At 49.1% G+C, this 125,356-nt stretch overlaps 2 protein-coding genes and 1 pseudogene across 7 annotated transcripts; 1 reads left to right on the forward strand and 2 right to left on the reverse strand.

Moving 5' to 3' along the window:
• The first annotated feature begins 14,485 nt into the window (after positions 1-14,485).
• Tbc1d2b (TBC1 domain family member 2B) lies at positions 14,486-81,365 on the forward strand. 3 transcript variants are annotated; one of them, XM_052187657.1, is made up of 13 exons: positions 14,486-14,612; positions 34,946-35,099; positions 43,778-43,946; positions 56,508-56,671; positions 58,101-58,339; positions 59,281-59,664; positions 61,088-61,198; positions 62,104-62,297; positions 65,023-65,517; positions 68,439-68,556; positions 73,844-74,029; positions 75,613-75,734; positions 78,198-81,365. In XM_052187657.1, exons 2-13 carry the CDS (start codon positions 34,964-34,966, stop codon positions 78,391-78,393), a joined length of 2,514 nt encoding a protein of 837 aa, XP_052043617.1. In that variant the 5' UTR covers positions 14,486-14,612; positions 34,946-34,963; the 3' UTR covers positions 78,394-81,365. The 3 variants fall into 3 exon arrangements, with proteins under 3 accessions (XP_052043617.1, XP_052043615.1, XP_052043616.1); XM_052187655.1 differs by having other exon boundaries at positions 14,508-14,929; XM_052187656.1 differs by lacking the exon at positions 14,486-14,612 and adding an exon at positions 28,007-28,030.
• LOC127690268 (uncharacterized) lies at positions 26,193-26,291 on the reverse strand (annotated as a pseudogene).
• A 2,015-nt stretch (positions 81,366-83,380) lies between the features above and the next one.
• Positions 83,381-121,019, reverse strand: Adamts7 (ADAM metallopeptidase with thrombospondin type 1 motif 7). Of its 4 annotated transcripts, XM_052187660.1 has the most exons (25): positions 120,738-121,019; positions 111,582-111,943; positions 109,678-109,843; positions 108,834-109,012; positions 105,565-105,648; positions 105,153-105,277; positions 103,773-103,922; positions 102,539-102,685; positions 97,436-97,580; positions 96,792-96,884; positions 96,276-96,421; positions 94,926-95,095; positions 94,562-94,695; positions 93,622-93,742; positions 92,307-92,551; positions 91,916-92,051; positions 91,456-91,582; positions 90,845-91,058; positions 89,569-90,532; positions 89,165-89,391; positions 88,016-88,168; positions 87,494-87,667; positions 87,267-87,413; positions 86,201-86,363; positions 83,382-83,812 (listed from the first exon to the last, which is right to left on the reverse strand). In XM_052187660.1, the coding sequence occupies exons 1-25, from the start codon at positions 120,799-120,801 to the stop codon at positions 83,658-83,660; spliced, it is 4,791 nt and encodes a 1,596-aa protein (XP_052043620.1). In that variant the 5' UTR covers positions 120,802-121,019; the 3' UTR covers positions 83,382-83,657. The 4 variants fall into 4 exon arrangements, with proteins under 4 accessions (XP_052043618.1, XP_052043620.1, XP_052043619.1 ...); XM_052187658.1 differs by having other exon boundaries at positions 83,381-83,812; positions 89,165-90,532; XM_052187659.1 differs by having other exon boundaries at positions 89,165-90,406.
• Between the last annotated feature and the right edge of the window lie 4,337 nt (positions 121,020-125,356).

Consider the following 125,356-nt stretch of genomic DNA (forward strand, 5'->3'; position numbering starts at 1 on the left):
CAAGGCTTCAGCCAAATAGATGCCTGAGCTAGTAGATTACACCAGCTCAGGACCCAGACTAAGTCCAAGAAATCCAGTTAAAACATCCAAGACAGAAAACACTGCCAGAAAGCAGAACCAAGTAGGAAAGCTCCAGAAAAGAAGCTGTCCCAAAAATAATCTGCTCAAATCACCTCCTGGTAAAGGGCTAGTTTGGCCAGGTTTTGATGCTAACCTGACAGTCACTATCCAGCATCCGTAGTTGGATTTTCTGATTAAAAATATGACCTTAAAAAAAGACCAACAGCCGGGCAGTGGTGGCACATGCCTTTAATCCCAGCACTTGGGAGGTAGAGGCAGGTGAATTTTTGAGTTCAAGGCCAGCCTGGTCTGCAGAGTGAGTTCTGAAATAGCCAGGGCCATAACACAGAAACCCTGTCTCGGAAAAAAGGTAAAATTAAAAACAAAACAAACAAAAAAGACCAACAGAGGTTTGATATTATGAGATCTTACCAGGGTTTGGAACAGTCTAAGATGGCAGAGAACTGTATTATTCTACACGAAGAATAACAGAAGCTCAAGAGAAGGTAAACTAGGATGAAAAGGGGTAAAAGAAAAATTAAATCTAAAGAGATGTGACGCTAAGGAGTTGGGGACACAAAGATGAGCAAACAAAGCTGAGATATTTCTAACTTGTGATATGGTAAGACAATGGCCTAAGTCGTTGGGCAAGGGTCCATGGAATGGCTCTCCTTACACAGGACAGTGTTAACACTGACTGCTTCATAGGGCAGCATCAGCCTTTGGTAGCAAGACCCAAAAGATCTGAGAGAATTTCCTGTGGGTGAGGAACTTAAAACATCGGCCTACCTTGGTGAGGCAAAGAGAAGCACTCGAGACTTCAGCATTCTGCTCATCCACAGTCTTGGTGGGATCCTGCAGGGGTTTGGGTCATGTGTGACTCCTGGAGACTGCTGAAGAAGAGCCTGTGGCAATCATCCAGGTAGCTGGCAAGTCTTTCTTGTTTTACTGATAGGAGCCATTTGGTTTATACTTCCTGCTCAAATTTATCCTTCTCGGATCTCTGATGGTGTTGGTGACCCAAAAGGGATACAGGATATTTGATCACAGTGTGAACCTGGAGATTGTGTTGTTTACTGGAAATACCTGTTTCTGATTGTGGTGTGGCTCTGCCTTAGTACACACCTTTAATCCCCCTGACTGGAATACAGACATGCCCTTAGTACACACCTTTAATCCGAAAAAATGAAGGTAAATGTAGGAGGAAGCATTCGTGTTTGAAAGTAATGTTTAATTGAGTGCCAGACGAAATGACAAATCAAAGAAAGATTTGGAAGAATAGGGCATGCCCAACCCTCTCAAGAGCAGAGAGGAAAGATAAGCTACTTAAGAGAGAGCAGCATGTTAGACTCCAGAGAATCAAATAACCCTATTAAAAAATGGGGTACAGAGCTGAACAAAAATTCTCAACTGAGGAATATCAAATGACCAAGAAGCACATAAAGAAATGTTCAACATCCTTAGTCACCAGAGAAATGCAAATCAAAACAACCCTGAGATTTTACCTCACACCAGTCAGAATGGCCAAGATGAAAAACTCAGGTGACAGCAGATGCTGGCAAGGATGTGGAGAAAGAGGAACACTCCTCCATTGTTGGTGGAATTGCAAACTGATACAACTACTCTGGAAATCAGTTTGGTGGTTCCTCAGAAAATTGGACATAGCTATACCACTCCTGAGGACCCAGCTACACCACTCCTGGGAATATACCTAGAAGATGCTCCAACATGTAATAAGGACACATGCTCCACTATGTTCATAGCAGCCTTATTTATAATAGCCAGAAGCTGGAAAAAACCCAGATGTCCCGCAACAGAGGAATGGATACAGAAAGTGTGGTACATTTACACAGTGGAGTACTACTCACCTATTTAAAAACAATGAATTCATGAAATCCTTAGGCAAATGGAAGGAACTAGAAAATATCATCCTGAGTGAGGTAACCCAATCACAAAGGAATGCACATGGTATGCATTCACTAATAAATGGATATTAGCCCAGAAGCTTGGAATACCCAAGATATAATTCACAGACTACACGAAGCTCAAGAAGAAGCAAGACCAAAGTGTGGATACTTCAATCCTTCTTAGAAGGGGAAACAAAATACCCACAGAAGGAAATATGGAGACAAAGTGTGGAGCAGAGACTGAAGGAAAGGCCATCCAGAGACTGTCCCACCTGAGGAATCCATCCCATATACAGACACCAAACCCAGACACTATTGTGGATGCCAAGAAGTGCTTGCTGACAGGAGCCTGAAAAAGCTATCTCCTGAGAGTCTCTGCCAGAGCCTGACAAATACAGAGGCAGATGCTCTCAGTCAAGCATTGGACTGAGCATGGGGTCCCCAGTGGAGGAGTTGAGAAAGATCTGAAGGAGCCGAAGGCGTTTGCAACCCAAGAGGAAGAACAACAATACCAACCAACCACACACACACACCCGGAGCAAACAGGGTCTAAACCACCAACCAAGAAGTACACATGGAGGGATCCACAGCTCCCTCTGTTCTCTATCACTTGTATCTCATGGTAAATGACTGAATGAAAAAAGAAAAGGAGAAAGTTTTGAGGCTTACGCAAGTTATAAGGATCTGAGAAAATAATTAAAATAATAATAAAACTTAAAGACAATATATGATGTTAAGACTCCAAAGGTTGAGAGTTTTTTCATGTTAATCAATAAAGTTCTTATATGGTATTAGTTCCCTTAGGTTTTTAAAGTCCCTTCATTTTTTTTCCTAAATATAGACCAGAAGGTGATTCTCGTGCTGAAATATGGTGCGCGTGCATGCTTATGTGTGTGTTGATCCTTTCATCTCAAAATCACTTTGGGAGACAAAAGCTTTTACTATGACTCAAAGATATGGGTCTTCTGCTTTTCTACAATGTTACTTTCTCTACAGATTACAAACAGTGGTGATGCTAATGTATCTGAAACTTTTGTCTCTTTTAGTCAACCTTAAATCCATGTAAGCTTCAGGAAGTTGTGACTTGAATTTACTTTTCATAAATAAGTGCTTCTGCCCATTAACAGCAAAGCTTCCTCACCTTTGGCTTATTCCAGAAGGGGGAGGTCTAAGTGTACCATTTTCCTTTAAGTTCTTAAACTGTAACTCCTGTCCCTGGTTTATATTTGTTCCGTGAGATTTCCACTTGCCTTATAGACACCGTCTATGAATCATTTGCAAACAACAAAGTGTTCCAGATGGCTGTAAGCCCTGAACTTGCAGAAAGCTGATGTAAACCAGACCAGCCAATGTTATCAGTCCCTGTATCTTCAGCTAGGCCAGCAAACCAGATGCTTCTGATGAGTGCCCCACGGCCTGAACCCCAACCCTTGACCTCGTTAGCATTCCAGCCTTCATGGTCCCTAATCTCAACTGAGTAGACACTACAAAAGAAAGTATGTCACCCCTTATCCTCAACAAAAAGCTGAAATATGAAGTCTAAAGGAAACTGGGACCACCACCACCCCTAAAAGGGATCACACCTAGTCATCCTGACTACCCGGTCTGCTGTCAAGGTAGGCTGTATGCACACTTGGATACATGACTCCCAAGTCAAGCACATCATGGGATAACAAGTTGACTGCAGAAAATGGACCATCACCAAGGCCTGAGAAGATCCACTAAAGGCTGATGTGAGTGGTGGACCCATAATTTTATTTTTTCTATGTTCTCTCCAGTGCTTTTATGGAAGATTTGACTAGATTTTCCCTTTAGGAACAAATGCAAACTTGCCATAAATGTCTCACAGCTCCCAACCACCACTTTGTCAGGTGGACATTTCTCCCTTCATTTCCCGGAAGCAACTGAATGGTTTGCAAATGCTGACAGGTAGCACCCTTGCTTGCCAATTTGGCAGGTGTATAAATCTCTGAAATTCTGTATCTTGGTATCCTTGTTCCCCTAGATGTATATTTATGATGGTCCAGTAGGAAGAAAATACATGTATGCATGGACACAGTCTCTTCCAGACTCCATGTTCCTGGGAAAAATGTGAAATTTCTATCGTCATACCCTTCATAAGGTTAGGGTTCAGAACAGCAGGAACCAGTTTGGGGGCCACTAGTATACTAATGGTTAATGTTAACTTCAAAAGCCTAGGATACCAAATAGCCCAGGATCTGTTTACTATTAGAAAAAAAAATCTGTTGCCAAAATGGGACTGGAAGTTGGCCCCTTCATTCAAATGCATGTCCACCAACCTTCTGTTGAGGGTTTCTATCACTGCTTAACCTTTTCTTTGATTGCTTTACACAAATTGGAAGCTTAGCTGGGCAGAACCTCGCCCTGAGGTCACCGCTCCCTTTATTCCATTCTTTAAACGTTTCATCTCCTTGAGAAAATGAGTTATCTCTATCATGATTCCTAGTGCCCCTTTGTCCACAAACTGTACACTTTGTAGTATTCCAATATGTTCTTTTTCATTGTAGATCTGTGTAGGAATCACTACTAACAGCCAACAGAGTCAATACAAGGCTTTTGTGAAACCTCTGCTGCCAGTGTCCTTAATCCAAACTGCAGTTTAGCCTCGGACAGATATGTTGGACAAGGAGACAAGGCAGTCACATTCTTCACTAAAATCTCAATGGTCTCTAGGCCACTTACTGATATTCATCTCCTTCAAAATTTCTTGAGCTTGGTTGTTATCATTTACATTGCTTTTTTCTTCTTTTTTTCTTTTTCTTTTTTTTTTTTTTTTTTTTTTGAGAAACTCTATAAAGGTCTCAAATCTTGGAAAACAAAAAGCGCTGTCTCTAAAGTCCAGAAAGAGAGAATTATAGAATCACAAGGGTAAATACGTAAGTCAATGTCAAGACAGGGGACTGTTGCGTAAGCTTCGTTAGTCGTAAGGGCTTGCTCACATGTGAGATGGGTTGAAGACAACATCGTCTTGCCCCTGATGAGTCCTCAAATGTGGAGGAAGAAAATCCTTGTAAACTGCAAATTCTATGAATACCTCAAAGCCAAGTCATTCCAAAAGCAAAATCATAAAAATAACCCCTTCAAAAAAAATTAAAACAAACAATTAAAAGAACCACAGTTGTGTAGGGGTGTGTGTGTGAACAAACATGTGTGTGACAGTTTGCTCACCCTTCTTTGTGCCTGTGGAGGCCACAGATCCACATCTGCCATCTTTTTTCTTTATCATTGTCCATCTTATCTTTTTGAGGCAGTCTCTCACTGAATTTGAAGGTCATTGCTTCCGCTCTTCTGGATGACCATTAAGCTCTGGGCTTCTGACATTTTCTGACAACAGCACCTCCCTCCTCCAGAGCTGAGGTTACATATATGTGTGTCATCATACCTGACTTTTACATGTATTCTGGAGGTCCAAATCCAAGTCTTTGAGCTCCCAGGACTGAGCCATCTCTTTAGCTCCCACATTTTAAAAATAGATATATTTATTTGCATTTGATGCAATTTCTATGTATGAGTGTTTGCATGCATGTCTGTGCACCATGTGCATGGTTTATAAGAGGCCAGAAAAAGAGCATCAGATTCCCTGTAAAGTTACAGATGGTTATGAGCAGCCATTCCGGTGCTGAGAAGGGAGCCTAGGTCCTCTTCAAGCGCAGTAAGGGATCTTTACCACTGCACCATCTCTCCAGTCCCTCCACATATTTTTAATGGACAATGTGGCTGTGTCATTTAAATATTTTTACACTGACACTTTCTATATGGGGCAGTTCCACAAGAGTGAATTCAACCAACCACTAATGCGAAATACTAGGTGAAAAATTATATCTGTTTGACACATGCAGATGTTTTTTCTTGTCATTAGTTCTTAAGTGATACACCATAGCTACTACTATTTGTATAGTATTCACATCAGATTAAGTTACAAATAATGCCATTAAGGTGGCATGTGTCCATAACCCTAGCACTTGGGAAGTAGGGGCAGGAGGATCAGGAGTTCAAGGCCAGCCTTAGGTAGATGGACCTTGTCTCAAAAATAAAACTATTGTTAAGAAGAGATGATTTAAGGTCTATGAGCAGAAGTGGAATTGTATAGGTTATATGCAAATTATATATTTATATTATATTTTGAATGATGGATCTCAGCATCCAAGGCTTTTTGATACAAGGTGTCCTAAGGACACTGAAGAATGACTATATTTGGTGTATAGTTAGAAGAGAACTGCAAAGGTACGGAAGCCTTGGACCCACGATCATCTCAGAGTCTCTGCCCATAGAGGAAAGGTTCTGATGCTTTGCTTTAATCAGGAATCTATGAGTATTGAAGGTCCTTGTCCTCAATTGGTTCTCCATCAATCAATAGAGATGCCAGCAGCCAATGGGTGGGTAAAAAGAAAGAGGCGGGACTTCCAGGTTCCCACAGGCTAGGAGAAAGAGGAGATTGAGATATTCGGGGGAGATAGACAGACTAAGAGCTGTAGAGGAGATCTTCCAAAATGGAGATGGAAAAGGAAATCTGTCCATGGAAGAGCAGCCTCAAAGTGTCTTGGGCAGCAAGACCAATGGGCTTCTCAGAAGGTAACCAGGCAACTACGTTTAGCGTCGATTTAGAGGTGTTGATCTAGGAGTAAAGATAAGGGCACACTAGCCACAGAAGGCTTAGAAGAGCCCAGCCACTGAGACAATAAGACAGGTTAAAAATGAACTAATGTGTGTGTCTTTCATCCAAGCATCAGAGATGGGCAGGTGGGACGCGCTGGGAGCTCAAAGCTGTGTAGCCAAAACTACTTCCAGCCCCATTTGACCCATGAAACTGTATGCTCAGGGTCTTTGGGTTCCTGACAACCTACGGGAAGAGAACCCTCCGTCAGAGAGAGACTCCCCAATGTCTCTGCCAATGCACACAGATGAGTGTCTCTATAGAGACCCCAGCTCCCCTAGGTCACATGGAAGAAGGAAATGGTGAGCTTCGACAGCGCTCCCTGCTCCTCAGAGCTAAAGAAAGGATGAGCAGTGAGGATCCATTGTAGAACCATTAGGAAAATCAGGGCCGAGGATCAGACCTTGAGGAAACCTGTTCTACAGCTTCGTGGAGGCCAGGTAGCTGCCTAGGGGCCCAGGTAGGTAGGCTGGTCCATCTAGTAGATTGCAGGGCTGGGGCTCAGGAGTTGCCTACCATCTCAAACTGGCCCTGACGCTTCTCCCTTCACCCTACTGCTGGGTGAAGGCCACAGTATACCTCTGATTAGTTTTATTTTGGCTGGTTTTTTTAGAGGTGGGAGTTTCACTATGTAGCCCAGGCGTCTCTTGGACTCGCAGCTTTGTAATCAGCAAGCATTTGAATAGTTTTGGGCTCCTAGCAAGTGCCAAGAATGTGAAATAGCAACACATAAGATTTCCATTGTCTTTATATTAGGCATACATTTACTATCACTGTTCACTAGTTCTCATTATAAAACAGGTAAACTGGGGCCCACGACATAAATCATCTGCTCAAGACATAGAAGAATCCCAGCCCCCTCCCTGTACTCATGACTTATGACCTCTCACGACCTTGACCCCTTCCGCCTGACCGGAGATTCTGAAGTACCATCATCTATCGATTTATGTGTCTGTTGCTATTGTGTTGGTTTTGGGTATCATTATATAGCCACAGATGACCTGAACCTCTCTATGTTGCTTAGGCTGGCCTCTAACTTACAGAGATCTGATTGGCTCTGCCACCTGAGTGCTGGAATTAAAGGCATGTGCTACTATACCTGGCTAGAAGTACTTTTAAACTGTAATAATCCAATTAATGTTTACTCTAACTAGTTGAACTGTAAAACAGAAATGAACTTTTAAACCATTTCCCACCCACCCCTGAAACCAATTGAAAGTCCCAGATGCCAGGGATGTAAGAGGCTCTCAGGACCCAATGGGGATGACCTTAGCTGAAATACCCAGTAGAGGGGAGAGAGAACCTGAAGAGACCACCCCAGTAGATAGGCATGGCACCCAGTTGAGGAAAGGGGCCACTCACCCATCTCAAAATTTTTAACCCAGAATTGTTTCTGTCTAAAGGAAACTTGGGGACAACAAATGGAGCAGAGATTGAAGGAAAGACTATCCAGAGACCACCTCACCTTGGGATCCATTCTATCCACAGACACCAAACCTGGACACAATTGCTGATACCAAGAACTGCTTGCAGACAGGAGCTGAGTAGAGCTATCTTCTGAGTGGCTCTGCCAGCACCGAAAACAGATCCAGACACTCACAACCAACCATTGGACTGAGTCTGGGGGACCCCAAATGGAAGAGATAGAGAAGGACAGAAGAAGCAGGAGGGGTTTGCAACCCCATAGGAAGAATAATATCAACAATCCAGACAGACCACCCAGAACTCCCAGAGACTAATCCACCAACTGAAGCTGGGTGAGCCCATGGCTCCTGCTACTTATGTAGTAGAGGATTTCCTTATCTGGCATCAATGGGAGGGGAGGGGCTTGTTACTTCAACCAATGGGTGAGGCATGAGTGGGTTGGTGGGTGAGCACCGTCTTAGAGGCAAGGGGAGGGGGTTCCGGAGGGGAGCCCGGGAAGGGGGACAACATTTGAAATGTAAATAAATAAAATAATCAATTAAAAAAAAACATTTTCTCTAGCAACGGCTTCTTCAAGGTCTTTTCTGAGCCCCCTTTTCGTCATCTCTGGTCTTCTGGGGTCTTGCACATTTCTGAACCAAGAGATGCTTGAACTTTAGAGCAGCAGATCTCTTCCGGCATTCCGTTCATGCTCCCTCCTCCCACATGGACACAGAAGGTGTTCAGTCCTCAGTGCTGTATGAGAAGGGAAGGAAGGGGCTGGGAATGAGCGCAGTGATGGGTATGCGTAAGGCCCTGGGTTCGAACCTGGAGAAGTGAGATCAGGGTTGGCTGAGCAGTGCTGTGGTGGGGACAGGTGTGGTGAAGACGGAGATTACAGTCTCCTGGACATCATGCCAGGCTCTAAGGATAAAATGATGAACGAGACGGACCTAGGGCCTCTGCCACTTCTGTCCCATTGCCTGTCCTAGGATCCAGACCCTCCCTGCTCCCTGGCCAGCATGGATTTTCCTACCCCCTGTGAGAGCCTTGTTCACTAGGCGTGGGGCTCTTAGTAAACTTCCACCCTCATCAGCTCCAAGGACATCCATGCCTCTGCCTGTGGTTAATTTGCCTGATGCTAAGAACTAGGAAGTCATCAAACGCCTTCTCCCTCAGAAGGAGAACTATGAATTATATAGATTTGCCTGCTGGTTGCCTTGGGAAATGAGGCCCCTTGGACAGCAGAGCAAAGTTCCCTGAGAACGTATTCCCCAGAAATTCTCTACCTGCTGCAGTGCCTTTCAACAGGGACTAGGCCCAGAGCCAGCACGGGAGCTGCCCCACCCCAGCCAGAGGCACAGAACAGGGACTGGAGAGGTTTATGGAATATCTTAGCCACCATGTTGACGTTTAACTGGATGTCAGGGACCTGCCCATGTTTACATTCATTAAGTCAAGTGACTTCAGGACAGCTTCAGGAGGCAACTGTACTCAACTCTGCTCCATTGCACAAATGACAGAGCCTAAGCACTGGGGCTTATTTTAGACACCCCCCTCCATCTTGCCCAGTTCCTCTGGGCACTGTCCTGGTTGGGCCTCAGGTGTGTTGCAGAATGCTCCTTCAAAGCAATGCAGGCAGCCTGGGAAGCCTTTTACTGCAACCAAGGAGCCGTACCACTGAGAATGGTCTCATTTCATTCTTCCCCTCCCCTCCCCTCCCCCCTTCTGCTCTCCCAGCCTCCTCCTCTACTACAGATCTCCTCCCCATCAGGCCAGCTTCTTCCTACTGCCCCAGCCCCCAAGAAGTTAAGCCATCTCTGGGTCTCTCTGCTTCAAGAACAGAGGCCTTAATTGTGTCTCGGTGGCGAGAGAATAAAGATGACTTCCCAAGCAGGACACGCCAGCATGTTATGCCAACGTAGTCATGTGCAGAAAACCAAGAGGGCTTTAAGCACAAAGGCTTGCACTGACCTGGGCAGCCACTGAGGACCAACCTCAGCTCACCCAGCCCGCCCCCCTCCCCCAGGCCCAGCTAGGCCTTATGTCAACGTTGGGTTGCAGAGCAGGAGGCATAAATGCCAGAAGAGATTTCAGCCATCCATTTCCTGGCTATGGGTGGGAACTGAGCACCTGTGCAGGGGACTTGCTATATAGGTGGAAACTGCGGTCCTGTGCGGAGGACTTGCTATCCAGGTGGGAACTGGGCAGCATGTCGTTTGAGGCTTCTCTGTGGCCTCTAGGCCTGCTCTATCTTCACAGGAGAAACTGGCTGGAGATGACCCCCTGGATGTATGCTCCCTGGGGTTTGCCCAGGGACTAGCCTTGTGTGAGTAAGTTCATTTCCCAAATTTCCTCTTTTCGGTAAACAGCGGCTACTTCCTTCTGGGTGGCTACTTCCTCCTGGTCACTGGGTTTCAAGAAGCTGGCCAGGCAGGGACTCACATGTCACAGATGACAGGCCCTCTGACTAGTCCACGTTCAAAAAGAGAAAAACTGAAGCTATGTTTGTTTGGTTTGCACTCTACATAATCTTGTAAAAAGTGTCCAAATTGAGTGTAAAAAGAGGTGCAGAGATGAAATAAACTTAGAGTCCTAGATGAGACGACAAAAAAAAAAAAAAAAAAAAACCACAACAACAACAAATAAAACAACATACAAAGAGCGGCAGCCTAGAGTGACCTTAGAGAATGGGCAGGGTAGAGGAATGGGCAGGGTCAAGTTGAATTTGAGTTGATTGCAAAGGCTTGGGCATTCCCCATTGCTCAGGGAAGTCCAGACTTTCCAGTGACCCCTGCCAAGATGGTTTTTTACATTGACACTTGGTGTGTGTGTGGGGGGGGGGGGGGGGAGGGCGGTCTCAGGCCTGTGATTTAGGCCTCCAGAAAGAGTCACATTTTGTCCTGACCATAGCCAGGCAGGGACTAAGTCAGTTTATCCCTTAAAGACTATAGGCTCGGTGTCCTGGTATGCTGGCTTTTGAAGAACTGGTGAAATATCTACTGTATAAGAAAAATAGCCATTGTGCTGGTAGATGCCTATGATTGGAGCATTTGGGAGGCAAAGGCAAAAGCACAAGTTCTAGGCTAGCCTGGGGCTTCATAGAGAGAAGCTGCCCTGTCCAGCAAAAGACAGACAGAAAACAGGAATGGATTGACTTCAAACATCCACAAAGAAGACCAAAATCAAAATTAAACATTGGGGTAAATATGTTGCACATAAAGTGCAATGTTATGTCCATGCCTTTATCCTCAAAAAGATCCTTTAGATTTTTCTCTTTCAGTTGGCCAGAAATGCCATGGAGACATAATAATGCTCAGGAAATCATAGCCAAGGCCTGGAGAAATAAATAGACCAACAGTTAAGACCACTTGATGCTCGTGCAGAAGACCAGGATTCTGTTCCCAGCACCCACGTGGTGGCTCACAACCATCTGTAACTCCTGCTCTAGGAGTTACGGATACAATACCCTCTTCTGACATCTGCCAGTGTCAGGCGCACATGTGGTGCACCTATATACATACAGGCAGAACACTCATGCATAAAATAACATAAACAGATCTCTTTAAAAATCAAAAAGGAACTTATCCTCATGTGATATCAAAAATATGGATGTATCACAGAACTTTTAAAATTTTCTATTTGTATGTATGAGTGTTTTCCTGGATGTATTTACATGAACCATTCCCTTGCAATGCCCATAGAGGGGGGATCAGATCCCCTGAAATTGGGATTACAGATGGTTGTGAGCCATGTGAGTGCCAGGAATCAAATCTGAGACCCCTGTAATAGCAGCAAGTGCTCATAACCATTAAGCAATGGTTCTCAACCTATGGGCCATGACCCCTTTGGAAGTCAAATGACCTTTTCATATAAGTTCCTGCATTTTGAGAACCATTTCACTAAGCTGTCTTTCCAGCCCAATCTTTGAACACCTTTATAGCCAAATTGTGTTGATATTTACTCTGGAATATGAGAGCCTTTCAGTGTGTTTACTATGACATAAGGATGTAATCTCCAAAAGGACAAAGGCAGGGCCCTGCAGTGCTAAAGTGGGGTTCCAGTCACATCCAATGTGAATGTGCAGGGAATTCAGGCACAACAGAGTCAGGCTGGGACCAGCTTAGGATCCCTTGGCCAGCACTGTCTACCTGCCCTAGCCTGCCAGCCCAGACAGCCTCCCAGGCTTCCTCCCTCTACCCAAGAGAGATGTTATCTCTATATTTGTCAGACATCTATTTCCAAGTGCCTCTGCAAAGCTTAAATCTGTCCTCTAGGTCCATAATTCAGTGGTAGCCCCACTTTCTCACAACACAGGGCTGAGCTGAAATGGGCTGTAACCTTCTGCCCCTCATATCTCAACTGCCCAGATCGACTTTTCCCAGCTCTTCCCCTTTCCGTAGTAGCATTTCAAAGTCACACCCCATCCTGAAGGCCTTCTCCACAAGCCAATTAGTCATAGGCCCTGGTATTCACAGAGTGAGGCTCAAATTGAACTGGGTCCCTCTCACTCTCCGGGACAACTAGCTGGAAGGAAAGCCTACTGTGCATGTAGACCAGTAGGACTGATGGACTCCTCTCTCAGGATCTGCTTACCCAGGAAGAAGCAACACTAACGGCCAGATCACAATAATGACAACAGCAGAAAATAAAAGACTGCAGCAAAAGGAAGTTACATAGCCTGACCTAAGCTTCAAATGGGCAGTCTGCTTCAGTGTCCTTGTCTTTTCTGGTGTGTGTATGTGTGTGTGTGTGTGTGTGTGTGTGTGTGTGTGTGAGAGAGAGAGAGAGAGAGAGAGAGAGAGAGAGAGAGAGAGAGAGAGAATTTAAATATGCCAAAAGGGTGTGCATAGGGTTGGAGAGATGGCTGTAGTTAGAATCTCTAGTCCCTCTTGAAGAGGACTTGGATTTGGTTTTCATCACCCACGGGGTAGTTCACCAATATCTATAACTCCAGCTCTGTGGGATCAGGCACCCTCTTCTAATGGTACATTTGACGTGTCCTCACAAATATAACTAGAATGACTATTTCTCTTTGGGAAAGGTGTTACCTTTCCCCCTCCCATCACGTAGGGCTCTGCTCATCTCTTAAGATCTGCCTCCTCTGACCAACCTACAGAAGTAGCTTACCTTCATCTTCCTTTACAAACTCCCTCCTTTTACTTTGTTAGTTTTGTTTTTTAAGCACTTAAAACCACCTTGTGAGGTTGTTCTAAGGGTTCAAATAAGTTAACACAGGAAGTACTGGAAGCTGGGGCCGGGCTCGCACATTCCTGTAATCCTATCACTTTTGGAGGTAGAGACAGGAAGATAGCCAAGGCTCAATACCACTTAGGCTACAAGGGAGAGAAACTGTCTCAATCCTACATTCCTGACACCCTCAAGTAATCACGGGGAAGTAATGTGTTTAGTTAGGGTTTCTCCTGCTATGATAAAGAATCACAACCAGAAGCAAGTTGGAAAGAAAAGGGTTTTTGTTGTTGGGATTGTTTGTTTCTTTTGGTTTGTTTTTTCCACTTTACAAATTATAGTCCATCTGAGGGAAGTCAGAGCAGAAACTCTGACAGAAACAGAGGCAGGAACCTGGAAGCAGGAACCATGGAGGACCGCTCCTCACAGATTCCCTCTCATGACTTGCCCTTCACAATTTCCCCAGCCTGCTTTCTTACTTCATCCAGGACCACCTGCTCAGGGCACCGCCCACCGTGGGCTGGACCCTCCCACATCAATCATCAATCATGCCCAGTCTTGCCTACAGGCCAATCCTATGGAGACATTTTTTTTCAGTTAAAATTCCTTCTTCCCAAAGGACAGTAGCTTGGGTCAAGACAGCAAAACACTACCAGCACAGTGGTAATATTTTAAGCAGCAATCCTTACTTACAGGTCATAAGAGCATTTGTGCAACAAAACAATTGTTCTACTTGTTCGCCTTTTAAAATGTGTGCATTATTGTTCTGCTTTATTAGGATATAATCTCCACGAGGCCAGGAAGTCACTGCCAAGTCTTCAGAGTTTGAATCCTACACAGAACGCCCTCCATAAATATTTTTTTTTCATTCAGTGAACAAACCAGGATGTAGGGAGGCAGTAAATACTTTGGCTTCCATTCACAAACTCTACAAATATTTACCGAACACCCACTCTGTGCCAGGCAACAGGCTCTCTCATTTTGTATTATCAGCCTATTGCTGGCTGGACATGGATTTTAAAATCAAAATTTATTCGGAGTTCAGGGTAGTGTTAAGTGGACTTTCCATAGTTTTTTAAGAAACCCTCTCGTGGAATCCACGCTCGCATAAAGAAACAGAACTTTGCCTCCCGGGGACCGGGTGGAGCTAGCCTGGCTCGCTAGGGAACCCAGGCTCCCCACGCAGTGGGGGCGCGGCGGGGGCGGGACTACAAGTCCCAGGCTGCTCAGCGCGCCACGGCCCTGCGGAGGGCGCGGCGCGGGGAGGTGGGCGCTGCGGCGGCGGCCCAGAGGCGCGGGGCGCGGGCTCGGGCGCAGGCGCCGGCAGCGGGCCATGCCGGGGGCCGGGGACGGCGCGGAGGAGAGCTGCAGTGGTGGTGAGGGAGCGGTGCCGGGAACTGGCTCGGAGGCTGGGGCGGTGGCGGGACGGGAGCCGTCGCGGCTCTGTGGCTACCTGCAGAAGCTCTCCGGCAAGGGCCCGCTGCGCGGCTACCGCAGCCGCTGGTTCGTGTTTGACTCGCGCCGCTGCTACCTCTACTACTTCAAGAGCCCGCAGGACGCCCTGCCGCTCGGCCACCTAGACATCGCCGACGCCTGCTTCAGCTACCAGGGCCGCGATGAGGCTGCGGAGCCGGGAGCCGATCCGCCCACGCACTTCCAGGTGCACAGCGCCGGTGCAGTCACCGTGCTCAAGGTGGGACGATCGCGCCCGGTGCCCACTTGTGCGTGTCCCGCCTGTGGATTTCCCCCTCCACCTTCCTTCCTTATCCCAAAGGCCTCCTCCTATCCTGCCCAAGCCTCTCTTCCCACTGCCTACTCTGATTCCTTCCTCATTCTTATCTTTTGCCCTTTACCTGTGCTTGAACTATGAGGCAGAGGCAGGGTTGGGGGTTACTCGGCTGATGCGCCTTTCCTCTGCTCCCTCTCGTCTTTCCTCGGTTCCCTCTGGTGTCCACACTCACCATCCCTTAGATGCTCTGGGAGCCCCTGCCACGGTTGCAGGCTTCCACCCTCCAGCCCTGCCTTTATAACTCCTCCTGTGACCTTGGGTATGCCCGTTGAGTGACCCCCTCTGTGCTTCAGCTGCCTGCTCTGTAAAATGGGGACAGCAGGTATTGGGATTAACTGGTTTCCACTCTAAAGTGTTCCGTAAATGTGGTACATTTAGTGCTATAGCTAGACGCAAGTGATAGCAGGGGCTACCACAGCCCCATCTAGAGAGGTCAAGGATGCCCCAGCAGTGCCCACCCTGGCTGTTTTCCTACTTCTTGGGAAAGATGGGAGGGGCTGCTTCAGCTTAGGGAAGGCTTCCTTAGGCTTCCCCAGAGAGATGGAGTATTAGAGGCTTGACAGTAGTCACCAGTCCTGTTGCTGGGAGTTCTAAAGTCCTGGACTATGACATCTCCTAGAAATTGTCCTGTTTGAAGCACCCAAGGCTCTGGGCCCTGGCCTAGAGCTGGGCTGCCTCTCACTCTGGGCCGTGCTCCCTGCTTGGTTCCCCGAGTCTCCACCCTCTCTTTTTCTGGCTTCCCTTCCTGTATTGCAAGCTGGTCTTTCTCCAGAGCAACAGGGCTGGGCTTGAAGCAGCAGCCCTCTCCAAGCTGGCCAAGTGGAGAGTGGCCTTGTGAGCATGCAACTGTTCCTGAGTTCTGCAGAATGTGCAGCAGCTGGAGCTGTCCCCTTAGGCCATTTCTTAGAGCTTTGTCGACTCAGCAGAGTCTGATTGGGAAGGATGGGGTGGGGGGAAGGCTGGGAGGGATGTGTTTTGGGCCCCCCCCCTCTCTGAGCAGATGCATAAAATGTTTCTCTAAAAGAAGCCAAGCAGGCCTGCAGTTCAACTTGAGGTAACTCAGTGTCTGTGTAAACTTGGGCCCAGCTCCCAGAGTGTCCACAGGGAGTTTTGTCAGAAGCAGATGCTTGTCCTCTGTGTACACTCGGACACTGGTGAATTTCCGGTAGAATTGCTTGTTAAAAAAGAAAACCGAGCTTCCTGTTTCAGATTTTCTCAGATAACTTTGGAACTCTTTCCCTACCAGTTCTTTCAATTCTAAGGCATCTAAACAAGGGCAGCATCTGCCTGAGTGAATTACAGTGTTTAATGGTATACGATGACTTCGGACTTGGGTGGATTGGAACCCGCAGCCTGAGCCACGGACCATGTGTACTGGACACATTTTATCATTTCTCTGTCTAGTTCCCGCTTTGGTCTAATGTGAACTTTACCTTCCCCCCTTGGATGGCAGCGAGGGCTCTAGAAAATGTGATGGGAAATGGCTGGCACATTGTAAGCACTGCCTGGCAGATATATCTAAAACAGCAGGCACTGTCTTGGGCCAAATATATGCTACAGTCTGTTGAATTAAATATTAATTGGGTACTACTTACAATAGACGTTATAGTCATAGAACATATGAGTAGTAAGCAGGAAATCAGTTGTGTGTGTTGATCTGTATGTCTGTCACAAATGTGAAACTGAGCAAGAAAGAAGTTACAGAAATGATACCTTTTCTGTAAGATGATTATATGAAATGTCATCTATACACCTTGAGGATCTGTGCTGTGCCCTGCAGGAAGTTGGGAAGCTACGTCATCGTGACAAGCCCTGGTTTCAGGGTGGTAGATAGCTGATAGGAAGATAGGGTTGTAGAAGGGGATGGATATCCTGGGGCTTCTCCTCTGGTTCTGCAAGGCTTTACACCTGAGACTGGGTCATAGCTGTACTAGGGTTTGTTTGTTTTTCAGCATATCCTTATGTAGCCTTGGCTAGCCTTAAACTCATAGTTTAAGTGCCTCTGCCTCCTGAAAGCTGAGATTGAGGGTGTGTGCCACCACACCCAGCTCAGATTTAAACTTTTTTTTAAATTTATTTTACATATATGAGTGTATGTATATGTCCTGGTTCCTGCAGGGGCTAGAGAAGATACCTGAAACCTGGACTTAATTACAGCTGTGAGCTGCCATTCGGGTGCTTAGAACTGAACCTGGGTCCTCTGTAAAAGCAAGTGCCCTTAAACTGTTAGCCATCTCTCTGACTCCTGATGCTGTTTTGCCTTTTTAAGAGGGGGAGGGAGTTACTGACCCACCTGACTTTCATTCAGAATGTCCCAGGCTTCATGAATATTCATGCAGAACTTTTTTTTTTAACTTATTTTTATTTTGTGCCTACATTTATGGAAGTGTGCCACGTGTGTGCTGTGCCTGTGGAGACCAGAAGGCTTCATCAGGTCTCCTGGAAGCCGAGTTGCAGATAGTGGAGAAGCACCAGGGAGTTTCTGGGAACTGCACCCTGGTCCTCTATAAGAGCAGCAGGTGCTCTTAACCCCTGAGCCGTTTCTCCAGCCTCACAAGAGACAATTTCAGATGAACAGTTAGAGTGTTGGCCTGACAGAAGTGGTGGGAATGGGAAAAGGCGGGGCTTTGCAAGAGGGAAGGGCAGCTGAGATGCAGGGGCCACAGTCAGGGTGGCTTTGTTCTATATGTGAGTTTTAAGAGACTGGGAAGAACTGCTTAAGAGAACCTAAATTTGATCCCCAGCGCCCTAGTAAAAACTGGGCATGTTATTAATGTACCTATAATCCTGCTGGAGAGAAACAGGATCCCTGGAGCTCCCTGGCTAACCAGTCTAGTCAACTGGCAAGCTCCAGACACAGGGAGAGACTCTATCTCAAAACATAAGCTGAAGAAGATACCCAACATTAATCTCTCCTCTCTCTCTCTCTCTTTCTCTCTCTCTCTCTCTCTCTCTCTCTCTCTCTCACACACACACACACACACATACACACACAGACACGGACATGCATACATATACACACAAGGAGAACTTCAGGGCACCGTAGTTCCTTCTGAGCTGCTGAAGTAAAACTGTTACATTGGAAAAGCTGGAAAAGACCAGTCATCGTCCTTCTCATGTGATCTGATTCCCATGAGCATGTATGCATAGCACAAAGACCAGGGGAGAGAGACTGTGGTTTCCAAAGAGCCGGCGAGGACTTATCCCTGCCCCTGTTCAAGTCTGCAAATAACTGCACATGCCATTTCTTCTGAAAAGGATGAGTTAAAAAGAGAAAAAAAAATCCATGATTTGCTTATACTATATCATGTGTTTCTTATTTTGAGCATCTTGCAGCCTTCTTGGGAAAAGCTGTGGCTTTGTTGGGCTTATTCAAAATGCCTGACTGCTTAAGTCTTAATGAAAGCTGAGACTGGAATTTCTTGGTAAACTCCTCTATTCTTAAAGTCAGGGATCTGGTCCAGAGCCCTATTTTACAGATGAGGGAAAAGAGGCCCAAGAAGGGCTAGGATTTGCCTGAGATCACGAGGCTCAGACCATCTGAAAGCAGAGTCTCTGGGAACAGGGAGTGTCCAAGTCCCATTATCTGCTTTGGCAAATCTCTCTCCAGACTTTGGGTTCTGTCTTGTTTTGGATTAGGTAAAGTGTAGTGGCTTTCCGCCTTCAGTCAGTCCTTGTAATGCAGCAAGTACCTAGAACTTTGTCCTGTCTGGTTCTGCTAGCTGGAGACACTTTAGGTAGAAGCTGCCACAGAAGCTGGAAGAGGCAGGTGCTTCCTGTGTAGTGTATGCAGGGTGCAAGAGGCTTCTTTTCCAACTTTCCTGGGACCAGAGGCATAGAGATATTTCTAGATTTGAACTGGCATTTGGGGATAAGAAAGGATGTGACTGAATGTGGATAAAGTTTGGGTGACCCTGCCCCAGCTGATCTCTGTGGTCCTTGGAGCACAATACACAGTCAGACTGGCCACCAATGAGTTCCCCTCCACGGTCTCCCTTTCTTGTAAGCATTTGGTGCTCACGCGGACATGTGCATCTTGCCTGTTGGTTTCCGAATCACACGTAACTACACAGCTATGCATCCCTACCCTCCGCCCCATGGAGAAGTGCCCGTTCCCTGGAGCTGAACGGCTCTGAGCTTAATGACAAACATTTGTCAGTGTGGGTAATCACAGTGTGCTCAACACAGAATAGATGTGGTAAACCAGTCTTCCTTGCTGAATGGTTCTGCTAAGCTGTTCTGCACTCAGGCGTCTGTATAGGGTCTTGGAGCATTATTTAAATCTTAAGATGTGGGATCTTGGCTTTTCGTGGATTTGTTATGGTTTCTCGGGGAGTCAGGTCGTTAAAGGCAGGCATACCTGTTCAAGTTCGTAAGATAGTAGCTTTCTGTCTCCCCCTGCCTCTCATGTACTCCTTGCTGTGGAGAGACTAGTCATGTCTAGTCTGGCTCTCTGCCAACTTTTCAGAACAGTACCTGGCATAAAGTAGCTCTGTGCTGTAGACTGAGTGAATATTATCTTTCTCAAAGCTGATAGGTAGAAGCACTGACTCAAGAGAGTGTGTTGTGGATTTGGAATGTGGGGGTCTTCATAAAATTATTTTGCCTCTGTAAGGTCAGAGCATAAGTGTCCTTCCTCAAACATTGAATGAAGACTGGCTATCTGTTAGACACAGGTAGTGCCAGATCACAGATTCATATGTCCTTGCCAGGCACTAATGTCTTGGCATTCAGAACTGTGACAAATAAATTTCTGTTTAAGCCACTCAATCTATGACAGCAGTATCATCATCATCATCATCATATGTATGTGCGGTGCATATGTGTACATGGCAGGTGCATATGAGTGTTTATGCAAACAGAAGCCTGAGGACATTTTGGGCATCTTCCTTTATTGCTATCTGCCCATTCCCTTGAGACAGGGTTGCTCACTGAAGCCAGCCAGTAAGTTCTTGGGATCTGCCTTTTCGTATCACCCCCCACACCCCACACTCACACATACACATGCACACAGGGTCATAGAATACTGGGGTTGCAGTCATACACTGCCATGCTCAGCTTTTTACATGGGTACTAGGAATTGAGACTCGGGTCCTCATGGTTGCATAGCAGGCTGGGCCCTCTCCACAGCTACATAAACTAAAACAAGGAGCCCAGGTCGGCCTTTATTACCTGAAAGAAAGTCATTGTCACCAGTAAGCACGGATATTAATGTGACCTCTGACCCTTTAGAAGTGATCATCTAGAACTCTCAAATGTACAGGTGTTTTAAAAACATGTTTGCCATGTGTCGTGAGAATGGCTGACATCCAGTAAAAGGCCAGGAAATGTCACAGGTAGTTGGGATCCAAGAGAAGGTTCCGACTGGGCCCTCCACAGAGGAGAGAGTTTGCAGTCAGTCCTGGATGTGGGAGTTTGTGGTATTTTTCTTGCCCACAGTTTGGACTCCGGGGGCACTGTTCTAGCAAGGGCAGACTTTTTTATGGAAAGAGGCATATCGTAACAACTTGAGGCTGCACAAGTCACACCATCTCTGTCACCACTCTTTCCTGGTGGTAGTCCAGACACAGACTATGCTGGGTATAGCTGGGTTCTCAAATTTGAACTTCACATAAGTCATATAATATTCTTATGTCACAAAAGATTTTTCTTCTGATTTTTTTTCCCCAACCATTTACAAATGTTGCTTTTTAAGACTCTGTTGCACTCAGACATAAAGAGTTTCTGGCCCTGAGGAGGAAGGCCTCACACTGTAAGATCATATTTAGACCCAGCCATGTTCCCTTTGCTTCCTTGGGCTTGAGTCAGGATTGGCGTCTTTGCTCCTAAGAACTGAGGGACTCCCTGAATGTTAAGCAGAGATTGTGAGTGTTCCTCCAGCTGGCTGCCTTCATCTGGACTGCTGCCACATCCTATAGACTAAGTAGCTTATAAATCTGAAAAGTGTTCTCACAGTTCCAGAGCCTGGGAAGTCTGAGCTCAGGGTGTGAGCATTTAGTCTGTTCCCTCGGCTTCACAGATGATGCCTTCTGGCTGGGCCCTCGCACGGTAGAACTTACCAACCCCTACACTATTTCTAACCAATTCCACTTAGCCCACTTCCCTCCCTTCTTTTTTTCCCTTGACATAAGGTCTCATGTAGCCCAAGCTGGTCTTGGGCTCATATATAGCCTTGAACTTCAGATCCTCCTGCCTTCTCTTCCAAGTGGTAGGGTTTTAGGTGTACACCACATCCGGTTTATGTAATGCTAGAGATGGAACCCCAGGCGTCACACGTGCTCAGTGGACACTCTGTCGGCTGAGCCACATCCCCAGCCCAAGACAAAGGAATTAGGTCAGTCAAAGCCTGCAGCAATGATCATGAAACAGTCTGGGGAACAATGAACACGTCCATGGCTCCTTCAGCTTGGATGCACCCTTTCCAGTGTGGAGCTTCCCTTGAAGGAACTCTTCATTCTGTAAAGGTAGACATGAGTCCGTGCTCACAGGTACAACAACAAAAACAAAAGTAATTCTTGAGTCCCTGAGAAGCAACCATGATTGGACATGGAGCCGGCACATCCCTGGAGGGCTGTACAGAGTTGCATTTCCGCTGTGCCAGTGAGATGGCCTTCACATGCAAAGCTTGCTCTTCAGGGTCCCTCTGCCTCAGTGTGTAAACAGAGGTGGACCATGGAGGTAACGGGGGAAGGCTGTCTCTCAGGAATAAGTTAGCCTCTTGTCAGCTCCCAAATACCTCTCAAATCAGGAAGAGGTCTGAGTGTTTCTCTTCTGTTGCCGGGAGCCTGATTCAGGGACTTACACTTGATCTGCCCACTGGCCTTCCTAAACAGTCTTGTTGCAGAGTTGAGAATACAGTAGATTGAGTGTTTGGAACCTGTGTTCCAGGTTCAGTTCAGTTCAGTTTGTTCTTTCGCTCCCCAGGATCATGGAGGAAAAGCATGCTTTCCACCTGCAGGATAAATGAGTGGTTCTGACAGCTGCTAGCCACAGAGTACGTGGATTCGGTTGTTCTGTTGGTGGGGAATTCTCCTAAGATAAGGAACCAGAACTTGGGTCCTGGAGTTGGGGCTTCCTATGGGTGAATTCCTGCCTCACGTGCCTGCTGTGTGCTATTGAGCAAGAGACTCTAGTCTCATCTAGAGACTTCATGTCTCTCTAGTAAGGTTTCTACTTCATTAGCAGTCAGTGGCGGACAGTTAACTTTGGGAAGTGCTCGGACAAGACCTGGGACATTACTGGCATCATTATAAAATTAAACGTTAAGTATATAAATGGATAAAGAAAATGTGTCACGGACAATGAGGTTTTGTTCAGTCATGAAGAATTAAATTGCATCATTTGCAGGAAAATGGGGTGATGAAGAGAAAGCCATGCTAAGCAAAGTAACCTAGATTCAGAAAGAAGATGTCTCGTGTTCTCTCTCATGCAGAATCTAGAATTAAAACATTGTGTGTGTGTGTGTGTGTGTGTGTACACAAGAATACATATATGTGTGCGCATACATACATGTATGAAACATGCATATATGAATGAGAGGGTGCATGAAACATGAAAGCAGAAAGGGAACGACTTGGGAAGAAGGGAATCAGTGGAAAGGGGCTAAAAAGAGTAATGGTGGGATGGTGGAAATACATCATACATACAATATGATGAGACCTATTGATTTTATAATACAGCAGTTATATGCTAATATAGAAAATGTAATTTCTTTAAAGTAGATAAATGTAGAATTGGAGATATCTTCCACAGTAGTTTCTGAAGTATCTTTGCTTTATCTTGGCTAAGAGTGCTGATGCCTGCTGTGACAGCTTGGAAGGATGTGCCCCACCCCACCCCACCCCACCCCACCCCCGCCCCGCCCTGCCCAACTTTTTCTGCTGACACCTTCCTGGTGACCATCTTCACTAACTGGGTGTTTCACATTTTTTTCCCTCCTATGTACACAGCCAGTTCATTTCCCTTTCCAAGATAACTGTTTGCTGTGAAGTAGAGTGGTCCCTGTGGTGGTGTGAATGAGACTGGTCCCCACAGGTTCTTGTATCTTAATGCTCGGTCCCCAGTAGGTAGAAGTGTTTGGGGAGGATTAGGAGGTGTGGCCTTGTTGGAGGAGGTGTGTCACTGGGCGTGGGCTTCAGGGTTTCATGTAAGCTCTCAAGTACTGCTGCAGCACCACGCCTGCCTATCTGCTGCTCTGCTCCCTCATGGTGGTTGTGGACTCTAGTACTCTCTTGAACCCTGAGCCCCCAATTAAATGCTTCCTTTTGTAAGTTGCCTTGGTTTTGATATTTTGTCATGGCAATAGAAAATTAACTAAAAGAAGTACCAAGTGCACTTGATACTGATTTCCACCTGGCCAAAGGCTCCGAGGGGGAAGATGGTGGGTCTCTTGGTTGAACCATTTAACAGTCAGCCCCTGCTTTCAGCCTTCCCCTCTCTAGTTAGAACAGAATACAAACGGTAACCCTGTCCCTCCCAAAAGGAACAGAGGACCCTATTAATGTACAAATGATACTCAGATTGGGAAAGGGAAAGACGTTTTGATTAAGAATTGGGGGTTCTAATATCCAGAGACATGTGAGTAGGATTTTCCCTAAATCCTCACAGGCCAGGGCTCTGCTGGGTTTACTTTGTTTTCATTGGGTGCCTGCAGTGTGGGCATCGAAGTTGGGAACTGGCGATACTTCTGAATTGTTATCTGTGAATCCCCTCTACCAAAAGCACTTGGTTCAGATCATGCCCTGGGACCAGTAGGTGATGGGGCCTTCCCCGGACAAGAAGCTGGGAGGGCCGGGGAGACTGTCACACCAGGAGTTTTACTTCTGTGCTGGGGATCCAAGCTTGACAGTAGGTGATGGGGCCTTCCCCGGACAAGAAGCTGGGAGGGCCGGGGAGACTGTCACAGCAGGAGTTTTACTTCTGTGCTGGGGATCCAAGCTTGAGTCCTTATGCTTGCGTGCAAGCACTTAACCTCACACTGAACCATTTCCCCAGCCTCTGTCTAACTTCATCAAGAGAAATCCCTGGAGAAGATGAGGCAGGGGAGTCAGGTTTTGGGCTAATGGTGGAGCTACTCAGTGGCTTAGTGCCTCTTGCTCTGCAGAAATGTCCCCAGGAAGACAAGAGTCCGAACCGTCTAATGAGGGTTTATCCTGTGCTTGGCTCATCCATTTGAGAGACTGTACGGAGAACAGGAATTGGGGGGCTTCAGGGGGGTCCCTTGGCCTCCTCCTCTGCTTTCACTGGGCCTTTCTTGCAGCAGAGTGCCTCAAGCCAGCACTGAGTGTCCCTGCATGGAGGAGGGCAGGCCAGTGTTATCAGGATGTTGATCTTAGATTAAAGGAATTACTTCTAGGCAGCCAGCCCAGTTTTATTTCCCTTTGCAGCTCTCCGAGGTTTTTGGGAGGTTTTTGGAGGACTGTGTAGGGAAGGTGGCTTGACTTTCCAAATGGTGGTTGCAGCCAGCTGCTTACCCGGCAGGCCTTATAGGGCGAGGATCTCCAGCTGGAGTCAGCTATCACCTCTGGCCTCAGGGAGCACTTATCCTGTGTGCACACTGGAATTCGATCAGGGTTAAATGGCTCTCTGGTCTGGAGGAGGTCATTCGGTGTTGGTGTTCTGCCCGTTGCCCCAAAGTCAGAACTAGAGAGGTCCCCTGAGATAAGCCTGCACGTCCCCCCACCCCCCTGCACGTAACACATTGAGGAAACCTGATTCCCACTGTGACTTAGAGCTAAACTCTCCTGCAGACACATAGTCCATGTGGAAAGCCATTATTAGGAAGTCAGGCTTATTCTCTAACTATTTTATACATACTCACAATTGCTCATTTAACTCTTTATGTTGGATATAAATTGAGGAACCTTAATTGCATGAAGTTTGGAAATGCACAGTAGAGATTATCAACTTCCAGTAGGGGCTGACCAAACAGAAGCAGTGATGGCTCTGTGCCCCCATCCCTCTCCAGCGCCTTCGCGATAGTGTTTACCAAAGGAAGCAGGCTCTTGGCTAGAGCAAGTCCTCTAACCGTAAGAAGGGAACTTAGCAGTTTACCAAGCCCTCACGTGTGCTGTTCCAGAGGTAACATGCTAGCAAGATTTTTCCTGTCCTTTGAAGAAATGTGGCTTCCTCAGAACAGTGATCCCGGAAGTGGCCATGTAGAGCAAGTCTCCGGTGCTGTGGATGGGCAGTGGTGGGGTTCCTGCCGTCCTGGAGATTCTGTCGTGCTCAGTAGGCCAGTGTAGGGCTCAACAGTCTGCAATTCCAGGAGACATCCCCACCCTTCTGCTGTAGATCTCTGACCTCTCCTCTCTGTTTTGTGGGTCCCGAGTGACTGTTCTTTGGGGCACTGTTTGATGATGGCCATGATGCATGTGTAAATGTCACAGGGCATCTTGGGAGAGCTGCTACTCTCCTTCCATTACATGAGTTCCAGGGATGGAGTTAGGTTACCTTCTTTCTGGCCTTTGATGGTAAAGCAAAATAACAGAACTGCGTGGGTGGACACAGCGAAGTGTGAGCCCTTTATTCTCGGGTTAGCGGTCTGTGGTTTGTAGCTGCAGCCGGCTTTGCATTCTGGGTTTCTACACTCTGGGAGGAGGCAGTGTTGGAGCAGGGCTGTCCGGCAGGCCCCCGGCCGAGACCACAGGAGTTCTCACTTGTCGTGGCAGAGCCACCAGAATGGAGCTCTCTGGTCACTTGGAAGCTTCCCATGTTCCCTTTCTCTGGAACTGAAAGCATTTGACAGGCTTTGTCGTTTCCCGAGAGGAAGAGCAGGCCCGGGGAATGGGGCCCGGGGAATGGCCTTGCCCGTGCCTCACCCTGATGAACCTTGACTGCGTGGGCAGCGTGAGATGTGCTTTGACCCTTGCAGGCTGGCCACGTCTACTGCACCTGTGCCTTCAAACTTTCCACCTCTTTTCTGATTTGCTACTGGACTTTCTTCTAAGTCCATCACCAGTACTTGCCCCATCCCCCCACATAGCTGAGTCCTGCTGCAGCCCAGGCTGGCCTGAAGCTCACCACACAGCCCATGTTGGCCTCCGCCTCTCAGCAGTTGAATGTTGGGATTACAGGTGTGAGTCACTGTACCTGGCTGCCATCTACCATGCTATCAAGTTAAAGGTCCTTTAAGAAACTGCTTGTCTCTTCAAGAGTTTTTTTTTTCTTTAATATGGAATGCTTCACAGGTTAACTTGTCATTCCTTCAGGGGCCATGCTAGTCTTCTCTGTTGGTCCAGGGTTAGCATATGTGCTGCCCAAGCTCACACAAGCATTTGCTCTGAAAAGCGGACCGCTCGGATGCTGGGCCGCAGGGCTGTCCAGCTGGACCCTCATCAGAGTGAGTCAGAATTCTGCAGGGAAAAGTCCAGCCCTCATAAAGGAGTTGGGTTGGAGTTCAAGTGGTTACTTCCATTAGATATATGGAAATGCTAATTTGATGAGCAATTTAAAGATTTAACAAATGAGAATTTACTGTTTTCCCTAGAAGTGTGGAGTTTGTGAAATTGCATCTTGTCTTCTGAGGAGTAGGAGGCCCAGGATTAGCTGCCTTGGCCTCTCACTTGGGTTTAAACAGACGATTTCAAAAATCTTCCAGAGGAAGCATGTATTTTTCCATCGGCGTGGAGCACAATCCCTCGAGATTGTTTCTAGACTCGGGCGTGATTGTGAAACACTCAAAGAAAAAAGACCTTGGAAGCTAAAGTCTGTTAGATTCGGGGTGTTGTCTGCCATCCATCTTAGCTTTGTTTTGAATTATCAGGCTTACAATTTTTATTGCTTATGGGGACCGTACCTTGGACATTCCTTAGAGATGAGGATATCCTAAATTTAAGAATTGAGTTCCTTCCCATTAGCAGCTATTACTGCCTTTAAGAATTGTGGGTAAAACCTTTCGTGTGGTTTATGCAGCTCCTAGCATGCAGACTTAACACATCTGTGTGTTCTTCTGTCTCGTTCTGTGTTACTGTCGAATCCGCTGTTACAGCTTATAAGTAGAGTGGGACCTGACCCCTGAGGAGGAAGCCAGAGTGCAGTTTCCTAAGTAGATCTGAAGCCATTGTCACAAATAGCTTGTTGGAAAAATGAAAGATTGGCTCTGCAGGGGACATGGGATGTTGAGGTAGTTAGGTGGGAGGTGGTGTCGTGGAAGCAGAACTGGCCTGCTCCATGGTCCTGTGGTGTGGGCAGTGAGGCCCTGGCCCTGTACCCCCGGCCAGATGAGTTGGCCTTTGAAAATGTCCGAGGGTTTTAGACATAAAGAGAGGTTGGAAAGGGAACCCTAGCCTGCTGCAGAGGCCTGGATGGTTTGAGAGCTCGGTCAGGGCATCAGCAGACCCGGCGGGCCTGCTCTCTGGAAGCCGTTGCCCAATCTTCTCTGCAGCCGGTTAAATGTGGTCTAAAGACTGCTTGCTGCTTCCCATTTCTTTTTATCTCATTTTTAAACATGTGTTTACTTTATGTGTATGAGTCGTTTTGCCCACTTCTGTACCCGTGCACCCACTACACACGGGCCTGATACTCTCAGATATCAGAAGAGGGTGTCAGATTCCCTGGAACTAGGAATATGAATGGTTGTGCGCTGCCTTGCAGGTGCTGGGAATTGAACCAAGTCCTCTACAAGACCAAGTACACTTCGCCACAGCCCTGCTCCTCTGTTTATAAACCGTGTCCTTAAGTCGAGCTGTGGCTGCGAGCATCCAGTGCAAGCACCTAATGGGCTGCCGCTCCTGCTCTCTTAGCCGCAGGGCCCCGTGCCTTGGTGAGTGTGTGGCCGCTGGTGGACCCCTAAAACCAGCATCGCTGCAGGGGTTTTCAGTTAAACTTCAGTGCTGTTCAAGGTCGTCGGTCTTTCAGCATTTGAGAAAAGCCATAGAGGAACTTCTGTTTCCTGCTGAAGTACAAAGAGTGGAGTTTGTCCTTGGCACACTCTCATCCTCCTCGAGAGTGGGGCATGCAGACTTTGAGTTTGAGAGTGGCGCGTACGGACACACTGAGAGCTGGGTACGCACCTCGCCCTGGTGAGTGTAGCACCTGTGAAGTCGGAACAGCACCCGAGAGCAGGGTGCTGCTGTGATCCCCACTTCCCCAGTGAGGCATCCTAGGCTTGGGTGAGTGAGCCTCACCCAGCTCTGTGACGATGCTTAGGCTCGTGGGTGGGCAGGCAGGTAGACGGTGCTGTTTGGGGAGATTATTGTGAGGGATAGATGACTGTGTGGGGGAAAATCTCAGTGCTGGTGATTGTTTTATTGGCAGTGTTACATTAGTAATATGCAAATGGAGATGACTAGAGAGCTTTACTTTGTTACAGTTTGGTTTTTGTTGTTGTTGTTGTTGTTTTTCTTAAAGAAAATTGGTGTATGTATTTGTAGAAAAATGTTCAGAAAGAAGTACACCAAAGTTTTGGGAGGGACCATTTTTGGTGATGTGGTTATAGTCACTTTATTTTCTTCTTTGTTTTCCATATCCATCAGAGGAGAGAGAGAGAGAGAGAGAGAGAGAGAGAGAGAGAGAGAATATATGAGTATTCCTCATTGCTTAACATTAAAGTCTAAATTTGGGACCAGAGAGATTGCTTTCGCAGAGAATCCGGGTTCGGTTCCTAGCACACACATGACAGTTTACAACCATATATAACTCCATTTCCAGGGGATGTGACGCCCTTTTCTCACCCCCACAGACACCAAGCACACACTCATACATACAAAATAAAATAAACATAAAAAGCTTGAAATCTAAAATGAACCTTTAGGCCAAGCACTCAGGAGGCAGAGATAAGTGGACCTCTGAGTTTGAGTCTAGATTGGCCTACAGAGAGTTCCAGGGCAGCAAGGGTTACACGGTGAGACCCTGTCTGAGAACGGGGAGGGGGAGAGAGATTAAAATGCACTTTCGTAAAATTGCAGAAGAATAAGGTCTTTTCAAGGTAGACAGGACGGCACGAGGTCTGGGCAGAGCATGGATTCCCCGCGCAGCGGTGGCAGCCCTGTACTCCATCAGATCTTCAGGCTTCTCAGTTTAGTTGTGGCATTTTCTTTGCTTGCTTACATTGAGACTTTAGAATTTCTGTTCCAAGAAAGTAGAAATGTGAGGACATTCCTTCCATGTTGCTAGGGCAGAGAGTCAATCCTGTGACTCTGCCTGGAGCCAGGCCTCTAGAGTTGTCGGGGAGAATCAGCTAGTGACCTGCAGTTTGAGGTCTGTCCCAGCTGTCACTTCAGTCCTAAAGGAGTGGCTTGTTTTTCTTAAGCACTGCACCACTGCTCACTTCTGGGCAGGCCTATGCCCAGAGCGGGCCTCACCGCCTGCCTTAAAATTGCAGTAGAAGTCTAAGTATCTCTTACCTCAAGGGGCAGAAGGAGACAAACAATCTTAATTATATAGACATTTTCTTGTAACTTTGTGGATTTTATTCCATTCATTTATTTAGCCAAGTCCACTAACTTGTTCATCTAATGATTTGTATTTACTTTATTAAATCTTGAATCACATTTGAAATAATTGTCCACTATGACAAGTTTCTCATGTAGGTCGTAATTCATGGTGACTTTATTTCTTCCCAGATGTTTGACTGGTTGTCAGTACCATTATTTAACAGTTAATCCTTTCTCCACTGGTTTGATTTGAATTGTTACTTAAATACTCATTCACACACTTAACCATGCATTTTGATTTGCTAGCAGTACACGCTCTTGCTTTAATTACTATGGCTTTATATGCTTGACTAGAGTAGGACAGTTCCATGCCTGGTATTTCACAGTGAACTTCAGAGATGAGGTGGGTTGTTTTGTTTTGTTTTGTTTTGACTTTGGACCAGACTTTTTCAGTCTGGAGAATGAAAGATATCTCAGTTATATAGCTGGTTTGTGTGTGTGTGTGTGTGTGTGTGTGTGTGTGTGTGTGTTATTAATCTTTAAAACTGCTTCATGGGCTGGAGAAATGGCTCAGTGCTTAAGAGCACTGACATCTCTTCAAGAGGTCCTGAGTTCAAATCCCAGCAACTACATGGTGGCTCACAACCATCTGTAATGAGATCTGATGCCTCTTCTGGGGTGTCTGAAGACAACTACAGTGTACTTACCTATAATAAATAAATCATTTAAAACTGCTTCATTCAAAAAGCAGCCAGTCTGAGAAGACAGTGGATTAATATGCTAAAAAGATCTGTCTTTTGTCTCACCTCCAACCAGCTCAGCACTTTATGCTGATCATGTCTAGTAGTTGTCTGCTGCTGGGTAGAGGAAACATTGGCTTTCCGCGGGTCTTAGCAGCAGGGATCCCTTGGGTCTTATTAAGATCTGTGTCCCTAAGGCTAACTGCTAGGATGCAGCACTGGCTTCTCGCTAATGTGCATACCATTGTCCCCTTGTCACCTTTAGGAGGTCTTGGGATCAGTTCTTAGGAATGGGGCCACATGTCAGAGAATTATTATGGTTTCTAAATGTATGGACTGAGTTTGGGGTTGGGGAGACAGAGACGTGCACCACATGTTCAGGGTGTATACATGCATGTATGTGTGTATACATGCACACATACAGAGGCCAGAGGACAATGTTAGCTGTTATTTTTGGGTGCTCTCTATGCCCCCTTCCTCTCTTTTTGTTTGTTTGTCTGTTTGTTTTTGAGACAAGCTTTCTCCTTGGCCTGGAGTAGGTTGTCATTTACCCAGCACGGTCTGGGATCCCTTCGCCCTGCCTCTCCACACTGGAATTACAAGCATGTTACTGATGCTGCCGCTTTCCTTCTTTCTTTTCCTTCCTCTGTTTTAATAATGTGGGTTTGGGAATTAAACTCAGGCCCTCACACTTCCAAGGCAAGCAGGCGCCCAACCCAGCCCTCCCGACGGTAGAGTTTTGATAGGTGAACATTCTCACTGGAGGACTGGAGTCCCAGAAAACAAACCGCTGAGGAGAGGCAGTCACAAGCAGAGACTGCTAACAGGTGAAGCCCAGCTCCCTGGCTTTGCCCAAGTCCTCAGCCAGGCTCCCGGGTAATATGTCCTACTGTGGGGAGCCCTTAAGAGAGCTCTGCTGAAAAGGTTTGCATAGTTAATGACGGAACAGTCTAAGTCAGGCAAAAAGGCCAGTAAGTGTTATATAATACACATCATATCTGGACTGTCAACATATAAAATGGCCAATAAATTCTTTTGACACTTCTATTTTTTTTTATTTAAAAAAGGAAATTTCTGCTGAAATGAACAGCCCTGGGATTAAATGATTTAATATAGTATTATTTTGAGCACCGAGGTGAAAGCTGTCTGGGTGGGAGGAAAGTCAGTCCCTGGGGTCCTCAAGAAGGAACAGAAAGCCAGTGCCTGACCCATCTATGGGTGAGCGAGCGGGTTTCTCAATTCACTCCTCTGGCAGCCTAGGTATAAGAACTGTGGTAGCAACTGAAGCATCACATTCTGAGGTGGCACCTCAGAAGCAGCGGTCAAGAACAGTTCCTCCTCAACCGAGCGAGCCGTGCCAGGCTCCGCTCTCTGATATCATGGCTCTTAGAGGCATTAAGTGCTACCAAGCCACAGTTGTATCCACAAGCCCTTATCTGCCTCACCTCTCACATCCATCCAACCGTCCAAGGTGCTTGGTTTGGTCTTTCATGTGGGGATCAGTGCTGTCTGCTCAGTTGAATTTGAGAATTTGAGCGTTCCTGAGCTAGCAGCAGTAACAGAACATAAGAAACCAGGCACCCCTCCTCTGACTTCACGGCACCACATCCTTGGAGCCAGTGAGACCGGCACATTTAGTTTGTCTTAAAGAACAGTATAAGAGTAACTAACTCTTCTTCCCTTCTTTTGGCTCTTTTATTCGTTCTACCCTTCTTCTCCATTATCCCCCGAGCCTTGGAAGAGGTAAGGTAAATGTCCCATGTGTGGATTTGCATTTGGGGGGCATTTCTTTTCAGTGCTTGGGTTGGTTATGAGTCTTTGCGGTTACTGCTGTGCACTACAGAAAGCAAGCTTCTCTGACCAGAGGCGACTGCAGCCCCGTGGACATAAACAGACACACTGTATCCATTTCATGCCTAGGTTTCTGTGACTGTGAATATGCATGTATGTATGCACATTCACACGTGTGAACCTTCACAGGGTTCAGAAGACTGTGAAGACTCGGGATTGAATGGACAACGTCTTTCTTAATCACTGTTCTTTTGTTTACTGAGGCACGATTAACCTGAGCACACAGATTCCACCTGGCCTTGCCCCCCATCCTGGGAAAGGACCCGTCTCTGTCTCCTGAGTGCTGGGATTACAAACAGCTGCCACACTCTTTATGTGGATTTCACACGGGTTCTGGAAAGCCAAACTCTGGTCCTCGTGCTAACATAGCAAGTGTTTTCACCCCTGAACCACCTCCCTGGCACTGATTTCTAGATTTCTTTTTGAAACTCAAACCCAGGTTTTCATGCCTGATAGACTAGCCCTGGGCTGGGCGTCCTTAGTTCTATAAGAAAGCAGGTGGGCAGCCCATGGGGAGCAGACCTGTAAGCAGTGCCCTCCCAGAGCCTCTGCTTCGCCCCTGCCTCCAGGTTCCTGCCCTGACTTTCCTCGGTGGTGGACTGAGATCAGGATTTGTAAGCTGAAATAAGAGCTTTCCTCCCAAGTTGCCTTGTCTAAGACACTATTCAGAAGCTTTCAAGCCTTCAGGTGTTGGCCCTCATCTGTGATCTCTTTCCCCTGCATGGCCAGGGGTCCTTCTTCCAGAGCTGTTGCCTCACCCGGTGCCCTTTCTCTCAGCTCCCAACCTTTTGTGGAAACAACTGATTGGCTTTCTTTTCTTCCTAAGGGGCCAGACTCCAGCTCCCAGGAGCTGACAGGTGCGCAGTGAAAGTTGTGGAATGAAGGAGTGAAACAAACGCTTGGCTGAGCTGGAAAGAGCTGCCTCTAAATGCTCAGAGATCCTAAAGTTCACACTTTGCTTTACCTTGGGCCAGGTGTGCAAAGAGCTCAGGCTAGGGTCAGTACCTGGAGCTTGTTCTAGAAAGTAACAGCTTGGCCTCCAGGCCTATTACTTGCTATCAGACATGCATGACCTGTGACCTGGGAAGCACTGTGTCAGACATCTGTACTCCATATGCCAGCATTGACAAAGCCCCCAGAGTTGTGACATGCATAGCATTTTTCTTTTGCATGGGGTGGCCTGCAACTATGTGACCAATACTGTCTTATTTGCAACTTTGTTCATAATTTGATTCCCTTGTATATTGGTTGATTGTACATGCACATGCATTTGTGTGGTGTGTGTAATGCATGAGCCCGTATGGTGTTTATGGGCTCCTGTGCTTGTGTGTTGCTGCAGGGGAACATTAAATGTCCTGCTCTGTCAAATTCTACCTTATTCACTCAAGAAGATAAGTCTCTTACTGATTAGACCAGTAGTTTACTATTCTTATATTATTATAAAATATCCCGCCCCAACCCCTCATGGTGATGGAGTCGTAAGTCGTAAGATACCATGGCTGTCTCTTTACGTGAGATCAGGTTATCATGTTAATGCATCAAGAACTCTTGCCCACTGAGCCATCATCCCCTCAGCCCTTGGTTGATTTATTTATTTATTTACTTATTTTATGCATGTACTTATAGTACTGCGTGAAATTCACTCTTTGGTCCATGGGTTTGGACCAGTGTGTAGAATCAAGACTGCCATAGCGGTCGTGATGCAGGATGATAAGTCCTTGATGCCTGTTTTTCCGTATTTGCCCGTGGTTGTCGGTTCCTCTTTCACCTGTACTCAAGCCTAGAAACTGAATACTGGTGCTGTCCTCATACATATGTCACTGTCGGTTATCACCATGTGGCCTCTGTGACCTGGCTTCCTTCACAGAGCAGTATGCAGCAGTAGTCATGTTCTGTGAATCCGTACTTCCTTCATTTCGTTATGCAGATTGCCAGTCTGTTTACTGGTCCTCCAGATGATGTGTATTTTGGGTTGTTGGCAGGTTTTGGCAGCTGGGAATAAAGCCTTTATAAATGTTCACATACAGGCTTTCATGTGCATTGTTTTCATTCCTCTTGGGCATGTGTGAGAAGCGAGGCTTTGCTGTCAGTTTATGATTGTACAGTTAACTCCATACAGAGCTGCTAAGCTAGTCTCCAAGTAGTCCGGTTCATTGTGTATGTCTACCACAGTTTATGAAAGTCGTCCTTGCTTTACACGTTTGCTGATACTCAGTACGACAAACGAAATATTAACCATTCTGAGCTGAGTACAGTGGACATACATGTAATCTCAGAATGTAGAAGGCTGGGACAGTAAGGTCATAGTTCAAGACCAGTCTGGGCTACATAGTAAAAAAACCCTGTCTCAAAAAAACTGAGTGATTACCACCAATCTAATCTTTACACTTCCTCTTCAACAAAGGATGCTGTCTGAGCCAGAGGGTGACACAGATGTCCTGTTTAGCACCGATAACTCTGCCATCACTAATCCCTGGCGTGCTGACCACTCCCTCATTAACTGCCACCCACAGCTATGGGAAGGTTCTCTGACCCCGAGGAGCAGGCCTCAAATCCTAACACAAAGTAGGTGGCTGTGCCCATCACAACCACACCACATCGCACCAGTAAGCATGCTGTGCCTCACAGGTTGCTGCTGCACCTCTTAGGGGTCACATCTGCGCAGTACTGGGGATGGCTCTTCCCCCCACCCCCAGCACACTGGCTCAGCAATAAAAAGTTCAGTGTGCAGGAAGAATGCTTCCCCTCTGTTCAACTTCGTTTCTTTGTTCCATATCTGAGGTGCATGGCTGGTTTTTCAGCAGAAGAGTCTTACCATTATGTTCTCTTGGGCAACCAACTTGCTCTCTTCTCAGTGCTGCACTCTTCCTTTATACATGGAGTTTATACATGGAGATTTTTAGCTCTTTATGTTACTGGTGGTTCTAACAAGGTTCCCCTCCTCCTCGTTCTAGGCTCCTAATCGCGAGCTCATGACTTACTGGCTCCAGGAGCTTCAGCAGAAAAGATGGGAATATTGCAACAGCCTTGACATGGTGAAGTGGGACAGCAGGACTTCCCCAACTCCAGGGGATTTCCCCAAGGGCCTTGTGGCCAGAGATACCACAGGTAAGACACAGGTGGAGGGCTCCATCTCTGCGCTTTCTGGGTAGCCATTTGACACAGCAACTCAAACCAGCAGTGAGTGAAAAGGAATTCAGAATGGAAATAATGACAAGGGCTGGTGAGATGGCTCAGCGGTTAAGAGCACTGACTGCTCTTCCGAAGGTCCTGAGTTCAAATCCCAGCAACCACATGGTGGCTCACAACCATCCATGATGAGATCTGACACCCACTTCTGGTGTCTGAAGACAACTACAGTGTACTCACATATAATAATAAATAAATCTTTAAAAAAAAGAAATAAAAGAAAAGAAAATGACAATCTGCAGTCCACAATGCCAAGAGCTCCAGGGACAGAGCTAATACTGGAATGGCCTGGGTGCAGTTAGGCAAGGCTGTTGCCAAGCGCATGAGGGCTATGAGGCTAGCCACTTTCTACCATAATTAAAGATGGGTGCATGCATGCTTGGGCCAGCTTCCTGAAGGCTTGCGTCTGGACAGGAATCCCACAGCATCCCGCTGGTTATCCTCTGGTACTCTCAGGAAAGCCCAACAGCCAGGCCCCGGTTCTGGTTTATTGCAGGCCCATGGCATTCTTGTAGTTCCAGCCCGTCCTGGCCATTTACACCGCAGAGAACGTGCTTTTGTACTTGAAAAGCAAAATGTAAACCCCAAGATCTTCTCTTGATGGTTGATTGTATTGAGCCCCCCTAGAAAGAATGAGTCAGTTATGTGCAAACCATCTTTCTGACCTACCTCTCCCCCTCCAAAGGCTATAGGGTGAGGCTGCTTTTTGTGTCTCCTTCCTGATAGCTTGTTAGAACAAGCCTGGAGCTCATAAGCCCTGAAGTGAACTCTAAAATGTCCAGGGCATTTTATTAACAATTTAAAGGATAATTTTAAAATTATATTTGTGGGAACTGGAGAGGTTGCTCAGTGGTTAAGAGCACTGACTGCCCCTTCCACAGGTCCTGCGTTCAATTCCCAGCAACCACATGGTGACTCACAACCATCTGTAATGGAATCCTATGCCCTCTTCTGTGAGTCTGAAGACAGCTACAGTGTACTCATGTTTGTGTGTGCACATGCATGCATTTGTGTGCCCATGTGGGTGTGCCCCTGTATGTGCTCTAGTGACCATGTAGGAGTTGGAGAACAACTCTCAGGTGTCACTCTTCTCTTTCTACCATTTGGGTCCCGGAGATGTCATCAGCCTCAGCAGCAAGCACGTTTGCCCACTGAGATGCATTGACAGCCTGTATTAGCATTCTTAGCTACATTTTTCTGAGATAGACTCACTCTGCAGCCTTGGTTAGCCTGGAACTTACTACGTAGACCAAGCTGACCTTAAACACGTAGGGATCCACCTACCTCCACCTCTGCAGTGTTGGGGTTAAAGCTGTGGCCCCATGCCTGGCTTGTGCTAACACTGCAAAGGAGTACATATTAATATTGAAACCAGCACAGGGTTTGTTCTAGCACTTCTGTGGAAAGCTGTGGTCTGCACGCCATAAAGCGTGTGGGACCCTCTGCTCAACAGCGCCAGAGTAGCGTTGTCTGACCTCTGCACACAGAGTTGCTGCTTTCTTCTGGAATCGCTCACCTTACACTCTCCAATTTGCCAGCCTTGCTTTCCTGGTTGGGTGTGATTTTGTTGTTGTTGTTGTTGTTATTTTTGTTTTGTTTTGTTTTTAGCAGACTGTCTGGTCAGTGAACAGATACTGCATATGTTTGTACCTGCAAATGTTTTTCTAGGAGTTTTTCTTGTCCTGAAGTCCTAGCAGTCTGAGTCTCCTAAGAATGGAAAGGAAGCCTTTATATTCAAGTGCATGTGGCTTCCAGTTGCCCGAGGCTTAGTTTGGTTTGGAGTTATTTTGTTTATTAATTCATTTTTATTTTCATTGTTTTAGGCTAGCCTTGAACTCCCCATGCTAAATTACATGTTTGCCCCACTACATTGGTTTATGGTGCTGGGTTGCAGGAGGCAAGCACTCTGGCAGCTGAACTGTATCTTTATTTTTTTTAATTGTTTTATTATTTTTTGAGACAGAATCTTGTGTAGCCTAGGCTAGCCACAAACTTACTGTAGCTGAGGAAAACCTTGAACTCCTAATCTTCCTGCCTCTGCTCCCAGCCCGTAGTCTGAGGCATTCAGAAGGAACCATTAGCATTCTTTCAATGACAAGAAGCTCTATATCAAGGTCACTCAGAACAAGAGGAAGAAACTGTGTAGGGCATGGCCAGCCTCCATGCTAGTGGCTTTAAGATCCATTTGCCTTCACTGTGGGGACACAGATGACTCCCTCTCTAGCAAGGACTCAGGTGCTGCTGAAAGGAGGGCAAAGAGGTAGCACCTGGTCTTAGAGTCCCTCCGTCATGTCTGGCCTGCCTCCTTGCAAACCAGAGGTTAGGTTGGGGAGCGAGAGGAGTCCCCGTCCCGTTCTCTGGTTTGGGAATTCCAGCTATGGGAACTTAGAGCGTGTGCCATGTTGTTTCCTCAATCAGCAAGTGCCTGAGGTTGTCCCCAGTCTCTCCCCTCAAGTGTTCCGGTCAGCCAGAGTGTTTGTGCAGAGAAAAGCAAGAAGTCAGGGGAAATGCAGGGCAGCCTGGGCCCTTGCATGGGCTGAGCTCAGCATTGGTGGTGTTGGGGGCCTCTCTCAGGACACGATGGTCAGGGCCAGCCAAGCCAGTCCTAGAACGCCTGGGAGAGCCTGCTGGCTGTGTGATCTCAAAAATCTGAGATCTTTATCTAAAGCCAGAAAGTAAAAAATTCTAAAGTAGAAATTCAAGATGACCAGGGGCTGGAGAGATGGCTCAGAAGTTAAGAGTGCTCCTTGCTCTCTCAGAGGATCTCTGTGGTTCCAGCACCCGTGCACGCTGGCTCACAACTGCCCACAGTCCAGTTCCATCAGCTTCAAGCCCGCTCCTGGTCTCTGGGAGCAGCAGCACACACATGGCGTATACACAGTGGATATGCACACATAAACTTTGTTAAAGAGAAGACGGCATTTCAGACCCTTTCCTATCATCCTCAGCAGAGAGGGAGGAGTTTGCAGCTCCATAGGAGGAACAGCAATATGAACCAACCAGACCCCCAGAGCTCCCAGGAACTAAACCAAAAGGGACACATGGAGGGACCCACAGCTCCAGCTGCATATGTAGCAGAGGATGGCCTTGTCAGACATCAATGGGAGGAGAGGCCCTTGGTCCTGAGAAGGCTCTATGCCTCAGTATAGGGGAATGCCAGGACAGGGAAGTGCGAGGGTGGGTGAGTGAGCAGAGGGAGGGGGGATGAAATAGGGGGTTTTTGGAGGGAAACCAGGAAAGGGGATAACATTTGATATGTAAAGGAAGAAAATATCTAATAAAATAAAGATATAGTGTTGTGGTTCTGTAGTAGTGTCCTGTGATTTGCTGTGCTGTGCTGTGCTTACCGGCCCACTTTAGCTAACTGGGCTAAGTCTGGCTTGACTGAAAGATGACGGTGTTTCATAGCACTGGTTTGCATGAAAATAAAACATATGCTTTTGTCTCCTGGTCGCCCAGTCGTCGTCCCCAGACTAGCATTTGTAGCCTGAGTGTCCGCCCACCATGACCCTCCAGGCACCTAAAGTCAATATGGAGAAAAAGACATAAAGTCATGTGCATGGAAAGCCAAGCGCTTACCTGGGAAGGCGATTCTGTCTGGAGGCGTGTGGGCCTGGCTCCAAGTCTGGACTCTGATATTTACAGGTCGTCAAGCTCCGAGCAGGTCACTTATCCACTACTACAGGAGTGCACACTGTGCCTTGAAAACAAAGTGTGTCCACCCTCCACATCGCAAGGAGTAAAAGGGAAAGCCTGTTGCTGAGGGTCGAGCGCACGCACTCACCTGATAGTGTGATTTGGAATGGGTGAGGATTGTGTCTCACTACATTTGAGAGGAAGCTGGGTTAACAAGAACATTATTTTTCTCATTCACGGGCAGTTCAAAGCTGGAGCACTAACGCCTCAGCCACGCTCATTGCCCCATTCTTAGGACTAGCTTTCCGATTCACACTCGCTGTCTCTGGAGTGGCCCTCATCTCACAAGAGAATGCTTTCACAGAGCCCTTCAGCTTCTCTTAGCAGGGACTCTGCCGGGGCAATTCCTTCTGGCCACAGCAGATATGGGGAGGGAATATGGGGAGCAGAGTGTTTCAGCTGAGTGTGCGGCCATCAAAGCCTTACTTGGAAGAAGCCGGCATGACTAGCTGGTAGTGGTCTGGCACTATCACGTGACTGCATATGCTGCCATATTTCTTGCCTTTAGAGTAAGAAACTGTTACCTGTGTGGTTTTTCAGTCAGGCATTAGAAAGTGGGGTGACTTTGTGCCTCTTTGTGTTCCGTCTGTTATCCCTTCACAACCTGGCTTCTGAGGTGTGCCTCAAACACCATTTGTCTGCTGGATTTGGTTGGATAAGGACCTAGCTTCAGATTGTTACTTTGCAAAGATACAAAGCACCTGCCTACATATAGAGATCTTCATATCCACTAAGAAACAAGGGCATGCCGGCAGGTTTTCATAGGATTTGAGAATCCACACAGCACAAGTGGATTCAGGGTAGATGTCCAGTCCACTTGCCTACTTTGTCCTCCTCGAGACCTTCAGAGAAAGAGCAGAGATAGGAAGACCTGGCTGTTGGTGAGGCTTCCTGGGAGTCAGGTATGCTAAGGCGCAGTTATCACAGTCCTCTCTGCTTCCTTCCATGTGAGTTAGTCTAGAGGCAGGAGACTTTATCTCAAGCTCAATGGTAGTGGGCTGATTGCCTGTATGTGGATGGTATTTCTTAAGAAAAAACGGTGTTGTGAAAACAGCTCGTGGTGACCACACATTTCCTCTGCAAAAGTGTATCCCCTCCCATAACTGTCACACCTTCTGCAGTTCTGTGTGAGCACAAGGATTCAGTAGCATGGGCAGGGGTCCCTCTCGGCCAGTGATCCTCCACCTTCTTAATGGTATGACCCTTTAATACACTTCTGTGTGTCGTAGTGACCCCAGCCCTAAAGTTATTTTCTTAGCTACTCCATAAGTGTAATTTTGCTACTATTCTGAATCATAATACAGATATCTGATATGCAGGGTATCTGATATCCACCCCCTGTGAAAGGGTCGACTGACCCCACACACACACCAAAGGGGTTTCCACCCACAGTTTGAGAACCACTGTCCTAGGCCTTTGGGCTGCATGGAGGCATGTGGTTGGCTCTAACACCACAGACATTTGTCACCCTCTGGTGCCACAGTCCTGTGCAGCGATCATACTTGTGTGTCTGTTACCCTGTTTGTGAAATGCTATGAGATACCATGTCGTGTTTTACGTATATGCCATGGTAACCAGCAGTGTTGTCTCTGAGAGGCTTGTGTCACCATGAACCACTGCATCTCAGCATCCTCTTTAGGAAACAAGGTGTTGTCAGAACCATGTTCTGTGGAAGTCAGGCTGTGGGCAAGAGGACACAGCAGAGAGGAAAGTGCCCAGAACTGGCCAGAGCATGGTCCCTAGAGGCATCCTGAGTCTGTACAGTTGAAGGCAGCTGTCATGACTATAGATGGCAGCTGGGGCTGAGATTGCTGAGGAGCAGGGAGGGATGGGATTGAAGAGAAGGAAGATGAGTCTGATGAACCTCTGCTAACTCAGGGAACTTGCCAGGAAGTGGCAGGAAGAGGGAAAGCAGGGGGAGTCATGAGTGTCAACCCATTGAGAACGGTGGAGGCCTCGCCACCTCCTGCATCATTGCCTCAACCCACAGGAAGCCACTCTTGCCTCATAGCAATTTCCTACAGTTAGACGTTCAGCCAGACATGTTCCCTGGTTCACTCGAGTCTTTCTGCAGCTAGGCGTTAGCTGTGCTATTAGCAAGCGAATCAGGTCTCTGGCTGTGTCCTCTGTGAGGATCATGGACAGATAGGCAAGCCTTAGTTTAGGTGCATAGGCTGGTCCACCCTAGGGACTCTCAGAACCCGTGGCTTCTTGTCTCTATGGGAATTATAGCTTCATGAAGATATCCCTGTTCCTTCTGACTACTCACTCCTTCACAATCTAAATTGAAACTCAGTTTGATTTTAAAAGCCTTTTGGAGACTGGGATTGTGACTGTGGTGGAGTACTGGCCTAGCAAGCCCAAGGGCCTAGTCCTCATGAAGCATATCCAACCTCCCGCCCCTCTCCCACTGTGGTGATGCCAGTTCCTTACTCTAAAACGCAGGAGTGGGGGAATGGCCATCACTCAGTGTTCTTTCCCGTGGGACTTTTCTGGAGCATGCATGCACTTTGCTGTCTGCAGAGGTTTCTGGCAAAACCAAACTGAAACTACAATAACCATAAGAATATACTCAGGGCTGGAGAGATGGTTCAGTGGTTAAGAACACTTGCTCCTCTTCCAGAGGATCTGAGTTCAATTCCCAGTGCCCACATGATGGTTCACAGCCATCCATAATTTCAGTTCTAAGGGATCTGACATCCTTTCCTAACCTCCATGGGTATGGGGCATGTACTACATATGCAGACAAAGTACTGAAACACAGCTAGATAGATTAGATACATACATACATACATACATACATACATACATACATACATAGGTAAATACATACATTCATTCATACATACATGCATACATACATGTATACATACGTGATACATAGATTAGATACATACATACATACATGATAGATGATAGATTGATTGATAGATGGATAGATACATACATACATATATACATACATAGTACTGAGAGAGAGAGAGAGAGAGAGAGAGAGAGAGAAAGAGAGAGAGAGAAGCAAGCAAACTCGTCTGAGAAGCTACTTCTTTTTTCAGGCAAAATTGTGACTTTTAAAGGTCATTTCTACTCAAGACCGCAATAGAAATCATCTCTGCAGTGTGGTCTCCCTGAAGACCCTTTCCTGAATGGACTGTGAGTTTTTATGGTAATAGGTAGCCTGTTGCATCGAGAGTGACACCCCCTGCCCTTGAGTGGCCTCCCTACCTTGCTACCAGCCCACACAGGAGAGAGCACCGTACCAACTGACTGTAGCAATGGGTCCAGTTGGGGCGTGTTTCCTGGCCAGGCTAAGAACTGCCATGTTCTTACTCAAGTTGGGTCTGTAAGAGACCAGCCTTCAGGAAGTGTGTGGAACGGCTCTGCCTTTCTCTGAAGTAAAGAGTAGATCTCAGTGTGCCTGTGGGCTAGCCCGAGGCTCACAGATGATGAGTGCTGGCTGTATTTTGGCTGTCAGGTTCTGAACAATGTCTTCTCAGCTTCCTACCCATGTGAGTTACTGCCAAGGCAGGTGACTCTTATCCCTGGCTTGGGGTCTTAGTGTCCTGACACAGTGGCTAGACATTGGGCTGAATTAGTGGTATCTGAACTTTTTCCCTTTTGTTCATGAATCCCCCTTCCAAATGAAATCCTTCTCTCCATCAAGTGGTTCCCAGGCATCTTCTGGAACCCATGAACACAGAGCAAGGGTCTGGCTACCAGGGCTTTCTGTGTTCTGTGGTGACTAGGAATTGGTCACATTGACCTTCCTTAAAGAATTCTCCTTTAGGGTATCAGCTCTGTGTCATCAGTGCTTGAGGCATGACAGCATGTCCACAAGCTGTGTGTTGATCCCTAACAGCAGCCCCTCATTCCTGTCACGATCAGGGTACTGTCATGATCAGGGTGCTGTCACAGGGCATTCTTGGAGTTTTTCCCACTGACACAGTAGTCAGGTTGGTGAGCTGCCTGCAAAGTGAGAGCCCTTAAGAAGGCATTCCCAACTAGGACATCCGTCTCCGAGGACCATTGCTGCCTAGGGTTTGTTCTTGGGCCTGCTGGCTTGACCAGTCTTTTGTAGAGACCGGCCCTAAGCAGGCCTGGGGTGTGCCTGTCCTATTAGGAATTAAGTTTCTTCTTGGCTATGCTTTCACATTAATGTTGTGAATACTTTATTTAAAAGACATGTAGATCAAGTTGATCATTATCAAATAACACGAAGTCTTGTTTACAAACATTACTCGTTCTCAGAGCATTGCCAACTGGAAAAAATATAAAATGTTTGCATTGTTAGGGCTGTTTCTTTAAACATGATGCAGAATGAGTAACAGTATTATCTTCATGTTTATTAGATGGCTTCATCAGTTACTATTTTTATTATGACATCTTTATTTCCGACCCCTACTTGCCTTTCTAATTTTGAAACAGTTTAGCATGTTATTTGAAATAAATATTATTTAAGGTATAAATATTGCTATTTTCAAGTAAATCTTGGGCATCATATTATTTCAAGCTGGAATAGCCCCAGAGTTTATGTTGTTTTTAAAAAAGAAAATTTATTTTATTTGTGTATGAGTAATTGGCTGAATGTGTACGGTTGGTCTGCAAGACTAGAGGGAAGTTCTAGCCTTTCCTCTCTGCCTGGACCAACACTGTCAGTTTTTGGTGGCCGTGAAGCACATCATAACTGTACTTTGAGAAGCCTGGCTCTGCTTTAGATGAAGAGAGCTCACAGGCGCAAAAGCTACACACGGAGCAGTTTTATGTATGTAGTATACCTCAAAATGTGTGATTACACATGTGACTGACATTCTTATGTAGTATAGCAAGTCAGTGTTTTATCTGGGATGATAGGTTTCCTGTGGAAGTTTGGGTTAACTAACAATTATTTACTTTTCTTTCAGATATAATTTCCCAGCACCCAAATCCTTCTGCAGAAAAAGCCAGAACTGTGCTCGCTGTGGAAGCTGCCCCTGGAGAGCTGGTGGGGGAGCGGGCTGCCCATCAGCCGGCCCCCGGGCATCCGAATCCCATTAACTTTTACTCTCTGAAGCACTGGGGTAATGAGCTCAAGTGAGTCTTTGGGAAGTAGCATATGCTGTTGAAGAGATGAGTTATAATGTGGGTCATGTGCTTATAGGTGACATTATAAAGCCGCTTTACATTTATGAAGAAGGGTCCTTGTGCTCTGCAGCACACTTTGGCAGAAGTCAGTTTTTAAAAGTTGAAAACAGCATGCCTGGCACCGAGACAAGGACCATCCCATCACATGGTTTCATCTGATCGCCTGACTCTTTTGGGTAGATGAGATGGCTGACGTCCTACAGAGACTGAAACTGAAGGGGGTGCATGTGTGTGTGTGACTTCCAGATGCAGGGCTGGGCTTCTCCAGCCAGCTTCCTAACTCTCCCGCCCGCTTCCTAAATCTCAGGGCTGGTCCACATGCTCTGCTCTGCTATGGGTTCTGTGCTCTGACCATGTGGACCAGTGAGAATGGACGTAGCTTTTGTCTGTTTTATGTGTTTTTAAGAAAGGCCTTGTTGAGATATAAGTCACCCATTTACAACATAGTATTTGGTGGTTTTTTTTCATATATCCAGAGTTATATATGAAAATCATTTTTAGAGTGTTTTGTTCATTGTTTCTTAGCTCTAGTCTTGCTAGATGACCAAGGCTAGACTTGAACTTGAAACTATCCTCCTTTCTCAGCTTCCCGAGTCTGGGATTGTAGACGTGTGTGGGCCCAACTCCATTTTAGAACATTTTCATCATCCTCAACAGACAACCTCTATACAGTCCTTTCCTCCCTCTCTCCCCACCTCAGTCCTAGCCAAATCTGCTGTCCATCTGTGTCAGATTTGTTTATTCAGAACCTTTCATGTAAGCCAGATTGCACAATACATTGTGTGGCTTTCTTCACTTTGCATGTTTTCAGGATTTATCAGAGTAGTGGTGTATAAGTATCTCGTTTCCTTTTATGGCTAAGTGTATGCTATCCTAGTTCCATTTCCTGCTGCCATGATCCTGCCGCCGTGATAAAGCACTCTGACAGAAGCAACTTTATTTATTCAGCTTACAGTTTCAGGTTATACTCCAAAATTGTGGGGAAGTCAGGGCGCCAAGAACCTGAAATAGCAAGGCACATCCTCTGACAAGAGCCAGCAGAAGGAATGCATGCATGGTGTACGTGGGACTCACCTTCTCCTCCTATATATAGCCCAAGACCCAGACAGCCCTTCTGACATCAGTTAATGTAAACAGACGGTCCCCCACAGATTTGTCCCTGCCAGGCTAGTCTTGACACTTCCCCATTAGGGCCCTTTTCCCAGACTGTTGCTCCCTTCTCGATTGACAGCTGAAACTATGACGTGAATAAGCCACGCTTTGGTTCTTTTCCTTAGTCTTGTTCATTAGCTGGTGAACATGAGTTGATTTCATTTCTTACTCTTTTAAATGTGTGTATATGCCTGTGTGCTTGTGTGAGTTTAATGTGTACCACATGTAAGAACCCTTGGAGGCCAAAAAAGCCAATCCCCTGGAACTAGAGTCACTGGTGGTTGCAAACTGACATGTGGGGGTGGGAGCCAGATACAGGTCCTCTGCAAGAGCATATAGATGCTCTTAACGGGCTGGAGAGATGGCTCAGTGGTTAAGAGCACTGTCTGCTCTTCCGAAGGTCCTGAGTTCAAATCCCAGCAACCACATGGTAGCTTACAACCATCCGTAACAAGATCTGACGCCCTCTTCTGAGGTGTCTGAAAACAGCTACAGTGTACTTACATATAATAAATAAATAAATCTTAAAAACTAAAAATAAAAATAAATGCTCTTAACTGCTTAGCCACCTCTCCAGCCCCTCCATTGCCCACTGTTGCAGTTAGTATTACTACAAACCCTTATGCACAAGTTTTTGTATGGAGACACAGTTTTGTTTCTGTTGGCTAAGTACCTCCAATTGCCAGACCCATCATGAGTGTGTCTGACTAACCCTTTGAGGAACTGCCAGGCTGGCCCAGTTATTCTGTCTGACATATTGTGTCAGCGTTGGATGAGAGCTCTCTTTATGTACATGTAGCATGTGCCCACATGTATGTACATCTCTGCACCCGTATGTGAACATCAGAGCACCTGCTATGTCCTTTGCCTTATTCTTATTCCCTTGAGATAGATCTCTGGACCCAGGGCTAGGATGGGACCCAGCAAGTCCTCGTGGCCCTCCTGGATTCTCACACACACACACACACACACACACACACACACACACACACACACGAGAGTTATCCTTCTGGATTTACACAAATGCCAACAGTCCTCATGAGCTTTCTGCATCCACACATACAGTGTTTGATTACAGGGCTGTTCAGGACACACCTGGGGTGTTTTGTTTTGTTTTGTTTTAATGTGAGTTCTCAAGGGCTTGTGCTTGCCTAGCAAGCATTCTTACCTACTGAGCCATCGCCCCAGCCCCTGTTGTCACCTTTTATAATCTTAGCCATCCTACTAGTGTGAACCGGCCGGTGCCTCACTGTGGCACTGGTTTGAATGTCCTCGATGAAGGCCAACATTGAGCATGGTTTCCCACCTGGTCATTTGCTCATCATCTGTGGAGCAGCATTATGTCAGGTCTCTTCAGATTCTTTGCCTATTTTAAATCGCATTGGTTTTTTATTATTGAGCTGTGTGTATTACTTAAATGGAGGTGATTCATTCATGTTTACAGCAACACACTTGGTGGCCGCAGAATCTTAGAAAACTTGACTTAAGTTAGACATGGGAGTTAGTAGGAAGGTTTGCACTCTGTTTTTAGAATACCTGAAAGCTTTCTGCTCCCCGTCATCATGAGCAGCACTGTCAGCCAGCAGTCCTCCCAGGTGTTCAGAATGTCATAGAAGCCACCATCCAAAGATACATTGTTTTAGCAAGTGTCTTCCCCATACTTCTTTTTATATAAGTCTTTGTGTTTGGCTGCATATAATAAAGTCATTTTGGTGTGTGTTTTCAGTTCTTCAGACATAACTTTGTATTGGCACTGAGTAGAATGTGACAGAGGTCTCCAGGCCTCAGAAGACCAGCACTTGTGAAAGAGATTACTATGGGGCCTGTCCACTCTTCCTCTGGCCTGGGCTGTGGTCCTTCCCCAACCCCTCGTCCTGCTCTGCTCCATTCTATCCATGTTCTGCCCCTCTTGCCACTGAGCACATGCTCACGATAGATCAAAGAGTCATGGGTAGGAGCTGTTGTAAGCCTCTTCCTTTGACACTAAGTGTCAGCAGTGTGACTCTAGTCTGCTGTTTTCCAGAATTCTCAGTCTCTGAGCCTCTGCACTCTGGCTGTTGGCTTCCTTCCTCTTCATTGGCGAGCTTCTGCTCAGCACACATCGGCTCTGCCCTCTTGTCTAGCTCCTGGAGTCCCACTTGCCTTCTGAACAGCTGACTGAGCTGATAGGAGGCCCCACTGCATCTCCCAGTCCCCAGGGGGAGAAGGTGGAGGAGGCAAAGCGAAAGCTGCCTCCCCAGGCCCAGCACCGTATCGTGCTTCTTAGTAAAGAAAGGCTCCTGTGCTCCTAAAATGCCAGGAAACCACAGAGACTCTTGCTTCATTTTTTATGTTAAAAAGCTGAGGCTTAGAGAAGTAAAGCGACTTGCTCAAGGCTGCATTACAGAAGTGTGTAACAGAACTGAAAGGCAGCCCAGGTCCCTCCAATGAGGACTTCGTGTCCTTTCATTCTTCAACATAAGAATATAGCAGAGCTGGGCATGATCCTACAGTGGCCAGCCTGGGTTGCCTGGCAAGACAGAGTCTCAGTAAAATAACAAGAATGCACGTGGAGAGCTGTTGGTTGGCCGGGGTGTAGTGTTGTGGAGCCCCCTCCGCCCTCAGAGGAGACTGTAGATGAGGTGGAGTCAGCCCTACCGTACTGTGCACTTCCCATTTCCCAGAGCTCAGAGCGTCTCCACCTGGAAAAGAGAACACATGTCACCTTTGTTTGTGACAACTCTCCGAGCAAGTTCAGAGGTTCTGTCAGCAGGAGCAACACCAGCGGCTGCCGTGGCGCTGCATGGTGGAAGCGGCAGACTCCCTGAGAGGATGCTCAGCTGTGCCACGTCACAGGCAGCTGTCTCAAACAAGTCACACACCATTCTGTGCCTCCGGGTCTCACTGAAAGTGACCATGCGTTATACCTCCTGAGACGACAGACGAGGGAAGTTAATATGAACAAACAACCAGGAGCAACCTGGACTCCATTTTTAGGAGAGAATGTCGCCATTGTTGGTGTAGTGACAGGAGACTCCCTGTGTTCCACAGGACTGCTGTCTGCAGAGCAGAATGCTCAGACTCGGCTCAGCTAGTTATATCGTTTTCTTTTACTTGTGGGCACGTGTCAGGAAGGTGAAAACATAGGGCTGGTGAGATGGCTCAGGGCTTCAGAGCATGGCTGCTCTTTCAGAAGTCCTGAGTTCAATTCCCAGCACCCACATGGTGGCTTACAACCATCTGTAACAGCGACACAATACTCTGTTCTGGTGTGTCTGAAGACAGCTGTAGTGTACTCATATAAACAAAATAAATAATCTTTAAAAAAAAAAGAAGGAAGAAGAAAAGGAAGGTTAAAACAGAATGATCTGAGTGGATGGAGAGCCTGCTTTAATGGCTCTCAGGATTGCAGCTTGCAAAGCAAGCTTGTGCCTTCTGAGCTACACCCCGACATAGAACTTAAAGACCTTGGAAATACTAAAGCTATTTTCCCCTAAAAGGAATGTAGCACAAGTCTTGTATTTTTGTAATGGATTCACATGAGTACTAAATTGCTTGTGGTCAGGGCTGAGGATAACCGTGTGTGTGTGTGTGTGTGTGTGTGTGTGCGCGCGCATTTACTGAATGCACCAGTTCAGTTGGGGTCCTCTATGAGACTCCCCTGATGAGCTGAGTTTAAATTGCACACTGTTGTATAAGACTTGAGGGCCCTGCTCATGCAGCTGAGCTAGAAATTTGCAAGAGTCTAATAACTGATGGCGGTCTTACTGACTGAGTTTAGTTGTCATGATAGAATACCATGACCAAGGCAACTTATAAGAGAAAATGTTGGAAAGGGTTAGAGTCCCCATGGCACAGGTGCAGTAGCCGGAAGCTTACATCCTTATCCACACCTACAAAGCACAGAGAGATAACTGGAAATGACCTGGGCCTGAAGCTCCCAAGGCCCAGTGGCCCACCTCTTCCAACAAGGCAACACCTCCCAAACCTTCCCAAAGAGCTCCACCGACTGGGGACCAAGCACTCGGATACCTGAGGGGCATTCTCCTTGATAAATGATAGATGCCCATTGTAACTGTTCTTGTATCATATGATCGAATCATTTAGTAATTCCTTAAGATTGGGAGATTTATTTTCCCTTCAAAATGAGTTAGATGCATAGGGGGAAAGCTGATAAAGGTGGCCGTGCCACTAAAATATTGTTGAGAGAAAGTAGGTGGCGTGGTTATAAGGAATCAGAAAAATAAAAAAACTTAAAAGCCCGTAAGATTCTAGGTTTACACTCTAAGTGTATGTCCTTATTCTGTTAAGAGCAGCAGCAGCAGCAAAACAGGACTAGAAAGGTCAGGTGACATTGTACATGTGAGGTTTGTCCAGGCAGGGCAGACTGCAGCCAGCGGCCCTGGCACGCAGGCCCACTTAGCTCCTGCTCAGGCACGTCTGTTGGGAGTGTACTTACTTTTACTTAAGTTTCCTGTTTTAATGACTCTGTCATTGAACTTAGCCACCATCCAGACCAGGCCAGGTAAAGGAGCTAGACCTCGTGCAGAAGTCCAGGCAGCATGTATGAATAACCGCCGCCTCACGGAGTCCGGCTGACCGCTAGTGCTCAGCCAGTGGTGCTAGAGGATGCAGGGATCCAGGCAATGCGCTCCCGGCATTGCTCTGACTCTTTCAAGGCCATAAATATAGTGTGATTTCCCTTCATGGTCGGTGGGGACACACACACACACACATACACACACACACTACTTCCCAGATGAATGGGAAGGCTGAGCTTGCTGGAAATCTTTCAAAAGGTGAGGTATGCTCACCTTTTGAGGTTCTGTCTGCTGGCTGCTGGGTCTTCTAGTTCTGCTGCTGGCTGTTTCTGCTATTCTCATGACCCCCCCCCCCAAGTCTGGTAGTCTTGTATGCGTGACTGAGATTCTCAGAAATCCACTGGTTTTGTCATCTAGGACTATACCTGGTAGTGACTCATCTCGTTGAGAGCCCCATTTCAAAGAGAAGGCCACCCAGCCCAAGCCAGTGCCCAGATACCTGTGCATTTGGAGAAATCATTCATGTCTGAGGCTGGGTGGTACCTGTTTATAAATCAAGGTGTTTCCTTGTTTTAAGGCATAGCTCAGCATTTGCCAAGACATATGAGGCTTGTAACAGCTTCCTGGAGCACAGGTTGTTTATACCTAGCACTTCTTGCCGACATGGTTGGAACCATGCACTTTCAGGGACCTGCTCATTATCAGGACTACATAGCTTTAGAGAAATCATGGCCGTGACTTGCAGACTGGAAGACCTTAACCATGCCTAGGATGACATCTGTCTCATTATAGGAAACCAGGCCCCAGAGAGTGGCCATCTGTGCCTTATCTAAGGCCGTCAACCAGCTAACCCAAGTCTCATCTCCTATTTCAAGTTGGGAGCTATAGGAGGGGGAGCAGTTGGCCTCTTCTGCTGGTACTGCTGGATCTATTTGTTGCAGGAGTCAAATTCTCAGAGTCCTGGATCATGCTAAAAGCATTCTGTGCTTTTAGCCTTTCTGATAACCTTTTCTGATGACAAAAAAAGAGCCTTTCTCATCGCCTCAGATAACCCAGCATGACCTGCCCAGCTCAGGATCCTTCATGTAATCACAACAGCAGAGCTCCTTTCCTGGGATTTAGATATAGATATGGACATCGTGGGCAGTGGGCATTATCCACCACAGTGGGTTTCCCCTTGGCGTGCTCTCTCTCCCCTTTCCCTCCCTCCCTCACTCTCTCTCTCCCTCTTCCCCCTCTCCCTCCCTCCTCCCACTCTCCCCCCCCCAGCACTTTTCCATCTCCTGTTGGAACACTGTGCATGTCCCACAGTGCCCCATAGGACGCAGAGCTTGGACCTCTGGCCTAGAGGACCCAGAGTGCAGGCTTGAGTGCTGCCACCCTCTGGCTCGTCAGCCTGTCCTTTTTCTTAGTCTCTTTCTACTGATGGTGAAAGGCAGGCAGGCAAGCTTGTAAAGAGAAAAGCCTGCTCATGCTGAGGGGCTCAGCCCCCCCCCCAAAAAAAATGAAGCCTTGTTAAAGTCCATATTCAAGAGGTAGCTACCAGAAATGAAATTGTAAGCACCCCGGAGTTCTTTGTGCCTGTTAAAAGACCTTGCAGTGCACACTGTCTCGGTGCCTTAGCATCCTCCTGAGTTTTCCCCGATGTGATTTCTCTGTCCACTAAGTCGTGTGGCCCACTGTCACCGCGCTGTGCCCTCAGCTGCAGCATGGGGCTCGGCAGCAACAGGCTCCTGTTCACTTCATGATTCCCAGAGCTGAGGCACTGTAGTCTGGAACGACCCACAGCCTGAACACAGAGCTCATGTGTGTGGCTGTGCCCTGGTTTAGTGACCTGTTCCCTAGCTGTGGGTATCATCTGCTCCTCAGCTCAGAGGAGTCAGTGCTGAGTCACCTTCGTGGAGGAAGGTATCAGTGAGAGGCTGCTTTGTTTTGTTTTTCTGACCATGGTCTTAGGGCAGGGAGCTGAGTGCTGCCTCTGGGCTAGCCTGCTCTCCTGCTGTCCCCAGCCTTCTGTAAGTCTAAATTCACCTTAGCCTGGCCTCTCACCTCTGAAGAGCTGAGGTGGTGGCCGCAGTGTGGCTGTGCAGGCAGCTTGTGAAGTTAAAGGCTCTGGGGAGATTGATGGGACATTTCCAAACACTTCTGTCAACTCCCAGTGTCCACTTGCTCATTGAGATTGCAGTGCGTATTTGAGTATAAAATTATTGTGTTATTGGGGTTCATTTAAATTATGCTTATTTATTTTAGAAAGTGTGTCCCATGCGGCACAGTGTGTTGCACAATCAAGAATTGGGTTCTGCCAAGAACACACTCACCCAGGGCTTGATTAAATAATACTTGAGCTGAAAGAGAGTTCACTTTGAAGCCACTCTATTTCTCCATTACCCAAGCCTTGGCAGTTGTCACAGCACCCTAGGCTGTCCCTCAGCTGTCCCTCAGCTGCAGGGGCTTGTGACAGCCTGGAGGCAAGCCCTGCCTGGGAAAGCAGATGGAAGGCAGTTACCGAAACTGCCTTTCTTCCTGCCTGGGCTGAGTGTGGGTCTTCTCTGCTTTCTCCTTTTTTTGTTGACTCTAAGAACGGGAGTGGCAGGCCGAGCTCACTCCCCCGAGCACGCTCCTCACAGGCAGAGGGTTCCACACACCATTCTGCAGGGGAAGAAGGAGAGCACACTTGAAGCCGTGCCACATGGCAAGGAGATTCCAACTCCGGAAACATGTAGGGGAGCAGGAGACCAGGAGGCCCAGGCCTGGGAAATGTCCCTAGGACTGTTGGCAGGCTCACGGGTGCTGGGAATGTGCAGGGGCAGAGGGAGCATTTGTGGGACTTCCTTTTCTTCCAGAGCAACTATTTCGAAATCATATTCTCCACAGATGTTGTAAAACCAGAATTGACTATGACACAAGTGTGCTCTCTTAGGCTCCCCTGAATGTTGACAAGGCCACTCTGCACAGAGCCAGGCACTGAAAGACACTAGGCTATATAATCACCAACTTCTAGGGACTAGAAAACTGCGTGGATGCATGCTAGCTTATGCGCTTGCAAAGTGATACCTTCATGTATTTTGCCAACAGGATGAGAACCTATATGTACTATTTGGTTTCTTTTTGTTCTTCTAAAACTTTAAATTACTTTAGTAAAATTCACCCAGGGCTTGATTAAATAATACTTGTAAAATTCAAATACAAGGGAGTAAACCATGCTTTTAAAAAACACAAATATTGGAAGGTAGAGGCAGGCAGATCTCTGAGTTTGGTCTACAGAGGGAGTTCCAGGATAACCAAAACTACATAAAACACAAATATTAAGGGACTTGATGATTCAGTGAGTAAGTTCTTGCTACTTAAGCATAAAGACCTGACTTTGGATCCCCAGGACCCAGGTAAAAGCCAGGCATCGGGGTCCACATCTGTAACCCCAGTCCTGGGGAGGGGCACCTAAAAACGTTCTGGTCAGCCAGTCTAGCTAACACACCAAGTGTCAGGTTCAGCGAGACCTTTTGTCAAAAATAAAGTGGAGAGGGCTGGTGAGCTATCTGCCAAGATGTGTCCACCGCCGAGCCTGCTGACCTGAGAGCTGGAAGACTATCCTCTGGCCCCCTCCCCACATGCACCGTGGTGCACATTCCCCCTCCTCTTCCCAGTAAATATGCACAATTCTCATTTTATGAATATTATGAGACTATTCTGGGTGTATGTATGCCTGTTTACTGCATGTGCACAGGTGCATGGTGCCACAAAGACCAGAAGAGGGCATTGTAACTCCTGGACCTGGAGTTACAGGCAGTTGGGAGCAGCCAGTGGGTGGGTGTTTGTTGAGAATTGCACCCGGAAGGAAGGAAGGAAGGAAGGAAGGAAGGAAGGAAGGAAGGAAGGAAGGAAGGAAGGAAGGAAGGAGAGAGAGAAAGAAAGAAAGAGAAAGAGAGAGAGAGAGAGAAAGAAAGAAAGAAAGAAAGAAAGAAAGAAAGAAAGAAAGAAAGAAAGAAAGAAAGAAAGAAAGAGGGAGAGAGGGAGAGAGAGAGAAAGACAGAGAAAGCATGAAAGGAGAGAGAGGGAAAGAAAAAGAAATAAAGAAAAGGGAAAATTAAATTGAATAAAAGAATATAATCAGAGAGCAATAGAGAAAGATACTTGATCCTGACATCTGGTCTTCACAGATGCATGCACAGGAAACCACAATTGCACATGGCAACACACACCAGAAAGAAAGTCCTGAGATGTAGCTGCTTCAAACAGCAGTGCAAACTCGCTCAGACTAGAGACTCTGGTTTCCCTCCTCACCTTCAGTCTGCCTCAGGAAACCCCAGTGATGCGCGGGTTTCTTCTCTCCTGGTTTAGCAGCCATATTGAGGCATGACTTGACTATTAGACTCACTTATTTTAGGTGTACAGACTGAGAAATGTTAGAAAGATACACCCCATAGAAACACCTTTATAATCAAAATGTATTGCTGCATGCCGGGGCAGAGACCTGTAATCCTAGCATCTGGAAGGCAGAGGCACAAATATCTCAGTACGCTTGAAGCCAGCTTGGTCTGTCCATGCAGTTCTGGGCCAGCAAGGCTACATAGTGAGACCCTGTTTCAGATGTGGGGATGGGAGGGAGAGGGAATCCGTGCTTATTCCCTCATGAGCCCTCCCTTAATCTCTGGCCTCAGGCAACCCCCAGGCTGCTTTCTTGAACCATAGCTGTGCTTTCGTAAGAGTTTAAAATAAATGAGCTCTTGTGGCCTGTAGCCTCTGTATTCAACATTTATTTAACACAACTCTTCAAAGTGACCGCCCTTTTCACAGTCCCACCAATACTACTGGCCAATTCCGGTTACTCCACATCCTCCCGAACACTGGGGATTCATCGTTGTTTTTAACTTGAGCTGTTGGAGGTGTGGTGAGCTTTTAACTAATATATGATAACTAGTGATGCTTTTTCAAGTATATTTATATGTTATTTTATGTATGTGTTTGCCTGCATGTATATCAGTGTACCACATGCATGCCTAGTGCCTATGGAGGCCAGAAGTAGTTGGATGCCCTGGAACTAAGAGTTACAGATGGAGGTGAGCTGCCGTGTGTGTGCTGGGAACCAAACTGGGGTCTTCTGCAAGAGCAGCAAATGATGTTATTCGATGGGCCACCTCTTCAACCTCGATGTTATCTTACTAACCATTCCTAGACAGCTACCCCTCGGCTTAGGATGGGTTGCTTGGTAGGACGATGTCTTAGTAAACCCAAACATAAGTTGAAAATACTGAAAGGCAAGCAGGCATTTTAAATACCTAACCCCGCAGACATGGCTTAGCTGCCCCTACTCCGTAGAGGACCTGTTGTTCAGTTCACACTTGCCGCAGTGTGGCTCACTGACCGTTACCCGTGGCTCCATGTCTCTTTACATATCACTAGCCAAGGACAAGTCACACTTCAGACAGAGTATGGTTTGCAGTAAATGTCTATTGCTTTGGAACTGTCATAAAGTTTTTTGAAAGAAAGTCTTAAGTCTAACTTTATAAGTTAGGGAATTGCATGTATTTTTCTTTTTTCTTCTTTTATTAAAGTTTACTTTTCTCATCTCTTGATCATTTTTAAATTGTTTATTCATCTTATTGAGCTTTAAGCATTCTTAAATATTCCAAATATGAGCCTTTTGTCACATATATATTTTGCAAATATTTTCCAAAGGAGAAAAGTTTTCATCAACTCAGTTTTTCTCATGTTGTTATAGATTGTGCTTTTTCGAGTTCTCTTTAGAAAGTCTGTCTACCGTGGGGCTGTGGAGATGGCTTAGTGAGGAAATAAACTTGATTTGAGTTTGGACCCCAAGACTCATGTAAAAAGCTAGATGTGTGTCTGTAGTCCCAGCATTGGGGAGCTGGAGAGAGGCTGATCTTTGCAATTCATTGCCTTGTCTAGCAAAGTAGGTGAGTCTTGGGTTCAGAGAGAAACCCTGTTTCAAAAATTAAGCTGAGAAGTAATTGAGTCAGACCCCTAAAGTTGGCCTTTAGCCTACACATGTGCACGCGTACACACACACACACACACACAATATATGCTCATATGTACAAAAAGGAAGAAAATCTAAATGTAAAAAGCACTTTCTCCTTTGTTTTCTTCTAGAAGTTTTGTGTTTTGGTGGGGCGTGTTTTGTTTTTATTTTGAAATAGGATTTCACAATATAGCCCAGGCTAGCCTGGAACTTTGGATCCTTCTGTCGCAGCTTCCCAAGTGCTGACACCACAGGAGTATACACAACAGCCTGCCTCTATAGTTTATTTTGAACTAGTTTGGATGTGTGGGATGAGGTAAGGTCCAAGTTTATTTTTTCCTATATGTAACCCGTTCTTACAATCACATTTCCCCACTTGACTCTCTTTACATTGTTGACGATCAGCTGACCATCAGTGCAAGGAGCGGTTAGCATGGATAATGCAGTCTGTGCTCCGGTGTCTCTTAGGAAAAGCTGGTATCTTGAGAAAGGCAGTTCTCATAAGAATATAGTCACTGGTGAAAAAGCATAAAGTTCTATGTGAAGCTCCCCCGTTCAGAACAGCTAATCTAACAGTGCAGAGTCCGCTGAGAGGCACAGACTTGGGTCTGGTTAATCATGATATGTGATTTTTTTTTTAAGTAAGGTTTTTAGGGGGTTTTGTTTTTTAAGAACTTCTTCAATTTACCTTTGCCTTGGTACTTTCCGAGATACTAATATCAGTGTATACTCATACTGGCAATGTGTATTTTCTCATTTTCTATAATTCACCAACATTTGGTATTATCAGATCTCCATTTTTGTCAGTCCTATATATACAGCTGTGTTTTTGCTTTGCCCTTTCGTGTTTTTAAATAGAAATTCAATGTCATCATTCCGTCCTGGGAGAGGGCACAGCGAGAGTCGCAGGACCGTGTTTTACACCAATGAAGAGTGGGAACTTGTGGACCCACCTCCTAAGGACCTGGAGGAGTCCCCGGTACAGGAAGACAGGAAGAAGCCAATGCCTGAGGGGAGTAAAGGTGTGTGTGCACCTGTGCCCTGTTGCTCTCTGTACTGCATTTGTCACCTCCCGGGATAAGGAGACACTTGACTGGCCAAGTCCCTAGAAGCATGAAGCGGTAGGGCCTTGTGTTATAGGAGGGGCGTGGGGATGGGGGGCAGTAATTCATAAAGGTTTGTTTGTAAAGTGCTGCAAGGAATAAATGTCCATGTAGCCCGGTAGGTACAGACCTCTTCCGGAAGATGTAAGACCTGTTATGCTTCCATGCATCACAAAGATGCTAACTGAAGAAACTTTGAACTTATTAAGCCAGGCATTGTGTCATATACCTGTAGTCCTAGGGCCAGGAGGTCAAAGCAGGAAGATTGCATGTTTCAGAGGAGCCTGGACTGTGTCAAGGCTCTGTCTCGGAAACAGACACACACACACACACACACACACACACACACACACACCGTCTTTATTCATAGAAATTTGAGATATAGTCAAAAAGAACAAAGTAGCACAGCTTCTGGAGAACTGCTTCGATTAATCATATTCCTATTACTGTAACAAATACCTGGGTGTCCTATGTAGAGAAAGGATTTGCTTTAGTTCACAGTTGTGGAGATTTTAGTCTGTGACCAACTGAACCCATCGCTGCGTGCCTGTAGAGGTACATCATCGTGGGAACGTGTGGCCAGAAAGCAAAGGAAAGAAGGCAGCCGGGGCACCACTGTCAGGAAGGCTTCCCTGTCAAGCCCCAAGTCTCATCAGACCAGCAGGCTGCTGGCGTAAGGCGTTAGCGCGTGGGCCTTTGGGAGACATGCTGGGTGCAAGCAAGGCCCCGAGTCAGAAGCACGTGCAGGCAGCCAGTGCCACGTGGGTGCCAGGCACTGCTGCCCACCCCATCATCCAGGCTCCGCCTGCCCCCAGGGGCCACCGTGCACTCCTAACAGCACTGATGCCTTTGTCTCTCCTAGCTTTAAGTCATCAAAAGGCCATAGTACTCTTGTGTCTCAAGCTTGTAATTCTGAGTGTACATTTGAAGGCATCCAGACTAACAATTATTTGGATCATTTAGTCTGTAGAGTTACACTTTTAAAAGTGTATTTAGACTTAAAAAACAAAAACAAAAACAAAACATTGATTTTGTTTTTGTTTTTAACCCAAAACAAATGAGTAAAAGTAAGAAGCCAGGGACTGCCGGGTGCACCTCGGTTTTCTTCACAATGATCATGCTGTAGTCTTCTGTAAAGAGGCCCAGCAAGGACTCTGCTGCTTTAGACCTATTGGGGCTTCTGTACAATGAAGCAAGACAAGGGGACATCCGGCTGCCCTGCTTTCTTCATGGGTTGATGAGTCCACAACCCTCAGAGGATGGTTTGTAAGAATACCAGAAGGTTTGACTTGCTTTTAAAAAAAAAAAAGAAAAAAAAAGAAAGAAACCTTTTTTTTTTTAAATATAGGAGTCACTAGTTCAGGATTTCCCTTTGAATTTGGACGGAATCCCTATAAAGGAAAGCGCCCCTTGAAAGACATAATTGGGTCATACAAAAACCGCCACAGCAGTAGTGACCCTTTGATGGAGGGAACCTCACCGGGCAGCAGCGGATGTCTCACTAAGCCAGTCCCCGAAATGCAGCTGCAGATTCAAAGCCAGCAGGAGGAACTGGAGCAACTCAGGAAGGACCTGTCCAGTCAGAAGGTAACATCTCTCGATTTCTGTGTACCCTCAGTGGGCCGGAGGCCTAGGAGTACAGCTCTTCCTGGCCGCCCTTCCCCGAAGCTGAGCTGATGGGGCTACCTACTGAGGCTACCTACCATCCTGTGCCCTGAGCCCTGCCCATGTTTATTCAGAGACCCTAGAACAGGGGCAGGTTGCTAAGTGCTCCTCCCTACACCACGCCAAGCTCCTCAGCCTCAACTTTCCACATCCTGTCAGATGATAGCATTTTTCTAAGCTGGTAAAAATTTCTTCTACCTAATTGCTGGACAGCTCAGTGAACCCTAGAGCCTAGTCCCCTCCCCCTTTTTATTTTATGTTTAATTTTATATATGAGTATGTAAATGTAGGCATCCACAAAGGCTGGAAACCAAAGTCAAATTCACTAAGCCTCCCAGTGTGGGTTCTGGGAGACATGCTCAGCTCCTCTGCAAGAGCAGTGCAGTGCGTGCTCTTAACTGCCCAGTCATCTTCCTAACACCCTCCGCCCCCACACACACATGTACACTTTTTTTTTTTTTGAGACAGCATCTCACTGTGTCATCTAGGCTGGCCCGGAGCAGTTGATCCCCCTGGCTTCCGCGTTGGAATTATAGGCATGTGCCACCACACAGTACTACACAGATCCCTTAGCACTGATAAGCATGTGCCAGGAACCATTGCTAATTACAGCATGCACATCCATTATTCCCCATTTCCTAATATTGTTCTCTTCAGGCTGTATTTGTGGAGTACATTTTTTTTCCTTTCTATTTTTAAGATCTTTCAAGAGGAAGTTCATCATTAAAATGTTTCCAGTGGAGTTCGTTTCTGCATTTCCTCAAATTCCAGCAATTACTTATATAACACTGTTATGATGTCTGCTTTTCTCCCCCACACCCCAGCTTTCTCACCCTGCACCTCATTATCTTCTTGGCTCCTAGGAGCTCATTCGGCTGCTCCAGCAGACAGTCCGGTCATCGCAATATGACAAGTATTTTACGAGCCACCAAATCAGCCAGGGCGTCCCGAGGGACACGCTGGAGCTCCTCCAGCGAAAGGACGAGCAGATCCTGGGCCTCAGCGGCCAGCTGGAGAGGCTCGGCCTGGAGAAGGAGTGCCTCCAGCAGGAAGTGAGGGCGCTGAAGAGCAAGGTGGGCGAGCTCAGTGAGCGCCTGGGGATGCTGATGGAGACCATCCAGGCCAAGGACGAAGTCATCATCAAGCTCAGCGAGTGTGAGGGCAGCGTGTCGTCGCCCACCGCAGGGCCCAGCTCTCCTCTGGCCACACCGGGCAGCAGGGACCAGCTGGAGCTGGACAGGCTAAAAGTAAGGGCAGAGTGTGGGCTGGCTCTCCGGACACACACTGCAAGCTCGGTTAACTGAGGCTCAGTTGGTGCAGTGCAGGGGTTGGGGTGAAGGTGGGGAGGCTCAAATATTCAACCTGGGCCTCAGAACTCAGACACTGGCTTCTTGGTGCAGCATTTAATGGGTGCATAGTATCACTGACTCGAGGCTGTCTGGAAAATAATGACAAGAATGGCTCCTGGGATGTCGGAGATCTAAGTGAGATGAGGAAGCTCAGGTGCCTTGCCCAGAGTACTTAGGACCTGTGGCACATACCCTGTGAAGGCCGGCAAATCAGGGATACCAGGGGTACCAGGGAAACCTTTCTAGTTCTTCTGCATCTCATTGGGACAGGCTATAGCCTCAGGGAAGTTCAGTCTGGAACGGGGGAGTGTCTGGAGAAGTACGCAGAAAAGATCAGGGCCGGAGGGAGGACCTGGTTACAAAAGATAGAGTTTATAAGGCGTCTTCACCAGCCACAGCCTTAAAGATGGTTATCATTCATCTTTATTTAGAAGCCTCCTCGGCTTACCACAAGGATGATCTAAAGGAGTCTATAAACTTATTCTCAGAGCATTTTACATGAAAACTCTTCCCTGGCCAGTTGCACCTTCCTTCAAGTAGAACAGGGCAAAACTTGTGACCACAGGAGACTGAGGCAAGCCAGATCTCTGAGTTGAGGAAAGGAGGGAGGGAGGGAGGGAGAGAGGGAGGGAGGGAAAAAAAACTTTGTCTCCAACCTTTACATTCTCTAAATACAAAATAAATGTCACAGAAGCAAATAGTTGGCCAATCCAGTAAAGGGCCGACTGTGTTCTTGGTAACCTGGGCAGTGGTGCTGGGGCCTGGCCCCAGGGCCTTGTGTCTGAAAGCTTACCACTGAACTCCACCCTCTGCCCTAATGTCCTCCTCCAGCTCTTCCACAGTCTGAAACTGCACTATACAGAAGAGAAGAGCGTGTTCTCCCAAGTGCCTGGTGCACCACCGATCCTAGTGTTCATCATTACACGCCTTTCTTAATTAAGGGCTTTTGTATATTTTTATAGCCTTTTTAAAATAGAACTAGATAAGTAAAAATGAGAATCTATGTAGAATACAGTCTCTGGTGTAAAAGAATACGAAATGACTGCTTTTCTCATCACCAACTCCTCCGAGTGACTAGAGTTAGAAAGCGCATCTTGTTTACTTCTGCCGTCAGCTGAGAAAAACCACCACCACTAAGTGTATTCTCCCACCTCTTTCTGCTGCCACAAATGGCCAAAAAGATTCATCAGAAAGCTACTGCTAACATCTTCCAATAGATTTAGAACCTGCTCTTACTTGGCATGACTCAAAGATGCTAATTACATAGAATAATTAGCCAACATGCAACCCACATCAATTAATAATTTTTTTTTTCCAACAGGATAGTCTGCAAGGGTACAAAAGCCAAAATAAATTCCTGAACAAGGAAATTTTGGAACTCTCAGCTCTACGAAGAAATGCAGAAAGGAGAGAGAGGGATCTGATGGCAAAGGTATGTCAGGACAGACTCATCTTACCACTTGAAGGGGGGGTGTAAGCCATGTTTGAGCAGATGTGCCTTAAAACCTACCCACCGCCATGATGGGAGAAACATGGCTGCCGGAACCAGTACACATAAAGAACGCATAGTACGTTTTCCCTGTTGATGACAAGGAAACTCCCAAGGTGGCCCTCGTCATGTGTTCTCAGTGGTGTTTTCAGAATGAAAGCAAAGCGCAGTCATAGAGTCACCCCAGATTGAAGTTACCCAGGTTGTTGTTTATACTGTGTGAGACGAGTGTGTGCGAGAAAATGACCATCCCCATAGATCCAGCAGGGTCGGTTTAAGATTATGGCTGCAAAGGGCTTTGGAAAGGATAGGGCCCGCAAGCGTCCCAGCTGTGAGTTACAAATGCCTGGCACGTGTCCACACCTGTGGCTTGCATGTACTATGTTTGAGCAGCCTTCCAAGCATATTTCTATTCCTTATTCCTGCATATTTGCCAGGGTAAAGGTGATTTTTTTTTTATTCTGACCAGGTAGCAGATAGGAATTAATCCTGCCTGGACATAATGTCCTAACAACGTTGGTATGCACAGGGCGGGGAGGAGCGCATTCATGGCCCTTGTAACCAAGTAGGGGCAGGCTTGACCTCAGTCACTGGCTCAGGACCCAGTTTCTGTTGCTCATTCACCCATGTTGAAGGGTGGCACCTTTAGGAGCTTAGAAAAAAGAGGAGCCGTCGCAGGCTCTTTTAACCCTGAATTAACTTTTGCCTGTGTTACGCTTGCAGCAGGTTCACTTCCTAGTCTTCTTGAGACTGCTGGCTTGGGCGTAGGCTTGGTTGCCTATGATACCTAAGGCTTGCTTTTCCAGTATTTGTCTCTGGGTGGAGGTAACACCTTGCATTCTCTGCAGTACTCTAGCCTGGAAGCCAAGCTCTGCCAGGTTGAAAGTAAATACTTGATACTGCTCCAAGAAATGAAGACACCAGTTTGCTCTGAAGAGCAGGGGCCTGCCAGGGACGTCATAGCCCAGTTGTTGGAGGATGCTCTGCAGGTTGAGAGCCAAGAGCAGCCGGAGCAAGCCTTCGTTAAGCCTCATCTGGTCAGGTAAATATGCTTGAGTGTGTTGGGCCAGTCTACCCATTTCCCAAGCTCCCTTTCCACAGCAGTAGACATTCACGGGGCACTTAACACTGTCTGTCTTTTTGATGTCCATGGCAAGTGCTGTCAGGCCAACAAAGCAGGTAATATCATTCTCTCACAGAAATCATGTGATAGAACTGAAGTCAGTCTAGGCCTACTGATACCAAGACCATGTCAAAGTAGCCTCACCTCCAATGCGTACCTCCTTCTGCAGGGGTCAGTTTTCCAAAGAACAGGAGCCCTTTCGTGACACAGGTTCATACCATCTGTGGGGGAACTAAAAGCAAACAGGCCTTGGAGAGAAGCTAGCTTTTCCTTGTGTGGGATGGTGGTTTCTAAAACCTGATTGACTGGCCCAAGATGACTCCATCTGAGACAAACCATGGACATATACATGTAAAATACTGCATCTTTTGGAGGGAGGTAGTGATGATGGGATCATAGAACCTAGAATGGATCTTGGATTAAAAGGCTCATATAATATATTTTCTGACCAGTCTCAAAGTGTCAAGGCTAGGAGAAATCTGCAGATTCGCCTGGTGTAAGCTCTTCTGTCCCTCTGTCCCTGTCACTCAGGCAGAGTACTGTCTCTGGGTCTAGCTCTTTGCAGTCTCCTCTCTACCTTTCCTCCAGGCTCAGACAGAGGCCTTTGACATGCTTGGGCCCCTGACATGCTAGACTGACAGATCCTACCTACCAGCATTGACTGTGCTTGTCCAATGACAGAAATGGACTTTGAGAATATAACCAACACCGTTGTTGCAAAACACTTATCCTAAGAGGTGTACTGAATGCAGGAACTGTTAAGTGGTTCACATGCAGAATTGTATTATGCTCATTGCAGGTGGATTTGCCCTCATTCTTTTAAGTGAGGTGGGTAAGTTAGGAAGTGCTGTAGCATATTCTGGGCGATACTTCCTATGGCACATGAATAAGCCCCAGCCCAGGCAGCCAAAGTCTCACGTTCAAGAGTGCTGCCTCCACATCATATATGGTTGCTTTGTTCATAGTCGTTTGTGCCCTCTGGGAGCTCTTCTGAAGTGTGTTCCATTCTTCCCATGTGCATTTAGGAAGCCATGCATTCTTTACTGCTTTGCAGAACTCCATTAGGTAAATAGACCACAGTGCCATGCAGTATTGCTTCCCCTCATGAAAAGTACTTAGGACCTTTATAGTTTTCTTAGTAACAAACACCATGGTATGTGCTCTGTGTGTCCAGGCAAGAATTCTCCAGGATGTAGAAGAGAAACAAGATTCCTGATGTGAAGGAAGTGCATGTCTTCAAATCTACTAGAGGTCCAAAGTTCCTAAGACTTTCGCATATTCCTTGTGTCAGGAGTGTTACTGCCATAGCTAACCATAGCCTTAGCAGAAAGTTTGCTGTCCGAATTCCTAGGTCAGAAGGCAACATAAAGTCTTATTGGACTGAAATCTCAGTTTGATCAAGGACCGGGCCCCTTTCCGGATCTTCTGAGGAACAGTTCATTTCCATCATTGAAAATGTTAGTAGATACAGCTCCTTGCAGATATAAAGAGAGACCCTGTTTCCCAGCCTCTAGAGACCAGCTGAACTCCTTGAAGGAGTTATGTCATGACTCCTTCCATCTTTAAAAGCATCTGCAGCTATCCAGTCCACACACACACTCACCCCCACACACCTTTTCACACATTCAAATACCCACACCCCTCTCTCTCTCTCTCTCTCTCTCTCTCTCTCTCTCTCTCACTCTCTCTCTCTCTCAAACATCCATACCACACACATACACACACACACACCACACACACACACACACACACACACTTATCTCCTGCCTCTTGTCATCTTCCACTGATCTGTTCTTCAGTTCAGCCTTCTATTCTCTTTGAAGGATTCATAAAGACACGGTATTCCGTTATAACCCAGACAATCTCCTTGCATTAATTCTGTAACCTTAATATCATCTGCCACTGTCCTCTCCTTGTATTTAGTCGCAGATTTCAAGGGTAGGATGTTGACATCGGTGGGGCCATATCCTGTTCACCAAAGCCTTGATTAATGTTGGTACCCAACACCTTTCTAATACCCTCTTCCTTGTCTTTCACCTTTTAAAATGCCGCCTTCTGAACAGGTATGGTAGCACACACCTGCAATCCCAGCTACTTGGAAGGCTATGCAGAAGGGTCACTTGAACCTAGGGATTTGAGGCTAGACTGGTAAACATAGTAAGATTCTTTTGTTATTAAAATAGTATCTTTTGAAGCGTGAAGTTGTTCTATATATAAGTGTGATATATAAAGACAACCATGTACACTGGCATAGCCACATAGAGGATTCTCTTTTTTTCTTTTTTCTTTTCTTTGTTTTTTCTTCTGAGACAGTGTCTTTCTAGCTACACTCAGAGTCACCTCAAACTTACAGTCCTCCGTCTTCCCTCTTGAGCACTGAGATCAGAGGTGCTCACCACTGTGCTCAGCTTTGATCAGCTTTGTTTGATAATAGTGCCTGTATTTCCTCCTGACTATCTGCGGAGTGGTAACCCACCTGAAAGTGAATTGTCCCTGTACACTATCGAGAGTCAGTCTTGTCTGGCCTCTCTGGCCCTGCTCAGCTGAGAAGATCTGTGCTTCGTGGTCTGAACAGGTCCTGTTTCTCTGCACCCTTCGCCCAGACCATGCCACTTCTCCTGTCTCTCTTGTTATTTCTCCACAGTGAGTTTGATATCTACGGGTTTAGGACTGTCCCTGATGATGATGAGGAAGAGAAGTTGGTCGCCAAGGTCCGAGCATTGGACCTGAAGACTCTGTACCTCACAGAAAACCAGGAAGTTTCCACTGGGGTCAAGTGGGAAAATTACTTTGCAAGCACGATGAACAGGGAGATGGTATGTTCTCCAGAGCTTAAAAACCTGATCCGAGCAGGCATCCCCCACGAGCACCGCTCGAAGGTGTGGAAGTGGTGTGTCGACCGTCACACCAGGAAGTTCAAGGACAGCATGGAGCCAGGCTACTTCCAGACCTTGCTCCAGAAGGCTCTGGAGAAACAGAACCCGGCCTCCAAGCAGATTGAGCTGGACCTGCTTCGGACTCTGCCCAATAACAAGCATTACTCCAGCCCCACGTCGGAGGGCATCCAGAAACTGCGCAGTGTGCTCCTCGCCTTCTCCTGGCGCAATCCGGATATCGGCTACTGCCAAGGCCTCAACAGGTGGGTGCCAGCCCAGTCCTGCCTGTGCTTTAGAGCAACTCCAGGCACCAGGCAGTACCTGGCAGCTCCCTCTCCTCCCGGCTGACTAAGAAAAGCCTGTATCCTGGGGAAAAGGAGAGATAGCAGCAAGACAGTTGTCATGGTGCAGTTCCCCAGTTCTAGAATAATGCAGGCAGATTCTGCTTCAGAAAGCATACGGACTGCAGAGGGGTCTGGGGTGTGGCTCAGTGGCACAGGCGGGGCCCTGGGCCAGTCCCCAGCACCGGGATTAGTCAGCACAGAAGTCGGCTCACCTGAAGATCTTGGAGTCTCGTTTTTTCCTGCCTTGCTCTTCTCTTCACACTTGGGTTTTAATCATAAGAATCTGGTTGTTCTGCTTGATAGTTGATGGAGCAAAAGCTTGTGCCGTTGCTTATACAGGATCCTGGAGGGTTTTTCTGCTGATTAAAATTCAGCCCTGAAGGACCTAAATTTGCTTACCTTTTTAGATAGATAGGAAGACAGGTGGATGGATGGGTGGGTGGGTGGGTGGGTGGGTGGGTGGATGGATGGATGGATGGATGGATGGATGGATGGATGGATGGATGGATGGATGGTAATTTTTTTCTTACCAGTTTCACACATGCATGCAATGCATCCTGACCACTCTCACTGCTCTGGGTGCTGGGAGCAGCTTCCTGCCGTGAGTCTCCTCTTCCCCTGCGTCACCTCTGTCTGCTTTCTGCTCTCACTGCATTGGTGTGTTCATATCCCTTCCCAGGTAGGGGTAGTAAGTAGCCAAGCTTGTCGGAAAGATGAACTGAGCATCGGCACCTAATCCCAGCACTGTAAATGGATCTCTGTGAGTTCGAGGCTAGCCTGGGTCTATATAGTGAGTTCTAGGTCAGTTGGGGCGATATAGAGTGAGACCCCACCTCAAAAAGAAAGGGGGGCATAAGATATTTGCATATACTTGAGCAGATCTCCCATAAGCAGATTGTGTGTTCTTGAGTTTTGGATGCTGGCGTTTAGTCCGGCTGCTAATAGCTTTTTTGCTCCTGACTCTGTCAGCTCCTGAGCCCACCTCCAGGTAAGCTGTCTGTCTGCAGTGGGAGAACTAGGAGGGGAGGTTTAAAGCTGGACTACCACTTACTTAAAACGCAGATGAAGCCCAATGGCTACCAGGAAGCCATGATGTCTTCGTCAGTGAGGACAGAGTCGTTCTTTCTACCCAGGAAACCATGGCTTCTCCGTCGTCAAAGATGGGGTAGTTCTCTCTGCTCGTGGAAGGTTAAAAAGGACTTCAACTTCTCCTAGATCGTCTACGTTTAAAAAGCAAAACCAGCCTAAAGCAGCCTTGGTTTTACTTAAAGCCACAGCTCACACTGTACTGGGTGCCCTCCTGGGAGCAGGCCTGTGGCCGAGGGTTCTGAGAGCTCTGACTCCCCCCCCCCCTCCTGTGCTGCTAAAGCTTCTGAATTGTAATAGTTGTGGTGGGGGAGCTATTTCCCTCAGAGTACTTGGCACATGTCCCTGCCTCCTACTGCCTATAAGAACCGTCTCTTTCTGGATTTGTGCTTATCATCTTGAGCCTCGGTTTAAATAATGTCTTGGCAGTCTCTGTTTTGGACTTCTCACCCCACTCCTGGCATCCTCGGGGGCTGTACCTTTGATTATTTGGATTTTGTCTGTGTAACTGTCCCCAGTTGTCACCTTCCCGACTCTCCAGCCCTTTAGGAAGCTGAGGTCATCTCCTTGCCTCCTACCCAGATTCTGTTTTTTAATTTGAGGTTTGCTGATTTTTTTTTCATTTTTATCAAAGAAAAATGATAAAACATTTTTCTTTTTTATCCTTTCAAAAGGAGAAAACAAATTCTGAGAAAGAATGTTTTCCCTCTGACTCAAGCAGATAAGCAGAAGTTCTTGGACTTCAGCTAAGTGCAGAAGGACTTCTCCTCAACTCTGTTCCATCTCTGTAGAGCTCCCTCAGGGCGTCAGCATGTCAGATGCGCTCTCTGCCCCTGAGCACCTCCTACCCCTGCTTTGGGATGCTGAAGACTGGGCCCAAGGCCTGAGGCACACTTCTAGGCCCTGCTGTACCACTGGGCTGCATCCCCAGTACACACACCTCCTCACACAGGCCTCTGTCTAAACTTTGAGACAGGGCCTTGCCAGCTGCCCAGACAGGAGCCTCAGTTGTGCCTTCCCTGTGCTCCAGCCTACTCTGAGACTGGCATTAGTCATTACCTCTTGACTGACAGGGTTCACATGTGTGGAGCCCAGCAGTTGGTATGTGTGGGCGCCTCTCCTGCCTCCTGTGCACACCTAAGGATGTTCCGAAGACCTCTCATGGGATCCTATGCAACCTGATTTTTTCCTGCAGTGCGGCAGCTGGGCAGTGGGTGAAGTCAGATTCGTAAACCTCCTCATACTCTCTCACATTCACCTTATTTTTCAGGCATTAAAGAGTTAATTAAACATTTTAAGCAATGAGTTCAAAGAATTAGCTGCATTAGCATTTTTTTTTCGAGACAGGGTTTCTCTGTATAGCCTGGCTGTCCTGTAACTCACTCTGTAGACCAGGCTGGCCTCTAACTCAGAAATCCGCCTGCCTCTGCCTCCCAAGTACTGGGATTAAAGGCATGCCCACCACTGCCCAGTATTAGCAAAATTTAAGAGCAAACATTTTTTTAAACAAGGTTGATGGACCACAGGGAGATGATTTCATTGGGAAATAATTTTAACTTTGAACAAAAACCAAATGACAGGATCAAAACCTTTGTTCTCGAGTTTCAGAGGATTCGTCCCTTGCCCAGAAATACTTATCTTTCTTCATCAGGAAAGTAGAAATCACTCTGGCTTCTAGAGAAAATGGCGTCAGGAAGTGTCTTGGTGAAAGCAGGGACGGGAACCAGCACTGACCTAATCCCTGTCGCCCGTAGGCTGGTGGCACTGGCTCTCCTGTACCTGGAACAAGAAGATGCTTTCTGGTGCCTCGTTACCATCGTGGAAGTCTTCATGCCTCGAGACTATTACACAAAGACTCTATTAGGATCCCAGGTACCGTTAAAAATACTTTGTCTTGGTCACTGGCATAGAACCACAGTTGTCATGAGACCTGAATTATCCCGGGAGGGGGGGTGGGCGGAGCAGCCTGTATACATGACTGCAGTGACTGATCTCCATGAGTGGGCTATGTCAGCTCCTTCAGCTCACCGGGTGCCACAGAGAGACAGCCCTCCCTGGCAGTCTGTCACGGAGCAAAGATGCTAGGGGAGCCTGTCGTGTTACCTCAGGCCTTCCAGAATGCAGACTCACCTGGAGATGTGCCTGTAGGGCAGCAAAGGGCTGCTGAGGAGGTTGGGTGGGACTGCATCCTGGTGAAGAAGCACGAGTTGGCTGTTAGAGGGACCACCGAGCAGCTTCCGTGGGGCCCTGCCTTGCCTTTCCCTGGTTTCTGAGAACGAGACAGTGGTGGATCCTAAAGAGCAGCTGTAGGATTGGCGGTCACCTCCCAGGCAGAGGATCTGAGTGGTTCATGATCCATTTCACACCTGCATCCTGACATCAGGGGCCAGAGTCAGGTGGTATGGGCTGGAAGAGGCCAGATCATCTCTCTCCGCCTGTCTCACCTGGGGCGCTTACCCAGGTCTCTGTGGGCCTGGGGCTGCCCTAGTGTTTATTATCCCTGCTTTCTCTGCCGCCCCGCCCTTTGCTGTGCCCTGGCTGCCTTGCCTCACCTCTTCTGTCCCTCCATCACAGCTGTGCCACAGCTGCCTCCCCGTTCACGGCAAACCTTCTTACGCCTGCCCTTGCTTTCTGCTCCACTTAGGCTAGCCCCGTGGGCTCTTGGACAGTTTCTACCCACCCATACAGCTGCTGGACACAGTTCACCCTCTAGTGACAGGACACTGTTTCTCTGTCTGTGGGACTTCTCTCCTAGAACTCCATCCCCTGCTCATCTAGAAGGTTCCAGGTCAGTTCCAGAATGCACCTTCCCTTCCACACTGCCACCCTTGCCTGTGGTGACTATTACCTAGCTGGATTAACCCTTGCCTGCCTGCTTATTCTCCACTAATTGGTGGTATCATCTGGGCCACATCTCTATTATCTTAGGATGTCCAGCACATTCCAAAAAAAATTCAGCCCCTGCAGGAGAGGGAACTGGTATTTAGCGAGCCTGGCCCCATACAGCCAGATCCATTCTCCAGTCCACCGTGTAGTGGCTTTACCATCCCCAGTGGGCTCTGGAGAAAGGGAAGGCGGAAGATAATGAGCCGGGGCGAGTTAGCAGCTCAGGGCCAGCAAGATGGCTCCCTGAGTAAAGTCACTTGCATTGAACTTGATGACCTACGTTTAATCTCTAGAACCCACATCGTGGAAGGAAAGCCTTGACTCCCGTAAGTTTTCATCTCCACACCGTGTACGCACGCCAAAAGATGATGCCGGTAGCGTGGGGCCAAGCTGGGAATCGGATTCAGCCCTTGTATCCCCAAGCCTAAGCTTGCACCCCTCTTTCCACAGTGGAAATGCCACTGGAAGGTGGTGAGAAGCTGAGCTCTGGCCTTCCCACGGCTGCCAGATCCCAGTCCCTGTGCCAGCTGCACGCATGCCCATGGACACTGAGAGAAGCTTCCCCTGGTCTCTTGGCGATCTCTTCCCTTTCTAATTACCTGTGAGGTGCTTCCCTGTCAGCGTGAGTTTGTAAGCTAGGAAGGACATGGGGATGAGGCAGTACTCTCAGTCAGGTGGATTTTAAAAACCAGTGGCTAGTGCTTTGTGCGCTCACAGCACCTGAGAGCAGCCGGTCCAGCTCCAACTTAAAGTCGCAGATGACTCAGGGTTTTAGAATAGAAAAAAAAACGAAGTGTTGCTGTCCCCGAACACTCTGGGTGACGTATCATCAGGTACCTTTTCACCCTGAGGTTGGTGCCAGTTCCTTCTCTCAGGTGTCAGTAACACATTCATTTATCTCTATTATGTCCATGTGCCGTGTGTGAGGCTGCCCCTAAAACAAGTCCCAGCGCTGGCCTCGGCAGATCCCTGCTGCCTGCTGTCACTGTGGCTCAGCTGCTGGCCAGGATTCCCATCTTGCCATCTTTGGAGTTCGTGTTGTGTGCCAGCACTTCAGCAGGCATTGCAAACCCCAGTGAATGGCACACTTATCCTCCAGTGTTCAGGGAAGGGGGATGGAACAGGCCCCGGCAGGCATTCCCCGGCAGCCGGATGCCAGCCCTCTGCCAACGCCTGGGCAGCCTCACGTGAGGTACTGTCTGCCACCTACGTACCTACAGATAGAAGATATCTGTACAGATTTTCTCTCACTTCAGAGCCAGGTGGATACCCTGCCCTTGGAGATGTCGACCCCTGACCCCATCTAGATAGACTAGATCCTGTGGCACCGCTTGGTCTCGCGCTCAGGTGGCCATCTCTGTTCCTTTCCAGCTTCTTCAGTGCTTGAAGTGTTGGCGAATGTGCCATTGTTTGAGTGCTGAAGGGTGAAATGAGCCAAAAGCCTGGGTGGGGTCTGTCAGGGCAACACTCCTCGGGAGGGGAGGGAGGGGAGCGGGGCCTCGGGAGGGGAGTGGGGCTGCCTGGCAGGTGCCTGACATCGTAAGCAACCTCTAGGCACCACGGTATGCTCTGACAGCTTTTAAAAGGATTTTACACGTAACCTGAGTTTGATGGGCGGGTAGACATTGGTGCGAGGTGAGGCAGGCTCTACAGCCTTTTAGGTGTAGTTTTGTTTCTTAAATATTCGAGAAAATGATATTCATTTCAGCAGTTTGTACCTCTGAGTTGTCTCTTGTTAGAAAGCAAATGTGCATTTTAATCAGATGCTCTTCATCAACTCTAAGGTATATTTATAATGTAGAGAGTTACTTTCTAAAACACTGTTTTTAGCTATTTATTTACTCATTTGTTTTTGGACTTTTGAGAAAGGGTTTTGCTGTATAATTGGCCTAGAACTCCGTATCCTCCTGCCTCAGCCTCCCCAGTGAAAGGATATAGGTCTTCACCACCATGCCTGCTAGTTTTTAGCTTTGCCTTTTAAAAAGTTAAAAATCAAATAGAAATTTTAAGAATTTTTAAGAAAAAAAAAACAGAACTTCCAACAAATAGCACCTATTATCAAAGTTTTGGGCTGTCCATTAAAATAATGTTTTCAAAGTGTTAGCATTTGATTAGACTATGGCTGTGTTAGTATTCCAGGAACCCCCGTAGTGTGCACAGCTGTGGTCCTGATTAACTGGACTTGTCCTAGTTATGGTTACTGTTGCAATGATGAAACGCCAGGAGCAGAGCAACTCGAGGAGGAAAGGGTCTGTTTGGCCTACACCCTATATTACTGTTCATCACCAAAGGAAGACAGGACAGAAACCCAAGCAAGGTGGGAACCTGGAGGCAGGAGCTGATGCAGAGGCCATGGGGAGTGCCAATTACCATCTTGTTCTTCATGGCCTGTTCACCCTGCTTTCCTGTAGAACCCAGGGCCACCAGCCTGGGGACAGGACCCCACCCACAAATGGTTGGACCCTCTCCCATCAGTCACTAATTAAGAAAGAGCTGTACAGCAGTGATTCTCAACCTGTGGAGGAAGGGTCCAAAGGTGACTTTCACAGAGGTCACCTAAGACCATCAGAAAAGCAGATATTTACATTATGATTTATCCTAGTAGCAAAATTACAGTTATAAAGTAGCAACAAACATAATTTTATGGCTGGGGGGAGGGGGTCACCATTACATGTTGAACTGCATTAAGGGTCACAACATTAGGAAGGTTGAGAACCACTGCCCTACAGGCCTGCCTACAGCTGATCTCATGGAGACATTTTCTCAATCAGGTCCCTTCCTCAAAGATGACGTTAGCTTATGCCAAGTTAACATAAAACTAGGCAGCACAGGGGTACAGTTGACAGCTTTGCAGAGTCCTCCAGGTGTCCTCCAGGGTAGGCTCCTATAAGCGCCTTCAGTACCTGCACATTGACACACTGCTCTCCAAAGCCGCCATCCAGTTGATCTCCCAGTCAGCTTCCCTAGAGAGGGTGTGCTAACCATGGTCTTGGCGTGAGCAGCCCCGTTCCTGCAGTTGTACCTCTCACTGTGGGGACCTCATCCTGACGGTGCCCCGGGGCACCCGCTACTTCTCATCTTCCCAATGCACTCCTGTGCCGGTCTCAGAGGCCACACCCTTGCCCTCCCCATGACACCTGAGCACCTTTTCTTCTCTCTCACACAAAGGACAGTCACCTTTGGCAGTTACCGCCAAGTAGTTTTGAGTTCCACTCGCCCGCTTCTGTTTCGTCAGTTTGACCAGGGGCCCTTGGCCATCCAGTCTAGTCTTCTGTTGCAGCTGGAAGGATGGACCTGGAGAACAGGCTTCACTGCTGGGCGTCCTACTGAAAGCCTTAAAACGCCTCTCCTTTCTTCTCTGCTGTTTGCAGACTGGGGGTAGAGAAGCTGGTTTTACAGATCAGTATTAATCTTTTCGTGTGTCAAATAAAACTGATTAGACTTGAAGAAAATGCATGAGTTCCACTGCGCTACCTACACACAGAGAGAGACAGAGAGAGCGTGCTGAAGTGAGATGTGTTTGTATGGGTCACACACACAGGTGTGGCCTCTCAGCCCTCTCCCTGGAAGCCTGACCCCCACCACAGTTCTGCTGATCCGCTTGTCCACCTGCCCCACTCATCTCCCCCATCCTGAGGTCATCCTTGAACCCTGTTGAGCCTTCTGCCCAACACTGGCAGCACTGAGCAGCGGCCTGACCTAACAGGCAGTGGCTGTGGCCACCTGAGGCTTGTCTGTCTTGTGCTAGTGAACATGCCTCTTAATGCTCACAGCAGCACCATGGTGAGTCAGCTTGGAACAGCCTTTGAAGTTGGATAGACCCGCTAATAAACTGGAGCTGAGATCCACCTGGGATCTTCTTCTGCCACCCTGCCCTGTCAAGGCTGTCACTGCATGGGGGGAGCAGAACTGTTCTATTCCTTGTTCAGTGCTCATGCATCTAAGACTGCCTGTATTCATAGGAGTGTTGGCACGCTGACGCCAGCCTGCCGGCTCTCTTCAATAGCCTGCTCCCACAGGAGATGCTGAGTGCAGGAGCTCTTTCCGCCATGCCCTAGGGGGCGTGACACTAGTGGCCTGCAGCATTTGAGGTCAGCTGCCCCTGGGCCACAGAGCAGCCTGGCTCTATGCTGTGTCCCACACGGATCCAACAGAGCTGTGTTGCTCATGTCCCATGGACTCCACCCTCTGTTCTCGGGTGGCACCGCTGTTCTGGTTCGCTTGCCTCGTGCCCTGGCAGACCCCAGGCCTTTCTCCCCTTGTTCCTCTGCAGGTGGACCAGCGGGTGTTCCGAGACCTCATGAGTGAGAAGCTGCCTCGCCTGCACAGCCATTTTGAACAGTACAAAGTGGACTACACCCTCATCACCTTCAACTGGTTTCTGGTGGTATTTGTGGACAGCGTTGTCAGCGACATCCTCTTTAAAATATGGGACTCTTTCCTTTATGAGGGACCAAAGGTGAGTGGACTCTGCAGATGTACGCGCTTGTCACAGACTATGACAGATACACGTGAGAGACTGTGCCAATAGTGGCAGAGTGGCTGATTCTCCTAGAAATGGAGGTTACCACAGCACCAAATTGACCTCCCTGTGGTGCACTCCTGCAGGCTTTGGGAAGTAGCGGCTACTTTCTCATCCATGAGGAACCTCAGAGTGGGCTGCGCATGGCAGCTCATGGAGGGGAGGGGTCCTGTCACCGAGGAAGCTAGCCTGGTGCCCAGTGGCTGAGTGGTCCAGCAAGGCTCCAGGTTCAGTCCCCGCCCTCCCGCTGCCCTGCCCCCAACACTGCCCTATCCCATAGCACAGCCCACCAAAAATAAATCAACAGGTGGCTCATGGGACAGCACAGCAAGCCTCACAGCCTGAGTATAACCTCTGGGATTACATGTCGGCAGGAGAGAACCAACTTCTGCAAGTCTTCCTCTGACCTCTACAGACAAGCATATAAACACACCAAATAAATAATTCTAGTTAAGTAAAAATAAAAACTAAACATAACTAAGGATATATAGAAGGAAAATAGTCTCTCTCCTCAATTTATATGTTATCTTCCATGTTTCTTTTTTTTTATTGGATATTTTCTGTATTTACATTTCAAATGTTATCCCCTTTCCTGGGTTCCCCTCCAGAAACTCTCATCCCATCCCTCCTCCCCCTGCTTCTAGGAGGGTGCTCACCCACCCACGCACCAACTCCCGCCTCCCTGCCCTGGTATTCCCCTACACTGGGTCATTGAGCCTTCTCGTGTTTCTTAAGCTAAGCTTTTAACTTTACTGCATCTTGGAGCTAGTTCTGTGTCAATCTCAGGATCAAAGGTTGGTCCATGAGTAGCACGACACCAGATGGCAGCTCACAGGGGCCTTCTGCAGTTGAGAGTATATATCACCCTATATTCAGATTCAGTGTCCAACACAAGACATTACCACTTTTATAGTCTAATTTGTTGTTAATACAAAGAATCATAAACGCTGTTCCTGTTGGGCCATAGGTGAGTATGTGAATAGAACCCTGAACAGTTTAAGCCTATAAATACCACTTTCTAATACAATACAGTGTAGGCTAGAGCAGCCATTCAGGGCTCTTAGATGTAGAATAGAAGTTTGTTCTCGAGCTGCCTGGACCTGTAAAATTACCAGGAGTTCACTTCCCACCCCCAGCCTTGCCCAGAGCCCCCCCCAAATCAAATTAGCAAAATCCACTGGTTATTTCACCATATTGAAAAATTGGTCAGACCCTGTTCACCAGCTGAGACTGCCCAACTCTGGAGTTGGCATTTCAGTCAGAATGTGAAAGGATCCCACAAGTCACCTTACTTCCCGGGAACACTTCTGCTCTGGGCTGAACTGTTGGAAACCACAAGCATTTGTTTCCTGTACCTAAGGGCCTTGTCCAGTCCTGGAAGTCACCGTTTCAGGAGCCCACCCAAGGGCAGAGCCCGCAGGATACTTCCTCTAGCCAGCCCCAGGGAGACCTCCAGAGTTCAGCCTCCTGTCTGTAGCCACAGGGTATCTTCAGTTACAGTTTCCTTGGCTTTCCTATAGGTTATTTTCCGTTTTGCCCTGGCACTTTTTAAATATAAGGAAGAGGAGATCCTGAAATTACAAGATTCAATGTCCATATTCAAGTATCTCCGTTACTTCACCCGGACTATCCTCGATGCCAGGTGAGTCCACGGGGTTCCTCAGACTCAGAGCTGTGCAGGGTGCTGTGGGGCTCCTTCCTAGAGGAAGGAATGGGAAGGGCCATCTCTCTGTCTCTGAGGGCAGAGCCTGTTACAGGAGTGGGATGGTAGATAAAAAGGCAGCCCTGGACTCTGGGGTTTCCCCAGGGAAGAAGCCTTCCCTGACCCACATAGCCCAAACCATGCCTTGCAGGGATGCTTCGGGGCAGAGGTGTTCAGAGTAGCCGTGGGAGGGGCCACCAAGCTGTGCCAGAGTGCTGGGCTCCTGGCTGTGTCCTCGCCTGCCTCCTTAGACTGTGCTCACAAATTTTAGCTTCATTCTAAACATACTGGAACATCACTGAAGGATAAGAGGATTGGGGCAGGACCAGCCGGTGGGAGGGTAGGCAGTGACTGTTGGGAGTCTCCAGGAGGAAAGGTGGTGAGCCGGAGAGGGGTGTCCCGAGAGTTGGGGAAAAGTGGAACAGATGGAAGATTGGGGATTTTGAACCTGAATGAACCTAGGTTTCTAGCTTGAACAGCGGGAATAGTCATGAATCCTCCCCACATGTCCATACACACACCTCAGGCCACGTGGTTATTTCTTGTCCGGGCTGCCATTTTCCCTAAGCCACAATGGGTGGCTGCCCTGGTTCTGGCAGCTGGGGTAGACTTTGGCAGCAGAAGTGGTTGGCGGAAGCTATACCAGGCCTCTGGGAGGTCATCGCTGTTTTTAGGATGTACGTTTTCAAGATGGTTTTAGGCTTAGTGCTGACACTAAGACTAACTGGATTTGTGCCCAGTGAGAAAGGGTATCTGAGAGTGTTAGCTGTGGAAGACTGACAGGACAAGGACTGTGTTCCTATCGCGTTGGTCAAGATTATTAAGAATAACGGAATGAATTCCCACATGACAGTTGGTACTGTTGAGAGCATTTTGGTTCCAAAGATGGATTTTGCCTCACCATGACAATCTCAAGGTTGGGGCGGGGTGGGGGTGGGGGGGGTCAGGACTGCCTGGAGATAAATCTTCTTCCTCTACTTCCTGTCACCATTGGACAGAACACGGCAGCTCAGTCTTGCCTGATCCTACAGCGCCATCTGGTGGATGACTCGCGATGCAGTCTCCCCTTTGCTTCAGAAAGTCCTGAGCTCCCAGTATATGGGTGACTTCCAGTCCCCATGCCCGTCTCCTGCACCCTCCCACCTCCTGGGAAGTTGCTGTGGTCGCCTTTGTCCCACCTCCACACTGGAGTGTCAGTGTTAAGGAGCAGCCCGTACTAGCTGTCTGAGGAGAGGCAGTTCCGCAGAGTAGATGGATCTTAAAGTGGTCAGGACTTTCCGTAGCCAGGTACATTCAGGAGACACTGGATGATGCAAGATAGAACTGGTTGGTGCCTGTGGTGGAACTTCTTGGGGTCCATTAGAGGCTGAACATGCAAGGGTAGTGCCTGGGTTTCCTTGTCGCCTGGGCCATGTTGCAGTTGGCTCTTTCCAACTCAAGAAGTGAATTCATAATTTAGTATCCCCCTTTTCACGTTCTGAAGTAAGGGCTGAGGTTTCTGGCTTACAGAGCCTGTGGCTCATGTAAGAGAAAGGACAGTGTGGACTCCTGGTTCCCAGGCTCAGTGACGTACCCAGCCAGCTCACAAAGCTGGGCCTGAGGCAACGCCTAGGCATTGTCAGGCCTGCCTTAACCCCAGTACTTGCCTGTCCTAGAACACATAGGGAACCTGGCCTGTAAAGAGAGCAGGCCTGTCCTACCTTTTCACTTCCTTACAAGAGAAGCTGTTTGAAATATAAAAATGAGAAAGGCGCGTGTCCTTTTTACACCTATGCCGAAGGACCTCAGGCCGTGGAGCAGCACGTGGCTGATGGGAATGGGCCCCTGCTATCAGGACAAGGCCATGGGCCTGACAGAATCCATTGGGAAGTGGCCTGCCCCTTGGTGTAGGAGAAGCTCTGTCTTTCTGTGAGACCCAGGAACCAGTGTGACTGAGCCATGAGTGCTGTGTTCATTGCAGACCGCCCAGTAGCTAGAGTAGTGCAGACTAAGACATGGCTGTCGGTTGGAGCACTGAAGGCTGCATCGCCTCTGTCGAGTGTATCTTGGCTCAGGCCACACTGCAGATAGGATCTGATGTCAGGATCTCATGTCGTCACCATGCCTCGTCCACCGGTATCAGGACCGTTTTCCTGAAGACTCGTACCCATTGACACCTGCTACCACTAAGTGAGCACCAAGCTATCCATGCCTACTACGTGTAGAAACCATATAGAGTACACCTCTGTTGCTTCCAGTGTGCAGATGAAGAATCAGATCAAAATGTCTGTGTAAGACGAGCCCAGGTTCCCAGGGTGGCACTTCCCCACCACATGGCACATGTCCCTTGCCCCCTTCTCTGGTCTCTGGGCAGTGCTCTCGCGTGAGCTCTGCTGATGCTGCCTCTGCCCTTTGTCCCAGCAGGAAGCTGATCAGCATCTCCTTTGGGGATCTGAACCCCTTCCCCCTGCGCCAGATCCGGAACCGGAGAGCCTACCACTTGGAGAAGGTCCGGCTGGAGCTGACAGAACTGGAGGCCATTCGAGAGGACTTCCTGCGTGAGCGGGACACTAGCCCTGACAAAGGCGAGCTAGTTAGTGATGAGGAGGAAGATACTTGATGAATCCCACCCTGGGATGCTGCTCTTCTTGCCTTCCTTTATAACCAAAAGTAGCAAAGGCACTCACACCTCTGCACATCAGCTGCCAGACTGTAACGTCTACAGCCTCTGGGTGTCTGCTGGGCAGGCATCCAAAGCTAAGCTGCACTTTTTCATCTCCCATCTGGGGGCAGGGGTCCGATGGCTTTACAGCCATTTCCATGTCATGGCATTCGGTCACATGCATCATATGCTTGCTGCCTGATTGGTGACTCACCAGGTGACTGTTTCCAAGGCCTGTTTACAGCATCTGCTGGTTGTGCGAGCGTTTCCCCCTGCAAACCCTGTCTTCCACACCTCCCTGTGCTCTTTCTTTTCTCCAAGGGAAGCACTGTGGAGAAATGTTCATGGGGTTGCAGAGTGGCTGCTTCCGGGGGCAAAAGGTCACCATAAGAAAAAAGCAAGCACAGAACTGGCCTCCCTAGAGAGGAGGAGGGAGCCCCCTGCTGGTGGTGTCGCACTGCCCTCTGGACTGGCCTTTGCCTTTACTTTATTTACTGCCTTTACGGACTCTGGCGCTCACCCTGCTCTGCAGCCAGTCCCACACTTTGTCTCATTGCCAGCTATTTTGCCAGCTGTCTGTCCCGGCTTGCAGTGGGGCTAGCACATCTCCAAGAGCTGCTGTAGAACGTTCTTCTAGCTGGGAGCTGACTTGTAGACGCCATTCTCCAAGTGTGGCTGGGTTGGGGTTCCAAAGGAACCTTGCTGTAGACCCAGCCCTGCATAAGGGAGCATGGGGGACTCAGATCTGTGGCTTGTGGGCTCCTGGATTCAGGACTCTAGAATCTCTCCTGCCCAACAGCTGGGTGGAGTGCGGCTGCCTGCCAGCTTCCTGCAGCTGGGAACACCTTTGCTTGGGAACAAGCGTGATGAGTTCGCCTAGTCTCTGCTGCCTGGATCATCCTTGTCCTCAGCAGGGACCTGAGGCCACTGTGGCCTCTGAAATGCAGACTCTGGGGACTTGGAGCAGTTCCTCTTGAAGCCCAGAGAGGGTCTAAACAAGGAAGGTTATTTTTGCTCAATCCCGGAGCATCCCTGATGGTAGCTGTCATGAGAAAACCTCTTCTTACACAGTATTATCGGAACACAAGGGAAACAGCCTTAAGTGGACTACATGACACTACCTGGGAAAAAATTGGAAACAAACCACAGTGTAAACACACTCAGACTAAGTGGAGTAAGACAGTTTCAAGAAGCGCTTTTCCATGACCCATTTTCCTGTTTTTGCTGTCTGCTTTCTAGCACTTGAATGGCTGAGTCCATTTTTAGCATCTAGACTATGCTTAACTTTTCTAAAAGTTCTTCATTTATTACCATGTAAGCGGAGCTGGTCTCTATATTTAGCCAATAGCCTTTGTCTATCTTCAGGTATCAAAAATGTCATCCTTATGTCTCTGGAATGGTGGTTTGAGGCCTGGCTTCTTCAGGAAGCTGTCTGGAGCTGGACAGTAGTCTCACTGCTGTTCCCAGAGCCTCCCTGAGACCAAATACTGGAAGATGCCCCACCCCCTGTGAAATGCTGGCTGACCGTCTTGGGGACAGCTGTTAGGAGGTGCAGTAGGTAGGGCTGGAGCCCCGTGGTTCAGTCCCATGGCTCAGTGGCCATGTCAGTTTCCTACCAGAGGATGCTAGTCCAAATACGTGTTTGGTGTAAATGCTCTTAGTGGTGGGTTGCTTTTGTCCTGTGTGCTGGTGGGGGCATCTGTAAAGTACCTGTTGGTGCTGGGGACATAGCTCAGAACATGTGCCTGGTATGTGGGGCCCTGGCTTTCAGCCCAGTGATTGAAAAGAAAAAAATCCCCAGTATGCGCGGGAGCCTGTTCTGCCATTCCCTGAGAAGATAGCATCAGTCCCTCAAGCAGTTAGTATCAGTGCCCAGGTAAACGTCTCAGGAGGAATGCACGCTTAGCGGCTGTCCTCCGTGGAATAAATGACTCAGCGAACGTCTGCAACGCTCTAAAGGAATGGTTGCCCTCTTGCCAGTTTGGGGACAAAATGACAGAGGCTCATCCCAGGGGCCACGGCTCCAGGGACTGAACCATCTTCTCCTATTCCCTCGTCACTGAGACCTGTCTTTACTCCCCAGTGCTCCTGAAGTTCCAGACCTCTCCCAGCCACCATGTCAGGTACCCCTAGCGTCAGGGGCTGCCCCGTGCTGCTTTTCATCTGAACCGTTACCCAGCATGCAATGCATGGCTCCTGCCTGGTGAGCCTTGTGGTCTGAGAAACCCAAAGCACAGCCTGTGTGGGTCCAAATACACATGCCACAGAGGGGAGCACCCTGCCCTCAGCGCCCCATCTGAGGCAGGGGCGCTTTCCGATATTCCAACTGTTGATACTTTTATATTTTCACTACATTTTATATTTTTATAGTCTATTTTATATTAAGGTTTTCTAGATTCTGTACAACTTTTATGTGACAAGTTCTATTTTATGTGCACGACTCCCCGGTATGTATTTATATCAACCCGCGCCTCTCAAGCCGCAGGTCCCTCTTGTGCCACCTTTTCCCCTTAGCCTTGACCCTCACTCTCTACTGCTCACCCAGGGAGCCTCAGGGGCGACTTCTAGCCATGATGACAGCCGAACAGTAGTAACTGGTCAGCAGTTACTTCTCTGCTGTTTGTTAGCTGTGGCCTGTTGATACAGGAAGTACGCTGGGAAATACCCAGTCAGGTCTTGTTAGCTACATTACTACACAAGCCCCTCTCGCTTAGTACAGTGATGCAGCCACCTCTGGGTGGGTGGCTGGTCAGCCAAGTCCTTGAAGACAGAAGCTAGATGTAAGCCTGCTACATGAGGTTCTTCTCCTGTGGGCAGACTTGAGGACACACTGCCAAGTGACTGTCCTTTTGTATCGCAGCAGTTTCCATGTTCACCCTTGAGTTAAATGTTAGACTTGTAAAGGAAGAAATAAACTAATTTGTATTCCATTCTGCCTTGAAAGGTAGCTGTAGTCATTTGTGACCGAAGCCTCTACATGGACTGTGGTACAGGGTGTGCAGGGGGCGCTTCTCCAGGTTGCCAGCCTGATGGTTCTTTTTTTTTTTTCCCTATATTCTTCGTTTACATTCCGAATGCCTTCTCCTTTCCCGGTTCCCCCCACCCCATCGGTCTCATAACGGGCAGAGGGAAGAGGGCTTATGAGCCTGATGGTTCTTGTGTCTCCTCCCCTGGTTCCACTGGGATGGAGGAGACAGGATGCCCTTCTCAGCACTGGTAGACCTCAGTTGCCCTGAGTACCATGGCTGAGCCATGGACAGAGGCTGAAGCCGTAGGAAAATGCTGCGTGTATCTGGAACAGTTTATCCACCCCACACCTATCCCTTGGGAGATAGGTAGCCTTTCGCACCAGCCATGCATGCCCAGCCTGAGTCAGAGCTTGTTTGCCTCCTGTCTGTGTGGACAGCTCAGGCCCAGCTGCCACTAGGGACTCCCCCAGACATCTCTGGGAAAAAACAAGAATGATTAGGACCAAATGTCTTTCCAACAAGGGGGAGGGGAGTTTGTCCGTGTAGGCCTGGACCTGTTACACTGAGGCTGTTCTCTGGGAGACTTAGACTTATTCAGCAAGGCTCAGGGGGCTCCTGAGGCCACACAGCACTATAGTAATGACAGAAGGCCAGAGCTGGGTCAGGGACTCGAGGACTCTGCCACAGCACCAGCCCCTGCTCTGTATGGGTCTGGAGCAAGGAAATGGCTCTGCTCCCGTCTTGGTGAGGAGTTGCTATGGGGAGTGGATTAGACAAAGTTATAGGAAGCCATTACTCACAGAGGGTCCCTAGGGCCTCTTTGGGCCCATAGGGCTGCTGCAGGCACAAATAAGAAACCAACCTAGTTAGAAGTTCCCCCGCCCTTTGCATGGTACTGCTTGGATGCACACCAGCCACCGATGACTTGCTTTCCTGAGTGACCTGGTAGACTGCCTGACTTGGACCAAGCCATGTATTTGTGTACCTGGAGCCCAGATTAGGAGATAGGGGCTCGAGAGCTGTACTGAGCCTGTACCTCCGAGGTGTATACTCCTGGGCCAGTGCCTTCTCTCCACTGTAACCTTCTCACCTGTTCAACTCCAGGATGAGATGGCAGGAGTATATGGAGCCCAGAGCTGGGAAACCATCTTTACTCCTGAGAGCACCAACCCCAGCCCCACCCTCCCCACTCACTGTCACAGGACAGGCACAGCACTGACAGGGTCCACCCCTGATGCCCTTTCCTAGTCTCAGGGAGTGGCTTCCAGTGTTACCCACATTCTCAGTGGTCAGGGGCCTCGGTGCTTCCACGTGCACCTCACTCTGGCACATAAAATGGGACAGGCGCCCCCTCGGAACCTCCGGGCCTCAAATAAGGAGGAGGGCCATAATGCCTTCCAGAAGACTCCAGATGATGGCTCACAGCCAGAAGGAAGGGGCAGACAGGGGCCAAGCCCAGGAGGAAGGCTTAGTTATCCCTGTCACTAACCAGGGTCCTCTTCAAAGTACCTGCACGCCCAACCACTCTCAAGTAACACGTCTAAGCTGTACCTACGGTCGGTCATGCCACAGGCCGTCCCCATGGGAGGCAAGACAGCGTGATGCATGCATGAGTGCACATGCGCCATTTCTGTGAGACCCAGGTCTCTGAGGACCTTCATGGAAGACAGCAGGCAGAGGTAAAGAATGATCGGGAGCAGTCAACAGCACTCCCTGGACCTCTGCCAACTTGTACCCCCTTGCAAAGAAGACCTTCCTGCTCACCCCATGTAAGCCTCTGGAGATTTGCCTTCCCTAGAAGCCCCTTCAGGACCTTGCGTGTCTGCATTAGGTGTCTGCATGGCCTCTGTGCTGGCCATGCTGATTTGCCCGCAAAGAAGCAGAGAAGTTGCTATCTGCTCTGGCTCCAGCAAGGGACAGGGTAGTAGCCATTTGGCAAGAGAGGTAGGTAGGTAGGAAGACACCTTGTTGGAGAGTCTCCAAATCCAAGACAAGGCCAGACCGCTTTGAAAGGGTAGATACTCATTTATGTAAAACAATAACAAATGTGCAATCTGTTAGAATAAAAAAATACCTTTTCTGAAAGGAAAGGGGATCCCCGGCCTGCCACCATGCAGGGGCGGGGTTAGCACCATTAGGACACGAGGAGCGGGCGGGGCTCCACCGCAGCCTGTGGTGGGGCACTGAGGTCTGTGTGTCGTGGGTCAGTCTGTGCATTCTGATGTGCGTTGGTGTATGCCAGGCCTCGGCTTATCATCGGGCCACCCGCTGATGGCCTCGGGAAGGGACACCACGGCTGAGTGGGGGACATGAGCGGCAGCACTGAGCACGGATTGTGGGCAGCTGGCAGCGGCCCAGCAGGCGCAGCGTCTCACAGAAGTTGAAGGACAGGCGATCCCGCTCACAACCTGGAAAGGGAGAAGCGAGGAGAGGAGATACAGTAGGCGTGGTTAGAATCAGTGGGTGTGGCCTCCAGAACCACACTTCATGATTCAACTGGAAAGCCCCTCGCCCTATTGCCTTAGGAAGAATAGCAGCCAACGGGAAACCCAGTTTCTGAAGGATAATCCCCAGAATCAGAACCCCAGGTCCTTAGCTCTTGTCCCTGCTGCATCTTCCTTTGGACTGCTGACACTGTTGGGACTTAGCTTTCTGGAAGAAAAGTTCAAAGACCCCATCCTTTACCACCTCAGGAGATACCCAAGAGCCTCCTGGTCAGTGATGTAAACCACTCAGCCCCATCTCTATCCCTGCTCAACCCTGGTACTGCACCAGACCAGGCCCAGCACGTCCTCTCAGACACTGTGTCAATATGCATCCACTCTGCCACCTACATTGGCCCTACATGCCTTTGCTGTCATCGCTGCCCCTCCCCACACCTTCCCAGTCTCGTGCGGGGCGTGTTCACCACGAACCTTGTGTGGCAAACAGCCTATTTTCATTGGGTAGTGAAGCCCAGAAAGTTGGGCTTTTCCAAGGCCACCAAGATCATCAGTAAGAACCAAAGACTGGGTCAGGCCCCTGGTGACAGGGCACAGGGGACAGAGATTCTTAAGCCCTAGTTGTCAAGATCTGAGGCCTGGCTGGCTCTCCCGGGGGAAGCTATTTTGGAAAGTGGCTTGCTTCCAGACCCTTGGCTTTCCTCCCAGTGCTACTGCTTTGCTCTTGCTGCCTGCCGCTGAAGCCACCGCCGCCCAGAGCACTGCTTAGTTCTGCAGATCCCCCGGGGAAGAAGATCTGTGGGCCCTGCCTGGTCTGGGACATCCCCAGGTGCAGCAGAGGGAACAAGGCCACAGATGAGCCCACAGATGAGCCCCTCCACCCTATCTTTTAGGAAGCAACCCCAAACCATCACATGAGTTCCCTGGGTAACCTCCGGCAGGCCTAAGCTCTGAGGGAAAGCTTCCTCTTGATAACAGCCCCCACCTCCATCCATGGGCATGGACACATGACTAGGCACGTGAGCTGCCTTGCCACAAGGATCACACACCCTGGAGTTTCCAGGATTTCCAAATGTCCTGTTGAACAATCCCACAGACCATCAAAACATCCTGGAAGCTCTAGGAGCTTGGTATCCAAGAGTCTTCCCTGATTGGCTCTCTTCACGTGGGGGTGTGAGGGGGGCTCAGGGAGGTTCTTCACATGGATGGGCGTTGGTTAGAGACGCCTAGTCACTTCCAGGAGTCCCTACTAAGCCCACTCTCCCCATTCCTCTTGGAGACCTTGCAAGCCCACAGCCTCCTGGGCCAGGCTATTTCTGATAGCGCCTCAGTTCCTGCCCGCCCCCTATCTGCGCCACCTGGGACCAGAGCTACCGTATTCTCTGCCAACCCTGAGCTTGGTGTGAGAAACAGAACCATAGGCACTATCAGTTCTGAAGGCAAGCACTGTGGTACAGCACCCAGCTAGCTGCTCTGGGTGTCTTAGAAGTCTGTGGGGGAGATGGAAGGAGCCAATGAGAGAGAAAACAGACAGGGACAGGACCCAGGGTTCCCTCAGGTGCTGGGGGAAGCCTCAGACTCCCCGTGCCTTTGCAGGAGGACAATAATGGCTGCTACAAATGGGAGGGAGGGGATAAAGTAGCCTAGCCTTCACTAAGGATGGGCCCTGGCAATACTGAGTCCTTCACCCGCAAACCCCACTAATGCAAGAATAAGAATGAACTGCTCTTTATGCATGAGGAAATGACAATCCAGATTGGCAAACAGAGCCCAAGACTACACAGCTGGTGAACGGGTACCCAGTTGTGACTCAAGGGCCACACTTGAGTTTCCGGTGTTCAGCACTGCTGGGGACAGCTGGAGCTCCAGGAAGGAGGTGATTTCCAGAGCCACCTCTGGCTCAGACCTTTCCTCCATAATGGCCCAGCTGGCCAGGAAGCAGCAGCAGCAGCAACACCCTGGGAAGGAGACCTTCCTGTGGCCCCACTGCCACCTCCGGAGAGTTATCCTCCTAGGAATAGGGAATGCCCACAGCCCAAGGACATCTTTCCTTCACTGTGGGGACTAAGACCCCGGGGGAGAAAAGCTTGCCACAACTGAGGTCAGGAGGCTCTTCCACTTCCCGAGGCTACCAGAGCCACCTGCAGGATGCCTGAGTAGTTGGGATTCCCCTTGGCAGAGTCCCAGTTTGGGACCTTGGCACCCTGTGGCCTCCCAGTTACGGTGACCGTGTGGTTTGAGCCAACTGTAAACAGAACAGCAGCTGTCTCTGGAACCGACATCTAGATGAATCTCTAGTTCCCAACCATCCTTCTCCCCTTACCCCACCATCCCCAAGAGTAAGGAGACACTCACGTGGGGGTTCAACGAATTCACAGTCCTCAGTGGCACACGGCCGTGAGCTCTCAGGCCATGCCTCATGGCTACACAGGTCACTGTCCTCCTCTGCCAAGCCTGTCTGAGTGTTCACACATTTCACCAGACGCCGCTGAACGCCACCACCGCAGGGGGCTGAGCACTGCACAGGAGAGAGGGGAGCACGTCTCCAGGACCAGCCACCACAGTCAGGGACTGGCCATCACGGGGCAGCGCCACCCTCTCCCGGAAGCCATCCCTGACTAGAGCCGAGTGCTGACCCTCACTGTCACTGGGAGCACCTGTTCTTCCAATGAGGGCAAGATAGGAGTAAGAAGAAATGCAAAACACACCCAAGAGGCCTGCGCAGAGGAGACAGACCCTGGGATGAGGCATCATGGTGCCCATGAGACAGAAGGTGTGCTACAAGCAGAAAGAGAGTGTGTGTGTCTCTCAGGTGTGGTCCCCACCCTAAGTCAGCCTGTCCTCAGGTTTAATCTGTGCTGGCACGACGCAGGCACCACACGTCCGATTTTTCCACTCCTCCTCTATGCTGCCCCCAATTGAAAGATGGAGAAGGAAAAAATAGCCCAGCAAGGCAAAGCACCTGCCCAGAGTCATTCAGCAGCCAGTGGGTCAAGGACTCACTGAGGTTCTTGAACCAATCAGCACCCAATAGGCTCAGCAGCAAGCAGCCCTGCCCTGCGGCCCCCTCTCCCCTCCCCCTCTGCCACCACGGTCTTTGCTCCATTCCCTGAACAGCCATCATTCCCGCCTCAGGGCCCAGCACGTGCTATTCTCTTCATCCTTCTCTTTAGCATCACTGACTCCTTTAGGTGTCAACCTAAAGTCTCTCCTCAGAGGACTTTCCCCACAAGGCCAATTTTCCTCTATCTGATTTTCCCTGGCAAAGTACCCGGACTTGATCAGGGCACAACTGAATATCCAGCGGCTACAGAGACCACACACAGCACACACTCAACTACGCAGCTGTCAAAGCCCAAGGAGCAGGGCCTACCTGCCAAGGACTGCTCCCAGTTCCTCTCCACAACCCAACCCTGCTCACCTGACCCCAGGGCCCTACCACCCACTGTGTGCAGGGGTGGGTGTTGCAGGGTCTGCTGTTGTTGGGTCTCAGTGACTCCTCACAGAGGCCTGGTTCGGGACACGTCACCAGACGCTGCTGCTCACCACCACCACAAGCCTCAGAACACTGGAAGAACAGGGAGGCATCGAGTAAAGCCAGGATCTGAGGGTGTCCTCAGTCCCCACGTCCCCAGGCCCAGACCTCACCTCTCGCCAGGAGGAGGTGTACCAGGGGAGGCAGGGCTGGGTCCCACAAAGCTGACGGGTGGGTGGCTTGGTAGGCCCGGGCTGACAGTGAAAGGGCCGCAGTGGCCGGAGGTCCCGTGTGTCCACACACTGTACATCTCTTGAAGAGGAACCTCCGCCACAGTTTCGAGAGCACTGGAGAGCAAAGAACAGACACATGGAGACATTCTATGCACATTCTATGCAACATGGCCCTTGCAACATGACCCATTGAGGCGTATTGTACAGCAAGGTTAAACCTTCCAGCTAAGACCAAAGAGCCCCAGAAGACTTCAACACCAGTTGGCAACCCCAGGGGGACGAGAGGGTTGGAATTAGGGTGAACTGTTAAGAGAAAGTCCAATGGTGGGTGGTGGGAATACAGAAAATGGACCGCAGGTCCGGGCCATGCTGAATGAAGTACAGACCGTGCCATGACATTCACCCTGCCCTGCTGGCCTTCAAACCCCAGCCACAGGACCCAGGGCAGGGTTCCCTGCTTACCTTACTCCAGTTGCCTGCGCGCCAGGCAGCACAGGGCCTCAGATGACAATGGCGGGCCGGCTGGGGACGGCTAGAAAGGGTGCAATCCTCATCATTGCCAGAGCTGCAGCGCACTAGCCTCCAGATGGCGCCCAGGCCACAGGTGGTGGAACACTGTGGACCACAGGTAGGGTAAGCCCAGCAGCCCCTCACCCAGGGCACCTCAAACCCACCAGCATCTTTATCTACAGGACAGACTCCTCCACCCAACTCCACCACTTTCACAGAAGACTGTGAAAGAAAAAGTGAAATGTCACCAGCAGTTAACTATCTCGGCTCCCAAGGGCCCGATAGGCCCCCCTACCTACCCTGCCATCCCGTGACTTCTCACCAGGGAAGTCTGGGCCCTAATCCATGCAGTTAAATGGATAGGACTTTCATCGTGCCTCTCTCCCCACAGATCATGGACCTCTTACAACGACAATCTAGAGAAGGAAAACTGGCCATCTTTTTCCCGTACAACTCAGACTATTATGGGAGCCCTAGCAAAAGAGGGGACTTGGAGGATCCCTCCTTCAAATAGTTGAAACACCTGGAGGAGTCAGGCTGTGCCTCAGCTAAACCTGCCAGACCCTCCTCCTAGGCAGCACTGGGCCTGGGCGCCATAGAAAGAGGTCTTCCTTACCCATGCAGCTAGCTAAGGTATGATTCACATTTCTGGGGCCTGCAGGCCAGTCGGGGCACTTAACTTGTAACTGCTACTGACTTTTCTGAATCCTTCCGTGTGGCCTAGGAATGGCCGTTTAAGGACTCAAGAGTCAAGCAGACGAGGCCCCTCAGTTCACTTCTGCTTCAACGTTGGGAAACTGAGGACTACATCACTGTAGTAAGCGAGAGGGGCTTGCGTAGTAATGTAGCTAACAAGACCTGACTGGGTATTTCCCAGAGTGCTTCCTGTATCAAAAGACCACAGCTAACAAACAGCAGAGAAGTAAATGCTGACCAGTTACTGCTGTAACTGAGCTAAGACTCTTCATGCTTTGTGGCGCCTCGGCCCACCATGGCTGTCAGTCGGGAACTGTTACGCTGCTCTCCACGGAAGGCAGAATGAATGGGGCTGTGTCTTGCTCTGCTCAAACTTCCCCACCATTCCGGTGCGGCACAACTCACCTGGCTCCAGTTTCCTACTTGCCAGCTGGCATTCTTGGCGGGTAGCAGATCTGCCGGGGTACCATCCTCCGCCAGGCTGGGCTGCAAAGACTGGACCTCAGGGTCCTTGGTACTGTTAGTCTGAGTCTCCTGGGCTGGTGTGGGCAGCAACCCAGGGCTCTGGGTTCCCTGGGGATTAGGACTCTGTGGCTGTCCCAATGGTCCTGGGCTCCTTGGATCAGTTGGTACTGTCAAAAGCAAGGTCCCAGGCATTGTCAGAGTTTTTGGGTCCCGTGAGCTCAGTTCTGGGGTTGAAAAGGTGGGAGTCCCTGGTTCGAGAGGGCTGTCCCTGCCCCAGATGCCTGGCACAGTGGCCATGGGAGGAAGTGGAGAAGATGCCACCTCCACGGTGGGCCACAGCTCACCATGTACAGGCTCCAGGCCAGCCTCTAGCACAGGGTCCGAGGCCACATTCCATCCCGGTGTCACTTCTGCCACATCAGGACTCGGAGAAGCTTGGGTAGGATTAATGGAGGGCAAAGAGGGCTGTGTGGGGATAGGGCTTTGGGGCAGGGCAGGGGATGTGTGACCCAAGGGGTTACCATCCTTAGAAGGCGTGTTCCTATCAGACCATGGAGTGGCTGTCTGGCTCTGCTTATCTTCTTTCACTAGCAACTCATCTGGGTTTCCAGGGGTCACAGGGGTCATCATATCATCAACAGAAGCAGGGGTCCAGGGCAAGTCGGGGAACCCAAGTTCAGGGGCCCCTATGGGAGTATCTTCCTCAGTCAAGAAATTGGCCAAGGGGTTGACAGGGGTCTGCTCTAATACTGGCGGGGAATGGCTAACCTCACTGAGTAAAGGGCTAGGAGACCAAGATCCCTGAATGTCCTCTTCCTCAGCTCCAGGAGCCCCTGCAGTAGGCACTGGAGTATCTGAGGGGGATTCGGTGGGTCTGGCGTGAGGTGGTACCGTCCAACCCCCAATATCAACCAGGTCTGAATGGGGTTCTTCAAAGGACCCATAGGACAGGTCTTCATGGAAGTTAATGAAATTGTAGTCATAATAGAAATCGTCCACAAACACAGGCCCTGGCGGATCCAGTTCCAGGTCTTCCTCATCAATAGCGTTGCTGATGCTGACCGGCTTGGGTGAGGATGCCGGGGAAGGGCGTGGGGCCAGCTGGTTCGGGATGAAGTCCACCTCATTGAAGAGCTCGGGGCTGGAGGCGCCGCTTCCAGAGGCGCCTGTGTCCACTATGTACTGGCAGGGTTGCAGAAAACAAAAGGTCTCGGTTATTGGTCGCTCAGCTTCATCACAGGGGACATCAGTATTGTTGATGCAGAGGACACTTCGCTGCCGAATGCCAGCTCCACATGTCACAGAGCACTGCAAAGGAGGTCACAGCTCAGGCCAGGATGGGGCGTCTGGGAAAGCTGGGGCCCGGCGGCAGAAGCTGCGTGCTGCTGGTGTCTTAGTGACAGAAGTCTCACTCAGACAGCGCTCTATGGCTATACTCAGCTCAAGATGGCAACGCGTGGTCCTAGCATGCCAATGACTCCCTGACCCCCCCCCCAAGGCTCTGAGAACAGTGTTGTCCCTGGAATGCCCCCAGGCTCCCTCCCACTTCAGGTACCCATCAGTAAGGATTCCAGGCAATGGTAGTACCAGAGGCAAGTCCCCTTTCACTCCTACACTTACCTGAGACCAGTTCCCCACACCCCAGGTGGAAGGGCAGGTTACATAACGGTTGCACGGGGTTTCAGCCAAGGGACGAGGAAGATGTTCGCAGGCCGATAGCTCAAGGGCACGCTGCTCATCCAGCCCTACGCTCTGTACGCAGAACACAGCCCGCCAAGAGACGCCTTCAGGCCCGCAGGATCGGGAGCATGGCTGCCACTCCCCTGCCCACCACCTGGTAAGGGGCACACAGCGGTGACAGTGTGACATTAACACCTAGCACGAGCAAGGTTCATGAGCAAAGATGGCCAGGCCACACAGTGGCTCCAGGCCACTAGGGTGCAGACAAACCTGGGAGAGAATCCCCAGCAAGCCAAGTCCCAAGCCCCAAAGTCCTCTTCACTCCCGCCACTCTTACCCCCTGGGACCAGGACAAGGTATCCAGAGATCCAAAGAAGAGTTATCAAGGGCATCTAGGCTGGTATGGGCTGCCCAGTGCTGTCCAGAAATAAGCTAGGTCCATGGACTTCGGAGAAGAAGCCACCCTCTCTTCTCCTGAGCTACCAAGGTCTGCAGAGTCAGGAGCAGTTTATCTTAGGAATCAGAGGTCTGGTTGGGGACAGTAAACTCACCTTGGGGGACAGGGCTCCTCGCTGCATTTCCTCTGGCGGTCATGGGGTCGATTTAGATTGTTACAGTATTCCTCAGCTACAACTCCAGCCTGCTTCTCCATGCAGTACAAGCTCTGCTTCTGCACACCTGGAAGCCATGGGGAATTCAGCCTGGGTGTGGCACTAGGATGCCCCAAAAGACATACACAACCTCTCTGCAGAGACCTCGAAAAACACAGTTCCACTGCCTCGGTCAGGGTGAAGGCGGGCCTCCATGGCCTGTTCCCACTGTCCTCCCAGCCTTCCCTCTGTGACACCCTATACTGTAGGCTAAGTGGCTCACCCTGCTGCTTCTTAGGCCTTTTAGCTCTGGAAAAATGGAAATAAATAACAAGACCCACTTCAAAGCCCTGCGGTGGCCATCACATGTGATCTCACGTGAGCGAGCTCGGCAAAGGATTCAGAGAGAGGTGGGTCTCACCTGTGCCACAGGTGACCGTGCACTTGCTCCAGGGCCCATAATGCCAGGAGAACTCAGGTGACTGGACTTGATTGTGACTGTCCCTCTGGATGGTATACTGGTAGTGTACTCCAGGGTTCTTCTCCTGGAATAGAAGCTGGGACGGGCAAATGGGAGCCTGTGAGCATCTTCTCCATCTGCCCAGCTCCTGCCCCTAGGGTCATCTCCAGTCACCCCTGTGAACCAAGCTGTACTGGAGACCTACTCTACAGATGAGACTCAGAAACCTCAGCAGCTGAGCTCGGCCCAGAATCAGACCCTACAGAAGCCCTAAGGCTTCCCCCTTCATATCCTACCTTGAGGACCAACCACCCCATTTATTCCTCCCAAGCCGGCCCTGAGAGGCAGGCACCTGGATCCAGACAGGCTCGCTGGTGGGGCCTGGGGATGTGAGGTTCTCCCAGTTGCCCTTCCGTGCATAGGTGAAGGTAGTGCCTGCCACCTTGTAGTCTCCACTCCACTGGATGGTCCAGCCGCCATTGAGGAAGTACTTATCTGGGTCCTCACTCCGCAGGGCCAGGAAGTTGGCAGCCTCGGCCGCCTCCTCAATGAGAATCTCTCGGGCTCCGGCTGGGATGAGCCCTACATCCACATACCCTGTGGGCGGGGGTCAGACAGAGTTTGGTCCCCCAGGGTTAATCAGTCAGTTGCCCCCCACCTTCTTGCTTAACCTTGCTTCTGCTGAAGCCAACGACTGACTCTACCATCAGTTCATTCTTCTGAGTCCCCTTCCAAAGATATATAGGTATTGTATCCACTCTGGGTCACCAAGGCCTCCGAAAGGGCCCCTATGGCTCGTGGCCCACCACCACTATCCGGGAAACTGGGAGACTGAGCTGATCTTTATCAGTTCAGCCTGGTTCATCATCTCTCCGATCCTGAAAAGCCACTGGGGCCTTTCCTCTCCCTGGGTAGCCTGACTTCTCTCTTTCCATTAAGCAACCCTGCTCTGGGGTGTGCCCAGCACTACTCCATAAGACGCTGTTGTTAGACCCACTCTACAGATGAGGAAATGAAGCACTGAGGTTAGGTGCTCTGCACAGAGCTCCTACGGGGTTACAAGTCAGCCCTGGGAAGGAATGCAAAGCCGTGGAGCCCAGCATTATAGCCTCGCAGGGGCATGCTCTCCACAAGCTTGCCTCTAGCTGGGACTGTCCTCACCCAGTCTCCAGACTCATTCAATACTCGGTTCATTCTCTACCTCCTGCGAGAAGTCTTCCCTGATTTCTCTGCCTTCCCAGGTCAAGACCTTGTAGCTTGCTGTTTCCTTCTCTCCCTGAAATACATAGCCTACTGCCTTTGTCACAGGGAAGAGTCTGTCTCCTGTAAGCGCTTCACCCAGGCGCCCCCCACACACACACACACATGGTTAAAGCACGCGTTTGGCACTTAAGCAATAGGTATAACTCAGACCTCAAGGCTGGAACAAAGTACTGGGGAAGTCTCTGAAACTTCAGGAGACGACCGCCCTCTGAAACCTACACACCATTCACAGGCACTTGGAAGAACCCCTAGGAGGGCAGGTCTCACTTGGAACAAGGACTCACGGACTGCTGTAAGGATAAGGACCCTGGCCAAACAAGGAGGGCCCTGTCACCATGTCTGGTCAAGACGACCAGGGGCAGGATTACAGGCATACATTCTCAGCCCAGCAGCCCCAGCCATACCCTGGCCTTCAGCCTCCTTGAAGGTCCTGCTCACAGTGTGGCAAGTGGAGCCATCCCCCCGGCATACACCACAGCGGTCCTCCTCAGCACCAGAGTCAATCACGAAGTCACAGCCCACATTCTGTAACAGAGAGGAGGCCCTTTGTGCTGGCTGCTAGCCCCCTGCGTGTCTGCCAGGGCTCCGGAGAGAGACCCTAGGAGGGGGGGGGGTGGTCAAAAGCCTTTGCTTGAGTCTAGTCCCATCACAGTCATCCTGCCTGATAACTGAGCTCTTTTTCCCCTGAGCCTCAGTTTCCCCAGATGAGAAAGGAAGGGACATCATTTCATGCCTTGAAACATGTTAAGAACATCACAGGAAACAGGAAGCAGGACATGTCTCTTGCAAAAGACTACAGGTAAACATAGATTCTGGCGCGCTGTGGAATTTTTCTAGAAATAGGATTCACTATCAAAGGCACTGGGTTAGCACCTCTTTCTTAAGCCTCCTCTAAACCCAGGCCTTTAGCACAGTGGCTTTAATGGCAAGAAGCAGGGTAAGGAAGGTGGCTGGGGCCCTGGGCATGAAAGGGCATCAAGCACACTGCTATCTGCAGGCTCAGAGCCCAGCAGACCACCAGTACCACTTTGCCAAGCCCTTCCAATGAGCGAGGAGGCAGTTGCCTGAATCCACCTAAGGCTGTCATGACTAGAGCTGTATAGATAGACACACTGGGATGAGCAGAAGGAAGCTGATGGAGACAAAATGGTAAGCTGGCCAGTGACTGACAAGATGGTGCTAACTGTGGGGTCTCCATTGCCAGAGACAGTAAGGTACAGAGGCTTTGTCTTGAAAGTCAGATGGCAGGGGCTAGGACGCAGCTTGGAGAAAGTCAGGTAAGCCCTGGAGGTGGGTCCAGCACCTGCCAGCAGGGCTAGGAGAACCTCTTCCGATCCCACATACCTTACAGATACCATTGATGCAGATGTCACGGCTGACGCGGCCTTGGTAGCAAGGCGTGCCATCCGCCACGGCGTCCCTCAGCTTCTCCGTATTGGAGTAGTTGGAGGGCCGGCAGTGCAGTTCACAGGGGTTGTCTGATGGGACAAGGGAGGACTCATGGTGCGAAGCCAAGAGCGGGCATCCCAGAGGCCACCGGGAGGACCCCTGCGTCCTCCATGACACACATGCAGACTGAGGAGCTGGGAATGAACAGCTGTCCCAGGCAGCAGCAGGGAGCCACCGAGGACTGAGGGTCCTCTATCACGGGGGTCCACACACCCCCCCACCTCTGACCCTCAACCTCCCTGTGGGAAGCGTAACTCACTGTCGTTGAGCACGGGCACCCATGTATGCAGTTGGCCCTTGTAGAGCATGCTATCAAACTGGCTACACTGGGTGTGGCGGAAAGAAGGCTGGTCGGGCGGGCAGGCTGGCAGGTTGCAGAGCTGGAACCGCTTCCGCTCCCCCACGCAGTACTTGCCTCTGTTCTTAGGCCTGGAAGGAAAGCCGTGGGGGCTGTGAGCATGCTATCAGCGCCCAATGCCAAGCACCATCTACATCTTCTGCACCCAGAGTCCCTTGCCATTCCCCCTGTCTTGCTGTTCCGCCCTCAGGGGCTGCCATATACACCCTCCCTGTGTCCAAGGATCTGTGGAAGAGTGGCAGCAAGACCCTTAGGCTCCACCCAGAACTGCTGTGTGACCCTGAGCAAATGCACCGCCATGTTCCGCACAGCAGTCTCCTTGTCTCTAAGGTGGAGTTGGACTGCCTCTAAGCGGGCTACTGAGAGGCTGGAACATAGTGGCTGATGGGCTAGCCTTGTGTTGTTAAGTGTTGTTCCTGGGGGCAGCATGCCTGGGCCAGGTTGGAGGAAGCCTCTAGGCCCCACCCAGAAGCTACATTGGCTTGGCATCTAACCTGTACCCCATCTAAGCCAAGCCAGCCCCACCCCGGCTGAGCTGGAGGCAGGGCCGTGCAGAGGGGTAGGGACCACAGCCTGGTGAGGCACCATCCCTGAGATGAAACTGGCTGTGAATTCCACCTGCCAGGCAGCCAAGCAAAGTTTGTCCAGCGGGACCAGGCAGCCCCTTGTTTCATTAAGTCTCCCAAAGCCCCCTTTAGATGAGAAAGCCCACCCAAGGCCACAGGCACCCCGCCAGTACTGCCCTGCTCTCTCAGCTGCAGCCAACTGCAGATACCTGAAGCAGCTTGTGCTGGGCGTTTCCCACAGCACAAGGAAGGTTCAGTGCCTTCCTGACCCATATTGCCTCACTTTACCCAATGACAATTTGCCCAATAAGGCTCTGCTAGCACCCATTAGCACCAAGCTGAGGGCCAGAGGAGCAGGGGAGAAGGAAGGCCCATGGGTGACGATGGAGGACCTTACATCCTGAGCATCCCTGGTTCTAAGCAATCTCCCGTGCATCCCCCTCCCTGCAGCCACTGCCTCTGCAGCAGGGTCTCTGCATCTCCCCAAGCTCTTGGAGAGCACACCCCTCTTAGCTACTGTGTCAGCTCTGGGGAATGCTTCCAGAACACTCCCTGGAAGTGGCCCGTGGTGGCTGAGATACTGGACTTGGGACACTTCTGAGAGATGGAGGCTGGAACAGAGGTAGCCTCTGCTCTCAGCTGGCTCCTTTCAGATCCTTTCTCCCGGCCTGGGCCCCACACTCACACGGGCTGTGTACACTGTCGTTCAGAACTCCGTACACCCACGCCACAGCTCCTCGAGCAGACAGACCAGGCACTCCAACCGGACCAGCCACCGTCCACCGCCTCGGGCTGGAAGCCCTCAGGGACGCACTCTCCTTTGAGACACCACTACTGAGACACATGGGGGCAGACCCCAACACCTGTCAATCATCCTCACCCCCATTGAGATCAAAGTGGGCAAGACAGTGTCAAAGGACAGAGGGGGACAGAAAGTGTAAGATAGACCTTATGGACACTCACCACGCAGACACCACAGACACCGTGGTGAAGCTGGGTGGAGAGTAAAATAAAACCTATGTTGACTGGGCCAGGGGGAGAAATGTAATGGCAATTAGGGCCAGAGAAGGCTGGATGTCAATTAAGGGCACTTCAAGATGGTAAGCAGAAATCGACCCCAGGGAAGTCTAGCTAGGCAGGGGCAGAGGAAAGATGGCCTCCCCAACCCCATACTCAGTCAGGGTTGAGGTTTCCCACGCACCTTGTTCTCCCCACAGCTTGTGCCATCCACAGCCGCATCCAGCTTGGAGTGACAGGTGGTCCCCACAGAACACCACAGGGTGTGGCAGACATTCTGCAAAGAGGCATGTGCTTTGCCCTCAGACAACTGTCCAGTGACAGCACCTGCTCTGTCCCTACTGTCCCCAAAGACACCCCCCCGGGACATATTTCCACAGGGACAGCCCATCCTATGACTGTGTGAGGATCCTCTGCTCCCCTCCCTCAGTCACATGCTATCATGGGGCCTTTGAGAGGGGCTACCCTCCAGGCCCAGCTGGTGCCGACAGCTGTCTCCAGCTGGCCAGTTCTTCCAGCCCCAGCTATAACTCCTGAAACATTCAAGATAGAAGTTCATGTCGTGCCTCTCCAAGACCATAAAGGGCTGATTTTTTACCCCTTCTTCTAAGCTAAGTCCAGAGAGCTGAGGGACTTGTTCAAAGTCCCCTAAGGGTTGATATAGAAGCCAGACCTGGGCCTGTGCCCATGCAAACCCAGGCCTCTGCCACAAGTCACATTAGATATTACAATGGCCCTTGAGGGCACACACCCCTCCAAGCCAGGCAGAATTTCTCTGTGCCTGGCATTGTCAGACCACCCGCCAGTGCCTCCCATGCCCACACTCACATCCATGTCTTCACAGTAGGCTGAGGAAGGGCCATACTGAAGGCGGCACTGGTGGTTCACATCGTACAGGACACCAGGCAGCACCGAGGGGAACTCGATGACGTCCTTGGATGGTCGGTCATCTAAGCACAGGCCCCAACCACGGCTGAAAAAAAAAAAAGGAAGGGAGGATAACTTGAGGTCCCTAGGGCAGCAGTGCAGCCTGAGACCCATGGGAGAAGCTAGGATAGAAAAGCAGAGTAGGTGGGACTCATGGACCAGATAGGAAAATGACAGTCTTCCGCCTGGCCAGCAGGTCATGTGACCCCAACCTTCCAAAGCAGCCCTGAAGACCTCTCTCACCTGTCTGGAGCCCCACCCCCACAGGCAAGCCCGGCACATGCCCCACCACAGAGACTCTAGCACCCTTCTTTCAAAGGCCTGGTTCACCAAGTCCTCAAGTGGTTATGTTCTTAGCTCCTGCAGATTCTGCTCCTGCTGGGACCCTTGGGCCAGGCTCTGGAAACTGTCACACCACAGCTGACACAACAAAAGATCTCTGAGGAAAAGCTAGCCAGCCACCTCCCACTCTGACCCGAGGGAACCACCCTCTGCTTCTAACTGCCCATTCCTTCCTGCCTTCCCCTAGTTGGCATTCCAGGGCAGTGCCAAGAGAATGGGCCAGCATGAGCAGGTCCAGCCCATGACCCTCACACACTCCTTCCGATGTAGTGCCGAGAAAGGCGGGCCATGCAGCACCGACAGCGAACAAGGAGGCAACAGGGCTCTTAGGAATGGCCTCCCCGTCCCACCCAACCACCTCTGCCCTGACTATATGGTCTACGCAGTTGCCTGGAAACAGGAGGGGAGGAGCATGCTGCCAGCCTCCTGGGGCTCATTTTGGTCCTTCAGGAATGGATGAAGGGTCCAGAGCCACAAAAATAGGCACCTAGGTCACCCAGGCAGAAAGGACTTGGTGGGAAGCAACAGGGCCAGGATCTGTGGGACACAGTGAGAGATAAGGACAACCCCAAACCAGGTAGACAGAAAGGACAGAAAGTTGCAGGCCAAGGAGCCAGGATGAGCATGGTGCTGGGTGGCCCAGGCAGGAGGAAATGTCCCAGAAAGAAATACAGAAGTAGAATCTGTCAGAGGGAGGGAGAGAGGACACTGTGCCAACTTCCTGCTGGGAAGAGCCCCATGGGCTTGATGCTGTCCAGCTAGAGAGGTTGTAGACTACCTCTCTAATTGGCTGAGGGTGTTATGTGGCCTCTGTTTTTACGCCAAAGCCTCTCTGAATCATCACATCCTCATGTCTAAGGGCCTGATCCCAAGCTATAAAAGTACCCACAGCAGTGTCACCTTGGGGAAAGTCACGGGAAAAGCTGACAGCTGGCCTTTCCGTCCTCTGTGGATGTCGTATGGCCTTGGGTCCCTACAACCCTCTCTGGATCTTCACATCCTCATGTGTAAGAGACTGGCCTCAAGCTATAGAAGTACCCACAGCAGAGTCTGCTTGGGAAAAGTCCGAGGGGCGGCCGTTCCTTCCTCTGTCTGGCTCACTCCCAGGCTCCTCACATAGCCAGACACACACCAAGGTCCCCACACCCACCAGCTGTCCCTTCAGGGCTGTTCCTTATGCTAATTATGGAACAGGGCCAGGCCACGCCCACATAGGCTCAGAATAGACAAGGGATGACTAGTGTTAGGAAGCCTTACTGTCACCTCGATATTGCAAAGAGCTGTCTACTGCCTGTGTGCCAGTTTCCCTCCTGATCCCTGGTTTCTGGTCATGGAGTAACTAAACAGGAAGTTGTTGGAGAAGAGGTGAAGGACTCCTCACTCCCCCGGGCCCGCCTCCCACTCTGCAAAGCCCTGACTGTGAGAACACTCAGGAGCAGGACCACCCAGGCCTGAACAGCAGATGCTGCAGCCTTCCCACCATACCCAAGCACTGCTCAGCCCAGAGAGGTTCCTGGAGTTCTTCAGGTCAGCTGTCTTAGACTAGCAGACTCCATTTCACCCCATCACCACGCCCTGATCCTTCGCGCTGTCGGGCATCCTAGGTCCTGCCTCCACCCTGCCTCCCCTATGCCTAGCTTCCTCTCCTATCCAACTTCAGTGTCAGCTTTCAAAGCCCCCAGAGTGTGTCCCTGACTCTAAGAGAGCCTCTGTCCCTCTTAGGGCTATACCTACCTATAGTGCCCACTGATGCTATCTATGCACTCGTCACCTTGAGTCCCTTTCCTCTTTGTATGGTGAGAGCATGTAGACAGATTCTATATGTGACCAGGCAAGGACAAGCCAGGTCACAGTCTACTGGCGTAAGAAGCAGATATTTTCTGGGAACCAAGGGATGTGGTCACATAGGGATAGTGGGTGGTCTGTACATTGTGCTGAGCGCTCCCCCAAGCTGTGGAAACACTGCTGTACCACCCATCCAGCGCCCACTCCTTCAGATCCCCGCCCTATTGGGCAGAAACTATCTCCTGTCCCGTCCCAGCAAGGAGCTCATGGATGGAAGATATCACAGCCACTCTGTCTGTTGTGGACGGTTCCTCTGACTTCCCTTCCCCCTGGACTCTCACTCTCCTCACCTGTCACTCACAGATAGAGTGCCCTGACCTGGGGTGCTCGACCCTCTCAAGCACCTTCAGGTGGTGGGTCCCATCAGACTCAGGCTCAGCGCCTCTCCTCCTACTCTCAACCCAGGCCCCTGGCCAGGGCTCTCATGCATTCCAGCAGCTAAAAGAACACAGAGGCTTGCCTGTTCAGCTGTCTGTCCCAGAGCCAGGGTGCTGGGTGGCACTCTGGGTGGGGCAGCTGGGAACAAGCCCTGCGGGTGTTTCAGGGTCCCCACTATTCTGATTTCCCAAGCAATCTCATTCCCTGTCCCTCTCTGGGGGAGACTCACCTCCTCCCCAACCCTGGGCTACTTCTCTGGTTCAAGTTCACAAGGTCAACCACTGGGTAACTGCAGACCAATCATGGCCACGTACTGAGTGCGTACTGCATGGTAGGCACTGTGCTAAGCGTGCCTCATGCTTTCTTGGTTAATCCTCACAGCAAACACCGAGGTTGTCCATCATGATCCCCATTTTTGGAGGCTTAAGGGCTAAAGTGACTCATCTGCCAACACGAGGTGACTGGGCCAGTGTCCAGGTTTTAGTCACCAAACTGAACTCTTCAGTTTCCAGTTGTCACCCCTCACACAAACCCCTCTTCCAGGGGAGACAGTGGCCCGGAGACCCTAGGCATGCGTCAGGTTACCAGCATGGGGAGTGGGCTTCCAGAGAACCACAGCTCACTGAGCAGGCCTGTCTCTGCTGAAGCTTTTCTACCCTGACATTTGAGGTATAAACAAAACATAGCTCCATCTGGGCAGAGGGTAAGAGGGAAGCGATGACAGCAGATGAGAGATGCCCACGGAATTCTGGAAGCTGCAAAGCAGATGGCCAATCGGTAGCTGACTTGGGAAAGTGACAGAAGCTGAGAGCTAAAGCCCCTTAGCTCTCTTAGCTAGCGCCTCAGTAGAGCTGAGAACAGAGCTAATCGGGAGGTTTCTACTCCAAAGACCCAGGAAGATCTGACCTAGGAATTCCAGTCAAAGGCAAAGACCAAAGCAGAGGATCCTACAGAGAAAGGGACTCTAAGAGTTTGCACAGTGAAGGCTGGGACACCGGCAAGCCCTGCCCTATTAGATATGACAAACAACAGCAGACAGATGTGACATCTCCCAGGAGAGTAGCGTCTTCTCTGGGCATCCTGAGTCACGCAGAAACACGAACTCAGTTCCTAGCATTTAAGAATGCTCCCACTTCCCCCAACAAAAAAAAAAAAAAAGATGCCTCCCAATAAGCTGTTCAGTGACTCAGAAAGTCAGCCAAAGCTATAGAACTCCCCATCGGAAGCTGTTTCTCTTCTCTACATTCTGCATGTGAAAAGCTGACTTTGGCATCTCAAATAAAACTGGCACCAGAGAATGGACAGGTAGTAAAGTTTCCAAGAGCATGCCTGGTCACGCTTGAGGCCCTGGGTTTGAACAGCAGTATCACACACCTGGTCTGGGCAAAGTCTAAGTGAATGGTAGACTGTGTGCTAAGTAGTTGGTTAGGCGCCCCTGTGGTGGCTCAGCAGGTTAAGTGGCTTCCTATCTGACTGCACACAGTTGTCCTCCAACCTCCATACATGCGCTGTGGCATACCGGCACTCTCTCTCTGTCTCTGTCTCTCTCTGTCTCTCTTTCATATGCACTTCCACACACATGCACATGCATGTGCACACTGATAAATTTTAAAGGGAGAGAGTATGAAGCATCTTAACTTTAAAACACAAGAGGAGGAAGAGGAGTTGGAGGGAGGAGGAATCTAAGACCAGGGAGATGGCTCAGTAGGTAAAGGCCCTTGCATGACAACCTGAATCAGATCCCCAGAACACACCTGATGGATCTAGAAAACCAATGCCCATATGTTGTCCTCCGACCTCCACACATGCACCACAACAATTAAATAAGTGTAAAAAAAAAGCATTTAGATTTAAACTTGTTTCTTATTTAAAACATTAAGTAGGCATACAAACTAGCTCAGTAAGGAAGGGCAGAGAGATGGCTCGGCAGTTAAAAGCAGTGTTCAATTCCCAGTGCCTATGTGGCAGTTCACAACTGTCTACAACTCCAGTTCCAGGGGTTTTAGTGGCCTCATGCAGACATGCATGCAGGCAAAATACCAATGCACATTAAAATAAAATGTGCATTTTATTTTAAAAAAATGACTCAACAGAGTAAGAAAGGAAGGAGAAGCCTGCTATTCTTGCTGCTGTCTTTGCTTGCTCTCACTGGGCCGGGAAGCTGGTCGCCTGTTCTCCAGTGTCGCTCTGCATTTTCCAGACTCCGTACACTACTAGCTCTCCCTGTTTGCAGTGGTCTCACCTTCCTCCAACAGCTGGGGGTGGGGGGCCTGAGCTCCTGCCCATCCTCCAAGCCACAGCATAGGCACACCGTCCAAGAGGATCCTTGAGGTACCTCATCTACCAGACGCCCACCCCCTAGCACACGCCCTGGCACTGCATCCCGCCACGGGACAATGACAGCAAATGCAGGGCCTGGCCACCAAGCCCAGGACTTACTCAAGGAACCTGGTGATGTACTCGCTGCTGCAGCGGGACCAGGTGAGCGGAATGCCTCTGTCATACAGGAGCTGTGGAGACATGATGAAAGGCCGTTTCCCAATGGACTCACAGTCATTGCCGGTGCCGTCATGCTGAATGCCAAAACTGCGTGAGAGCACAGGCCCCAGGGGCGGGTGAGCAGTAGGAGGCCCCCCAGGCCTCCTTCCCATGGAGGCCTGCAAGGGGTACAGTCCCAGTTCCCAGAGCTAGCTCTGTCACCTAATGTCTGTGTGAGAAAGCCACACACTGTCTCTGCGCTTCCGTTTCCCTAATACAGAATGTGGGGATGACAGCAGTATTCCCTGGGTTTCCATCCCATCTACACACACCAGGCTGAGCCTGAAATGAACATGTTTTGGGGTCCTCACAGCCACATCCTTGTGTCCAGAGCTAGCCAAGAATGGCAATCCAGGAAATATGGATGGAAGTCTATTGCAACACTACCACCTCACTGACCCCAAGATGACCTCAGGCTGTGAACCTGAGTTAAGAGGTCTGAGCTACCATGCCCCCCAAAAGTCTCAAGATGTCATCCTTGGGAATGGCTCAGGAAAACGTTCCTGAGCATCCGCTATGAGCCAGGAATCATGCTATTACTAACCCGCTCAGTCCTCATCATCTCAGAGAGGCCACAGAACCTGCCAGAGTAACACAGCCAGGAGGACTGGAGTCACCAACATAGGCCTGGCTGTCACCCAGTTCAAACTCTCTGGCCCAAAGAACTCTCTGGGAGCCTTCCCATGAAGCTTTGGCACAATCCAGTTCACCAACTCGCCAGACCCCGGCACAGGTGGCACAGGTGGCACAGGGCACAGGCAGAGGTGGCACCATTGCATCCAGCCTCCTCTGTCTATGTGGAGCCCAAAAAGGACATGACACTTGCCTCAGGTCACAGAGAAGGCAGGAATGGAAGCAAGTGACAGGAGTAAAAAGGGCCAGAAAAGTGGCCAAGGCTGCATACCCTGACTGGCCTTCCCCACTCCTCTCAGTGGTGCCCCAGCAGGCCACTCTCCCACTCCCAAGGGAACAGTCTGGTTGAGGAACCAAGACAATGCTGGGGCTTTGTGTTGGAACTGTCATCTCACACTGTTTCATTCCCTCAGGTTTGTGACCCAGGAGCCCTGCTGGCTGGGGCCCAAGAGTGGACAAGCAAAGTCAGGTTCCTAACTGTCGGTGAGGGCAGGCGAGTTACCTGTGTCCTAGCTCATGGGCCACAGTGAAGGCCAGCGGCAGGCCAGTGTCCTCACTGACACTACAGCTGAGCTGAGGGTGACACAAGCCAGCCACGTGAGACAGGCCCAGGGTTTCACAGGGGTGGTTCATGGATGCACACAAATCCTTCCTGCAAAGAAAGAAGTGGTCACAAGGGTCACAAGCTGGCTTACCCAATGCTAAGAGGGCAGGGAGAAGGCCAGGCTACCCCAGACAGGGCAGCTAAGGTGTCATTTCTCACTCTGACCTCAGACCCACAAATGACCTTTTGAAAAGCAGGTGCCTTTCTTCACATACAACCTACCCAACACTCACTGGGACCTGGGACAGGAACACATGTCTAGGACAAACTTTTGTTCCCTTCTAGCTGCACAGTCCAGCAGAGGGGAGATAAGTTCAGGTGGAACTCAAAAATACAGACTCTGAGCCAGAGATAGCTCAATAGTAAAGGCACCGTGGCCAGCCTGATGCCCTGGGTTAGATCTCTGGAAACTACATGATCGGAGGCAAGAAACAATGCCAGCGAGCTATCCTCTGCCCTCCATACATGCACTGTGGCATGCATGTGTGCACACACACAGATACACACAAATACATAAATAAAACATTTAAAAGTTGGAGAAAAAGCAAAATAGGGCCTCAGAAGGTAGGAGACGGGGGAGAAAACTGCCCCTTAGAACAAATGACATGACAGTGATTTGAAGGCCAGTGCTCTGGAATGGAATCTTGGCCGCCAACCTACACAACTAAATAGCACGACACTCTACACATACCATACACACCACAGACAAGGCACATATATCACATATACATATACAGTCCACAAACATACATCACATATACCACACACCATTCATCCCTCCCGCACACACCACACACACTCACACTGCACATACATACATATACACATACACTCACACATGCATGCACACATACACACATTCACACACCACACATACACACTACATGCACACACACATACACCATACACATACATAGGCATGTACATACACACACACACACTACACACACATACACATACTACATATATACACATGCATGGACATATATACACACACACATTCACATACCACATACATACATACACACAAGTGCACATACACACACTACATATACACACGTGCACACACACATACACGTACACTCACACTCACAGACACGCAGAACCAGTGAGTCCTAAGCACGCCTTTTGGGTTACACCTCCATCCACTTACTCCTTGAGTTATCTAAACTGGACCTGTGAGGAGCCCGGGGGTCCGCAAGGTGTTTCCACATTGCTTATGACAATAAGATGAGACCCCTCTATTCTAAGGCACTCCCACCCTTCCTGGGCAGGTACCTGGTAAGCAGGATGGCAGTGTCATGGTGCAGCGGGTGGTCATCCCCCTTAATGTTGATATTCTTCTGCCACCTACAGAAGTTCTTCAGAGTGTCTTCAGCATGGTGTGTGATCTTTAAGTCCTTCTGCATGGGGGGAGAAAGGTGGCTCAGGACTCATACTGAGCTCTGGGAAATACGCCCAATTTGCCCCCAATACCAAGACAGGAGTCAGAGATCCAAGGGACAGATTGACCAGGCCTCCCAGACTCCACCCCTCTGGCTGTAACTGCTCAGAGACTGTTTCAAGGACAAGAAGTGTCAGAGGATACTGTCGAGGCCCGGAGGCCTCTGCTTGTCCTTCCTAAGACACCCAAGGCACCGAGCAAGAGAGCTTACTGTTGGGGACAGTTTGAGACTATATAACCTCTCACCTCCTCGTCTTCCAGTATGATAAGGCGCACAATGCTGATGTGAATGGGGTTCCCAATGCTTGGATCGTGAAAGAGTCCAGCCACCTATCCAAGAGGAACCAGGAGGGGAATCAGGTTACAACTAGGATATAGGAATGGAACCCAGTGCCCACCCCCAGCCACCAGGAACCATGCACATCTGATCACACACGTGATCACTGGGGGTGGGGGTGGGGCATACCAGCTGCACACATTACTGTGAACATGTATGCACTAGTACCTGCACTCACACTGTCCCAGCCCAGCAGTGACAGATCACACACAAAATCCTTCCAGGTTGCTTCCTAGGGCTCTGGCCTATTCTGGGCAACAGCTTGAGATCTGCTTGCAAATACTGACCCCATCCATCCCTTCAACAAAGCCAACAGCAGCCGAGATCTCTAAATGACAGTCACTCAACATGAGGCTCTGACTCTTCTCTTTCTCTCCTGGGGAAGGCAAGACCAGGCTTTCCAAGGAGTAGACGTGAATGAATCCTGAGAGCCAATGTGGGGGCAGGTGCAGAAGTTAGTTAGATAGATAGATAGATAGATAGATAGATAGATAGATAGATAGATAGATAGATAGATAGATAGATAGAGAGATAGACAAACAGACAGATAGATGGGCTGGAGAGATGGCTCAGTGGTTAAGAGCTCTTCCAAAGAGTGGTTAAGACTGCTCTTCTGAAGGTCCTGAGTTCAATCCCCAGCAACCACATGGTGGCTCACAACCATCCATAATGAGATCCGATGCCCTCTTCTGGGGTGTCTGAAGACAGCTGCAGTGTGCTTACATATAATAAAATAAATAAATCTTAAAAAAAAAAGATGGATGGATGGATGGATGGATGGATGGATAGATAGATAGATAGATAGGGATAGAGATGGGGAGGGAGAGCTTGGGTGGGGATGTGTGCATGTGTGTGGAGGGACCTTGTATACCATGCCTCAGAAACTATCTTGTTTGTTTAATTTTATCTATTATTAGCACAGCTATATACAATATGTGAATGTGGAAATTCACTTGGCGTGTACATATGAGGCCAGAGGCCAACCTTCAACGGTTCATCCATTCTCTCCAACATCAACCTCAGATGCCCAGGAACTCCAGGCAAATGATTTTACCTGCTAAGCCCTCCCTCCAGCCCCCATCTTGTTTGAGACAGCTTCTTTGACCTGAAGCTTGCTGACTGGTCTATGATAGCCAGCTGGTGGGTTCTAGGGATCTACCTGTTTCCGCCTCCCCAGAACTTCGATTACAAGCATATGTCACCTTCTCTGTTTTTTGTTTTTGTTTGTTTTGTTTTTTTAATGTGGGTTTTAGGTATTGAGCTCCTTTTAAGAGCTTTACCACCTGAGCTATCCCTTGGGCCCTAGATATTCTTTGGCCTCTGGACAGGAGTGAGGCAGGGTTCTTGGCCCTAGGGTTCTGTCCTTCTCGGTGAAAGGAAGAAAGTGGATGGTAGTTATCCTCTCAAGGTCAGGTGTGCAGATAAAATGATGGGGAGAGGGGGACTGCTACCACCCCCCCACATTCAGGCTGGATGTCAGCCCCTTGATCACCTACAAGGGAATTCAACCCACCTCTACCCAATAGAGACTGCTGAGCCCTGGAGCAAAATGTCTGATAGGGAGCCTGTTACACCTGGGTAGTAGGCCTCACTGTGCACAAGTCTTGTCACACACCCACTTCCATTCCCTAGAACCCAGAAGAGGTGAGGTGAATCCTGCTAACTAGAGGTGGTCCCCGCCTAGCTGCAGCCTCTTTCAATCTGAGCCCTAAGGTGTGTTGACACTGGAGAACCCCACCCTGTCCTTCCTCACTCAAACAGAGAGGCTTGAGTGAGACCCCTGAGGCAGAAGGCCTCCCTAAAGAGCAGGGAACCAGTGATGGCATCCAATCCGAGGACTGCCTCCCAACTGCACGTCCTCAGGAGGACTCGGGCACGGACTGTGATGTTAGCTGGTGAACAGCAGCCGTGGCTACAGCTCCTCTTTAAAGCCCTGCTTCCTAGCTGACCACAGAGATACTTCTTTTAAGGTGGCAGCAAGTGAGCCGTGGCCTTGGGGGCAGACCGAGCAGTACAGAGATCTTTCTCCTGGGAGGCTTACAAGGGTCAGCCTGGTGGTCTGCAAGTTCCTACCTGCCCCTCAAGGAGGGGTCTGGGAAGAAGGCCTTGACAACACAGTCAGCAGGGCAGGGATGGCTCAGCCACAGTCCCCACTGAGTGGGCCTTTGGAGACCCAGACTGCCTTGCCCGGCTCTGCCTTGCCTCTTGGACTTGTGTGGTAGTTTGAATGGAGACACTCCATAATCCCCTAAGGAGTGACACTATTAGAAGGTGTGGCCTTGGTGCAGGAAGTGGTCACTGGGGGCCGGCTTTGAGGTCTCATATGCTCAAGGCACACCTAGTGGCTCAGTCTCTTCCTACTGCCTTCTGATCCACATGCAGAACTCTCAGCTCCTTCTCCAGCATCATGTCTGCTTGCATGCCGCCATGCTTCCCGCCGTGACAGTCATGGACTGAACCCCTGAACTGTAAGCCAGTCTCAATGAAATGTTTTCCTTTATAAGAGTTGCCATGGTCATGGTGTCTTTTCACAGCAATAAAACCCTAACTAAGACAACTTGCTAAGTCCATACCTCCCAGATCCTCTGTCGTCTCAACTCAGAGGGAATGAAGAGCAATGTGCCCCGCCCAGAAAGTGTTACTGTCCACCCCAGCCCGCAGACCTACTCAAGGTCATCAGCTAGAAGACCCCAAAACCGAGCAGGTATTTCCAGCTCGAAGGCTTGTCAATGTCTCAGTCTAATTAGGCGTGCCTGTCCCCAGCTTAGCCCAGATCCTGGCATAAAGCAGGGAGGGATTTGTCCCGGGCAGAGCATACGAACCAACCAGACCATGTGCTCCCAGGCAGGCACAGAGCTGGGGTGGCTCCCGCCTTCACTCACACCCCCCAGCAGGGCGGCTCTGCACTCTCTATGATCTGGAGCAAGGCACAGTGCAAGTCAATATCCAAGAAACCCTACAACTACGTTCTATAATACATCACCCTTCCAGGGATCCTGCCAGGGCCTGCTTCTCTCTCTACACTCAGAGCCTAGAGACCTCCTTCATCCTTGGAGCCTTGTCCATCATCTGGAAGCCAATCTGTTGGTATACCTACCTATATCACCCTTTATGTCCCATTGCAATGTCCCCTCCTCTACCACCCTGACCACCCCTGTAGAAACTGTAGCAACCTCACCATATTCATGACCGTCAGCACATAGCTCTCCACTTGCGGCTGCCCGTGGAACTCCACCATCTTGGAATCAGCCACTACTAGGGTCTCCACCCACTTCTCTTTGCTGACTGACCGCTGCTGCCTCCGCCTCTGCTGCTGCTGTTCCCAATGTTCTCGCTTACGCTCCAGCTCTGGGGACACTGGAGGACAGAGATGAAGTGGGTGAGATTCCCCCAGGTACTGAGCTGTAAGGCCCCATTAGTAGAAGCAGGAGAGAGAGGCAGATCGCTCCTCACCAGTATCCCTGCTGGGACTGGCTATGGACAGCCCAACCACTGGAGAAAGAATGATTGACGGAGTCAGAGACACCATAAGCAAGATGTAGAAAGAACAGAAGAAGATGAATTATCAACAAGGGACAACGGACATGAGTAGCAGGAGGAGGGACAGTCTAGTGGGACTGTCAAACCCATGCCACAGGCTAATGGAACATCAAAGGCTGGGGTGGTATGTCTGTCTAAATGTTTGTGGCACAGAGTGGATCTCAACCTACCTCCTGCTGCAACCCTTTAATAAAGTTCCTCATGTGTGGTGACCCGCAACCATAAAATTATTTTTGTTGCTACTTCATCACTATAATTTACACTGCTGCTGTGAATCGGAATGTAAATATGAGCCATGCAGGATATCTGATCTGCTCCTCCTGTGAAAGGGTTGATTAACCTACCCAAGGGTCTTTACCCATAGGTTGAGAAGCACTGCTCCAGCCCAAGGGAGCTGGGCATGAGGGTGTTCAGAGAGGTTTCTAGAAGGGACATGAGCCTCCAGGCAGTCCCTTGCCACAACTCCACAGGGAGGTACATACCTTGTGCTCCACAGGTGCCTGAAGCCCTTGAGTCATCCTTCTGGGCCTGCTGCCCAGAGCCTTGGTGTTTGTACACCATATGGGGCTGGGCATGGCCAGGCTGAGCTGGAACTCCATGCAGAGGCTCAATGAAGTAGTCCTCGTTGGAGAGCTGGAACACACCTCTCTGGGGAAAATTCACCAGAGTCACCGGTGGAGGGCTGTCACGAGGCTGCCTTTCCACATACCCCTGCCCTGCCCAGTTGAGCCCCACCTCCACAATCTGGACCCACAATAGACAGATAGGGCAACTCCCTCCTTCCAGGCTGTTGCTAATTCTTTCCTTGCCATTCTACACAGCCAAGGGCTTCAAAGCAAAGCTCCGGCCTTTACTAGAAGCCTCTTGAAACATCTCCAAGGATTTGGCCCAGCCCCTACATACATCATTAGGAGGAAGAAAGAGCTCTGCATTGGAATCAGACAAGAGGACATTTTGCACAGTCCCAGACGGCCCTCCTGAGTTGGGTGGCCCGTGTCCATACCCCCAGGATGTTTTGCATCTCCTCTGCCTGCCACTCTTCTCCAACCACCATGCCCCCTTCCCAGCTGGCCATTGCTTCTCGTCAACCTCTTCAGTCTCCCTGAGGCAATGAATCACTTCAAAAGCAGCTCTGTCACACCCAAGCCACCCAGTTGCCATGACCACCAAAGATATCCTGCTTCTCAAGTCCACAGCTGGCCAGAGAAAGGAAGCTGGCAGAAGCGCTTTGGGCACATATGCCTGGCACAGAGTTCAGAGAATGGAAGGTCATGAGATGCAGTCAGACAACCCACCACCTCCCTAGCAAGCTGGAGACTCTAATAGGGAAGATGGTGTCACCCCCTTAGACTTTCCCCTTGGGTCACACAGAGCTAAGAAACTCAGAGCACTAGAAAGTACACTGGCTTTAGGGACTACAGAAGGGGCTTTGAATCAGGGCCATTCCATCCCTGAATGGTGACCTTAGGCAAGGTCTGTTTGAACCTGTTTCCTCATCTGTAGAACAGGAAGCAGCTCTCCTCTGTTCAGCTGCCCTGCAAGCTCAAAGAGAAGACCTGCACCTAAGAAGCAGGCACAGACTCCTAAAGCAGAATAGACTGCTGCATAGATGGGCCTCTCAGGCCTAGGCACTACGCAGCTCGGCGTGCATGCCCGCTGGTCTCGTGGATTTCACCTGAGCTATGATGGTCCTTTGGAAGCAGTGGATGGCTGTGGCAGTGTACCCCCTTTCCTACTATACACCCTTGGGCGCTTGATGGTGCAGAAAGCAAATGAATGCTACCTACATCAGAGGCATTTTAGCCTTTGGGTAGTGGAATCCCACAGGCAATTAGGAACGTTCTCAGAGGCTAGCAGAGGAAGGAGGGGGATTTGGAGGATCTCTAGGCTGGACTGCAAGGCTAACAGACAAAGGATTCGGTTCATAAGTGAGTCTACAGAGAATCACTCATATCTGGCACTCCAGGGGAACCGGGACCAATTGCTTATTTAGCTTCTGCAAACTCTGTTCCATGTGGGGTCTCTGGGGTAGCAGCTCCCTTCCTACCCAGGGCATTTTCCAAACTTCAAGATTTGGGTCCCAAAACAAACAAGCAAATAAAGCCAGGACACAGGGGTCCACTTGGGAGGCAGAGGCAGGAGGATCTCTGAATTTAAGAACAGTCTGGTCTACAAAGTGAGTTGCCCAACAGAGGCAAACAAGGATTCTGGCGCACATAAAACTTTCAAGCTTTCTGTCCTTCAGAACAAGAAAGTCTGCACTGTTATTCCTATTTCCTGACAGAGGAAAGGTATACTGATCAAAGCCATTAGGCAGAGTCAATGTCACACCAACCCCAGACCCCACCCCCACCCCACCCCCTCCATGAGATCCCAGAGAACTCACTAGGCCATCACAGGCACTGATGGCTGCAAAGCCACCTTCCAGCTCTGGGTCCTGGACATCACCAAGCAAATGGCAGGTTGGAACGCTGGTTTGGATGTGCACATGGCCTAGGTTGCTGCGACGTCGGATCTCACTCACAAAGCCGGGAGCCAGGAGATAAGGGTTGGTGGTCAGGTTGAAAAGCAGCTCCCGCCCTTGGTACTGCAGCTGGTAGAAAGCAGATGAAGCCTGCGTGACAGTCACATCCCGCTTGCGCTTGTGCAGCACCTGTGGCCACAGTTCATAGGACAGGAAGGAGCCTCCAGCATCCACTCGCACCGGGTGCACGATGTCCAAACCCGCCCGGCCCTCCGTCACAAGACCTGCTGAGAGAAAGTAAACATTTAGGTCCAAGGCAGACTCGAGGTTCTAGCCGATCACTAGGAACTAGAGAAGCGGCAGCTAAGAGATGGCAGGATACCTAGACGCAAATCCCTACTGTGGCTAAGCATGGTGAGGAAGGCTTGCAAACCCAGCACTAACGAGTTTTAAGAGACTGAGACCTTATATGGAGTAGGAGGGCATCCCCCCCCCAGCTACATAACAATACTCCATATCAGAAAAACAAAGCCAAACTCTTCCCCATGCACTTTTTTTTTTTACCAGATTTGCTGTTTTATCACTCAGTTTCTCCATCTGAACTCCTACAGTAACTCCTTAGCCCATCTATCTTGGGCTTACACCCCAGGAGCCCTTCATCAACTCATTTTTAACATAGCAACCAGCAGGAGCCATGATCTTAACTCTGCGGCTATGCCCATCCCGCTTAGAGCAGAGCGCAACATTATAGCAATGGCGCACGAGGCCCTGAGGCCCTGGGCAAGGAGGGCTCTCCGGTCTCATCTCCAACGATTCCTTGCTTCCCTCTGCTGGCGCTCCCAGGCTCGTGATGTTCCTCAGCAAGCCACCGGTGTCCCCACCCCAAGTTTTTGCATTGTTGTTCCCTGTGTCTGAACATCCTTCCCTCTGTCTTCTGCCATCTTCCTGTGCCTCTGTTCTGAGGTATGATGTTGTCAGAACAGCAACTTTCAAGGCAAACCCGTTCCTCACTTAGTAAGTCTTCCCTATTCTGAGTACAAGCGTCAAGGTAGAATGACTCTACCTTCTGTTCATACAAGTGAACAATTGCTATCGCCCTCATTTTGAGGACTGAGAACTTGTTTGTGCCACTAAGGAAAGACACATTGTGTATACATCAAAATAATACCAGAAACACCAGATGTGGGAGCTTGTCACACCAGATGGAACCTTCTCACTTTGCACTTTAAAGGAAGCCCAAGATCGAACACAGGAGGCACACTGACCCACCATCATGAGCCTTGTCCAGGAATGCTGCCACTGTAAGGGACCTTCATCTGTCCCAGGGATTCAGTTTAAGCAGTTTTTTCTGTTAGGGACATATGGCCCACTTAAAACTGACACTCAAAACTGCTGCCACCTGGACCTGCATTTGCTAACTCTGAGCCCCGATAGCTCTGTGGCTTGCAGTTCATAAAACTTATTTGGTCCTGCTTTGAAGCTGGCTGTCTCCTTAACCCATTCTGTAACGCTTATACAGAATTGTGTGAAGGATAATGTGCCAGCGAGAGTTAATATTAGTAATTAAGATGAGACTAGGGGCTAGGATGGATGGCTCAGTGGGAAAAGTACTTACATCTCAAGCCCAAGGGCCCGAGTTCAATCCCCACAACCAAGGTTTAAAAAGCCAGGTGTGGTGGCATGTATTCATAATCCCAGAACTGGGGCAGGCAGACAGGAAAATCCACAGGCTTCGTGACAAGCCAGCCATTCTAACCAAGTCAGTGAGACCCTGTCTCAAAGGAGGTGGACAGAAGTCCTAAAGATGACACCCAACGTTGACCTCTCTGACTTCCGCACATGCACATAGCTGCTACACAGACACACATTTCAAAAAATAATAATAAAATAACCTGTTTAACTGAGGGCTGGAGAGAAGACTCAGTTGATACGAAGACCACTGCACAAGAGTATGAATCCCCAGAACAAGAGTCTAAACGCCCAGAAAAGGCTGGGTGCAGTGGTACTTACCTGTAATCCCAGCTCTGAGGAAAGGACTATGAGGACAGGCAGGTCTCTGAAGGTCATTGGCCTGACTAGGCGAATCAACAACCTTCACATTCAGTGAAAAAATCTTCCTTAACATTTGCAACTGGGGAAAGACAATACCTACCTGTGACCTCCACGTGCATGAATACACAGAAATGTGTACACACATACACTGTCAAATACGCATCCACCACACCACACACACACACACACACACACAGAGCAAACCTGTTTGCTGATGACTATGAGTACCAAGTGATTTAAGTAAGGAATACTCAGTGAATTACAGCCAACAAATTTGATGTAACTTCTTGCATTGTGTCTGCGTCTAACATGGTTCTCGATATCTTCCTTAAAGCCCTTGCTCAAACACCTCTCTGTGAGGCCTCTCTTGGCCATTTTATTTTAGTATTACGACTCCCTGGCTTTCCCTAACCCACTTCCCTGTTTTATTTCCCCCCCACAGCAATGACACACCCTGTCACTTAACGTTTTGTTGTTGTTGTTTTTGTTGTGCGTCCCTTTGTTTTCTCTCTCCTCCCAACGTCACTTCTAGGAAGGTAAAAATCTTCCTATTGTTTGTTGAAGAATTTAAGTGCTAGAAGTGTTTGGAACACAGTTGTTTTTCCGGAAATATTTGTTGAATGAATGTGTAGAGCGGAATAACAACAGAACTTACATTTCAGCGGCTCTTCTGAGAACTGAGCTTACTGACACTAACACAGCAGTGCCTGGCCCACCAGACTCAGCAGGCATTATTGGGATTGTTACTAGCCTGGTGGGGTGTGTCCACAGATGCCTGTGGATAAGAGATGCACATATATGTGGTCCTCCTGGGTTAGGGAGGAGCACCATCCAGATGGGGTCCTCTGGTGCCTCTCTGCCCCAGTTTCAGGGGGCCACCGTTGACGTCTTTCTTCGAAAGAGTTCTTATGAAGTGAGAGCTCGTGAGCTGGAGAAAGTCTGAAGACCTCAGCCTAAGCCCTTAGGGTTTGGAAATCACTCTATCACTCTTAGACTTTCCAGAAAAGAGAAACATTCTTCCTGTTGTTTGTTTCTTTGTTTCTTTGTTTGTTTTCCATGCATCCATTTAAAAAAAAATTGTAAATGCCTAAGACACAAGGAGTATCAAAAAAAAAAAAAGTCCACCATCTGGATTTACAACTCTCAATATAACCTTGAAAGTGGAGTAAAGAATTGTGTGGTCATTGAGTCATTAAGCAAGGTCTAGGGGCTTGAGAGATTGCTCAGTGGTTAAGAGCACTGACTGTTCTTCTGAAGGTCCTGAGTTCAAATCTCAGCAACTACATGGTGGCCACAACCATCTGTAATGAGATCTGATGCCCTATTCTGGGGTGTCTGAAGACAGCTACATTGTACTCACATATAATAAATACATCTCAAAAAAGAATGTTTAGCAAGGCATGGTGGTGCATGCCTGTAATCCCAGCACTTGGGAGGCAGAGGCAGGCGGATTTCTAAGTTCGAGGCCAGCCTGGTCTACAGAGTGAGTTCCAGGACAGCTAGGGCTACACAGAGAAACCCTGTCTCAACCCCCCCCCCCCAAAAAAAAAGGCAACACTAGCAACTATGGTTATTTTGGAGCAGTGATAAGCAAAAGCTTATTTCAAAGTATGTACATCAGTGAAACAAGAAAATTATTTGTAGGGCTGGAGAGAAGGGTCAGGCGGTTAAGACATATACTTCTCTTGCAGAGGACCGGGGGTTTAGTTCTCAGCGCACACATGGCAGGTCACAAACACCTATGGCTTCAGTTGCAGGGGATTAAATAGTCTCTTCCTGTCGTCCTCAGTCCCCTGTATACATGTGGTACACATGCATACACTTAGCCTACACAAAATAAAATAATTTCTCTTTAAGTTAAGAAAACATGTACTTGTAGAGCTGGGGAAGATAGGTCAGTTAGTAAACTGCTTGCCTTGCAAGCGTGAGTTCAATCCCCAGACTAGGTAATTCTGGCACTGGGGAGGCAGAGGCTGGGATCCCTGGGACTCCATGGCCTGCCAGTCCAGCTAAATTGGCCAGCTCCGGGCAAATGATAAGCACTGTCTCAATGAAGGTGAATGTCACTCCTAAAGATGATACCCAATGGCATCCTCTGGCCTCCACACGTATGTGTCCATAATTATTCACACCTCATAAAGTAAGTGTTGGTCTTATTCATAATTTAAAAAAATGCTAACTAGCACTTGAGGTTATAAAAGTTGTAGGTGTAATATTTTCCAATCCAGGCCCATTGCTTCCTGGGATTTGTGGTTCCTCAAGCTGAAGACTCTAGGTCAGAGCACCAAGAATAAGGTCTATCAGACTGCCTTCCAGGTAAGAGAGCAAATGAGGGCTCGGAGGGGTAGAGTAAGCTAAAGCCACACCCCGAGGGTGGGAGCATGAAGACCTGACCCCAATTCCCAAGTGGCTTCTCTTCAGTAGTATCCATCTATATTCTCAGACGTATCAATATGAAGAAATCTGATTATCACAAGTTTCCTAGAAGTCCAAGGCTAATCTTCAGAAGGAATCTCAGGGATAAGGCTCAGGCAGGAAAGCAAACGGATAACATACATATGAGTGTGTAAAGCCTCAGTGTAACCACCAGCTTTGCAAAACTGATGGCAAACACCTATAATCCCAGCAGTTAGGAAGGGAGACCTGAAGATCAGAAATCCAAGGTCATTCTTAACTGCATACAGAGCGTGAGTCCAGACTGAGTTGTTTAAGACTCTCAAAAACAAGTTTGTTTGCTTGTTTTTCTACACACCTACTACCTACATTGGTGCTGGGAGCCCCCTTCTCTTCCGCTGTCCCCTAGCCCTTTCCCTCTCTACAGCTCCTAGACTTCAGGCACAGGCAGGAAACTTGCTGCTCTGATTCACTGAGGTTTTCAGCCAGACACCTGACTCCACAGGCCCAGAGAAATAAATGTTCTGGTCCAAGTGTCCTGCAGACATATCCTGAGCTCTTTGCTGCCACCGGCCAAGTTGGGAGGCCAAGCCTACTCAGAGGCTCTACTGTGGCCATGTTACAGAACCAAACCCTCCCTCCACCCACTGCCAAAACTCACACAGGGTGCCACTCACATGGCCATGGTGTGCCCCTACTCTAGACATGGCTCTCTGCCCATGGCTGCCCTGACCTCTCTGAGAGTCACGGGGCGAGTGAGCTGGGAAGAATCTCCGTGTGGCTCTGAGCAAGTCTTTCCAATCAATGAACTTCACGGGGTGGGAAGTGCAAAGAGTTCCCAGACTTCCTGGACAAGAATTTCTTAAAAACAAATTCCCAGGCCCCATCCCAGACTCACTACTGAATCAGCATCTCCACAAGGGAGGATGAGGAAGCTTTTTTTTTTTTTTTTTTTTTTTACAAAAGCCTCAGGAAACTGGACTGTGAGGAAGGATAGAAATCTCCCACTGGGAGTGAACTTGACTGACTGACCTTCAGAAAGTACCGACAGAGCTTTGAAAAGCTAAGGCACATGAGACCTCGCCCACAGACTGCTCTCCTGTAGGTTTGGAGTTCTAGGGTTTCAAGATGTATAGGCTGTGTAATCACACCTTCCCAGGGGTTCTAACTGGGTCCTTTCAGAGGATAGCATGTTTGCTACCCTGGCATCCTAATAAGAGTGTTTGAGACTACTAACCCATGACCATAGACTGCAGGCCTGTCCTATTTATTGGCACATATATTGGAAAAAAATTAGTCAATTTCCAATGCTTAAAAATTATATGATCAAGCTAGACGGTGGTGGCGCACACCTGTAATCCCAGCACTCTGGGGGGCAGATGCAGGCGGATCTCTGAGTTCGAGGCCAGCCTGGTCTACAGAGTGAGTTCCAGGACTGCCAGAGCTAAACAGAGAAACCCTGTCTCAGAAAAAAAAATATATGATCTCCCCCCCCTCAAAAAAAATTTCAATTCCAAGCCTTCCTTGAAGTCTTGTTATCTGCACACATCAGACTTAAACTCCTTCCTGTCAAAGGGGGCTGGGGAAAACAGTGAGTCCTCCTTTGAAACTTGTGTTCTCCATCTATCTCTGTCCCCACTACTTACTATCGTGGCCAACACTGAGGCTGAGTATGGACAGGCTGCCCGTTCAGTATTGTGTATTTTCTTTCACTCAGTAAAAAAGCCCATCTCTAACCAAAGTGGAAAAAGCAATACACAGGCCAGGAGCCCACTGTTTCTAAACAAATCTGTCTTTTCCACCAGCCTTGTTTGGTCATTTCTGTTATGAAATGCTGGGTTCACGGCACCTGGTGTATGCCCTGGATACTAACTGTTTGGGAGCATTTGGTATTCCAAAGTCCAGGGAAGTGCAAAAGACACTAGCAAATAGAGAGGAGGGCACAAGGCATCCACAGCCTCTTACCCTGGCACAGTATGGAGAAAGTTCAAGCAAAGGAAAGGAATGGCCCCTTGCTTAGTCCGGAATGGACTGGGATGAAGAGATCCTCATCAGAGATAGCCCACTGTGAACCTCAGGTACTCAGACCCGCTCAGCGTGCACCGTAGGAACATCTCCTTAGCCTGAAACATGTCAAAAACTAAGCACAGAGAATGAAAATATGAGTAATTCTCAGCCATGCCTACCAGAAGACCCTGGTAGAGACCTTAGTGCCTGAAACCATGAGCACCTAGTGGGCAATAAAGGATAATTGCAGGTTCAAATACATTCACAAGTGGGCACCTACACAGGGACAGGGCACTAGAGCCGAAATTGCCTTGGAATAGTAGCTGGCACCACCCAGCAGGGTGCCAGTGGTTCACAGCAAAGTGTTCTGCCAGGTCAGGGCTGCCTTGATAGGACCAGGCTCCTGACACATAGCACACACTCCTGTGATAAAGACTCTGCGTATCCCCACTAGGTGACAACTCTCGTTTCAGTGCTTCTGCCAGAGAAATGCCAACATCGTACTAACCCTCACCTCACTATCAAGAGCCTAAATTACAATCCAGCCCTTCAAATGACCTGTAGAAGCCCATAGACTCGGGGCTCACTAAGCAATGCAGAGGAAAACACAACGGGTGTGAGGGGGAGGGGGTCGTCATAACCAGCTGGGCAACCCAGGAGACCTTTGAGAAAAAAATTAGTATGGATTCTCCTAAAACCTGAGCCTAGAACACGCTCCCTGGTGTTCCATTCAGTAGCAAGAGTCCATGCTCAGAGAAAAGACAAAGAGGTCCACAGCCTCAGAGTCAGAAACCCTGGGACCAGAAACAGAAGGGCCCCACACTACACATCTAGAGAGATTCCAGAGACACACACTCCACCCTGGTGGGCAGCAGAGCCTAGTGAAGGGAGGATGGCTGGCACCACAGGTAATAAATCCAGATAGCAGGACTCATCAAAGATGAGAAATCCTGTGGCGTCTGTCTAACAGAGTAACAAGGATAACGCCACTGCATGACAGGTACAACCCCATAATCAGCAACTGATCTTCAGTATTTTGGGCCTCATAAAAAAATCCTAAAAGATGGGGCTGATGAGATGGCTCAGCGGTTAAGAGCACTAACTGCTCTTCCGGAGGTACTGAGTTCAAATCCCAGCAATCATATGGTGGCTCACAACCATCCATAATGAGATCTGACACTCTCTTCTGGTCTGAAGACAGCTACAGTGTACTTATAATAAATTAAATAAATAAATAAATAAATAAATAAATAAATAAATCTTTGGGCCAGATCAAGTGGGGCCAGAGAGAGCAGAGGTCCTGAGTTCAATTCCCAACTACACTATACTCATATACATAAAATAAATTAATCAATTTTTAAAAAATCCTAAAAGATAACCTCTCCTGACCACACACACCTTCCAAGATTGCTCTCTCTCTCTCCACTGCCCTCTCTGACAGTTCAGCTAGTCTTTTAACCTATTTCCAGAACCATAGAAGAACGTCTTATACATGTCAGCTGCCTTGTAGTTCTGATTACAGATGATGAGAAATAAGAATGAGTAAGGTTGGGTCTTAGCAGGTATACACACACACACAGAGAGAGAGAGAGAGAGAGAGAGAGAGAGAGAGAGAGAGAGAGTTGAATGTTACTGTTAGATTAATCCCAAAAAGCTGCTCTCCTTAGCCACACCCCTCAGTGGTTTAAATGTTCCTGACATCCAGGCACATAGCTACAGTATCTTCACCAGGAAGGCAAGTGGCCTAATCTGGCCCAGAGCAGATTTTCCTTGAGGTCACCCCTGCCCCGTTTATATTGGTCCAACTCACTCAAGAGTTCATCCATCCCTCCAGTCCGTTCACCCCTGTCACACCCTTGAATCCCTCACCTGCAGATACGTGGCCATCCCCCCTTTTAGCCTGGAGCTTCCAAAAAATACAGGCTCTGGGGTCTCCCACACCCCTGACTCTCACAGTTCCAGGCCGGCTGCTCCAGGCTCTCCAGAATCGCGCTGCAACGCAGGTTGTGGCCAAACAAGAGCCTGGACGCTGGCCAGAGGCTCGTCGGAGGCCGGCCGGCCGGGCGGGGCTGGGAGAGTTAACTCAGGACGGAGGAAGAAGCTCGGGCTCCCCATTCCCCTCCCTTGAACACTAGGGGGAGGGGGAGGCAGGAAATGCAAGGGAGATGGGGACCCGGACCCCCGCGCCCGCCAAGCTGGGAGGAGCGGCGGCGGCGGACCCCGGGAGACCTGCGACCTGGCGCGGTCCCCAACAGCGTCCTAGCTGGTTTGCTTTCCAGGAGAGTCACCCGAAGGAGAGTGTAAGAAGCCGTGTTTCTCGCGGATCGTTCAGCCCACTCGGAGGAGCGCTCTCCCCTGAGTGATGCACTCAGCGTTGCACGCGCGGCTGGGAAGCCGAAGCCGTGAGAGTGCAAGCTCACTCCAGGGGGCAAGTCCCGGATGCCCGCTGAGTGGACAACTGAAGGATGGCTCCCGGTGGGTGCAGCTTCTCTCAGCTGCCAACACGACCCCCGGCTGATCCCTAATCTCAGGGTAAACCGGTCCTGCGCGGGGTTCACAGAGAAGCGGCTGGGATTGCAGGAAGGGTGGCAGGGTCAAGCGGGTCCCAGAGGCTCAGCCACCCACCTGATGCAGGTCCAGGGACGTGGGGCGCCAGAGCGCACAGGATCAGGAGGAGACCACGGTGCATGGCCAGGACGGGGTGGCCTCAGGACGACCCCTTGTGCACGCCTTCGTCGGCGCGTTTGCGTCCCAACCGGGCCTGGGTCCGACTCAGGACATGCCTGGCTTTAAACTCTTCCCGAGGTCCGGGTCCTGACTCTAGCCGCGGGGCAGCTGCACTCGCTCCTCCGGCAACAAAGACTGCAAGGCCCGCCCCCTCAGCCAGCTGCCGAGGCAAAGAAAGAGAGCGAGAAGCCGAGGAGAAAAAAAAAAAAGAAAGAAAGAAAGAAAAGGAAGGAGGGAGGGAGGGAGGGCGGGAGGGAGAGCAGGGCGCCCACCCCCGCCCCGCCCGGCGGGCTCCTGCCCCCGCCCCCGCCGGCCTCGCCCCGCCCCCGCCAGGCCTCAGAGCCCTGCGGGCGGGCCACCTCTTGCTGAGCACGGTCCCCACCCTACCAACTCAGGCTCCGGACCGCCCGCAGGGCTACAGACGTCCCCCTGGCGGTGGAGCAGGCCCGGGCCGTCTGTACCTTCCGAGGTCCCCCCCAAAATCTGGAGTTCTGCAGTTTCTTGTCACTAATCTGTGTTTCAGGAGACATTCTTGGGTCCCAAGCAGAGAATGCTTGCCCTTCAGAGAAGGAAACCTGGAAATGTCCAAGGAGATGGCACAGGGTAGAGGCAGGTTCCGGGGTGGGGGGGGTGGGGGGGGGGAGGTGTTCTAGATTTGTGTCCAAAGTCAGCCTAGGAGAGAGGCCTGGGCCCTTCTAGACTGGGCAGCAGCAGTTCACTGATTCCTTGGCTCCAGATGCTTTCAGATGTCTGTTTCCCCTGGAATCAGTACAGAGTTCTGCCAACAGCCTAGAGACTCTGGTGGGCCAAGACAGTAGCTATAGACTTTCAAGAAGGGACCCTGGTAACCTGGAGGCCAGCCAACCCTGTTTCATAGTCCCCAAAACCTTCTGTCCATGGTGGCCCTAACCCTGTGTCTTGCTTCCACAGTCCCTTTAGCCTATACTTCCCAGAGCAGACTCTGGAGAACACACACACACACAGCCTTCACTAAGCCTGGTTCTGCCCTGAGAGTGATGGACAGTCCTACTTCTCCCATCGGTCATTCTTTGTGCCGCCTACCAAGGTACTCAAGGACCCATAGGGCTCATTGGCAGTCTCCCCGACTCTCTCATACCTAGGAGCTCACTTCTCCCTCTCTGCTCTCTTAGCCCTAGGGAGCTGTGTGTAATGCATCCTCATCTGCTCTCTTCACAGTCATCCTCGTCTTGGGACCACCGGAGGCTGTGACATGCCTCTGCAAGCCAAGAGTGCTGTTCACTCTTCTGCACTGTTGGTTTGGTTTGGTTTGTTTCCTCTAGTCCCTTGTCATCCTTCTTCTCTCTACCCTTTGGCCTCTTCTGGTTCCATCTTCCCTCTCCCCCCACCTCTGACAACACCTCTGACAGTGGCAGGAGCAAGTAAGGCTACCCCATCTTCCCAAGCATCTCCCACCCAGTGCAAAGGTGCCGGAAAGGCAGCACATGCTCTCTCTTCCTCTGACTATGCAGAGCAAACACTTTGCCCTGTTGGGAAATGATCTCAACAGGACTCTGTGACCCTCTCCCTCCCTCTTCCCCAAAGGATTCAGTTCCCATATCCTCTTCTTGTCCATGGTTTCCATGAGCTACTAGCCTTCAGTCTAAACCACTCTATTCCTAATAGACGCCGATGTGCCCCTCTGTGGATAAGTATGCTTGTAAGGCCTCCTTGCTCATCTGCCTCTTGTCAAGCTTCTCCAGAAGGTTGTTCACATTAGTTGCCCTCCCGCTCAGCCTCTCATCTGCAAGCCTCAAAGCCACAAATCTTTACATTGATTGGCCACTGCATCCTGGACAAGCCCTCTTCTTAACAAGTTGTTCACTCTACGAGTGCTAGGTTTAGCTGCCGGACCAAGGGTACAGCAGTGTGAAAGAAAGAAAGAAAGAAAAAAAGAAAGAAAGAAAGAAAGAAAGAAAGAAAGAAAGAAAGAAAGGAAGGAAGGAAGGAAGGAAGGAAGGAAGGAAGGAAGGAAGGAAGGAAGGAAGGAAAGAAAGAGAAAGAAAGAGAAAGAAAGAAAGAAAGAAAGAAAGAAAGAAAGAAAGAAAGAAAGAAAGAAAGAAAGGAAGGAAGGAAGGAAGGAAGGAAGGAAGGAAGGAAGGAAGGAAGGAAGGAAGAAAGAAAGAAAAAGAAAGAGAGTCCAGAGTCTGAAGGAAGTCACACAACAAGCACATAGAAAAACGTAGAAATGGAACCAGCCACCGAGAAGCACATTGCAGAGAATAAACAGCTTGGAAACAGAGGTCTCTTTTCTACATGGTAGTCACAGAAAGCTGTCATGATTACATATCCATTTGATCTGTGAACCACAATGACTAGACAGAAACAATTACATGAAAGAGAAAAAGGTTGACCACATACATGTCAAACGTTCAGGCCTTGCTTTTATATTACTTCTTCCAGAAAGTCTTTGCAATCCCTCTTCAGGGTTCCAGAATACCGTATCGTGGCCCTCACCACACTAACCAGCCGTTGCCTGGTATGGGTCCCATTGCCTGGTATGGGTCTGCCAGTCCCACCACTGTAAACTACGAAGGCTGGCTTTTATTGGTCTTTATGAATCTCGCACCCAGCACAGCATATAGCCTTTCCTGGCCAACATAACCTGTTTCCCTTATTTCTTTAACCAGTCTCCAAGGCCAAGCAACAGATTAGAGACTTGGGGGAAATGCCACATTAACACTTGTATTTTCTTTTTATTTATTATTTATCTGGATGTTTATCTGGATGTTTGGTGTATATGAATGTCTGTGCACCAGGGCCTGCACCTGGTGCCCAGAGAGACCAGAAGAGAGTCAGATTCCTAGGAACTGAAGTTAGAGATGATTGATTATGAGCCACCATGTAGTTGCTGGGAATTGAACCTGGGACCTCTGGAAGAGCAGCCAGTGTTCTTAACCCCTAAACCATTTCTCCAGTTCCTAAAGTTTGTATTTTCTTTCTTTCTTTTTCTCTTTCTTTTTCTTTTTCTTTTTTTTTTTTTTTTTTTTTTTTTTTTTTTTTTTTTTTTTGATTTGGTTTTTTCAAGACAGGGTTTCTCTGTGTAGCCCTGGCTGTCCTGGAACTCACTCTGTAGACCAGACTGGCCTTAAACTTAGAAATCCACCTGCCTCTGCCTCCCAGAGTGCTGGGATTACAGGCTTGCGCCACCACCACCCTGCTAAAGTCTGTATTTTCAAAGCACACAGCTGTCAACAGCTCCCTGTTTCTATCTGTGTCCCAGGCCCTAGTCTGTATTCGGTCCGCATCTTGCTGAAAAACCTCATTGTAAACCTCTTTGGGAACTAGACCAAACACAGTGGTGTTAGTGGCTTTTTAATAATTGTGTTACAATTTTCCTCTTACTCAGTTAGCTAACAAAGAATTGAGACTGGATCATTATATTTATCATGATTTAAAGACACAACAACTGAGCAATATTACTCTATTTTAATCCTCTAAACTAACTGGGCAAGCTCCCAGCCAAAATCCCAGAGATACTGGCATTTTATGGCTTTCTCTGCCAAAGCTTCTTTCCTAAGGTGTCTCCTGGACTTTCTCGCTGTGGTCCCTACCTTTGACCCCCAGCCCAGCAACTGAAGCCCTGCCTACTTCTATTCTCCCCAGCAATTGAATGTAGCCATTTTTACTCAACCAATAGCTTTAAACTGGGAGCGAGGCTTACACAGCAAAGACTGGTGTAAATGAGAATCCGCTTGCCTGGGCACAACCAAATCTTGGGGTTCAGAATTTAGTCTTTGTATACATAGCACCAGATGAACCCCAACACGTCCCCCTTTTTATCTAAAGGTTCTTTTTCTTATAATAATAAGTGACATATAACAAATATGAAACAATTATGAAAACTATTAAGTAGGAATTAAATTTACAATGTCCAGTCTGTTTGGTAAGTTTTTGGTAAAGTACTCTAATATCTGTCCTATCTTAGTAAGTTTTGAGTTCTGTACCTAAATTGTTTTCTATATAACCTGGATATAACTATATATCAATATATAACTAATATATATTATATAACTATATAACTAATAACCCATATTACTAATTAAAATATAGGTTATTAATAACTAATGACTGATATAACCAGCAACTTATATTACTAACCTAAAAACATCTTCTTAAAGAAGCACCTTAACCAACAAACTGCCGGGAACAGGCTCCCGCCCGTGGCACCTGGTCTTTAGCAGCTGTTGGATGCCACAGACTTAAATGTAGACTTTTGTTTCTGTGCTGGGATCACCTCAGGCACTCGTCCTGACCTGCACACTGGTTTCATATGGGATCCTCTGTGGTGAACAAGCTCAGCTCAAAAACTTTGTCCTTGTCTTTTAGTCTTCATGTTCTGGGCACTTCAAGAACTGAGGTCTTCTAGCTCACTGGTTTGCAGTCTCCCACTTCTGGGCTTCATAGCTCCAAGGAGTTAAAAGAACACGAGCAGATGGATCCACAATGGCTCTGATCAAAGCAGAACACTTTGAAAAGTCCCTTTGTTTATACAGCAG

Source organism: Apodemus sylvaticus, chromosome 7, assembly GCF_947179515.1.
Source record: "Apodemus sylvaticus chromosome 7, mApoSyl1.1, whole genome shotgun sequence".
Lineage (NCBI taxonomy): Eukaryota > Metazoa > Chordata > Mammalia > Rodentia > Muridae > Apodemus > Apodemus sylvaticus.

What these genes read in the sequence shown, in the direction of transcription:
- Adamts7 (XM_052187658.1), bottom strand. Translation starts at nt 120,801, where the DNA reads ATGCACCGTGGTCTCCTCCTGATCCTGTGCGCTCTGGCGCCCCACGTC. An exon ending in GCATCAATGGTATCTGTAAG is followed by an intron (nt 93,743 to 94,561) that starts GTATGTGGGATC and finishes TCTCTGTTACAG; the next exon opens with AATGTGGGCTGTGACTTCGT. An exon ending in TGGTAGGGCCCTGGGGTCAG is followed by an intron (nt 86,364 to 87,266) that starts GTGAGCAGGGTT and finishes TCTCCTGTGCAG; the next exon opens with TGCTCAGCCCCCTGCGGTGG.
- Tbc1d2b (XM_052187655.1), top strand. Translation starts at nt 14,570, where the DNA reads ATGCCGGGGGCCGGGGACGGCGCGGAGGAGAGCTGCAGTGGTGGTGAG. An exon ending in AGGACCTGTCCAGTCAGAAG is followed by an intron (nt 58,340 to 59,280) that starts GTAACATCTCTC and finishes CTTGGCTCCTAG; the next exon opens with GAGCTCATTCGGCTGCTCCA. An exon ending in AGACTCTATTAGGATCCCAG is followed by an intron (nt 68,557 to 73,843) that starts GTACCGTTAAAA and finishes GTTCCTCTGCAG; the next exon opens with GTGGACCAGCGGGTGTTCCG.